The sequence below is a fragment of the Miniopterus natalensis genome, chromosome 3 (assembly GCF_054644295.1).
Source record: "Miniopterus natalensis isolate mMinNat1 chromosome 3, mMinNat1.hap1, whole genome shotgun sequence".
In the NCBI taxonomy this organism is placed as follows: Eukaryota; Metazoa; Chordata; class Mammalia; order Chiroptera; family Miniopteridae; genus Miniopterus; species Miniopterus natalensis.
In genome coordinates, this window is record NC_142083.1 from 14,956,852 (window position 1) to 15,101,030 (window position 144,179).

A 144,179-nucleotide genomic window follows, 5' to 3' on the forward strand; every position below is an offset into this window, starting at 1 on the left:
TGAATTCAAAGAGCAAGATCTTTGATGTGAGCAGTTATAAATTTATTTATGAACTTACTATAAAATATGTTCTTACAAACAAGTCTTATTTGGTTGTGGATTCAGTGGAAGATATAAAGGACATCATATTTCTTCCAACAGTTACATTATTCCATTGGAGGTCTAAAATTAGTCTAGAAGAAAAAAGCCATTTTTAGTTTCTCTCTTTGGTTCAGCTTGTTACTAGAGGAAACTGGATTATAACTAAGATTTTTGAAAAGCAGTATGCATTTAAAAGTAGTAAATTATATTATGTGTGCCTAGGCAGGTGCTCAGCATACAAGATAAAAAAATATTTGCCCTAACACAAAACAATTGACATAGTATTATATTTATACAGCACTTATAATGTCTCATCATAGTTTAAATATACTGCTCATTTAACATCACTATGTTATTAGTAATGTTATTTTCTTAAATAGCAGATTAATAAACAGAGAACATATATACTTTGTTTTTGGTTATGAAATAAGTAGATGAAACATTTTTGAAACTCATTCAAAAGTTAACATTGCATTCTAGTCATTATTCATTAATTATAAATTATTATACGTTGACTAAAACTGCATAAGATATTTGGTAAATGTCTACTGTGAATCAGGCTTATGTAATACATTAGATAAATTGAGGTAAAAGTAATATTACTTACTCTTAAGGAATTTAAATCAATGTATGTTTTTGGGGAGGAAAAATCACATCAATAAGTATTTACAAGACATTTACTGTAGAAAAGCATCGAGCTAACCTCAAGACTCTCTCGTGAAATGATCCAAGACTGGAAATATTTGAAATTCATTGCTGCCAATCTCCTTTTTCCTCATTCTCATTATTACCTAAAAGTAATAAACAAACAGATGGCAGAGAAAAAACACAGAAAACTGCAAGTTGTTCATTGTAATCTCTCATGGGGGAAAAAATGTTAGTCAATCACATAAAGGAAAACATGAAATATGTGGTAGTTGTTTTATTTTTCATGTTTCATGCTCATTTTTTCTGCTTGTGATGTTGTGGTTTTTGGAAAGCCAGATATATATTTCAGAGAAATAAATGTAAATTGAGTGATATCTGAGCTGAGAAGAGACATAGTTGTTGAGGGACTTAATGTGTGTGGCAGAGGCGTTAAGGCATCAAACAAGTTTGAATTTGATTATTTGGAATCTGCAAGAACTGACATGATTTCTTATATGACATGAACCAGTTCTAGAAATCTTTTATAAAAACAGTTAATCAAAATGCATGATTATTTAATAAATTGAATCATCTAAGGAAATTGAAAACTACTCTACAAGATTAAGAGTAAATGGATGTGATTAGCATTCATATTTGGTAAAGTATCTGAAAGAGATGATTTTTTATTAAACCTTCAAAAAATACTGATTCTGCCCCTTTGAATCTATAAACCTTCCATATAGATAGATAGATGATAGATATAGATTAGATATATAGATATAGATAGAACAAGACAGAGATAGATGATAGATTAGATAGATAGATGATAGAGAGATGATAGATAGATGATAAAAAAAATAGATCGGAACTATTTCTTACACTTTTCTGTCTCAGAATTTCAAAAATAAGAATAGAATAAAAGAAAGAAAAGAAGCAATTAAAAAATTACTTTCTCTGAATTTTTTCATTGCAAGTCTCCCTAGTTCCATTACTTCATCTTTACTCTACTTTCTGGTTGTTTTGACTTATCTTTTTGAAACTTATTAAAACGGAGTTTCCCAATACTAAGTAGGACTCACAATGTAATGTACTCTACTTTTCCTCTCTCAGTAAACAAACAGAGAAGTGATTCATAAGAAACTGATATGTAAAAAATGAATAAATGAGTGAAAGAATAAAAGGAAAATCATTATAAAATGCAAGATAAGCAGTTAAATTTAAATTAATTTAGTCTACCTCTAACATAAGCAAAATATGCTCGTCAGTTAAGAAAATGTTTAAAAATGTAGATGAGTGGAAATCATATAAAGATGAAAATAAAAGTATGTCCAGCATGCAGTATTAACGATTCCATAATTAAATAAGTACTTTATTTGTATCCCTTTCACACGATGTATTAAGCAAGAATTACAAAAAGTAGAGTTAACTGTATAGAAAAAACTGCCTGTCTTCCTGATTACATTTTTTGTATGTCCACTTGCTTGTGATTATTATTTCATTTTCTGAAGCTAACTAGAAGAAATATATTTAATACCTTAATTCATACAATGAGACTTGAAGAGTATTTCTCTCAGTGCCTATATTTCAGATTTTTACATTTTTATTTTATTAAGTATTTCTTCCACCTAAAAAATAACAAGTCTAATGTAGGTCCTTGATTCAATATCAAACTCCTTTTTTTGTTTGTTTTGTTTTTTAAAGATTTTTTTATTGACCTCTTTAGAAAGAGAGGGAGAGGGAAAGAGAGGGAACTGTGTGTGAGCAAAACATCAATCCGATGCCTCCTGCACTCCCCCTACCAGGGATCAAGCCCAAAACCCGAGCCTGTGCCCTGAGCGGGAATCAAACAGCAGCCTTTCCGTGCACCGGGGGGGGGGGGGGGGGGGGGGGCAGTGCTCAGCCACATGAGCCACACTGCCCAAGGCTCAACTTCCTTTTTGAACAAGAGAGCATGACAACTGTGAGGTTCCTAAGCCTGAGTGTCTCAGTCTGATTGTTTGCCTTGTGCTCACTCTTGCTTTATTTCTTTATTTGTGTTTCTCCCCATGTTGTGCATTTTCTGTTATGGTAGGAAATAGCTTTCATTCCAAGGGGCTCCAGTGACTGCCTCTTCTAGTGGAGCTTCCAGAAAAGGCATTCGGGGTCCCCTACTGTTTCAGAGAAAATATTAAATAATTTCATGTATATTTTAAGCTTTGCTACCTTGCAGGCAATAAATAACAGTTTTGCTAATTCAAACAGTGTAGACCTCTGATAAGAACAGAAGGAGATAAATAAAAAGAAAGTATAATCAAAACTAGAAAGAAGAGCGAAAAGAAGAATATAGGATGGAAGGAATAATAATGGGACTATTTAGTTTTGTATATAATTACACACACACATATAAATATGATAATTATAGTATTTATGACTGTAATAAAAAATAAGACAGATTATGAAATTCTGGGAATAAAAATGTGTGCTAAATGGAATTTTAAGTAAAATAAATTTAAAAGGTAGCCATTTCTTATATTTTTCAGAAATAAAAAAATTAAAATCTTTCCAATTCACACCTTTACTGACGAATTGAAGGATATTACCTTAACTAAAAAACACAATTTGACATTTAGATATATCTGAGAAATCAGAAAATCAATTATTTTAATTTAGAGTTAACATGAATTCTTAATTTCCCTGGTGAATAAAAAAGTAAAATTAAAGGAAGTTCTGTATTTTAACATGACATCATTAACAAGTGTGTTTTAATACAATCTAACTTATTATTCAACAGGAGTGACTTTTCTGTCATAACTATAATAAAGCATTCTAACAAGAATTTTAACAATTGGGAATTTAAGAATATTAAATATGTCAGAGGGAAAACAAAATATAGATATCCCCTAATATTGTTTCTGATCTTATTAATAACTCCATGTTGTTAATTAGACAATAATAGCATGAGGGGAAAACATGTTCTAAATGTATTATATACAGTAATTATGTTCAACATAGGATACCTTTTGATAATGAAGTTTTGGTGAATTGTGGTTAACAAACAACAAAAAGTATATAGTTCACTGGTTAAAAACAAAGAGGTGGGATAGGTCTTTCTGTTTTGACTCTACTACCTCTTGTAAGTAATGTTAAATTAGATAAGATGTCTGTATCCCAGTCTCAAATCATTATTAGAAATATTATTTTCAGAGGAAAATCTTACATTGCTGATTACCTGTTGAATGCTATATTAAGTGTAATGATAGAAATGGTGTCCAAAATTTGACATAAGACATGAGAAATAACAGAACTACAAACATCTATTTTTTCTTCGGACAGTCATGTATTCTTAATACCATCTTGAAAACAGGAATCACTCACATTTCTAAAGCAATTTTCTCATTGTTAAAAATCAATTGGAAGAATAACGTTTCCAAACTGGGTGAGAAATACCTGTAATTCAAAACTATAATTTTCTAGAGGATAAGAAAACCTGAAGATGTTTCTTTTAAAGGGCTGTTAAGGATATCACATATGACGGAAGAAATGTTCGATTTTTTGTGAAAATATCAAATATGATTTCTATTTACTTTATAGGTTCTAAAATTTTTAATCTCTAGCCTTATCTATTTGTCAAACCATTATATACAGCATACTTAACACAAACAAAAATAAATAAAAACCTAATCATCTGTTGTAAATTATGAAAAGTCAAGAATTTGCAGGCACAAAGCTATCAGGGTACAGAAGCTTAGTGGAGTTAACAAGAGCTCAGCAGGATTAGATCTTCAGCGGTCACTTGATTAAAAGCTGATAAGAAGAACATTCAAAGAGGCTGCTTATTTTCAGAAAAGTAATTTGATTTTATGTTAAGAAATATGATTTTTATGTAAACAGTATATTTCAGTAGAGAGTAACTACATTTCTTGATGGGGAAACCTAATTTAAAGATAACTAAAATAAAATATCTGTTTAGTACTTGTAGAATTAATCTAAATATATGCCCTTTAGAACCGTCAAATATAAACACTGTATCCTTTCATGTCAACTACCTACCTGATGTGAAAAATTGCAGAACTGTCTTTCTTTTAAAAATAGTATTGTTATCATATATCTACAACTTTTGTAAAGTTAAAATAAGTATACTTTGTGCAGTTAAAATATGCATAAAATAGCATCATGGATTTTCCAAGAACATAGAAACTGCTTCATATGTTTTGCATCCATGACAGATGGATTGTCCTCATTGTTAGGGATGGACAGGTTTTGCTGTGGTGAAAGTGAACTCCAGAATCTCACTGCTGACCAGTAAAAAAGTTGATTTATCAGAGCCCTATGCTGGTCCAGTGGTAACTCAGGACTCTGGACTCCATATTTTCGATGACACCATCTTCACCATGTGCCTTCACATTTCCTTGACAGGGAGAGCGATCTAGAGGTGTGGACACAGGATACATCTAAAGTGAGGCCTGGCCGTGTCTTACATCAGTTCTGCTCACATTCCACTGGCCCAAGTTCAGTCATAGAGCTCAACCTAAGAGCAAGGGGAGCTGGAAAATAGAGAAGAGCATTTGTATATTTAGAGAAAATGACCGGTCTCTGACATATCATTTTAATGAATAAAATAGCAAATTTATTTCTATGGGCTTACCTGATGCTGGACTCTGTTCCTAGTGTTTTACATATATCGATCCACAAATCCCTCCTTGACTCTGTAAGATAAAAACTATTGAAAACCTCGTCTTTTATTTAGGGAAGCATAATTCTATAACAAACAGTCCAAAGTCTCAAATCTTCATAGATTTACATAGTGAAAATATGTTTCTCTTTTATGTCATAGTAGATTGCTTGTGGGGCTGGGTAGCTTTTTCTCCAGGCAGTCATTTAGGGAGATTGCCATCTACAACCCTGTGGCTTTGACTATGACATCATCAGAATTTTTTTTCCTTTTTCCATATTGATGGGAGAGGGAGGAATTATACACCAGTAAATTTTATAGGCCAGGCTGGAGGTGCCCCAATCACTTCTGCTCTCATTTCACTGGCTGGAACAGATTCACTTCAACTGACGTGAATGTATGTGAGGGGAGGAATATATTTGGGCTCTGTAGCTATGAACAAATGGGAAACATGGTGATGGCTCCTGGCAGTTGTCACACCCCATTTTTAGGTAGAAAATCAGGAAAGAGAGAGCTTAACAACTCGTTCAAGGTCACACAGCTAGAACATGACAGACAAAATACTTGAATCCATGTAATTTATCTTCAAAGCTGCGCTCCTACCCACTGTACTATTTTCATAATGCTTGTAACAACACAAGTTTTCAATCCATATTTCTTAAAAAAATGATTGGAGAATAAATAATTTTAGCCAGAATATAAAACAGATCATTTTATCCAGATATGTGATATAAAATACTTTTTCTAATATCACTAGTAAGCTATTACCCAAGTATAATGTAACATTTAATTAGTGGGAACATATTTTGTATATATTCAATTTCATATCAATAAAGTGTCCCCTTCCCCAGTTTGATGATGAGCTGTGCTGAGTTGCTTCTGTCCATTTAGTTTCCTTACCTTTACCTTCATTTGTTCCAGTAGATACCCTATAGGCTACAGAGAGACGCATTCAGAGCACTCATTTTCCTGATGAATTAGTCCTCACAAAAGCCAGAATCCAAAAAAATGTTCAAACGATGATGAGGGGAAAAAGTGGTGGTGGATTTGTGAGCAGTTCTACTGCAGCTTTGGAGAAAGCCATTCAAGCAATGAGTTCCTCCAGTGGAGGAAACCTGAACAGAAAAAAAAAGCGTATGGCTTTCACATGGGGTAGAAAATAATTTTTAAAACATCTTATTTCCCGGCCTTAACTGGCAAGGAAATTACTCTACTGTTAATGGTCTGTGAATCTCTAATTACAGATAAATGTTCATATTAGTATCTGTCCTCAGGGCAAAAATGCAAACACATTACACCACAAGAGAAGCAAATGAACTTATGCTTTAATGAACTGTGCAGTCTTATTATTCACCTAATAGAATATGACACTTTGACTTTGTACTGGAAACAAACTGGGAATATGAGGCCCGATTTGAATTCGGGAAACTTGTTTACTCTGAAAATTTATCCAATGATTAGTTATTTTTTCTTTCACATCTTGAAGAGTTCCTATCATTGCTTTTTTTCTTTCTATTTTTAATTAGTTTAAAGTAATTATTTGAAAATTCAACATTAATTTTCTTTCTAACCTGGAGGGAAATTATTCATGGAAAAATCTCATACCAGGACCATCATTTCAGAGACACTGTGTGCTTTGTTATCCACGTATGAAAAACAAAATCAGACTTAAAGCTGCCCCAAATGCTAACGAGCTGTCCATCTAATGAAGCACTGCTGAGTATGGAGCGTCATCAGATTTAATTGAGCATTTAATTTATAGTTTGTAACTTTGCTGGTTACTTGGTGATTTATATTCAATCTTCTCAGGAAAGCTGGAAGCTAGTTGATTTAAATCAGACATTGAAATTCAGACCTTTTAAAATGAGAAATCAAGTATGTCTAGTAGATGTTCATGTAATTATTGTTTCTTATGATCCAAGGGGATACTCGTGGGGGAAGGAGGAAATGATCATGGCAGTGAACTTCTGGCTTAACAAATGAAACTGACCAACACATAGCTATCGTAATATCGAAAATCTGAGATAATTTAATGGTCTATAAATATTAAATAGCCAATTGAAATTTTGTTTCTGTTACAAAGTAATATGTACATTCCAAAGTTATTCCAAACAGTCCTAAAATAGAGATCACTTGCTTTTATTCAGCTTCAAGGAAAAGGGGAGATTATTTGTCATTCTGAAAACTATTTGGTAACAGTTACAGGGACTTGCAGCTTCAAATCTAAAGCAATGGAATTTTTGTAGTTAGCGGTGAGACGGAAAATCAGTTTGAGAAACTAAAAATTAACAATACCAATAAAAATAAATGGGAGAGCTTGGCTGGCATGGCTCAGCCATTGAGCATCGACCTAGGATCCAGGAGATCATGGTTCGATTCCCACATGCCCGGGTTGTAGGCTTGATCCCCAGCAGGGGCCGTGCAGGAGGCAGCTGATCAATGACTCTCTCATCATTGATGTTTCTCTCTCTCTCCCTTCCTTTCTCTGAAATCGATAAAGATATGTTCTAAAAAAATGAATAGGGTAGAGCAAATTTGAGACATTGAGTGTTTTGTACATTGTGTAGATCTTATCCCTCCAGTTTAATATTGAGGAAGATGAAGCGCAATGAGTGTGAGCGGTCGTGTTCACTCACGCGTGTGCATTGAGCCCTGGGCTGGCCAGAGGCCGCTGTGAGTGAGAATTCTAGCCGTGATGAAACACCCCTCCCATCCTCGGCAGAAACAGCACCAACAGATATTTTCCTTCTTTAAATTAGATCCAGTTCTCAAAAAGAGAAATAGAAGCTGCTATGAGAAATGTAAAAAGAGACTTTGATCTTGTATGTGTGTCAGGGAAAACATCCCTGAAGAATTGCGATTTAAAGGGTCACTTGAAAGCGTGCATTTTATTTAATTATATATGTTTATGTAAATAAGAGAGAGAAAGAGAAGGAGGAGAAAGAGAAAGACAAAAGGCGGACAGACAGACAGAGATGGGGGAGAAAGACAGAGAGAGAGGGAGACAGAGAGACAGACAGGGAGAGAGAGAAACAGAGAGAGAGGGAGAAAGAGAGAGAGACAGAGAGATGGGGGAGAGAAAGACAGAAAGAGAAAATTATACTTCTCTCTACATTTTGATTCAGTGAAAATGGGCAGAGTGGCCAGTTGCAAATAAGGCACAATTCATACTTTATTGCTGTTGAAGGCAGAATGGAGAACACGGCTTGGATCAGGAAAATATGCTTACTACCTCTTCATTCCAGAATTGAAATGACTTAACCACCCAGCTTAAGTGGAGGAAAATGATTCATAGACAGAAATTTCATATTATACTTGTGAGATATCAACAATGTTCATATGAATGGTGAATGAATTAAATTATAAAATATATATATAAAAATATATAAAATTATAAAATATATATTTACTTTTGGAATGTATGCAAATAATTTTGTGTAGTAACAGAACCATATATATTCCTCATTTTATACCTTCTCTATTTTATGAATTAGAATTTTCATTCTACTTCAACCACCCACATTTACTGCTTCTATTTTATGATCACTCCAAGCTAAAGTCTTTATTCTAGCTTTTCCTTTTTTCTTATATTATTCAAAAATCAGGTAATTTTCCTTCCCTATTTGACTAGTTACCACCAGCTGGAAGCCAATGACCATTTAATTTCTTATATCTGTTACCTTTCTTCTTTCTCCACTGTTTCACTCCTAAATTTGATAAATTCTTGTCACTATCATTAGTTCCAGCATACATATTTAGCGATATGATTGTCAACGTCATTAACCTCATCACATATACTTAACAAAACACTAATTCTTTCCTTCATCTTTACATAAAATTTGCAAGCTCATTATGCTCATTTATGATCTAATCTGTCCATAAAAGATATATATAAACAGTCTAGAAAATTTCTAGGAACAATATAGCTTCTAATTGCAAACATGAATTTATCTCAGAGCTTCAATTTATAATTTCATTGATTTAAAAAAGATGTAAACATTATAAATCTCTCACTATATGCTAACATTGTCATCTTCTTGCTTAGAAAAAGATGATATTAAAGTGTTACAAATAAAAGCGACCAGGAAATATTTTTGATAGTATAAGGAAATCATCAAACTTTAAAATATGAGTTGAACATATAGGAAAATGCAGAGCCGTAAAAACATTATATTAGTTTATCTTATGTGTCTAAATCCATACTAAGCTTATTTTGCATTTTCTCTCATCTTTTTAAAATAATTTGAAATAACTACTCATTTAGTCATTCATTGAATAATTAATAATATTGTTTACTTATTAAACAATTATTTGTTCCAGGTGCTCTTCCATGTGTTGTTGAAAGCAACAAAACAGAACACAAAAACTTACATTCTAATGGGAAGATGTGTAATAAACAAGAAGGTCAAATATATCCAATGTTAAAAGAGATGGGTAGAAAATTAAGCAGGAAGAGTATGTGGTTGCGGAAGGTGGTATTTTTCAAATATAGCCACAACTATATCACGCATCCTCCATGCTGCTCTGCAGTGTGGTGTTACCACCTCACCATTAGAAGTTGGAGCCTAGATCACAGCCTCATGGATCTTGGGGGATATGTGACTAGTAGAAATGGCAATATGTGATTTTGCCTCCAGGTCCACAATAAAGATTTCATTTTTCACATAGGGACACTAGCTTTTGGAGCTCTGTGCTTCCCTATAAAATGTCTCACTGTCCTGCTATCCCTGTGCTATGGTCAAATCCAGGGCGTATGGAGAAATGATCTGCAGGTCCTCTGAAAATCCCATCTGAGGTCCCAACAGGAATGCATGTAGTGGTTAAAGATACTTGCAGATGATTTCACTCCCCAATCTTCAAGTCCCTACAGCTATGAATAAACAAATCTAGTCTTTCCCTGTCCAAATTCCTGATTCAAAAAACTGATAAGGTTAATAAACTGTAGTTGTATGCCACTATGTTTTGGGGTGGTCTGTTACTTGAGAGCAGGGTCTTATGTTTTAGACAGGATGCCCAGGAAAGAGTGATTTATGTGGAAAGTTCGCACTGCCTGTTAGATATACAAGGAGAGTTATCAGCAAATGAGAGCAGGTATGAGTCTGGAGTTTACGGGAAAGGTCCAAGCTCAAGAGAAGCCTCTAGTGGCCCTTCAGTGGGAAATATTACATCAAAGTGGAGGGTTCTAGAAGTCCTTTTCTCTTTTTTTCATTTCATTTCATCTTAATTTTAATTTTATTTGTTTCCATCACCATTTACCCCTGTATGCCTTCCTCCACTCCCACCAACGCTGCCCTGCTATCACCACACTATTGCCCTTGTCCATGAGCTCTCTCTCTCTCTCTTTTTTATTTTCTTCTCAATCCCTCCACTCCCCCCAATTTTTTCAGTACCATTACACATTTTCAGAAAGGAAATATATTTTCCAGCTTTCAGAGTCTTTTTTCACTTATATCCTTGGAATGCCAAGTTGGATATTTCAATTTTTTCAGTATGTGTTTTACACATATTTAAAATGTGCATGATTAACTTTATTATTTTTTTCTTATTATTTATGTTTCAGTGTAAATTATTAGGGCAGACCACCCTTTCATGTTCCTCTCATGTTCTTAAATCTAAATGTTCTTCAATTGAAGAGCACATAATAAACAAGTATATTTACCTAGTGAATCAGTTTTGATTCACTGCATTTGCTAGTTTCTAACATGTAAGGTGAAAATGAATAATTAATTTAATATAAAAACACCTTCTATAAAAGTATTTTTACATATTCATTAAAAGAATAATTTTGTTCATAAAGAATAGCGCATTGAAAATGTATATCAACATCAATAGTACATAAGAGCAGTACAATGCTTGGTTTTTCTTTTTATATGTAAATTTTAGATTTGTTCTTTTAAAGTGCACCTTAAAATCATGAAGGTAAGAGCAACTTTTCCATGTGCACCTTAAAATCAGGAAGGTAAAAGCAACTTTTCCATATGAGCAACAACAACAAAACAATTAGGAAATGGTAATTTACCCTGTGGAACTATATAATTTATATTACTCTAATCTATATCAATGTACTATTCAACATATTTAAAGAAGATGAGTATTAGAGTTAAAAAGAGCAGAAAAAGAGTGCAATATATTTTTTAATCATGTCTTCTACTTTGCACATTTTTAGGGTTATAATGACCTATGCTTAATATTTATCATATGATGTTCTTATGTCTGTCATAATATAACTTTTGAGACCCTATTACATAATTGTGTGTATTCCTATTTTCTATTTAGAACAAAATTTAATGTGAATTACTTATAAACATTTGTAGATTATATAAATTTAACTTAACAGATTGCTCTTTAGAGTATTTGGCCCACATCATTTAATTATCACTGTGTAATAAATCAATCCAGAATCTCATGACTTAAAATCAACCACAATTTATTATTAGCTAATTTGCCAATGGCTTGGATGATCTAGCAAGTCAAGAGCTAGTGAGTCCTATCTTGCAAATGCTTTTCAGGACACTGCTGGTTTCAGGTCATGTTGACCTAAGCAACTCACAAACTGAGTTCAGTTACAAAGAATTAAACTTGCCCACAATAGGAGAGCATTGAAAACTTACAGTGAAAAATGCATAAATAGAGGAAGTGGTGAAGAAATCGGGCCTTTAATGCAATCTAAACAAAGTGTATAAATAATGTCAATTTAATATTCTAAGTTCTTCCTATTTTGATCCCCAATGGCTTTTATTTCCTAATATCATTTGTATATATTTTGTCCTAAACATATTGCAAAATTATATTTGACCACTAAAATTTAAATGAGTCACAAGAAATTACATAATATTCCCCACAGAGTTAATCCCATTTTAATAGTTATATGTGTATAACAAAATGTATGGAAGTAAATGTTCAGAATTCAGAGAGTGAGTTATGAAGGGTTTGGAAATGACTCTAGTCTCATAACTAATCATCATTCTCCTCCGCTGTGCACAAATCACATCTTATTTGTAAACAGCCAAATATAATGTATTGAAGTCAGGTTTTATTGGTCCTGTTTATTAAGCAAATCATGATGAAAACACAACATATACAAGATAGACATTTTAATTATTATCCATGTTTTGGTAAAAGTAACAAAACATATACAAAGCCAATGAATATTTTTGAACTAGGCATGTTCTCATTTAGTAATTTATGCTAAAAAAAACCCACAAACAAATTAGTTAAAGAACTATATAACCTGAAAATTTATCTATATGGCACAACAAACTGAATTATAAAAATAAACCTGTTGGAGTGCCTTTTATATAATTTAATGCATATCAAGGAACTAAAACTGAGTAATTGTGTTGCTCTCCAATTGGCATAATTATATTAATATTTCTAGATGTCAGATTTACATGGTTGGATAAATGTATCTTCTAATTTAGTGGATTATATGTCATTTTAAAGTGTTCTTTCCAACAATAACAAAATACGATAGAGTTGCTATGTTTTATACTATTTACTAGATGTCTCTGAGGCATAGTTTAGAAATGTGCTGTGTGCAATAGATGTACAAATGATTTGTTTACATTACTCTATATAAATGATTTGTTTGCTTAATGTCTCGGAAATTATTTGATGTATTTTGGTTGCTGATCCTGTTGTCATCAGATTACTACAATAAACAAGATCTATATCTAATTTGGTCTTCTTATAACTTGTCTAAACCAAATGCAGGTATTTTCATCTCCATTATCTTTATATTAATAGCCCTTTTATCAATTTTATGTTAATGTATCACATTTATAATGTTTCAATTTGTCATTCTTAAATATTACTTTCAAAATTTATGAAATATTTTAAAGGAAAAATAGAGTAGTATAAAAAATCTATGCATACCTTACCAAAATGTAAGAAAAGTTAATACCATTTTGCCATATGTGGCTCAGACCTATTATCTGAAAACCATAAAACATTATAAATGATATGGTACTTTTTTTTACTTCTTGATGAGGAGACACTATCTTGATCTTAGCATTTATATCATGAATTAATATTATAACATTTTTACTATATATGATTATAATTATATACCATATATAATATCTTATTACTTTACTGTACAGATATAAAAGTATCTGTAAATGTAATTTTTGGAATGTAATTTTTGGAAATTTTATTTTATGAATAACCCATTTATTCGGTCAACTTCCCAGTTTACATGAGCCATTCTTTTTTTATACCATATATCTAGAACTGGATATGTTGAGGTTTATGACATGACATCATTTACATTTACTAGCTGCATTAGTTATCAATTGCTATGTTAAAGATTTCTCCAAATACTTAGCTGCTTGAAAGAATAGACATTATCTTTTTGCAGTTCCTGTGGTTGAGGGACCCAGGCAGGGCTGAGCTGGGTGCTCAGCTGTCTCTGTGTCCCTCACGAGACTAGTCATCTCAAGGTGCGGCTGAGGTAGAGCTGCTGTGTAGTTCGCCTGTGCGGTTGCTGGCAGGGACCCTCATGCGTGGAACTAAGGGCTCGGGCTCCTCCCTGGCTCTTGATGTGAGGCCGGCCTCGATCCTGTCCACAAGCGGGTCAAGTATGGCTGGTTAAAGGCAATGCCCTGGGTACAGAAATGCCCAGAAACAGCAAAGGTTGAGGGAGAGAGAAAAAACTCTTCAACAAGCGTGGTAGATGTAGCATATATACACGTTTTTAAAAGTATTACATTCATTATTTTAAAATCAAAACCACTTAAAATGATATTCATATCCAATATAAAAAGAAAGTTTCAATTGAATAAAATGAGGTTTCTGAGGATAAAGACAGAAGTATTTATCCATAACAATATTTCCAGAAAGAAATTTTCTGGTACTCTTGCATCTAAAAAAAGGGTAGTATATTTGTGCTTACGTTAACAAAATAAATAATATGTGCAACTCAAATAAAACATTTATAAAAAGTCTTAGGTTATAAGTTATGGTAACTTTTAGTAAAAACATAATACTTCATTTAATAATAATAATACGTTTATTTAGTAGGTAAAAACTTCAGTTCTTCCTAGTTATGCCTATTATTAACATAAAAAGAAATATGTAAACAGAAATTTTAAAACTAATGAATAAATTCATTGAATAATCCTGTCTGTTTACAATACCACAGGTATATTTTACTTTAAATTTTTTGTTATACTCATGTCTGGTATTTTATTTTTGCAATATATCATGAAGTTATAAACTACTAATTTTTTCACTTAGTAAGAAGTGATATTCAGATCAAATATTGCAAACAATCAAATATAGAGTTATGATAATAGAAAGTCATCAGATTATTTTAAAGCCCCATTTATCTGTTTTTAAGCCTCACTTTTATTTTTTCAAAGGAGATTTATGGCAAACTTATGTGAAGGAAAAAATTAAACTGTAAAAAGATCTAACTGAAATCACCCAAGCTAATATTCCTTAATTGAGGTTAGTCATGATCTTTGAGCTGTCAATTCTTTCAAAAAGTAGGTACTATAGTTTTGACATTCTATAGACACTTTAGAACACAGTTCTTTCTCCAGAAAGAGAAACGCATTGCATTTTTTGTTTAAAAACAACAACAACACTCATTTCATTGGATTCTTAGAAAAAGAAATATTGAACAACATTATGGGTCATATATTAATGATCATTTCATAGAAAACATAAGTGTTTTGAGTACAATAATTTTTAACCAAAATTCAACTTATTGAATTTATTTCATTGAATGAGTTTACCTGTTTTTTTTTTATATTGGTAGCAATCAGAAAACATGACAAAATGCATGGACAGCACATCCATTAAACTGTCTTCACTGAAGGCCTTTTTTCCATAGACTTGAAAAAAGAACTGTATTAACAGTCAATTCAGTCTAAAACACTCACAGAAACTTGACAACACTGGCCTTGTGTTGATTTTAACAATTTTGACATCTATTATGAAAGCAAGTCAAGAAACCTTACCAATTCTGTTTGAGATGAGAGGATCACCTTTGGAGGTGAGACAGATTGATGTCTCTGCCAACAAAAACAATTTTTATCAACACAAGATACAGTTTTGCCGAATGTGTGAATGAATTCTGAATTGGAACCAGAGGAATATACATAACATCTGAATATATTCTTGGAAAACAGCAAGACAAAGTATAAGGGCCATCTGTATTGGTAGAATATCTGATTTCAAGAAGTACCCCCAGTCCAGCTAACTATGGAACAATAAGAGTGAATTTATTGCAGAATAAACCCTTACAGTATATAGCTGAAATAATCTCCAGTTGATCGAACTATCTTAAGTTTATTATCAAGATGTCAGAGGTTTTTCTTTCTATTAATAATGGCAATTGATCATATATTTTCATTGTAATTTCTACTTTCAGGTTTTTAAATATGTTAAAGAAAAAGATGAAACTATTTTTTATCATTGAGATTGAACTATGAGCATTCTTGTCAGGCCCATTTTTGTAAAGCATAAGAATAACTACCAGGCTACCAGGCATTGCATATTTATAATGTACATGTATTATTTTCAACAAGCCTTTAAGAAAGTGAATATAATAATTATTCTCATATTGTAGAATGAAGGAACTAAGGGAACGTTTTATGGCAGATTGTAGATCAAGGCAGACTGTCCGTGAGAAAGGAGATCATGTTGTGAGTGTTGTACCCACAGCCACAGTTGTATATAAGGAATTGACTTTCTCTTAGTCTCAGAGGTAGTAAATGACAAAACCAGGTCTTTCCAATTCCAAACAAATTCACAAACCATTATATTATAAGGCCTCCCACATCACTGGTAATAATGTGTACATTGGACCTATAGTGAGTTTATATCACCTAGATTAGGACTGATTTGATCAGCAATAAAGTTATTGATTGCAATAGCTCTGCATCATTAACTTTATATCAACTATCCTATAAAAGACTATATACCAACAGTATTACAGACAGATAAGAGTAATTGATTAATTAACTATATTCATACCTTTAAAATTTTTTATTTGAATGTTTTTCTATATTTGAGGAATTTGAACAATTAAAACACATCATTTTCTCTAGTCTGTAACTTGCAAGAATAGTTTGGAAACTTTTTAAGGATAGTGCCATTCAAATGGAATTATATTTGAGAAAATAAATTCAAAGGTTAACAAAGATAAGTGTCTGCCACTCATGACAGGGTTAAATATTTTCTCTTTGCAAAAAAAGACCTCCTTGTAGTCCTTCATTCAATTTAAAGTACTTAATCAAATTAGAAAATGTAAGGTGTTAATCAAATGGGAAAATTCAAGGAAGGTTTTCCCACTGGGGATGTCCCCATGATTATATTGACAGAGATAATGAGATTTGGATACTTGGGTATAAAACCTTTTATTAAGGGGGAAAATATGTGTCAGACCTCTGAAGGATTTTATATATATCTGCCAAAACAAATGGCTGTAATAGATAAAAAGTCTAATTCTCCATTTTATATTATCATTTATTTCTAAGAGTAGTTAGTAGTTTGTAAAATGTGAGCACATCATACACAAATGCACACACACACACGTGCACGCGCATCCACACACACACACATCTCCCAGGAGAACCTTTTCATTTCAAGTGGTATTACTGAGATGCAAGTTAATAATGAAAGCATTATGTAAGTCACATAGAAAATGAATTAAGTCAAATACTCAAGGTCACACATATCTAGGACTATAACCTAAGCTCCTTACCTGTGTTTATACACCATTTGTTGTTTGTATTGGACAAATGCTATTTACTTGGACTTCACATTTTTATTTAGATATTTTTGGGGGAATATAAAATAACGGTTACACCAAAATATGTAAAATTAATATAACAATGAAAATATAACCCAACAATTAATATGTTTTTGTTTTTAATATTAAGTGCCATGGGTGACTATGATTAAAGAGATAAAAAATAGCTAACGCACAGTCATGGATACAAAAGATAATAAAATCATGTAAAAGAATATGCTGTGCAACCTTGGACAACTGCATTTTAAAAGCTAAGCAAATGGAAACTTTTAGAGGGAACATAAATTAACAAAACTGATGTAAGGAACAGTTTCAATTTTATTCAAAATGTTTTGTAACATAGAAAATATTAAAAAATTATCCAATTGTCCTACAAAGCTAGCATAACTCAGCACAAAGAACACTATGGATAAATTTTATTTTGAATTTATGTCAAAATACAAGTAAAATATTAGAAAATCAAACTATGCAGCAGTACTTAAATCAAAATGAATCAGGACAAATAGGGCTTATTCCTGGATGTGGGGTAATTTATCAGTAGAAAAACATATCAGCATTACTTTTTTGTTGTTCTGTGTTTTGGAGATATTTTGTCTTGGTCATAAGAACTTTGAGAGTTATAATAGAGAATGAGATATAATCCAATTTAGGTAAGAGGTGAAATATATAAATGTGCATAATGCAGAGAAAATTAAGTAGGCTTTTTGTAAAAAATTAAAGCATTTGGAAATACGAGTGAAAATCAGAAGAATCAATAAAAAATCAGGGCTAATATTTTTTAAAAATTATATCTTTTGTCACAATGTAAATACAGTTATTTAGATTTGACCTTTCAGTCTATTTACTATGAGTTCCCAGATTTTCAAAAATTTAAATATGAGCTCCCAGGTTTTGATCTTTAACATTATTTCTGAATTTAAAAGAAAAGAAAATTTAACAACTATTTTAGAGTATCTGATTCTATGCTGTTGCAAGAAGTTTCTTTCTGAAATAAAACATGTACCCAAGTTTTTCATATACCACGAGTAGTGAGGGGAAATTATGAGTGTCAGTTAAAAGTTCTGTTGCTTCATATTTATCTGGTTTACCGAAGAAAGAGCACCAAAATAGTGGGAGAGAAATTGTAACCCTCAGCAAAAAGGAGGAAGCACTTTGCTCTGGTGTTTAACAGGCAAGGGTCCCTTCTGCTCTGTTTTTTTGGAAAATTGAAAATGGGCCCCTGCACTGAGACTCACTCTCGAGAGTCAAGATCACACCCCAGAAGAGTTCTAGGCCCAAGGTCGGCTTTCCTAGCCCAGTGCTCAGGGCTCCACCTCCCTGCACATGGATGGACACTGTGCTCCCCGCAGGTTCTTGTGATGTCTTTGTGCAATTTTAATATTCCCCAGGTAGCCTCTAGACAACATGTACTCCTTTCCTGGTCTGTCCTAGTTGTTTCTCAATATACCAATTGTTGATTTCGTTAGTACTCTCTTTACGTACCTGCATAAGGTTTGACCAACACCTTTCTTCCCATAGCATTTTTTTTTTTTTAAATCTTCACCCAAGGATATCCTTAGAGACAGGAAGGGAGAAAGGGAGAGAGAGAGAGATGTGAGAAACACTGATCGGTTGTCTTCCCCAACCAGGAACAGGCCTGAAAACCAGGTATGTGCCCTGACCAGGAACTGAACCAGCAACCTTTCATGAGCAGGACAATGCCCATCCAACTGAGTCACGCCAGCCAGGCCCCATACGTAGCCTTTTGATTGTCCCTAGCAATTTAGCAGAATGCAAGGTCTTTCAGGAACATGTAGATTGTATTCAAGCAGACATGTCTGTTCAGGAGATAGTGCTGAACACCTTGTTGCAGAAAGCAAAAATGCTTTAAAAAATAGGAGAGACGTGCCTATGTTAAAGGAGTTAAGGATAAAAGCCTATTACTGACTAGGCAGTGCTAAAGAAATTAAAGGAGAGAAACCAAGCAATTATTGAACTTTATCCCATACTGTCTCAGTGTTGAAAAAAATTTCTGTAGGCTTAAATTTAAAAGAAAAGGTCTAGTGAAACAGGAATAAAAAATAAAATATATATATTGATGAACCAGAAATAGAAATGTAGAGAGAGATATATGTATGGGCATATGGTTCATTAAGAATCTGTCATTTCAAGTAATTTAAAAGCTTTGAAATAACAGTATATCCACATGGAAGGATGGAGTTTAGTCCTGACCTCAAACCATCTCAAATAAATTTCAAATGGATTTAAAAAGCTAAAGTAAAAAAAGAAATATAAAACACTTTAAAAATACAATTAAGTGTATAGATGAGTATAATAACAGTAACTTGTTTTTCGATGAGTTTTTTACTCAAGGCAAAGACCCACATATGAAGACAAAAATTAACAGATTATACTATATAAATTTGTGTGCATATGTATGTTTGTGTATATTTGAAGATACTACAGAGTTTGTACAAATTAAGATTGAAAGAAATAGTTTTTACAAACAAATTAAAAAGTATAAAATGGGATAAGAACAAATAATAACATAAGATAAAGACAAATGATCAGAAATACTGTTAATATTACTAACAAATTTATACAAATTCATGTTATTGTTTTTGTGTCAATTTATAAAAAATAATTATTGAGCACATTCATTAATAGATGAAAATGTAAAGAAAGCATTATTCTCATGCACTGCAGGTGGATGTAAACATTTATTACAGTCATTTTAGAAAATATTCTCATTTATGAACATGCATCAGTGTTCATCTGGAATGCCGTTAATCAGAGTGTCTTACACCATACACCAGACCTACTGATTTAAACCTACTAATAAATTTAATAGCAAAAATATGTTGGATTTAAAGTTATATTTTCCCTGATACTACATGTGATGATTACCATTATAAAATTTAACTGATTATATTAAACGTTTCTAAGTGCTATGCAGTTTCACAGACTCATTTCTTTATCTTTGAGAAGACATGTTAAAATCTGAAAAATATAAATACATTAGTATACTTTAGAAGCAGGGATGAAAAAAAGCACTAAATGATGAAAAAGTATAAAATGTTATACCTGTTTATTTTTTTTTTATTTAGAGAGAAAAATAAATGCAATTTAGTGACCCACTGGCTTAGAAAAGAAAAGTTATTAATGATGCAAAGGATCAAAAGCAAACTAAGTGTCCAGAAACAGGTTTAGAAGCAAACATTCCTGGAGGCAAAGGAAGTAAATTTCCATGAATAAAGAAACCACAAAATAAACAACAAATACTTCCATTAGAGATACAAAAGTCTCATATCTGGGCAAAAATAGCGCCCTACAAATTACACCCCAGCAGTAAGCTGTCCTCGAGTAACTGAAACCGTGGAATCAAGCGAGCTCCCGGTGGAGGAGCCCAGGCCTCGGGGGCGGTGTGCCCCTTGCAAACAGCCTTGCCCGAGCAGACGTGGAAGTGCTCTTCTTGCCAAATGAAAAGAAAAAGCCCCTTTCGGAGACACCGATCTTTCAACCTATGCACATTTCAGTCTCTCCTGATTTGCGAAATTTTTGTGTTGGGTCATTAGATAATACTTCTATCAGTTACCTTGACAGTAGTTCATTTCTACCAGGTTTCTGATTTTCATTGGAGTTCTTAAGACAACTCTGTCAGAAACGTCAAGTATCTTCAACAAAATAAAATTACTGACTGGCCAAACTTTCCCTCTATCGGATCTTATATAGCAAATCATCTGATGTTTTTCTCTCATTATTTATTTTGATATTTTTATTGGCCAAGTGTTTCAGGGTCTACTGTTAATTAAAAGCTGATACTAAGTGGGTGCTTTGCTACTCCTACTACCTGTGTGAGAATGACCATGAAAAACTTGAGCCTTATGTTTTAACAGAGAAAAGTAGAAGCAATAGTAATCTTAAAAACCATATTAAAGAGTATTTTTTATGTGAAGTTACTGGTAACCTATTTCAACTAAATTTCTTAAAAGACAGATAACTTGTTACCATGAATATCTTCAAAAGCATAAATCATATCTCAAATACAAATCATATACAACACTCAAGGATAAAATTATAGTTAAAATAACACACGTTTTCAAATTTACTTGATAAATTTCTGAAAATCAGAACACTTCTGCCTTGCACATAGTGACTCAAGAGCTTAAAGGGACAGAAACACCAAACAGAAACCAAACAGAACAGACGCAGGAATATAGAGTTTAAAACATAGTTTTTTAATGTGTGAATTTTAAAGGAAAAACATTAGGAAGATTTTATTGTGTTTCACATTGTAGGATATGTTTTTCCCTTTCCCCATTATCATCTACAAATTTCTTGATCTCTTCACATACGGTTTGATTAATAAGCAAAACGTATTGCAGTCATCTATATTTTATTGAAGATGGACTGTTTAATCATTTAGTCCATAAAAGCCTAGTAAACACTTACTGTGAGAAAATCTTTATGTTAGACACCAAAATTATCAAATAATTAACAGAGAGCAATTCAGAGAACTTACATTATTATTTCCTTTTAAATTAGTGCTATTTTTATAACTAAAGAGATTTTTTTTATATACTATACGGATAGCGATTCCATTAAGATGATGAATGTGAGAGGGAAGAGGGCTTGGCAGATATTCAACTGAATCAATATTTTCAGTAAGAAAGGTAAGAATAAAAACGCCATGCTGGTAAGTGCTGACTGGTTTAGAGTCATGGGAAGATCAAGGACTGGCACATTTAGAAATGTGGCCTAGCTGGAGTTGAGGATGATTTATGCCCCTTGATAGTTTATAAATTCACAAAGATTATTCTGGCTGAATAGATTACAGGAGAGTAGTATCAACAGCCCAAGGAACCTGGCCAAACAACACTAAACATGAGCTACAAAGTGCTTTTGTCATTTGTCCTTATTTGGATAATATTGTCATCATAGGTGAAACTTACAGGAAGCATTCATAGAATCTAAGCAACCTGTCCCCGAGGTAGCAACAATATGGTTCTGGGGTACAGAAGACTAACTATGAATTCTTTAAAGAGGAAAATAGGCCCTGGAGTAATGTGATAGATGCAAGTAGTTTCTTAGGTAACAGGATAAAATGGCATCTGTAACATATGGTTCATGCCTGAAACAAGTTAGGTTGCTTGAATTTATTTCGGAATTTATAAACTGTTGCTTTCACTAAATTTCAAAAATCTGAGTCAGAAAAGGGCAATGGCTTTTAATTTATGTGCTATGTATGTTAATAGTCTAGAGTGTCATGTTATATAATTTCAGATAGTTTTCATGCTTTACAAAATCTTAAGCAATATACTGCCTATTGCTTCATGTCTGTAAATCCTAACCAAGTTAATTTCGCAGAGCCTGATTTATTATCCTCAAAATGAACGTAGCACTTTTAGATTAAGGAACAATTACCTTAATGGAAATGTGAGCAATGTTACTCTCTCCATTTTATTTATTTTTAAATTTCCTCTCTTGCTTCAGGACCAAAGGAACATTCTGAGACTAATCTGATCTTACTGGCTCACAACATAAAATGGTGCTGTGGCTTTTTGTTTATATTTAGTTGAAGGGATGCAATTCTTAACATAGTTATTGGGATTTGAACGAAGGGAAATGAAGAGCACCATTTTTCTTTATTCGGGTTTTGAAACTATTGAGAAATAAGAACACAGAACAAGTGGCACGGCCGATTAACACCTTGAATCGTGATGAAGCTTACACTGAGGAAAGTGGCATATGGAACTAATTTTGTCTCTAAGGCCCATGTTATTTCACATTTTATTTTATCTAAAATCAGGTACATGCATATTCATTGTCTTACAAATACTGTAGTCATCCGTGGGCACTGTATTTTTCTTTCCAGATTCATTTATTAGATTTAGTCCCTCCTGAAGCCTTAGAGGGAAGTGAGGAGTAGAGAGAGAAGCTGCTTAAGCACTCACCCCCCCAATACTAATCACTGCCTGTACGCGCTTTCTTTCATTCAGTTACTAGAATGCATGGTGCCTTCCATGAGTTTTTAGAGTCACTTCAAATATTCAACAACAGACTCTGACATTGTTTTGTCCCAAAACACTTCACACTTGACATCATCAGAAATTACGAAAAACAGTGACCTCCATCACAGATTATTTAATTGACGCTTCAGTCAGCTTGTTAATATTTTAGTTTCCATTGCAAATACTGACCACTTGCTCTAGGTGATATATCTGTGAGGATAGGGCTACATAAGATGTCTGAGATTTTACTGCCTGTTTTTTTCCAGGATTTTTATGGTTTCCTGACTTACATTTAAGTTTTTAACCCATTTTGAGTTTATTCTTGTGTATGGTTGAAGTTTGCATGGTCTAGTTTGTATGCTCTCGCCACCTTGGTCAAGTATCACTTGGCCATATTGGAGTGGGTCTGTTTCTGGAGTCCCTGCTCTGTACCATAGATCTATATGCCTGTTCTTGTGCCAGTACCTTTCTGGTATTTTAATGGTTCATTTCCCCCGCATCTATCTGGAAGCATGAGATGATTTTTCTCAAATATTTACTGCAGTAATTTTGTTGACTTTTGGAGATAAATCTCATAATATTGTGGAGCCCCCTAAGTCTGGGTCTCTCTGGGGTTTGACTCTTAATGTTTTTTGTACTGAGCCTCCAGAAATCTGTCAGTTACAGTTCTGGTTTCCTTTGCAGGCGCTGGTTCCAGAGGTGGCATCTGCCTGGGAGTCTGTGCCCAGGTAAGTCATAGCTCCCTGTATTCACTAACGTGTCCCCTCAGTCTCGGAGGTAGCCATTGTCCTGTGTCCTGCTCAGTTTTAGGGATCCAAGAAATGTTGGTTTCTCGGTTTGTTCAGCTTGTTATGTGTTCACATGGAGTGTTACCTCCAAGCTCATTATGTGCAGAACTGAAAGCTGGAAGTTATTTGTTTTCTTAAAGGTTTTTGACTACATGTTGTAAATTAGGAGAGGAAATGCTAGTTGTTATGATGATTTTATTTATTTGAAACAAGTTGAGTGCATCAACACAAAGTATCCTGAAAATAACTATAATCTGGAGAACATTGTGCTTTAGGATAATAAATGTGTGGGCTTTATAAATGCACAGTAATTTTTAATTTGGGTATGTTTTTCAAGGCACTAGGACCCTAAAGTAATGCCAACTAAGGAGAAAATCTGAATCACTGAGGTGCTCTGCGTATGGCTTTCTGACAGTAAACGCTCTGAAGTGTAGCCTTTGCCTTTTCTCTTATAGCATGTTCAGTGGAGTGTTCTCAGGTGGCAAGGCAAAGTGTTTTGTGCAGTAAAGGAAATCCCCTTACTCTGTTATAATTATTTTGACCGTTGGCCATTCAAATAAGCTTTGATGTTTTAAAAAAAAAAAGGTTTATTCATTAGTGTTGATCTAATAGTCAAAGATAAGGCTAAATTATTGACTTTCCAAAATTTTCTTAAGTGATTTGATGTATTTTCTAACCTAGTATGTTTTATTCATCATTTGATATTTATTCAATTTATAGTTAATAGCTTTTTTAAAGTAACACTAGAAAGGATTCCACTTAAATTATTATTTTATTAAAAACTTACAATGTTGACTATATTTTGCATAGTTTAGCTTTTTCCTCAATTGTACATAGATAATTGTAAAATTATCTAGATATGCTGTTGTCTTTGACTTTTTAATTTCAAGTCATATGTAAGTCCAACTTTTCTATCACAACATTTATTTGATGGCATATATTTTTAAGTAACTTTTTAAAAGTTTAATGCATGCACATGATAAAACATGTATGATAACTGAAGCCAAAGCACAAACAAAGTGTATATCTTATTCTAGTTTTCTATTTACATTTGTTGCGTATCAATTAAGACAGAAAATAGAGAGAAACAGTAAAATTTTTATCTTTCTTCTCACTAAGAAAGAAGACATGTTGGCAAATTTTCAGTATAACTGAATTTGTGGTTGTCTCCCTCTCTGTCATCTACCTGTCTACCTAGCTATCTCTATCTACTTTTGAAGTGTCAATTATTCCAAGCATCTATTAATATTTAATAACTTTAACAGGGTGTACATTCCACATTAAATGTCACTTCCAAATACTGGATTTGCCTCTTGAAACCCCCCACCAACACATACATAGCAACCAACCATGATGTCTTTTGATCACATGTATTAGAATGGTGATGATTTGTGTGATTACATTTTCACTTTGTCTCCTTTGCTGAGTCAACCACAAGCCATCTAAGGATCTAGAACTTATATATTCTTCTTGGCTCCATTGTCAGTCTGGTTGGTGTTATAGGGTTAGTAATTGGTTTAAAAAACTGTTGAACACATAAATTTCTTATTTATTATCTGTGACAGTCTAAGTGTAAAATATATTAGAAAAAGGTTAAAATCCATCCCATTCAGGGTCAGTGTGGATAGTTAACTGTGCTCAATTTTTATTCTCATTCAAACAAAACAAATTGTGTTTTAAAAATATTTCCCTGTGCTTTAAATGCTTACTACACACGATGTCTTATTATCATAGCAAAACATGTCAATGTACTATGCATGCTAAAAAAGAAACAAGATTAAAGTTTATGGATTATATTTTGTTATACTAGAAAACAAATAATTTCTAATTTTATATAAAATTATTATCAAACAGCCCAGCCGGGCATGGCTCAGCCATTGAGCGTCGACCTAGGATCCAGGTGATCAGGGTTCGATTCCCGGCCAGGGCACCTGCCCGGGTTGTGAGCTTGATCAATGACTCTCTCATCATTGATGTTTCTGTCTCTCTCTCTCCTTTCCTCTCTCTGAAATCAATAAAGATATATTTAAAAATAAATAAATAAATAAATAAATAAATAAATAAATAAATAAATAAGTAAGTAAAATAAAATTATTATCAAACAAATTCAAATTATAAAGAATATAGAAAGTATGATAAACAATAAAAGCCTTTTAAAATTATCCTCCATAGTGTCACAACACAAAGAAGAGCCACTGTTAATAGTTTAGCTTGTTATTTCAGGAAATTTTTTTCTCTTGTAAAACTATGTGGTAATCAATGTGTATTTAGTTTATATTACAAGATAGTTTTCCATGCATGATATACATGTATATATATGCATGCACACATACCTGTGTGCATATGAGTATAGCTATATGCATAAAATCATGTGAGTATAATGTACATCATTCATATATTGCAGGGGATATATGCATTACAATGTTGTGTCATGATTACAGCTTTCTTATTTAAAATAACTTTGCTAATAATCGAGCTAGTTTGCTCAGTGGTTAGAGCATTGGCCTGTGGACTGAAGGGTCATGGGTTCGATTTTGGCCAAGGGCACGTACCCCTGTTGCAGGCTCGATCCCCGGCCCTGGTTGGAGCGAGTGCAGGAGGCAACCAGTCAGTGTGTCTCTCTCACATCAGTGTTTCTCTCTCTCCCTCCCACTCTCTCTGATAAGCAATGGAAAAAATATCCTTGGGTGAGAGTTTAAAAATAAATAAAAATAAATTTGCTAATACTTTCCCATGTAATTCATTTAAAATAATTTTCATGGCTATGCACTCATCTCAGTATCTCAATCTATATATATATGTGTTTACTCTTTCATAAAGAGGAATTGCCATTGATAAATAGTTATTCTTTCAATGTAGTAGTGAAACTATGATTAACTTAAATAAATTTTCACCACCATTTTCTTCAATATATCTATATCTTCTCCAGTAAGAATAACTAAGTATATTCCTAGTTGTCTAAATCTTAGTGCATGCAGTTCTTGTTTTGGGCCCCGAAGTGTGCCATCTACTGTGTAAAACCTATCATGTTTTTTGAGCCTTGATATGTACTTCAATTATTACAACTATTATCAATACTTATATTGCTTATAATATTGATGATTTTGTGGTAAAATAGATAATTAAAACTACACATTCTATGTTTTTAAACATGCTTTGGATAAATCTTAAATTTTCTTCTATATTTTACCCGTACTTCATGATCCAGCATTAAAAGTTGTGGCAAATATGACAGTGGGAACGAGAGCTAAAAGACACCAGTGACAGTACTGGAAATACATATTTCTGCGTTTCAGTAAAGTGAAGGATGTCGCTTGATAAAAATATTTTCAGCCATCCCTGTATTAAACAATCTACCAGTCAATCAATCAGAAGCTGACATTTTTGTCACAGAAATGTGGCTCAGGAAACTGTGATATATAACCTTATATCTATTTTAAACATATATCTTTTAAAATGTCAATTTTATTACAATTATGTCGTGGAAAGACACAAAAAAACAAACAAAAAAAGGAGTGTGGCTTAATTTTGATAAAGAAGATATATGTAATTGCTCAAGTGTTGAGTATATATATTCAAATGGGCCATCAATAATGTGCATTATAGCTCTTACTGAAATAAAATATTTTAAATAGCAAGATTCTGATCCATAATAACACTCAGTGGCTTAGATTAGTTATAATACAAAAATTTCACTCTTTAAGAACATTGAGATGATTTAGTGGATTAGAAAACAAACACTGCTCCCTGGATACACACACGTTTGTGTATACATATCTATATATAGCGTTACATGCATCCTTTCAAAGGTATAGCATGCATAGTTACATATACTTATGTGCATATATATTCATTTATACAGTAATAAATTCAAATATACTAAGTCAGAAGGTGACTGAGATCTCATGTATTTAAAAAATATATTATCAATGTCAAATATTTTTAATAAAATCAGAAGATGGCTGATATTTGAAGTATTTTTAATAATTATGATAGTAATGTCAGATAATTATAAATAAGAATAAACACAATATTAATCTGTACACCAGCATGATGCACGCATAATGGAACCTCACACAAATGATTTAAATTATGATAATGTAACACTGCATAATTTCCTGAAACTGACATAATTTCCTGGAGCCTACAGATATCAGTACTACCTCACTGGTAACTTTTCAGATAAAACCAAGTATCAGCTATCTCATAATGTAATGAAAGAAACCAAAGAACTCAACATGCCTGCATAATTGTGTATTATATACACATTTTATTTCAAAGTACACACTGTTATATTTTTAATAGTTTAAAAAATGACCTGCATCAGCAGTAATATAGTTGGTTTTGGTATAATTTACACTCATAAGTAAAATGTATTCATTTTTCCTTACTCAACAATTGGTGCAACATTTGTAGGTCAGGCCCTTAACCATAGTCATGTGATAACAGTAGACTGAGAGGCAGGGTCTCCTTTAACCAAGGTAAGAAGCCTGCTTTTTAAATGTACTCCTTATGAAGATTCAGCAAACATGATCAGTCTCTTCTTTGGGTTATATCTAAACCAAGTGCTAAAATAAACATTAAATAATTCATAGAATTAATGGATTAATAGAAATTAATTAATGATATTCTTAAAATCCATTCATGTTGTCACAAATGGCAGTATTTCATCTTCTCTTATGGCTGAATAATATTCCATTTTATATACGTACCACATTTTGTATCCAGTCATCTATGAAAGGACACTGCTTGTCTCCATGTGTTGGCTGCCATGAATAATGCTGCAATGAATAGAGCATGCAAAGTAAAATAAGTTGGACAGAAAAAGTCAAGAACTATATGATTTCACTCATATGTGGGAGACATAACTGAAAGCAGTCAATAAACAAGCAAGAAAATAAAACAAACAAAAACTCATGCACAGAAAACAGAGGGAAGGGGGTTGGAGTTAAGGAGTAAAGGGGGTCAAGTATATGGAATGGAAGGAGATCTGACTTTGAGTGGTGAGCACGCAATGCAATATACAGATGATATATCATAAAATCGTAACATGTAATTCCATTAGCCGATGTCACCTCAACAAATTTAATTTTAAAAAAATGAATTAATGAAACATGTATAGCCTAGTTTTATAACTTTCCACAATGTATTTTTCTGTATTTACAGACCTCCCATTTCTACACAACAAACTGTGTTGACCCAAAACACATAAAACTGCCTTTCTCCCCTTCCCAGCCCACTCTCTCTCTCTCGCCATCAGCTTCTCTCCCTAATCAATTCCCCCATTTGGGGACCTACCTATTGTCCAGTATGACATTGCAATTGTTTAGGAACTGCTGTTAACTGCTACTCTTTTATAGAACTAAACAAAAGTGAGAAAGCAAAGATACTGTCTTTATAGGAGGAAGAAAAGCGAGGGCGTAAAACGTAACACATATGAATAACAATATATAACTAATAGGATATTGCAAATGAACAATGAATGAAAGACTAAGTGATAATAAAGAAAATGCTCAGTCTTTGGTAAAAAACTTCAAACTCCAGATGTATTAAGTAGTTTTCTTAAAGCCATAAACAAATAAGTAAATAAATAAATAAGAAGAAAGGCAAAGTAAGTTTAGAAAATTCATAAAAGCAATCATTTTTTGGTATTTTATTAATATTAGAATTAAATTTCTCTAATCTTTTCTATATTTAGCTTCAAATTCTTTCCTTCTTTAAGTTGTTTGTATTTTTAATTGGCTCTTCGGCACAATATAAAAAAAAACAAGGTAACTGTGAAGCAATTATTATCTGTTTTCTGACTTAATTCATTATATCACCAATCCAAGCACAAAATTTATACTTTTCAATCCAGTGTCAGCAGCACGACTCATCCGGTGATCCAAGTCACACCACCAGCCTAACTTTCCCCTCTTTTTCACCAATATTAAATGGATCACAGTGCCTGATTATGACCTATGTACGTGTCACTGAAATTTCTTAACTCATCCCTACTTGTACCACCATTACCTTACTCTAAATAATCATGAACTTGGGGTGGAAAGATACTTTAAAATTCTACTTACAGTCATGTCATTATCCTGCCTAGTTATTTAATTATTTCCCATTAGTCTTAGCTTTTTCAACTTTGCAATCTTCAATACAGCTTAGAAGAACCTTCCAGGCGAGCCCCCTGTGTTTTCATCTTTAGATTATGCCTCATTTCTTCATTCCCTATGACCTAGCTATATTTTATTTTATTTAGTTATTCAGATATGCTATGATTTATCCCTCCTTAAGGCCATTTTTATTCTATTCATCACCCTAAATAGAAAAGGTAATACATGCTGAGGGTTTTCCCTTAATTATATACATGAGACTTCTCTCTTGTCAGTTTCAACTTCTCTTGGATTTTTGTCTTTTTAGTCTTTTCTACTATAATATATGAATCGTCTTATTCTGTGAGGCCTTTTCTCATATTTGGAGTGATAGGTATAAGAATCTGGTTTGAACTTAAAGAAAAAGGAAATAAAAGGGCCTTTCAGCCTGCCTTGGAGCTCACTTTAGGCCTTTCCCAAGAATGAAAGTGTCCTATAGCCTACCATAGTTCACCAGTGGACGCTCATTATATTTAGAACAGTGATTCAGAATAACTCAGATAATTTTTAATACAGTGCATACTTTTAGCATTTACCACCTAGGAACCTCCGGAAAAAGTAATAGATTGTTGAGGTCAGGTCATCCTGTATTCTCACCGTTTCTCTTTCTTTCTGAATATTTCCAGCTCATAGCATTCTTTGTGCAGTGTCACTTGAGCAAGACTTACTTGTTAGTAGGTTTGACAATTATGGTTTAAGATCCTTTTGATATTTGCGATTCTAGAGGTCACTTTCACTTCAATTACTTCTGAACAATATTTTTTTCTCTTTTTTTTTTTGCACCTTTTCAAATCATTATGTTACCTATGCTGAGATTTATTTTTCTTGTGTCCTCAAACCTTTAGTTCCCATTTCAGCATTTGTCTTCCTCCTTAAGGTTAAAAATCTCAGTTTCATCTTTTAAAAGGAAAGTAATGAGACATATTATTCTGTTGCAGTAGATATTAGACTATGGACATTTAAAAGTAAAGGTAACATATTGTAGCTATATAAATGTTACAACTAAAATGAGACGAGTTTGCAACTTCTCAGAACTTGGTTATTCTATCAGAGAATATGTATTTCAGGCCCACTGACATCAGACTATTGCTGTACTAGACTAAGGCTGCCTCTAAAAATACCCTAACTGATGTGCAAATGACCAACTCCCCATGACTCAGTAATTTGGTTCTTAGGGAAAAATGGGGAAGCCAGATTGAAGATAGGACTAGAGATGGACAATGTCAAAACCAGCAGACAGATAAAAATAGGGTTTTTAAAGAAAAAACCCTGAGGACAAAATGACATTCTGAAAGTCACTCATAATGAGCAACAACAAAATAAAAAAACATGTTGATATTTTTTTTTTCTTTTTTTATATCTTTATGTTTTTATTTTTTTCCCAAGATTTGTTTTATTTTTTTATTTTTTTATTTTTTTATTTTTGTTTAAAATATTACAGATGTCCTTTTTTCTCCCCAATGACCCGTTCCACCCCGTCCCATCCCCCTCCCCAGTCCCTCTCCCCACCATAAGAGACCTCCTAAATTTTGCTGGGTTTTGCACCTTTCTAACATGAATGCATACCTTTGCTCGTGCATAATAAATGCATTTACATGTAAAAGGCTAGATACAAAGCCAACACTGAGTTAATTACTCAAGCCTTTCCTAATATTAATTTTTACCATTATCTAGCACCCCCCCCTCCTGCCGCCTTAACTAACGTGCTTGTATTAGGCAAGAACTTGCTCAAATCACTCTCCTTCAAAACAGTGTATTTTAGCTGAAGGAAATGAAACTTCATCAGTAAGTATCACATAGACACTATCTCTCTACCAGTATTACTAAAGCAAATATGAACTACACTTCTGCTATGGCTGTTTAATCCCTCTACCAACATGGTGAGTCTCTTAGTTGCTGTATCAATTTCTTTGCAAACACTGAGTGGATTACTGATTATATAAATTCTCCTGGTATGTCAATTTTTCAGTAAGGTACAGATTTTAACAAACTGAGTAGACATCGAAGGGATAACATTTTTCTCACTTTATGGATATTTTAGACATAACAAAATATGATTTTTGCAAACATAAATGAGTATAATTTATATAGTATTCTCTAAACCTAGTAGAAGGAAAAAAGTTCTGCCAGAGAGATGTAATATTACATGAGGTATTTTTTCAAGAAATGTCACATTTTTTATTCATTTTCTTAGCTATAAAATTATTTTCAGTATAAAACGTCAACTTTAAAAAATCCAGTGTGCTTACATAGCTTGCTTTCGTGTGTAAGCGAGGGTAAATTTAGCAGCAATTTAGATTAATCACAAGATAATTATGTTGAGCATCTGCCCAATAGTTGTAAACTTCTAAAATGACATATTCAAAATCTGCTTTGTCATTATTGAAAAATACACATTTAAAAGTATATGTTCAGGTTGTTTGAAGGAGTTTTTTAAAAAAAAAGTGTTTGGTTAGTAAATGATTGCAAGACACTTTTTTGAATCATATCCTGACCTAATGACATTTAGGATTTAATCCCTCTTAAGGATTTAAATCCTTCTTAAGGATTTAATATGCCCCAGCTTTACCTTTATTACAATATTTATCTGTGCCTCCTCTTTGGCTGGTCACAAATTATTATTGCAATCTATATCTTTGAACAATAATTTATTAAGAGCTCTTTATATACAACCTAATATTTAGTCTTCTGTGGCGTATGAAAGGTTGAAGAAAGTATGACTTTCATACTTCTCTCTGTAGCCCTATATAGCATAGCTACATGCATAAACACACAAGCTTCCCCAATCTCACACTTTCTTTTCAATAGTGTGTATATTGTAGTATATTTATTTGTGTGTATGTGTGTTTGTATGTATGTATTTATATTTAAAATATAAAAATTTATATTACAAAACACATTGTATATATAACATATTATATATATTATAAAAATAACATAATTTATAAATTGCCCTACTACTATATATTAACAATTATAATAATGAATATAATTATAAATACATAAATATATTAGTTATACATGCTATGTAAGTAATTAATTATCATTATCTATATTTTATGATGGTATGTATTTGACCCCCCTTCCCCTAAGAAGTTCTTAAGTTACAGTGTTTGCTTTGCAAACAATTCTGATATATTTATCCTTGCACATAGATGGATTATTTCTGTTGGAGAGAGTCCTAGAATTGGAATTATCAGAATACTTTGCAGGCTGCCTGCCTGCCTCTTTATAGTGCTATTGTCACATAGATGTTCTTGCTTCTCCTTGAACGCTTGGCTTTCAGTTAGAATTTAACATGGGGGCAGAAATGCGGTCGTAGCCCGGGAGGGAAGGGAGCCCTGGAATTGAATCATAGCGTGAGGGAAGCCTCCATACTCTCCTGTTTCTTTCCCGTCAGTCTGTCACTCTCCACTTAAAAGGGTGACAAAACATACAGATACTAACTAATGCCCCCTTTCCCGCAAAAGTAAGCCTGGCCTGTCAGCTACAAAGGTCACATTCAGTTTCAGTCTGCCTGATCGGTTCCCCCTGAGGTCTCGTATTTCACCAACCTGACAAACAAATAAAAAGCCACAGTCAGATTCAGCAGTTCCCAGAGCTGCAATCCCACTCTGTGGCCTGCTATCTGGGAAGCACATTGCCTCTGACGGATGCCTTGGACCACTTCCAGGAATCCTTTGATGCTTCTGCCTCCAGGGAACAACCACCACTTGTAATGAAGCAGCCTTGCTCCGCCCTGCCCTGCTCCTGTGTGCCTTTTAATTAGCCCAGGGTCGCACACTCTGTTAGATAACACAGTGCATTTCGCGCATTATGAGATGTAAAATCCCAAATTGTCCAATAAGGGAACTAATGATCTTTGAACTAAACAGACTGGCATTTTTGTTTTGAGAGGGATATACCAGTAACCATCTGGGGTTATTTTAAAGCCTTCATCTGTCCTCTCAGCAGCTTCAATTGAACAATATTAATGCTAGGTGGTTCTTATTTTAGCTTCATTCCTCTCAAACCCAAGAGCAAAGGTTAATTCCTTTTCTGGCCTTTGTGCTTTGGCAAGTGAACATACTGAATATTAAATGAATGAAAATGACTAAGCATTGCCTTTTTTTGTGTACTTAGAGTTACCATGAGAACAAATATTATAACCTTTCTTTTCTTTTAATAGAACCCTTAATAACACTAGGTAAAATGAAAGTATACAATAATGCTTTTTTTTTTCTTCCTGTTAATTTTATTGTCAGCTTGTTGTCTGAGTATATAATTGGCTTCAGCAGCAATCTGTATTGTAATGTGTAAATGTCCTCTGTTGAAGTTTTGTTTATGGTGGACCATAAGATTCAGACAGAGAAACCTGCTTCAGGAAGGAGATCTTATACTGCCTTAGCCTAATTTGAATTAAATATAGAAACAAGAGGGTGCCTGTTAGCTATATAGCTGTGTTAACGGGAGGGAGAGGTTCTCATGTCCCCCAGCAGCTAGTGGGAGTGGATTTCTTGCTATATTCTAAAAAAACAATTTTCTGAGACTGGCACGGGAGAAGGAGTGATTTTTACTTCTGTGGAATCACATCCCTGAGTTTCCAAAGTCCCATTTCCCTCTGTCCTGCCAAAAAAGAAGTGTAGCTGAGGCTTCAGTAGAGGTAAAATTGGAGCCAGTACCCAGTTTCCTTTCCATGTTGGAGCTGAGTCCAGTCCACCATCAGGCTAGCTCAGCTTGTTTCCCACTGCAGTCCATTAGTATATTAGTGGGGGTCTGCGTGGCCATGAGCCACATGGGCAAATGCAAGAGAGCCAGGAGCCACACGAACACCAACATAGCACAAACTCTTTTGTTTAGGGGATGTGTATTTACAAATGTTTGTGTGCTTGCAGTAGCCATGGCCATTCTGGCCATTGATTTCTGTTCACAAGTGTGACCGACAGGCAAGTACCTTCTTTATGTCACCACCACTTTACTAGGCATGCGTTGTTGGGTCCCTTCCCACGGTGTTTTGCAGGCAATAGGCTGGTGGTTCCCTGGGGAGTGCAAAGTTACAGTTTCCTGGAGAAGCTGCCCAAATGACATGCCTACAATGTCGGGCTTCCCCCTTTGCTCCTTTCCTATTATTAATAACTAGCTAATCACAATGGTATCACCGGCTGTGTCCCATTGCTTCTGAGTCACCTAGCAAAGATTTTCCTGCCAGGTGTGTTCCACTCTTCCTCAACTACCTATAAATCGCCCAGCCTCACTTCTGAAATCTAAGACCCATTCCCCCCTTTTTCTTCCTTTATCGAAAATGTCTTATATACCCAATTTGCCTCACTGTCTTAGAATTTTCATGGATTTATCATGTCTAAGTGCATACTCCATGCGCATGTCTCTGTTCATTTGGTTATAACCCAGCCAGCAGAATTAGAAGGTGGGAGGAAAGTATTAATATTTATTTAGCCCCCACATTCTCTTCCAGCACAAACACAACATGTATGATTTTTATTGTGGCTTTTTGTTCCTTTTGCATCAGTGTTTGAATATGTGGAAGCATATGTAAGCTATGAGTTTAAATAATAACTCTCTTCTATCTACCAATCATGTATAATTATATTAAATAAGAAGCTCATCCAAGGTGAAAAATTTGGAGAAAAAGTATAGTAAATTAGGGAAGCCAAGAAAGTGTGGATGAAAAAGGGCCAAATGCTGAACCTGACAAGCTCAGTGAAGTCCTGTGTGGCGGCCTTGCAAACTCAGAGACTTAAAGTAACCAAATAAGATGGTCTGAAATTAAAACTTTTTAACTAAAAGCAGTTCATGGTGGGTAGTCAAGTCCTAAGGCACTATTTTTGCTAACAAAGGTCAATTTTCACTTTAACTAAGCCTCTAGGATAACATACCTGATAAACATGCCTTTGCAAAAACAAAGTAATTTCCCTGTTTCTGGGGACGCCTCAAAACACAGGCATCACACCAGAGCAGAGACCATAAATCCCCTCATTGTTACTGTTATTGTGTTAATCGTTGACTGTTAACTATCCTGTACCAACCTATGTAAAAAAGTGTCTGTCATTTTACATTTTATCTAATCCCAGAGGTCCCCCCCTTTGCTTTCACCTGCTTCCCTAATCTATCACCAGTGATTTTCATGTAACCCACTTACATCTCCTCTTTTGATTGTAATGTATAAAATAAGGTGCAAAACTGCCATTTTCCCAAAGCATTTTCTTAATCTGTTAAGATTCCGCTTCCCAGCAATTATTGTCAGTTTGGCTCAGATAAACTCATAAAAATTATCTACAGGTTTGAACATTTCTTACTTTGACAGAGGAAAGATTTTTAAGAAGTGAAGAGTCAGCAGTATCAAATGGCATAGGAAGCTCATATAAGGAAAAGACTAATAAGTGTCTGTTACATTTAGAAGCCCTTCAGAGTGTCTAAGGCATGGTTTTGCTGTGCTCTTTTTAAGACCAGGCTCTCCAAGGATCTGGTGTCCTATTCCTGAACTCCAGTGCAGTGATTATAACAATGCTATCTGCTGACAAATCTTCTTGCCTAAACTCAGCCGGGAAGTTATTAAACAGATACTTGTTGAGCACCTACAATATCCCGTAAACGGAACTATTTGTTGACTGAAAAAATAAAAAAAAAGTAATAACCCATTTCCCACTCTCAAAATGGTCATAAGCTAATTAGAGAAAAATAAGTTAATCAAATTAAGAGCACACACACATAAACTTATGGTTATACATTGTGAGGAGTGCTATGAAAAGATTTTGAAGTGTACTATAATAAATATAACAGAACCAATATACTGTTCAGCAGTTGTTTAGGGCATGCCTTTCTTTGAAGGTAACTTTTAATCTGAGAGATAAAGAATAAATTAGTATCAGGGGAAGAAGAGAGAAATTCCAAGCAAAATAACACCATAATAAATGTAGACAGTAGGCATTTGGAAAACTATATTTATAAAACACATGTCCATAAACCTGACATATAAAACAATCCTATATCAATGAAAGAAATAAAAACAAAACAAACCAAATATTAAAAGAGATTAATGTTTGTACCAGAAAATAATGTCACTCCTATTTGAAGCAGTGCCATTCAAAATACAAGATGCTTACCAATTTCTTCTTTGTTTTGTACATTGGGAGGAGTTCATTCTACTTATACAGGCACTGGCTAAATAATTATTATCATTATTGATAAAGTTTTATAGGTAAAAGCTCCTAAAGAGTCTGGATAGAAAAGTCATATAGCTGTTTTTATGCCAGACAAATACAAAAGTCACCAAAAAGTACACATTCTCTTTGACCTTATAATTTGGACTCCTAGTAATTTAACAATAGCAAATCATTGAGTGCATGAGTAAAGATTTAGCTGTAAGTCAAGGGTGCAATATGGTTTATTTATTGTAATTTATAAGTAGACAAATAGAGGGCAGCTATCGAATATTAGATGGTAACTGTAGTCTGGGTTTTATATGAATAAATATTTATGTTTCAGACATATACTTATTACATATGATATGTTCATGGGATAATTTTGAGTTACAAAGGTTTTAAAAGACAGGTGAAATTTGGCTTTAGTATTTTATATATACACCATAGTCTTTGTTCTGGACAACATCAACATGTCACACCATAGATGTAGACAGAGATGAAAATATATCACAAAATATAAAGCTACACCTGGCTGGTGGAACATGCATATTTTATGGCTTTCCATTTTGGCTTGGTTGGATATTTTACTTGTTTTGTAATAATCATCTGAATAATTTTTACTAATAAAACAAATTAAAATCATAAAATGACTAAGTTACCATGTTTGTGGAATATTATTGAATGATCAATTTAAATATGTATAATTTTTTTCTTACATTTCTCTTTAAAGGACTGTTAAGAGTGTCTTAGAGTAACTTATAGTAGCTACTTTCCCACCAATTTCTCATTTTCTTTTAACTTTTTAGTGACTTTCTACTATAGATAGCTTGCTTGATAAAGACTTGAGGAGTGTAAGTAAAAAGATTAATAGGTATTTTCTATGCTCTTTAATCAAACACTGTGACAGTTTTAAATAGGACAAGCAGTAGTGAAAATCCAAGATAATAAAGAAATATTAAATTAGCCTTAGTAATTTAATTGTATAGAAATGCGAGGTAACATAACGGAATAAATAAGAAAAACTTATTTTTGGACAAAGGAACAAAGGCATAAAGAAATGTTCCAAAATAGTATAAACAATAAAGCTCAATAAAAGTAAAAAGAAAAGATCCTAGAAGTTCAAGATGAGCATTTTTTCCTCTCTCAGTGCCTTCCTACCTCCATCTATATAGCACATTTCCTTTAGATTAATTTCAAATTAACCCGTTTATCATTTAACTCCCCTGCTCAAAGTCATTTAGTCACTTTCTATTACCAGTAGGCTGAAATATGACTACACATTATAGAACTTATGATGCTTAGTCATTTGGCTGCAATATATGTTTCTAATTCTAATCACCAATACCAGTCAGTAAGAAATCATTGCAGCATGTAACGCTAACCCATCGTTCCTGCTCCTACTGCTAAATCTCTAAATCTCACAGGTCAAGAAAGCTCATCTGGCTTGTCCAAGTTCCAGAACTGTCAACTGGACCGTAGTTTTGGTGTAAAGAGTTTTCAAAGGTATTAATATTTAGAAGCATTTATATGTGGTTCAATTCCCTTTCATCTTCTCTCAAGGCCCTATGTAAGACTTGCTTAAAAATAAACAGGAATTCATTCCCCAAATATCTACACTCAGGACAGGCCTTGTGTCTACACCAATTATACCTGAAATATGGAAATAAATATTCATTCACTCCTTTGTATTTCAGGCGCACACTTTGCTCAGATTGTAGAAGGTGACATAGAGAGTCCGGTGCGTAAAATGGAAGACAGTCACTCTGTGAGTTTGTTTCTTGGCCATAACGGCATTACCTTATCTAGTGTCCCTCCCAATTGGATCAAACTTCTACACTGGCATTTTTAAATAAATTCTTAGATAGTAATAAATATTCTGGGGAACTTAGGGCTGTCTTATTTTGTTTCCTCTCTATATAAGTACCTAGAAACTTTATATAGAGTGATAGTAGGCCAGTAGTCCCAGTAATATCCCATAGTGACACTGTGTTTTAATCACACACCAAGTCACATTACTGGAAGCATCTAATCTCTCTACCTAACCATTTATCTTTCAGTATCCAGAGTATATGTATATTTATCTGTAGCTCCAGATCAACACAGTGTTATCAACAGAACCTTAATACAAAAACAAAAGACAGTAGTGATGGTAATATATTTTATTTGAATGAGATATTTTCAATAATGACAATATAGTTTCCTTAGATTTCCACATTCTCTGCACATTTCTCTTACTGATTGATAATTATGCTTTCAATGTTTCCTTTCATGAGGAGTTGCAAGTGTTCAAAAACAATAAATAATTCATGCAAGAACATTTTCAAGTTAGAGTTCCATCTCAATAGCGTGACTAAAAATAGAACAAGAGGACATTCCTCCCTAATCATGAAGCTGAGATATTTTGCTCCCTATGGCCGGTGTTTTGGCATTAGAAAAATATATGGTCTGGCATATGTGTCTATAAGTACATCCATCTTCCTATCACCACGTATTTAAAAAATGGAAATACATTCTTGAAGAAAGGAGAACCCTGAAATGTACAATGATGGTATATTAAATACAGTTTTCTATTATATATTATGCAGTTATGCACTGTTAACATTTTAACATGGGCACATATATCCATTATTTTATAATTTGTTCATTTAATCAAAACATATATCAAGCATGTAAAACTATATTCTTTTTATCTTTCCCCTAATTAGCTTTCTCAGATATATAAAGGCCTAAATTGACAGTATCAAAATTATTTGTTCTTTCTCCATTATTTGGGTATTTTTTACTATTTTATCTAACCTGGCAGCTAAATCACAGTTCCTAAATATCATCAATAATTTTCACTCTCAAACCATGATGTTTCTATCTTGAAAATTTTAAGGAGAGGGCATTACTGAGCACTAATGATTGCCAAAGAAAATGGAAAGCAGTGCTACTCCCAGTATCAGATAAGAAATAAGCTTCAGAGTGGTGAGTAAGAAACGCTCAGGCCACAGACTCCTCAGCATAATCAAATTCCTTGTTGACAAGAACACAGCCTGAGTGTGATCCAGCCAACAGGTGGGCTGGCGAGTGGCGTATTCCAGGGAGGAAAGCCCAAGTGTCCCCACGCTGTGAAATGCAGTGTGGCTGCGCTTACCCTCCAGCTACTTCAGCTTTTAGACCGTTACAAGCAGAACATGTTTCTCAACTCCAGTGGCCGTCACCCTTCCAGGCAGAATCATTTTGTTCCAAGTAAGTTATGGGAGCTTAGAGATGGCTACATGTTCATCAGAGATATTTTAATGGGACCATGGTTGTACATGGACTTGCTACAAAGGGGGAGTTGTCAAAAGGGGAAACCTCTTGTAGCAGATAGATCTTGGAGGTACACAAAGTCACCAAGAAACTTTTCAAAACCTGAAAAGAAGTAGTAATAAATAACCCTGAAGCATGATTAACGTACTTCACAATGGTACATAACTACATATAAGAAGGGCTGGAATTGAAATCATTCAACAACCAGCACCATACAAGTACTAAGGTGAGGATAGACATTCATCCTGGTGCTGGAATGTGGGTCAGGAGGACATTTCTGTGTCCAGCATCAAGCATGTTGGGTGCTATCTGTGGGTTGGTACTGAAGCTACCGAAGGAGGGGACAAAACTCTTAATGTAATGATGGCAGAGACAGGATGTGTGGATTTGGGAACTGGCAGCAGTAACTATTTACCAAAAGAAAGAAAGCATTTCAATATTTTAAAAGCTAACATGGATATAGTCTTGCTCGCAAGCTGAATGTGATCACTGCATAAAGAAATTTTTAAAAAAATGATATGTCAGTATTCTATGAAGATCTGAAATTGAATCTTAGCTGACTGAATGTATTTGGTTACTTCTTGCTGTCAGGGGCATTTTGGATTCTCAGAAAAGAGTTATTTTAGAATATCATTAAATGTATTCAGGAAGCGGCTTCTCTGCTGATGGTGCAGCAGGAGTAGAGGTTCCAAACTTCAAGAAGGAAACAAAGTCCAGGAGCAAGTTATCACATTTTTCTTCTTTGTTCCATGACCCTTTTTCTGCCACTGCACATTCAGCCCAGTGAAACCAATGATTTTAATGCATAAAACATATATTCTCTCAATGGTTTTTCTAATGGCTGAATCACTGTGTTACAGATAACATTTAATAGCAAAAGTAAAAGTAATCATTTTACCACTAGTATTGGTAGCTATTTAGTTTATAAAGGTGTTGTGTTTTTTTTTGTATATATCTTTATTGATTTCACAGAGAGGAAAGGAGAGAGAGAGAGAGAGATAGAAACATCAATGATGAGAGAGTCATTGATCGGCTGCAGCCTGCAACCCGGGCATGTGCCCTGACCGGGAATTGAACCCCGATCGCCTGGATCCTAGGTAGATGCTCAGCCGCTGAGCCACGCCCGGCTGGGTGTAGCTATTTAGTTTAGAGAGGCCATATGTTTTATACACCTCTGCCTTTCCTGGTTAGTTCTGTTTCTATAGCATAATTAGTCCTATTTAAGTAAATGGTGCCACACTTTGTTTAAAATAGAAGTCAATAGGTATTTATGACATGCTGCGAAAACTATGTACTTATTTATCATTTATTTGTTGAATGGGAACCTTGTTTTTCATTTGTAGCATACATGGGTAGTCTATTTTATTTTAAATGATAAACAGTCACATCAAATTGAGGCATATCTGTTCTTCTACTGAGAGTGATTTTAAAAAATCTTTAGATATTATAGAGTCTACAAAAGACATGTACAAATATATTGCCAAATAATAATTTTTAAGATTTTACCCTTTACATTTGTGTATATAACCATCATGTTTGTGTACAAATATATATATGTATATATGTATGTACACACACATTTATACATATACATTATAGTGGTCTCAACATTTTTTACTAATATAGGGGTGGGCAAATGTAGGTTTACAGTTGTAAGTATGTGAAACACAGTTTATTCCTGAATTATTATTTATTTATAATTGTATTATTTTCCATATGAACTACTTTTGCCCACCCCTGTATTTTATAAATACCATTACAAATTACAAATAATCACTATTTTAATAATTGTGCAGCATTTAAATAATTATGCATAAACTATTCACAGGTAATCTATTTTGAGATATTTGGATTTTTCAAATATTTTGCAGCTGGCATGAATTTTTTTGTTTATACAATTTTCCTTTTGGTATTTATTTCTTTCATGATCGATTATTCAACATATAATTACCAAATGTATGGACATCTTTGTAAATTGAATAGTCTAAAAAAATTCAAATTGTTTTAGAAACAAATGCCCTGGTTAAGTACACTCAGACTGTGCATGTTCATTGTGAAAATTGAGAATGGGCTCAATAAAGTCATTTAAAAAAGGGGAAATTCTGTATCCCACCATCAGTCTCCAAGATTTAACCACAATTAACACTCAGAGTAGAGAAGTTTTGTTTTATCATCTCTTTGGAAAGCTCTCTTTCTCCCTACTTAGGTATTTATTTAAGTAGAACAATGACTTTCAACCTTTTTCATCTCTTGGCACACATAAACTAGTTTCTAAAATTCTGCAGCACACCAAAAAATCTAATAGATCTAATCTGACAAAAATAGGTATAATTTTGATTGATTTACAAAAAATAATAATAATAGTAATTATCTACCATTTTTGCTCCAAAGTGACTTTTTAAAAAGGCAGGTATATATATACTTGTATATAAGGATTTCTGGTACCAAAAATCTACCGATCAGATACAAACATTATGCATCGTGACCAATAAGATACAACTGTATTATAATACCTATATGTTTATAGTTCAAGACAGAGCATTCACACTGGATGGCTATTGTTGTGTTGTCTGTTGTCATTTTTTCATTTGGCGATGGAAGGGAAAAAAGGTCAGTACCCCTGAATAAAGTCAGGTATTCCATGTTCTAAAAATTCTCACTGAGGTAGAAGATGATAGAGGTTGATAGATTAGATAGATAGATGATAGATAGATGATAGATGTAGATTCTAGATAGATGATAGATAGTTTGATAGATAGATGATTGATGGATGATAGATGGGTTAGATAGATGATAGATGATAGAGATAGATAGATGATAGATAGATGATAGATAGATAGATAGATAGATAGATAGATAGATAGATAGATAGATAGATAGATAAGAGATAATAGATAGATAATAGATGATAGATAGGTTAGATAGGTGATTGATAGATGATAGATAGATGATAGATAGGTTAGATAGATTGATAGAGGATAGATGATAGATTAGATAGATAAATGATGATAGATGATAGATGATAGATGATAGATAGATGATAGATAGATAGATAGATAGATGATAGATAGATAGATAGATAGATAGATAGATAGATAGATAGATAGATAGATAGATAGATAGATAGATGATAGATAGATGATGGATAGATAACTCAATCAATCTTAAATATATATTTTGGAACTAACTGTGTTATTTGCTATATTGCTGAAAATGTTGACATATATTTCCATGTTGATTCTAAAAATTACTTCCTTCCATTACTACCAACATATTAAACTAAGCAAACATATACATCATATCAATTGAAAGTGCAAAATTGCCACATAATGTATTAAATCTTTTCAGTGGGAATAAAGTGAAAAATTCTATGAACAAAAATTAAAAAGTACCTTAAGTCTAGAGCAGTTATCTATCAAGGTGAAACAATTCAAGAGGAAATATATGTCCTAAAAACTAAAGATATTATTTTACCATAATGTCACAAATGGAAAAGTATTGGTCTGTAGGAAGTGATGACAGGCAGTCAGATTCATATATACAGGACCCTGGAAGGTCTGTTCCTCAATAAAAAGGATGTCAAGTTAATGAAACATCCCATCAGTCCTGGTCTGAGTTGTGTCCCCCCAAAATACTTATGTTGAAGTTCTAACCTTTAGTACCTCAGGACATGGCCATATTTGGAGATAAGTTCTTCACAGAGGTAATTAAGTTAAATGAGGTCATTAGGGTGTGCTCAGATCCAACATGACTGGTGTCCTGATTAAGAAAGAAAATTTGGATCCAAACATACACAAAGGGAGAATATCATGTGGACCTGAAGGTGGTCATCTACAAGTCAAAGAGAGTGGCCTCAAAATAAGCAAACCCTGACAATACCTAGATCTCAGCCTTTAGTCCTGTGAGAAAAGGAATTTCTGTTGCTTAGACCACTCTGTTATGGCAGCCCTAGCAGACGGATCTATGTACCATCTACAGTGCGGCTAGGCTTTGGTGAGGGTATTTGGTGATGAAAGGAAAACCCAATCCATAAACCATAAGAGCATAAAATTCAAATGCGCTTTTCCAAAGTAGAGGATAATATTCCAGGTTAAATATAGAACTAGAAAAACCTGGGCATCTTGACCACATATAGGAAATTAACACTTTTCTTACAGAAATTCTGTATAATGTAGACAGAGGAAAATAATTTCTTGCTTAAAATGTGGTTATGAACAAAAAATTAGAGTATCACATATTACTGAATCATTTTAAAGGTTTTCACACACACAACAAAACACAAGGTTTATCATCTTCAAAAATATAAGAAAATAGAGAAAAGTTGAGAGATGATAACATGTTTTATATAATAAAAGAAATAGAAAAAGAATTAACAATGTAAGAAAAATGAGAAGCATAATTTGGAATAAAGTGACATAATATCAAGAGAAGTAAAATGTATTTGTTGAAATATGAAACATCAATTTATGGATTCTTTCTTAAAAGATGAGTAGAATTCTTGATTTTATGAAGTCACTATGCTTATAATTCAATCTCTTTATTAAAAGTCAATAGACGTGAGAAATTTCAGATGAAGAATCATAGTTTATTAATTCATTCATGATTAAATAAATTAGAAAAAAAAGATAATTCCTAATAATTTAAAGAAAATAAAAACAAATGAATCTAACTATATATATCAAGTTGTTAACATAACCACACTGCAGAAGGAATTATTTCTAGTGTCTTGAGAACACTATATTCTCACAGTTTATTCTTAACCAAGTATATTTTATAATCAAATAAAACTGCAAATAAATCTTAATTTTTTTCTGTTGTGATTTGTTCAAAGTAACACTTATTATTACTTTGAAATATATATGCATATTTTTGTATTGATAGAAAAATATAACAATTAAGCAATTAGCTAAGATTAGATTTTCAGTCTAAGAGAACAAAAAATGAAAGTTTAAAATCAAGGATATTTTGTAAACATGCTATAATAGTAAATATATATTTGAGATATTAATGTAAATGCATGAAGTTTTAAAAACACATCTTCCCTATCACTAAAATGACACTATTGGCACATGAGCTAAGCAGCCATGATGGCCAAGACTTAAACTAAATAGGGACCCATCAGTAAGAAATCCTATGAACCAAGGCAGGTCTAGCTACTGTGCCTGTGAACATTCCACCTGTCAGAACAGAGATCAATGCTGAGCTGTGGCTGTTGCACGCACTGTTGCTCAAGGAGCCCAACAGGTCACTGAACAAATTAAGCAACATCCGTGTGGGCTGCTTCTCTGTTTTGCCCCTAGGAAGGCTGTGTACTTCTAACCATCTTCACAAATCTTTGTCCGTTAAGCTCCTTATCTTCTCCTTTGGCCTGGCCAGTCAAAACAGTAATTGCAGCCTCCTGGGAGTTAAGTGGTGACTCCTGACCTCTGGTACTTTGGAGCCAGCTCTTCAGCTGTCTCTTCTATGTCAGCCTTGCTCCGCAGAGGAGGGCTGGTGCCCCAGTCACCTCGTGGTCTTGGTGAATGGTGAGTCCTCTCTCCCCAGTGGAACGTCTCTGATTGGTCTTCTGACCTTATACAATGAATCCATTTTAACATGTCCACTTCTCTTAACCTCCTTCCTTCTTTTACACCACCTCCTGGAGCAGCTTAACTGTTTCCTCCTCAATTAGTGATTATAATTGCTTTTTTCAGGTTTCCAAGGGCTACTGCAGGAGCAACTTTTTTCTAATCCCTTGAGACCTCTCCTAGGATAAGTAAGTCCTATGTGCTGGGAAAGAGTCCCCAATTCCATCAGCAGTTTCTTACCCTTACATTTTGGTCCCCTTAATCTCGAAGCCTCAAGATTCAATCTCAGAGATACTCCCCTGGTTCCAGTCTGTACACACTGGCCATTTCGTGCAAATTTGGGGGTTCATAGTCTCTTTTCCATGTTAGGCCAGTGTGTTCCCAGGCAGGTTTTTCTGGGAGTTACCAGTAACATCATCCTGGCAGTCAGTAAACAATGTAGAGGTAGCTCCTGAGGAAAAACCCTCTTGCCTTGTGGGGCAGCACCTTCATTTTTACTTCCATATCTTCCAGCATCACAGAAGGACTAGCCCTTCCTAGGAAAGAGGCAATCACTGCAAGCCCAGAGAGCACAGCAGGGGCTGCAGAGCCAAAATACTTGGGGTATTTTCAAACACATGTGCCTGCCCCATGTTTCAGGAGACACGTTTTGCCCATAAGAGCCCTGATTTTTACATAACAGACCTGCCATGGCTGAGCATCTAAATGTCTCTGCAGGTCTTGAACTGTAACAAATAGGTCTGCAGCCTGCTGCTCACCTTCAGTCTGCTTTTTCACTGCAAGCGATAAGGGCTTCCTTTAAATCTCTCCGCCCTGCAGACTTAGCTATTAAGTGCTTGTTAATCGTCCTCAGTCTCTAAATATCCCTCTGATGGGCCCTAGGTGGTTTTGCTAAGTGGTTAGAGCACTGGCCTGCCAACTGAAGGGTCTTGGGTTTGATTCCGGTCAAGGGCATGTTCCTCCGTTGCAGGCTCAGTCACCTGCCCCAGTCGGGTGCATGTTGGAGGCAACCAATCAATGTGTCTTTCACATCTATGTTGTTCTCTTTCTCCCTCTCTCTCTCTCCCTTTCACTCTTTCTGAAAAGCAATAGAAAGATCATCCTCAGGTAAGGAAAAAAAAGCAGAAAAAGAAAAAAGAAAAAAAATCCCTCTGATGACATCTATACAACTTTGTAGTAACCAGCCAGTTCTGTTGTCTTTATAGCACTGTCCCCTCCATTCTCTGCCCCTTATGGTTTTTGAATGCCTGAATCATCACATCTGCCACACACTTCCCACCACTGGAACATTTTCAAGGTAACCGCCAGTGAAATATTTAGCAGCTGTGTGGCTATCTTGTGCCAGGACAACTGCACCCCACCTAGAAACTGTACTTCACCTTTGACATATCATATGAGCCATCCCAGATTCCCCGTCTTAACACCTGTGTTCCTGGAACATTTCTTTTACCACCTGTGTTAGTCTTGATCCTGTAAGAAGCAGACATGTATACTATGCATGTGACTTACATATTTTTATTTTTTTAATGTATCTTTATTGATTTCAGTGAGAGGAAGGGAAAGGGAGAGAGAGAGAAACATCATTGATGAGAGAGTCATTGATCGGCTGCCTCCTGGACATCCCCAATGGGGATGGAGCCCGCAACCCAGGCATGTGCCCTGACCAGGAACTGAACTGCGATCTCCTGGATCATAGGTTGATGCTCAGCCACAGAGCCATGCCGGCTGGGCCCATGCATGTGATTTATTAAGATCAATGCCTATTAAGGTAAAAGGGGAAGGTACCAGGAAAGACTGGGAGAGGTACTAAACTGTGACACAGATCTGGCCCCAGATAAAGGAGAGAGGGAATGAAGGAAGATTGAGTGAAAGCACCTTAGAACTCAAAGCAGGTCTAAACTAGTTCAGCAAGTCCATTCCTGATCCAGAGTCACCTCCAGATTGAGTCCTATCCTCACTATGATCAATCTTAGGCTAAAGTTTCTGGGAAGTATGGCCTTGGTGTGACCACAGTAAGGAATTAGAGTACAATAGCTGGAGATATCAGCCAATTATACTGTCTGCAGACAGACTTTGAGAGGTACATTTTTATGCCTGCCTCATGTATAAATAATAGTATCTAGGTCTAGACATCTAGATGGAGCTTTTAAGTATTTAAGTATATTTAAATTTAATATTCAGACATTGAATAGTTTTGGTATATTATGCAATTCATTAGACACAAAAATAAATAAAATTTTTACTTCTGATTACCAGTAAATTTATTTAAGGGCATGTAATGATGCATTAGAGATATGTTTGGGATATAATGGGTACCTAATAGAGGACATAGTCAGATATATTTGGTAGGTGATAAAACTATTCAGAGGATGCATGCGATTAAGGTAAATATGTGTTTCCAGATTAATAAGAATAAGGGTTAGCTATGGGGAAAAAAAAAGTTATAAGCATTTGGCTGACTAAGGTCTCAAGTGGATTTTAAGTTTGACCCAGGAAGGTAATTATTAGTGTTTTGGCAAGGCAGCAGTGTAAGGAATAAATGAGAGGGCCCGGCCGGGCGTGGCTCAGCGGTTGAGCATTGACCTGGGATCCAGGAGATCGTGGTTTGATTCCCGGTCAAGGCACATGCCCAGGTTGCGGGCTTGATCCCTGGTGGGGGCCTGCAGGAGGCAGCCCATCAATGACTCTCTCATCATTGATGTTTCTCTCTCTCTCTGTCTCCATCTCTCTTCCTCTCTCTGAAATCAATAAAGATATATTTAATAAATAAATAAATAAAATCATTTTAAAAAAAAGAATAAATAAAAGAATTCCGGGGGCAGGGGAGGGAGGGAAGAAGGTGGAGCTAGGTTGAGGAAATCTTGCTAAGATCCTGTATGAAGGAACCTATAGCCAAAGAAAAGTGTGGGTACTGTATTGCATAAGCAATGGGGATCCATAAATGGATTTCAAACATGGCAGTGTTATCAGAAATATACATTCATTCATTTGGTAAGCATTTATTGAGCCTCTTCTGTGTTTCAGGCTTTATTACAGGTGGCTAGAAGAGTCAGAAAATAAAGCAGACTAAACCTGGCCACATAGAACTTCTGTGCCAGAGGCTGAGAAAGCCAGTAAAAAATATAAGTAAGAAATGTCCCTGGTGTGCTGATATGGGGGGAAAGTAATGTTGCAAAAGAGAATTTGGAGTGAGGGGAAAGTGGTCTGGTCTGGAGCATGGCAGAATAAGGGGACTGATGGCAAGGAGGTTTATGAGGGATTGCGGAAAAGAGGAATTGACATCAGAGAGTATAGGTGATTTCAAGGGGTTTTTCTGTAAAGGGAATCAGAGAGATGAAAGAGAATGAAATTTCAGGGAAAGGTGTAGGCAAGGGAGCACATTTTATTTAAGATAAAAGTAACGGCATGAGGGCATATGGGTGAAAATGATGCAATAGAGAGGGAAAATGTTTTGCTTTAGGAGAGTGTAGGGGGGATTATTGGAGTGGTGTTCTGGAGCTGTCAAGAGGAGTGTTGAAGACAAAATCCTGACCAAAGTATACTCTGAAGCAAATGGGAATAAAGAGAAAACTAGTTCTTGTCCAAATTTTCCCTGGTTGTTAGTTGGATGCCTAGCTCCATGTCTGCAGAAAGCTTCAAATATGTAGCACAAAATCAAATTCTATCCGCCGTATTGTCTCCAAGTTATTCCAGTTGTATTCAATCTTCATTTGAATAAGCCCAAGGCCAGCTGCATCCAGTTCATTGTGATCTGAGATCCCATGTTTGTCAAGATTCAAAGCCATCCAGAAAATCCACCCTTAGATGTGACAAAAAGGTATAAGATCAGGTATTTTCTTTCCCCCACCCTTTCCATCTGCCTGTTCTCCACATGAACCTCCCCTCAATCCCCATGTTGATTAGGCCTCTTTCTCAGGGTACAAAATACCAGTTGAAAACTAACTCATTACTACATTATAGTTATTATAGGTGTCCAGAAAGTTCATCACCTAAAACATGAGAATGAAATACAAACAACTCTTCTCAGGGTGTTTATCTTACAGCGGGCTTGAACCTTTCTTGTATTCTGCTTTTGGTATGTGACTACTTATAACTCTTCCTGTTTTAGTACAGACTTCACTATTTCTTGGACAATCTGCATTATATGTAGTTTACTGTATTTATCTGTTCCTACTCACACCAATAGAGAGGTATCTATTTATATTTTGTATAGAGAGGTGTAAGTAAAGGAAGTTCATGATGTCCAAATTATTTTAAAAATTAACATTACACATTATGGTTATGTTTTTACAAAGTTTTACAAAACTTTCTTAATAAAACATTTTATCATTTCCCGTCTACTTTATCGTATATAAAACAGTATTTCCAAATATAATTACTATTGCTATTTAAATATTGTTTTTTACCATTTAATATTTACAACAAAGAACTGGTAAACTAGAAGCAAATAAAAGATTGTACATCCGATACATAATTTAGATGGATTAATATTGCCTATTTATGACAAATAAATTAAATAATATAGTAGCATGCATCACAAATATTTTGGGCACATTTTATGTTCAGCATTTTTTTCCTTATCTGCATTAACTCCACATTTATCAACTCATTTTAGTTGACTCTGTATGTGTGTGATTGCATAAATTTTATAGCATCACAAATTTGCAAATATGGAGTCCTCTTAGGTTGGTCTCTTGGTACAGTTTTATATCAATCCAAGCATTTTAAAAACGATTATTGTTTTCCAAAAAGCAACTAAATATCACTGTCATGTTGGTTTTCTCTATATCAAGACCAATTACCCACTCCTATCTAAAGAGCATTGCTTAATTTAATTGCATAATAAGACAATTAATGAATTGCGGGTGGTAGTGGGAAGTACTGAAATCACATAATATAATTGTAGTAGAAATGGTATCTATAATATGATTTATTGAGAGTAAAAGAATAACTTCAAAAGCAACGCAGGCTGAGAAAGAGACACCGTATACTTCACTGCTTCAGAATACTGGAGATATTGGAGATATCTCTCACAGTGAGGGATAGATTTGACCACATGTAGAAAACTTTACAAGTGTAAAACACACACACTGTCTCTTCACAAATATATCTAGATTGATCTTTCAGTAATTCATACATTTATAAAGTAATTAATAAACTTGGGTCTAAAAGGAGATAGAAGCTTGTAGACTCATTATTACATTTGATGAGTCAGAAAGTTAGCAGCAGGTCTTTCCCTCTGTGACTTAAGCAAGGTGGGAAGAGTGAGCTCATTGGTGAGGGAGTGGGAAAGTGATGAAATTTACATACAAGAACTTAAATTTCCTAGGTGATAGAGGAGACAATAATATAATTATAAGGTATGGAAGAGCTTTAGTGAGTAATATAAATATATACTATCCAAGGGACATCTAAAGTACTGCTTAACATCTTTAGTTTGTGTTATTTTTTTAGCAATTTGTGATTTATAAAATTGGAAAAAAATAATGGCCATATGGAAAATAAATTATTTGATCCATTAAACTACTAAAGAAAACATTCCCATTCAGATATCAGTATGAACTACTATTGAATTATAGCCTATTTCCCTCTTTCTGTATTACCATAACTGATTAAATTAAACTCAAGTAATTCCTATTATTCTGAAGTATGTATTAATTTCTTGTTAGGAGTCTCTAGTGAATGTATATATGTTTGCCTATAAGAAAGCAATACATCAAGATAGTACTTGCCAGAGGAAAATTAAAAGGCAAATTTATATGTTTAATAATATTTCCTGTTTGAAATTTTTATAAAAATAAAATGGGAGAGTGTTACACATATTTAGAAGAGACATTAAACCTAATAACTTTAAATGTAAATCTTATTATGACTGATATTATAGCCAATTACTCAAAATGAAAAAAATCATTCATTAAACTATAAGCATTTCCTCAGAAATGGGATATTGTTCCATTTTCTTACTTCAGTTACTTAATTTTACTTTCCTTGTTTTCATGGCATTTATTCAATTACATTTGAGCAATTGACTTTAGAATGCTTCACAGTTTTTAAGGAAGTTGAAAGAATTAGACAAAAAACAAGAGAAGAAAACCAATTAATAAAGCTGTAAGAAGCATTTGTTATATGCGTATACTAACTTAGAATTATATATAATTTTTCATGAAAATTTTAAAATAAAATATTTCTAAAATATCCTCAGTTTTACAAAAATCAACATGTAATTTTACTTCTTTTATTGATATCCTCAAATACGAAATAGGTGGGCATATTATTTCCTAAAGGGAAAAAAAACTAATGCTCCTCAAGTTCTAAATTAACATAACTTTGCTACATTTTATATCCAACTGAATAAAAATTAATATGTCAGGAATGTGTCATCAAACTTTTATGCAAGCCATTTACTAGTTTCAATTTCAAATACTATCTAAAGAACAAAGGTTTTCTTTCAGAAGCATGGGAATATATTATTTTTCTGACTCTGTTTACCATGTCACTCAGCTCCAGAAGAAATCAGCCTAGTTTATCTGTCTAATTTTGTATGTAAATGTAATCATGGAAAATATTCAATTTAACATAATGTAAAAACCATTACTTATGGCGACTAAGCTACTATACCAATATTAATATTCGCTGTGAGAGGCAAATAGACATGTAAGCACACTTACCTTACATGTTTATTTAAGTCATTTAATGATTTACTTGTCTAAGAAAATATGCTTTTACAAAATGTATTTTTGATATATTAGTACTATATAAATTGACATATGTCTGAGCATGGAAGGTCGTATAACAAATGGTGCCTTGTCACATAATATGAAGTATGTGTGGATGTAGGCTATATAACTTATATATTAATAAACTTTCCCTTGACATTAACAGATGAGCTTCTGTTTATAGAGTGATTATGAAACATTTCCATCTCCTATGAAGGGCAAAATAAGCATAAAGAAAATATGGGCACAAACCCACAAAATGTTCCATTAAGTAAGTTTGATCACCTACAGCTAAAAGTGGTCTTATAAGCCAGTCATAATTCTCTGAGCAACTCTCTCATTCTGACCCTTTTAATTTTCCAACCAAATAAATGAACACCTTTGTCAAATATACAATAAGGCTTTTGTGACACATATAACATATATATATAAATATATATATACACATATATATATACACACACACACACATATGTATAGTTTTTTTGTTTTTATTTTTTAAATTGATTTTTTAAAAATTTATTGTTTAGTTAAAATAAACGAGTACCTTGTGGAAAAGATTTTTTTTCTTGGCACTACATTTTATAACTTAAAAATTATTATGTTTTTTTCTGTCTATAAATGGACACATCAATTCATCTTGGAAAAGTATACCTTTGCCCTGGGAATAACTATGTGAATAGTAATTCACATAACCCCCCGTTGCATGGAAAGAATGTTTTTCCATTTTTACAAAGGACCATATATCAAGACATTCTTATGATACAGGTAAACTCTGTAAGTGTATGTCACCATGGTGCCCTTCACCACAGAACTCGGCTGTTTTAGACTAACTGCAATAGTGCAAATTTGCCTAAAAGGGCAAGGGTTCCACAATTCCATCTCTTGGTAATAACATTTTATTGAAAAAGACATTATTTAGCTGAATTAGGTCACCCTGACCAAGGTGATTAAAAGGAAAAGACCAATATAGGCCCTGAAAAATAATTCACCATAAAAGCAAAGGTGGATTTGGTCATCTGGCCACCACACTGGTTAGCTGAACACTGAAGAGTGATTATTTGGTCACAAAATGGCTTGGCATACAGCACAGAGCTGTTCACCACATACTGGGGGGGGGGGGGGGGCGGGGGGCGAGTCTCTGTGGTATCTGGGCTCATCTGTGAATTGGAAGTACCAATAACAGTTGGGGACCTAACAGTTTTTGATATGAGACAATCTTCACCATGTGTGACTTAGGAAACAATGACCTCCTTTTGTTTCAGAGCCACAATGCCTTGACTAATGACCAGATAATTGTCCTATATCCTCAGACTCACAAGCCAGAGACTGATGAGAGCAGGCTTCAACAGCGGTGGTTACTGGACACATTTGCTCAAAATGTCTCATACCAGAGCATACACCATGCTGCTGCTTTGAAAATGTGGGTGAAGGTTGCAGTAATCATTTGACACTAGTCAGAAAGATTAGCAAGAGCTGTTTCTATCTGATGAGAAAAGCCTATTTCCCACATACAACTGTGAACCTGTGTAAGAACGTTTAAGGGTCCTTGAGAAGATTTTTCAAATAGAAATTTAGGAAAAGATTAGATTTCCAACTAAGCAATATAATTTCAGTATTTTTTTAAAAAGGTGAAACTACTTTTTATTTCAAATTTGTGAGGACCTAACATAGAATTTTATAATTTATTCAGTTAAAGTATATTGAGCACATAATCTGTATCAGGCAATGCAATACATATTAGGTTAGATACTGAAATATCAGCCAATGTCCAATTTGTAGGGAGAAAGAAATGGAAAGGATTAAGAGTAACTATGAGTTGATGTTAATTTACTTTTCACAATTTTTCAATAGCATGTATTTTTGAAGAACGCTTATTAACATATCCAATCTGGTGTTCCAAATAAAGTAGACAACAACATGTAATTATTTCCACCTTGGGTTGCCACTATAGCATAATTATTTTTAGAAGGAATTTAACAATGCATATTGGTAGTCTTAAAAATCATTGTGAATCAGAATCTAGGGATTGCTCCCAAGGTAATGATTAAGGGTAAGACAATAATTTACATCTTTATTCACAGAGAATAAGTTAAAATATCATAAATATTGAATAAAATTCACTGGATAAATTGCCTTTTGTCAAAATAACATAGAATATTATGTATTAAAATTTTATTTTATATAAAATGATAAAGATGATAAAATCACATTAAAAAATAATCCACACAAACACATATAGGAGAGACATCATAGGAGTACCTATTTTTATTTATTTTCTTTTGATCATTTATTTATTTAAATATTTATGTAATTAACAAGCTTAATTGTGTATTAAAGTATAATTATTTTATCATGCCTTAATAAAGGAATAGTTACAGGTATCCTCTGCTTTCTGAAAGTTTGTTTTACACCACTTCAGTTTTACAAAATACGTATATCAGTACCTGTTTTTTCTAACCAAAAAAAATCTAAAGAGGGTTTAACTTTTATTTTAAAAAAACGTGAGCCCTGCCGGCCTGGCTCAGTGGTTGAGCGTCAACCTATGAACCAGGAGGTCGTGGTTCGATTCCCGGTCAGGGGTGGAAAGCAGAAAGAGTGTTCAGCCTTTGCTTTGCAGTTAGACATCACAGAGGCAGTGAGCACGTCGTAGGGAGCTAGCAGGCCAGGCCCCCTCCTGGGGAACTACACTTGGTATCTCAGCATCAAGCCACCGTAGCTTTGAACCACGTCTGTGAGCACCAGGGACTAATCTTGGTTTATTCTGTGCATCATTAGCAAGATGTGTCCTAAGGTAATTGCTTCTTCACTTTTCTCCATTTCAGCTTATGAAAGCGTTTGGATAATGGGGGAAACTGGTAAAAGTAATGGCAGAGCTCAGGCAGTGGGTCTAATCCATTCTATTGTCTTCACCAGTAGCATCCATTCTATTGTCATCACTAGTAGCATCTAAGGCCCTGAACTTCCTGGAACTGAAGTCAGAAGAGGTCACCTCGGGTGGGCTTGGCAGATGAAAGGAGAAACAAGAATTTTACACTAGAGGTCTGAAGTCATAATCCTCAAGCAGTCTACATGGTACTGAAGTATACTTTAATAGATGTCATCATGAAAATACTACTATACAAATATTTTATGGATAAGACTAAACTTTATTGGGCCTTAAAATATAAAGGCCTTAAAAATAAAACCTATGTGAAACTTAATTGATTCAAATTCAAATTTAAGTCTAAATCAAAAATTAATAAAATTTGACAATAAAAAAATTTCAAATAGATTAAGCATTACAAACAGAAAAATATATAACCAAAACCTTTAGGGCAATATCAAAGAGAACACATAAAACCCAAATACAGGAATATGCTAATTATGAAGATATTAATTCTGTGTTATAAAATAAAACACAAATACATTATATAATACAAAAATAAAGTTTTTATGTGGAAAAAGGTACATTAATTGGTGATTAGATATTGCGTATTTGGGAAATAAGAGAGAAATACAAGTGAGAAAGAAAATGTATATAAATAACATTCCTACAAAATATACTTAAAATATTTACTTAAAATTATAAAAATAGAACAAAGAGAGAATATAAATTATAGAGTTCTCAGACATATCAAATTTCAAAAAACAAAATTGGGGCAAAATTCTTTAGAAATCATAAAGAAGCAAAGAAAAAATAGGAATATCAAACACAAATCAGACTGGTGTGAGCAATGTAGCATCCAGTGAATAAAAGTCTTTTGTGTTACTGTTAAAAATATAAATTGTTGCAAAAATTTAGGCGGGGGGGAAAGACAGTGTAGAAATTAAAAACAAAAATAAATAATAAAGTTTAGCTCAGTCCCAAGAAGTCTATTGCAAGGACTTTATCTTATAGGAATTAAAGAACCACACTGTTGAATCCTATGTAAAATAATGTTTGATTCATTGATGTTTGGAGTGACCAGACTCCCCCAGAAACATGGTGTCAAACCTGAAAATGAAGATGGCGGGAGCGGAAAGGGATTGGTATTCAGTGCAGAATCGCACCATGAACATCATATAACATTAAAATGAAGTAATTTTTAAAAATCCATGAGATACTTTTGAGAAAAGCAAAATGCAGATAAATTTATGAGAAGTAACAATAAATAAACACGCAGAATGCATTAAAAACACGCATTTTCTTGCCCTAGTCGGGTGGCTCGGTTGGAGCATTGTCCCTGTACATCAAAAGGTTGCAGTTCAATTCTGATCAGTGAACAAACCTAGGTTGCAAGTTCACAACTGATTGCAACTTTCTCACATGGATGTTGCTCTCCCTCTCTCTCTAAAAATCAATAAAAACATATTTTTGGATGAAAATTAAAATAATAATTTAAAGTTTGGGGATATGGTAGAGGAAAATACCAATATTCAATATTTATTGAATCCAATATAAAAAATTTTTATTTTTAACTCAGTGATTCAACATACACAGGATAAGAATAATTGAGACTATTTTTCTAATCAACCATCTATGATACATATTATAATGTTTATAGTCAAATTATCTCTTTTTAAAATGAACTCATCAGTAACAGTATAATAAAGATACTTTCAGGGTATAAAGTCATTATTATTATCTTAGGAACAATTAGTAATTTGTTTAATGTGCTAAAGTGCTTCTTTACTATCCACCATCAAATAATGTCTTTTGTGGTAGACATCCAAAACATTGAACCATGCATAGAATATTAATGTTTAAAAAGAGAGAACATAACTACTTATTTTATAAAAATGAAATTACTGTGCTATTTCATACAATGCAGTGATAATGAATATCAAGATATTACAATTCAATTTCCTCATTGCTTCTCCTTCACTTCTTATTTTAATTGCAACTTTTTATAAGACTTGATTATATTTATTCTGGATTATATTAAAACTGGTTTGAGGTTAATTAGGAAACTCTTCTAACTTGCACAGAAGGAACATCGTCTCAAGTTTTTGAAGGAGTAATCATGCTGCTGCTCATCCTGAGAGCTCTAGGTTTGGATTATACTGGGGCGATGATATGTAAATGATGTGTTGTTTCAAAGTGTCTGCAGTGCGTTTTAGGCAAAGATAAGCTTGAAGTCGAAGGTTAAATATGAGATTGAACTGAATAATCTCAGTTGGGACTGAAATGCTGACAAAGGCAATACAGAACTATCCTTGAGTTGAACTCAGCAACCTAGGCAGCCTGCAGGCCTATAATGATCTAAATGAGTGAGCAGTTAAAGAGAGAAAAATGAGCTGGTAATTTGGCAATGAACTCTGCAGCAAATTATGTGGCATAGGGAAGATCACAAAATAATCTTGAGAGATATCTGTCTTAATGTGTTAAATTGCATGTATTTTTCCTGCATTTGTCTGTGGATTAGGTGATAAGAGTTTTGTCATTTTTAGATGAAACAGTAATTGTGCATGTATTAGTGTATGCATTGTTTTGTGGGAGGGTTTCTCTATGTTGTATTATTATATAATATAGTCAGATACAAAATTTCTTAGACAGTAAGTATATTCTAGAGAGTTAGGATTAAATAATATATAATTATATATTTTAACGAGGGTAAAAGACATCAAAAAAGCTGAAAACTAGATATTTGAAAACTAGGTGTCAAATGATAAACACTGTGCAGTCCTGACCATCAAGTAACTTTGCATGGTTTATTTATTTGCATGGGGGCGACAGAGAGGAAAACAGACAGTTACAATATAGATTTTTTATTATTATTATTCAAAGGCCCTACAACATTTCCTGTGGACCATCTATAACCCTGTATGCTGCTCCAGTCTCCCTTATATCTCACATCCCACACCTCCTATATTATTAAAGGTTGTATGTTTATTTCTTCTAGAGTACAATTATGGCCATTATATTCCCTTGTACATACTTAAACACTAAGGTATCATATCCTCACAGTATATAAAATGCATGTAAATTGCATGTTATCTCCAAAATGTTAGTTCATTACATAATTTTATCTATTTTTTTCGATATTATTTCAATTTTGTGTGCTTCTAAAATCAAGTTATTCTTTACTTTTCCAAAATTGAAAGCTTATTATTGCTTGATAAGAGGAACATTGTTGTTGATATATCTTTTTTCACAAATAGTTAAGTGCTTAATGTTTCTATTAGTAACAGTAATTAAAAGTTGGGAATGCTTGTGTGGACAGCAACTTTCAAAACTCCCTTAGCTGTGACACATCAATATGCATTAACATATTTATGAAAGAAAAAAGATTTTAGGGAAACTATCTTAAATTGAAAAGGAGCTAACCATGTGCCAAAATGAAATATATAGTCTTTAGCATTTTACATATTGAAGTGATTCAGTTCAAATTTCCACTCATTTAAAAGTTATTTTTTTTAGAATTTATGAACATAAGGGCTTGTGTCTGGACCCTACTGAAGACTAGATATTGAATGTTTAAATGGTGACTAGTTCTTGCTCAAAATGAACACATAATCTAGCTGAGAAGTTAGATACACAGATATGATCATAAGCTACAGCATAAGGTGATGTCCATTCGGGGATACTAACTGCTATATCAGTTTAAAAGCAAATGTGTGATCACTTCAAATCTGTGAAATGTGGAAGCTGTAATTGAACTGGGATGGTAGATACTATATTTATAGGGAGAAAAAAATGAGATGTGCGTGGACAGAAGAAAAATTAAAAATAGCAAAAGTGTAGAAATTAGAAAATAGGAGCAGGTTTGGGAAAAAATTTTATGCTTGTACATGAAACATTTAGGAATTTAGGAGAAAGGAGAATTTACCTAAAAACAGCAGGAGGAAGTGTGACTTACCCATTTGCAAGACATGAGAAATAAGTATTTTGTAATTATAGAGATGGATGTAATATGATCAGAGATGTTCTTTTTGAAAAGATGACCAAGGTCAGAAGCTGAGTGATACCAGAGGTGGGGGACCTCCTGTAAACTACAATAATGCAGAGAGGAGGAAATCAGTATAAGAAAGAGTATTAGGAGAGCCAGGTTATGGAAGTTTGACTAACCGTGATTAAAAGAAAATAAGACTATCTTTCCCCTACTTAATTAAGACCACTTGTGAAGTGGTCACACAAGTTTGAACACACATAAATGTACACATTCTGAAGTCACTTTCATACATAAACTGCTTTCTAGCTAAGAGGTACATTATCCAGTTTATTTGCAACAGAGGTCAGGAAGTTTTCTAATTTGTTTGGAAAAAAGAACATTGATGCTATATCGTGGGGTATCTGATGCTAAAAAGATATATTTTGAGCAAGAGCATAGGAGCCCCTGACATAGGAGCTCCCCTGACCCTAACATCCAAGACTCAGTGTTGCAAAGAACTAACCTGGCATCATGACTGCATGTAGTGTTTCACTGTTGAGCAGGAATAATCTCACAGGACACCACCTCCAGGCGTGTCCATGAGGAAGGGAGGTAGAAACACACTGCATCCTTATCTTGACTCAGTGCAAACATAACTAAGTCATGCTAACTTAACCACAAATGTATCAGTCTCTTCTCCTCACAGATGTGATCTGCTACTTTAACAACTACAGCTTTATTTCATAATGCTATGTTCTTAGAAATCTTTTAAAAATTGTTTTTGTGAACTTATATGTGAATTGGTTGCATCTTCATGGGGAGTAAGAAAATTCTAGGCATAGTTTAGGAAGAGACCTCAACTACTGGGCATAGTTTAGGAAGAGACCTCAACTACTTAATTTCTCCCCAACTTTGTGTGTCCTCACATTTTTAGTGAACCCTAAATACCTCAACCCTAAAAATTATACTTGAGAAAGAAGGTTAGTTGGCCAAGCAATTATAAGGATAAATGACTGGTTAGTGTGGTAAAATTAAAGCAAGAAGCCTAAAGACGTCATGACAGATTGGGAAAGGTCAGTCTATTGTAGGTTGTTCCAAGAATTGTTTATTATTCAATTTCTTGGAAGGTATGAAGAATTTTAGGTTGTGATCATAGTGGAAAAGTATGTAGGGGCATCAAGACTGGGTTTGCTGGAGTCAATCTGAATTTAGTAAGAGGAACAGAAAGAACAGCTGGGGGCTAAGTCATGCAAGAGCCACAGCAGTAAGTTTTCAGTCTTTTAGGATCTTCCATGGTGGATCATTTTCAGGGATTGCACAGCCCATCTATACTTATTGCTCTCAGTGTCTCACCCTCGCTGTTATCAGCAGCACCCTGATTTATGTTTTCTCTTGGCTTCTTTCTTAACTTGAGATAGTGATCTTCCGAGGGCAAAGTGGTGACACAAATAAGTACAAGCATCAAACTATCCCATAATCCATTCCCTGCCTGTGACCACAGCAGATAGTCATTCTTTGTGATCATTTTTTCCATATTGGGACACAATCACCTTCTGTTTTCTCAAATCTCTCTGTGATTTTTGTACTAGTACTGAGCAAGGACCTCTATTATTACATTCAGGGCAGGAGCAAACGCCAGCTGATGATGCCTTCTTTTCTAGGATTGTCAACTTTTCAAGCTGGGATTTTGAGTAAATAATTATGGAATCTTTATTCTGTCTTTCTGTTTTTGTTTTTCAGTACAAATTTGGAAAATCACAGAAACTTCAGGAAGAGAATATTAATTGATTCCAAAATCTTTAAAAGGTTACCCCATAATACCCTATTTCTCTTTCATCATAATGTTGAGAGGTTTCTAGGTATCCTTAGCTCCTGTTGGGAAGAGAATAGAGCAAAAAATAAAACCACAATGTAATTTCTTTAGTCACATTTTACATGTCACCACAATCCAGTAAAATAAGCTACTTTTGCTTTTTAATCAAATACACACAGTATGAGCAACTCAGTTTTTCTAATATTAACATGCTAGATGTCAGTAACATAATTTGTCTTTTCATAGCACAGGGCTATGTACTTTGATTAGTCGCAGGTGATTTGTAAAGCAAATATGTTATTTAGCTCTTGAATACAGTTACTGAAATATGACTCATTTCTAATTTCAAATTCACTATTATCATTTTTCTTTTGCCAATAACTTCCTATTTGTTTCTCAGCAGTGTAAGGTGTTAACTTTAATTTCAAATTGGTATTGGGGCCTACTTATTTCTTCTTCTTACAGCATTAAAATCCTCTGAAAATTTCCACAATCAATTGCCTTTAAAATATTTGAAAGATGTCAGTATTTGGACATGCATGAAGTACATACTGTAATTAATGACAATAGGTTGTAACGATTCACAGAAACAAAAAATAATATCACTTTAATATTTTAATATCAGTCTACTTCTCTAAATATAATTTTGTCACCTAATTTTTACACCTAAATAAATAGCCTAATAAGTTATGTTAGGAAACAAGGATGAAATTAAAAAGAAATAACACTTTAGCTTTGTATTAATTAGCAAAAATCTAATAAAAAAACAAGAGCAATAAACGCCTACAAATGAACCATTTTCTAAACAAAGAAAATAACAGTTATAAGACAAAAGATCTGTAAGTATACTAAGAATGTTCTTTGTGTAAACAGGTTTATAGTTCAACTTGACTAGATGTATTGCATAGTTTTTATAACAGTTTAATATTTTTTTAATTTAAATGCCAGAATATTATCCCCCAAATGTGCAACATTAGTTATGTATTATATTTCATTCTAAAGAGAAAATTGCCTGGTCTCAAAGAAAGTTGTTTATAGCTTGGGTATTTTATAGAAAACTTTTATATGAAGCACTAGTACTATTTATTTAATTCAGGCAATTAAAATAATTTTCCTGGAATATATTCAGGTACAAAATGTGTAGAAATATCATAGTTAAATGGGATAAAATCAGACAGTATAGATTTCCCAGACCATAAAATCTATGTTAGAAACTGATTAACTCCCAAGATGTCAGTTTATAGATCTAATTATTCATTTATGTTTGACATTTAAAAACTTTGAATAAACACTATAATTCACTTTTCTAAGGACAGTTTTACACTCCAGTAGAAGAGCAGTAATAATCTTTTACTGGCGGTTGGATTATTCTGTTAGTCATTATATATTCAAAACTAGATCAAATACTTCATGGGATTCTACTTAGCTTTGTTTTTATTTTATTAATAACGGAATATTTATCAAATGTCCGAAATCATGGTTTAAAGGTATAAAAAGTGCGAAGGCAATTGAGTCTCACTTGTTTTGCTTCCATAAGGAGCACCAAAAGAAACATTTCCTATTTAATCTGTTAAGGATTATTTGATGGAAAAAATAACTATGTAAGTTCCAGATAAGGAGACGTTTTATTCTTTAAATTGCAAGAGCAATAACAGATAGCAATATTCTAAGTTATTATTCTCTACATATTTCCCATTTGACCATTCTATTTCCATTAAATTAACTAATCACCTTCCTGGGGTGAGAATTTCATGCTTCAAATATGGTTGATTAAAGATTAGTATTCCTGGTAGTTGGTCACCTGCCTCATCATTAGAGTTCGAGGGTTGTGGCTGCTCAGATGAATGAGCACTGCAAAGAGCTCTGAATATTTTAAATGCATGGATTGTTTCCCTGCTCTCCATGTGTCTAAAATAGCCCAGTATGCTTACATAGGGTCTTTTTCCCCTTTGTGCTGTTCTCATATACTATTACTTAGTGCACCCATAAAAAGTATAATTGAACCTATTTTGACTGAATTTTAATTTAAAATTAGACTACAAAATAGAGGCTTATTTTACTTTTACTTTCACAAGGAAATACAGTTTTGAAAATGTATTTACAAGTTAGATAAGCAAATATGTAGCACTCTCATGTATCAGAAAATCATTTGTCTGGAAAGTAACTTAAGAAGTCATCTACTTCCCTTCCCTTTTTTCCCCATTAGCAATAAATACTTAAATATCACACAAAGCCATATTTTAAAACCTTTGGGGAAGGAAATACCATATATAATTTTTTTTTTAATCCCCACCAGATGATTTCCCCCCCCCATAGTTTTCCAGAGAGAATGGAAGGGAGACAGGGACGGGGTGGAGAGAGCCAGAAACATGGATCTGGGAGAGACACAGAGATTAGTTGCCTCCAGCATGAGCCCTGGGCGTGGCCCAGGGATGAGCCTGCAACAGAGGTACATGCCCTTGACCAGGAATCGAACGCAAGATCCTTGGGTCTGCAGGCCAATGCTCTAACCACTGAGCCAAACTGGCCAGGGCCCATATATAACTTTTTAAAAAACATTGCGTATTTTGTATATTGTCTTAATGTTTTAATAAACAAAGATAAAAATATTTTTAAAATAGATTTGTCAGGAATGTATTAATATTTATTTCCCAGCAACTTAAATATCTATATTGAACAAAAAGCGTCTCGATAACATATGGGAGATCTGGTATCCTGCCTTCCCAACTTCCTGCTAAAAAGAGAATTTAGGGAGCCACATTAACTCTTTCAAGCCAACAGAATACTGTTTGGCACACTTCTGAAAGCCTACAGATCCCAGGGTATGATGAATATTGGTGTGTGTTCCCCAGAAAGGCTGTATGTATTTGCCTGCCTGCATAAGTGCCTAGGTAACCGGCTCACAGTGAAGAATTCTGCAGTAAAACCTCCCCATTTTTAAATTTCTTTTTAAGTAGTAGCTGCTAAATAAGTACATAATAGTCACTTAAAACTCAATAAAACTAAGAAAAACATCAAGTGGTAAATTCTGAGATAGAATTAGAATGCCTGTGATGAATCCCCATTGTGGTAAAAGATTAAAGCAGCCCGCAGGACATGGCTCAGCAGGTGAGCATCGGCCTAGGGTGCAGGAGGCCTTGGTTCTCAACTTGAGACGCTGCAACGTTCCCGCACAGCTGGAACCCAGTGTTTCAACTATACCTGAGTTGAAAATGTCAGCATCTCAGCAACACACAGAAACTGAGGCGATGGGCTGAAGACAGTTCATGAAAGCAGTCTATACACTGGTGAGATGGAAGGAAGAGGGAAGAGGGAAACCCCCCCAAAAAATCTTTACCACCTTTAGGCCGGAGCTGTAGAGGTAGGATGAAGTTGTCTGCAGCCTGTTAGAGCTGACAGCGTAGTCGAGGTCTGCAGAACAGCCCCTGGAGCACTAGATAGAAAGTAGCCACTGTCAAATTATGGCTCAGCCAGGAGAGAAACCAGGGCACCACTTTCTCTGATCTTTCTCTCGTTAGCCTCCCAATACCTGAGCACAACCAAGCCCAGAGGGCAACGTAGCTCAGCAGCACAGAGGTCAGCCTCCTGGATGTCAGTGTCACGGAGGGGTGAAACGGCATCAAATAGTGAAAATAGGGAATAAATAGATAATATAAATATAAATATGTATGATTTGATTGTTTACCTTTTAGTAAAAGTAAATAATCAAGTGGTGCTAGTTTTATGAATTACTAAGAATAAAAGGTATAGTAGAATCTATTTGAATATTCATTAGGTAAATAGAATATAATTGAAAGGGGCAGGTAAAATAAAAAAGTAAAATATAGCCCTAATCCTTAGAGTATATTTTGGGTTTAAATGCTGTAAAAATTAAATAAGGTACCATAAAACCTAATGTTGCACAAAGAAAAATCTAATATAAAATGCTTAAACTTTAACTGGAAGTTAATTGTAGTATTTTTATATTAATATTGCTTATATTCACAATGCTATTAATTATCAATTATAAATGTATTTAGTGGACATGTGCTAAGAAATTTGACTCCCTAGACAGCAATTTTGGGTTTTTCTTCTCTTAATTTCCAAAAATGTACACAATATAAGTATAAAACAGAATTAATAATTAAAAAAAATATATATATATCCTTAAGTAAGTTCAATTCAAGTCATTCAATTCAACTCAGTATTAAAAATGAAAAGTTGTCATGCAATGTTTAAACTATGGCTAGCATAGAAAATCAAAACATCTTCTTAAAAGTTTTATTGCTATAAGCTATTTTAATATAAGTTAAATAAAAGTAGTTCAAATTTCTGGCATTTCAAAATTAGGGAAAATAGCTAAAAATAATTATAATTCAGCATAAAATATATCTAGCAATGTGTTGTATATCTATCTGTTGTCCCTTTGAAAATGCATTTATTCAATATTTAAAATGGTGTTCAGTCTTAATAGTCCATAATTTTTATTATAAATAATCCATAAAATACATAGTTCATAATATTTAATATTTTAAATAGAAATATTTATATTCTTGCTGCTCTTCTAGTAATCTTCCCCTATTCACAAAAATTCTCTATTTTTTTCACTAACATAGAGTGAAAGAATTTAGGATCCAGAAAAGAGTTTGAAAAGTCAAGCCAATGTTTCTTATTCCACCTCTCTCCTTGTTTATGAATAATCCTTTTCTTATTTACATTTGAAATATTTAAATTGTGGATGTCTCTATTATTTCCCTCACTTCCTTGAGAAACAGCTTCTTTTGTGATGCTGGAACATACTTCTGTGTATGTTACTAGGGAAGAATTTTTGAACTTCAGTGAGTAAAACTCCCTTAGCAGCATGCATGCCTGGTGTGAGAAGGAGGGCCTCTCAGAAATTATTTCATTTCAATTAATTTTTCCTTAACATATTCAGACTTCCAGTCTCATTAACTGGAACTAGTATGAGTAAAGTAATACCAGATGACTAAATTATTAAGTGCACCAAAGTTATCAAGCCATCATATATTCATCTGTTTGTCTTTTAGCAGAAATTTGCTGGCATTGAGAAAATGTGTACATTTGTATGTAAGCTCTTTTTCACTGAGCAAGCTGTTTAAGAACAAGTTTTTATTAAAGGAAGGAATTAGAGCAGTGGGATAGGCATTTATTATTTAAGAACAGTAGAACTTAATGATACACCATGATCAGAAAGGAGTCTCCATGGACAGAGGAGGGAGGACAAGAAGAGGGGAAACACTGGTAACCTTGCAGGTTTTTTCATCTGTAAAATGTCATTAAAATGCTACACAATACTTGTAAAAGTTTTATAACAATTGGTTCATTTTTCTTATTGTGAAAACAGAACTTTCCATGACATAACTTTTCTTTAGGTGAAGAATATCATAATATATATGATATTCCAAATTAGTGTCTAAAAGTCAATTATATATTTTGATTGAAGTAAAATGTGTTATATTAAAATGTAAAAACAGATTCATGGGAAATTGCAAAAAGTATACAGTGGCATCCTGTATATTTTTCACCCATTCTTCCCAGATGATACATCTTGCATAATTATAAATCAATATAACCAGGAAATTGCCATTGGTTTAATACACAGTGATTATTCTAACTTCACAAGTTTACATGCAATCATTTGTGAACAAAAATGTGCGTGTACAGTCTTATGCAATTTTATGACGTGTAGATTCATGTAATTGCCACCACAATCGAGTTACAGAGCTTCTCCATGAACAGAAGGCTCCCCCTTTCTTCTCTTTTACTGACAAAACTTTCCAACCCCCTTTCCTACCCTCTGGCAACCACTCATCTCTACATTTTATATTTTAATTTCAAAATGTTATATAAAAGGAATCAAACAGTACATAACCTTTTGAGATTAGCTTTTCTCACTGAGTGCAATTCCCTTGAGTTAACATTGACTTTTTGAAATTTTTGTTTCTCTGTTGGCATTTGCAAACCATGACACAATGCAAGAGGCCAAGAATTAGCAGTTTGTCTAGCAAGAGAGCTCAAAAAGGAGAAGTAGATCAACAGTATTTGTTGGCCTAATGAAGACAGACAAAATTGGAACCTAAGAGAGAGAAGATCCTGGTAAAAGTAGTGGATAAGAACAGCCTTCCGTAAGCTGGTTTTCCCTTCCAAGCCTTTGCTGAAATCGAATGGGCAAGAGAAGCAGCAGCTATGTAGACAGCTTCTGAAGATTAGAGCAAGCACTTAGCAGTCAGTAGCCCAGCAGCCCTGAGAAAACATGTCAGAATTAGAAACTATCCAGAGGTGAGAAGAGAGTGGATAACAAATGCACAAAACTCTTAGTGAAGGTCACGAGAATCATCACTAGGGCAGAGATAAAAAGAAGCTCACAGAGACTTACTAAAGCACAATCTAGATTTGAGTAAACTATATCCCTAATTAAATCAAGGTAGTCAGTTTTCACTCTTTCTGCATAGCAGAAGAAAAATGTAAATAAATATAATTTGTAACATTAGTTTTTAAAACATCACCAGGCATGCTAATAGCAATACTTACACTCCTCAAAAAATTAAAAATAAAAACACAGTGGGATAAAAAGAAATAGAAGCAGACCTACAGATGATGTAGGTAATGGAGTTGGCAGATAAGGCCATAATGTTTCTATGATTCAGTTAAGAGTTGTAATGTTAATCTTTAAAATGATGAAAATATGAGTATTGAAAAAATAAATTTTACTGGGTATTTACAATGTATATAAAAATAAATAGGAATTCTGGACTCAAACATATGAGAATGGAAATTAAAATTTGAAAGAATTTCAAAGAAAGTAATACACGGGAAATTTTTAAGATGATAAACTGCTGCTGATACTGAGAAAGAAAACTATAGATGGCTCAAAAAGTATAAAATATCACTATATATAGATCTGTATGTTCTATAATTTAAAAGTTAGATGTAAAAGGCAAATTTCTAAAAAAAAACAAAAAACAATAGTCATAGATAAATAACACTCTTCTTCATTGGTCAAGCCACTCCAATCTGACCTTTACTTTTTACCTCATAGCCACCAAAGGTTTTTAAAGCACTGGTGTCTCAGATGTGATCAAATCAAAATGTCAGATTTCTGTCTTTAGGTAACTGCCTTTAGGTAAGACACCCTCAATAGATCTAACCATCCTTTCTTCTTTTAAATATTTTCTTTCTTTGGCTCCCATGAAACCACATTACCCTTCCTCGACTCTGGCTTTCTCTTCTTGGTTTCTTCTTCTTGGTTTCTTTCTGTCTTCACCTAAGTTCTAAATGGAGAAACATTCTAGTTGGCTACTCATCTATTTTACCCCCAGAAAAATCATAGTCTATTATGTATCACAACTGATCCTTACAGAAAAGGCATAGTGTTTTTACCCTGGCCTTCTGCTCAATCTAGTTACTACATACATTCCACTCTGCAACTGATGACTAATGTCACTACCTGAACTGAGCTACTCAAGGATCCTATAGCTCCATTATCTTTTGGCATACTAGTTTTATGGCACTATTTCCTACTATCAACTTTGGCCCAATCATGATGAAAATCATTGGATGTCCTCATCAGTAGTGTAATTTTATGGCCTTAGTGACATAGGGGCAGTGTCTCCACCTCAACTATTAAAGACCATTTCAGCAGGTACATTTTAGAATCCTCTTTGGCATTGTCACCTGACCTTAAATCCAGACTCACTATGAAGTGACTACCTATGTCACATACACCACTTCTGTTAAAAAACTCAACACTCCATTTCCTGGGCTCCTGCCAATACATCTTGGCTAGGTTATGCAACTTTGCAGGGAGTAATCTGACTCTAGTTATTGGCCTGGGAGCATTTACAAAAATATGGGGAGGACTTGAGGAAGATTTGTATATGGAGAATTATCTGCCTCAAGTGAGTCTCTCTAATGTTTCCAGGCAATGTGAGGTTCTTGCTCTCATTTAAGAAAGAGGAACAATTTCTATTTTTGTTTGTTTTTGTTTTTTTAACCTGGAGGTTTTGCAGAACCTGAGGATTACAGTTTTATAAGGGATAATCCCAAATATCCTCATTCTATGTATGAGGGTCTCACTCATTCCTAACAGGCCCCTGATTTTACCATAGAAAATATGTTGAGACTTGGCTTACATTTTCATTTGCAACACTGCTACACTTAGTCAATTTTATGCATGATTTTTAATAATCTACCTTTTGACCATAAAAGATGAAGGACTCTGAAACATTGTCATGGAAACATCCTAGATTTTACCACATGCTTTAGTCAGTAGTTGGCTGACCTGAATCTACCATTTATTTTTTTCAAGGCCTTTAAGGAAGTTGACAAAAGTCAGCCAATTGTACAATATTTATAATTACTGCTGTTCTAATACTGTTAGATTTCTGGAGGTTCTAGACAATCTCAATCTTCCTGCTCTACTTATGCCTCATTCTGATGGACTAATTTAGTAATTTCAAAGCTATCGCATAATAGGAGGTATCATCATCCCACTTGTCAACGATCATAGAAACCTATTGCCATATAGCTAACAAGAAACCCAATTCCAGAATTCCATCATGAGAGTCTCTTTCCTAACACCACTCAGATGCCAATTGTCTTAGTTTGAGTTTTCTGAAAGTAAAATATGAGATACAAACTTGGATGCAGACCCAAGCCCTGCATCATTTGTTTGAATTTGGGAGGTTATTCTAGATAGAAGTGAGGAAGCAAGGAGAGTGAGAAAAGGCACAATGAAAAGCTGATACAAGAGTATATTGTTGATATTGCTGCTTTGGAAAGGGGTAGCTCAACTTTTTGTGACAAAACTTAAAAGCATGAAGAAGGCTGGACCTTCATCCACTGGTTCCCATTCCCTATCAATTGAGTTGTATTTCCCATTTGGAGTTCCCACTTGAATGCTTGTAATAGACAGTCTATATCTATAATCAGTTATTTTGTTGTCTCTTATAGGAAGGAAACAGTTGGAGGGTTTAGGCACTGAACTGGGTGGGGTTAGCCTTTTGCCACTTTCTTCATTTCTCTACCTAAATTTTGTTAAATGACATCATCGGGTTGACACTTGTTACCTCCATTTGGAAAAATATTATCATATAGGACATCTCCCTTGGTTTTATATTAATCTCTTGAATCAGAATATTTCGTTGAAATTCCTTAGATTAGCCTTTACTTGCTGTTGAAGAAAAATGGCCTTAGCTAATGATGGGCAAGCTGGACAGTTAAATGTTGAGTTCTCACAACCATGACAGTGGGGTATGTTACCTGCAGTGAAGTACTAGGTTTTCCTGAGAACTTTTCAAAGCATTTTGTTCTGAGTCAGGGGAATCTACACTTGTTTTTTTTCCTTTTTCTTCTTGGAAAGATAATGCTAATGGAGATAATACATTGTAGAAAATGATTCACTTGACATTCTCCTAGGTTCTTCCCAGAGAGAAAAAAGATGCTGTTGTTTGGTGCTTCTCTCAGCTTCCTTCCGGCAGATTGCTATTTATTAATAATGCTATAAAAGTACATTATTCTGATTCTCTCATAAGTAATATCAGTGAGTTTTTATTTTTCCTGTTGTTATTGTTATTTTCTTTACTTAGCTATTTAATCACCTTCTTCCCTCAATACAGATCTGTGTGATGGTTGAAGATGTCACTTATACAGTTTGGATTTCACTTTTTAATTTAATTATTTGAATTTTTTTATCTGATAAAATTTCAATTCTGCTCGTATATACTTATTTTTTTAAAATTGCTAATTTTGTTACCTTAGGGGCTCTTGTGATTATATGATTATAACCTTGATTATAATATCTGTCTTTCTCTTATATTTTATAATTTTACTTAATCACTGTATACTGGCCCTTTCATGGGTATATCATTTATTTAAAAGTTTCAAGCTTTATTAAGATATAATTGAAATCACATTTTGTAATTTTAACTTGTACATGTTAACTTGAGACATTTATTTATTGCAAAATGATCATAACTATAGTATTACCTCAATCCTGATACACGTATCATAAATTTTAGCCTCTTATCTATTATTAAAATGTATCATTAGTGTTGAAAGTATTATAGATGTCCCCTTTTCTCCCCATTGACCCCCTCCACCCTGTACCCACCCCACCCCAGGCCTTAAGTGTAGTATTCATTAGTAAGTACATTCACATTATGTAACCAATCTCCAGAACTCTTTTCATCTATCAAAACTAAAGCTTTATACCTTTTAAACAACTCCCCTCTTGTCCCAGTCCTGGCAACCATCATTCTGTTTTTTGTCTTATGAATAATTTCTAAACAATGTGTTACTGCCAAACATTTTGTAGACTTAACCCTACTTAATTATAGACCCCACTAAAAATATATATAAAAGTAAACAAATTTGAAGGGTAGGATTTTATCTGGTGTTTGCCTGTGTTCCTCATACTAGAAACATGTGTCTCAATAGATAACTTTGGAATAAATGGCTCCTTCTAAAAATAAAACTACCAATTTTTATGTTTGATGATTAAAAAAATAAGTAAAACCATTGAAAACCAATTAGCTCTTTTAAGTACATATATTTCCAAAGAAAACTTTATGAAATTTTTGACATTTATTTACATACATGAAAATTAAAAAAAACTTATTTAATAATGAATTACTGTATTTTATACTTATGTAATACAAAGTATATCTTATATATAACATATATGTTTAACTAAAATCCTATTTTATTATATTGTCTGATTTACAGATGACCACTTTCACTTTAGAAGCCATTTTTATTTACTGTTTTGAATGTCCTTAAAATTTTGTCAATTGAAACAGTCATGTTTTTTCAAAAGTAAAAAACAAACAAACAATATAGAGAGAGGACATTAAGAATGCCCAATAGTATTAAAATTGCCCAGTAGTTTTAAAATCAACTGTAATTATAACTGAAATGTCATAGTTCTAGTTTTGTTTGATTAAATGCTAATCTTATATATTGCATTTTTCTGAAAAAAAAAAATTATACTGATAATTTGGAAATCTTATAAAAACTATAATAAAAAATCAAAAGTATTCTGTTCAGAATTGGGAATGAATATTAGATGAATAAATTGGTATTGAGGCAGGAAAGGGAATAAAAAGAAGTCACTGTCCTAGAAGAATTGTCCTGGATTTATGTCTCCCACATGGTAGAATTTAATAAGACTTTTTCCTAAAAATACTCTTTTGGCACTAATTTCTTAAATCGCATTTATACAACAGGGAAAAATGAATGAACATAGAGTAAGGAGAAATGACAGCTATTCTTATAATCACCTGGGGAAAGAAAAACAGATTGAACCTAACTTTCTAACAATTTCCAATTGCAATTATATTTTCCTTAAGAGGCAGTTAACTGTATCAATGTGCTCGATTAGATTAAACAGTGGGAGCGGAGAGTAAATTACAGACAATAAGGGTGCAGCATTGTGCGCTTCTCAACCTTCTTCATGTATCAGAATCACCTGTGGGTTTTTCCCCGTTTCTGTTTTTTTAACAAAAGAAGAGTATAATGACCTAGGTGCCTGGAATAATTTCATTCACTTTACAAATATGTTATTTTTTTCATTATCTCCAGAAACTCAACCCAGAAACTCATGTATACGCGTGCCCACTAAGGAGTTTGGGTATTTTCCTCTAAAGTGTAAGTTGATTTTTACTGGGAAAATGAGATTTTTTTCTATTCATGCAGGTAGTTTCTTGTTTGATATTTTAACTCAATCAATTGTAATTAAATTGAGACTAATTAAAATGGGAAATCAAAAACAAATGAATTGACAAGGTGAATCATTCCCTTAAGACTAAAAAGAAATTTAAATTTAAAAGTAATTTTCTCCGGCAGAGAAAATTATCATTATTATAGGTCAATTACCTGAGGCATTCTGGAGTAGTTTTATTGCAAGAAATAATGAACATGGAGCCCCATATTGTTAAGATTATAAAGAAAAATAGTTGGGCATGAAATTAAATTTTTGTTCCTATAATTATGAATATCATATGTATTTATTAAACAATAACCTATCCTTAGAGATATGCCTAAGGCATCTGAAAATGCAGCAGAAATCAAAAGTTGGTGTTATGAGTTCTTTGCAATTGTAAAAACATAATTTTAGTTTATAGATTTTTATAAGTCTAAATCAGTCATTTTAAGCAAATGTGAAAGCATGTTAGCTTTGTGTTCCAAGGTTTTTAAAAGTAAATATGTAGGGTTTTGATTTTTGATTCTCTAACATGTTGAAAAATAACATACATGATTTTGGGACTGAAAAAATATTAGGTGGAACCATACAAATTTGTTAGTTTTGAAAGTTAAAATTGGTCAAATATTGGCAATTTTATGTAAATTAACCTATACTATAAAATTCAATTTGCCTATTTTATCCTTTAGGGTAGTAGGGCCCAGAGAGAATCTGAATTTTTCTGGCATCGATAGTTATTTAACAACAGAAACAGAAATGGAAACAAAACCTTTTTTACTTCCATTACAATATTGTTTTGATTATTCCAAATAAATGCTTATAAAATCATATACTGGAGAAAATATCTAAAAGAAGTCTTGATAATTTCCAGAGACCTATTCTATTTCTATACCAGAATGAGTCATTCTTGAGACTAAGGATACAAATTCAGGAAGGCCCACCAACCATTGCTAGTGCAGATGATTAAAGAAAAGGGAACTACTGGATTTCATGTCTCTTTACTGATCCCACTTATCATAGTCCTAATCAAGGCTCCGATTACATTTTCCCCGGGATTACTGAAAAGCCTCCTAAATTTAGTCTGGCCTGCTTCAGTCTATGCTGCTTGGGCTGCCTCAGCAATATTTCTAAAATGCAAATTGGATCACCCCCTGCCCCCCCCACCCCACACACACACATTTAAAGTCCTTTAGTGACTTCTCCATGCCTTTAACAGTAATTTTAAATTTGTCACTCTGGCTTTCAAACCCAGACTATTATCTGGATAAATTAACCTTAGAATCATGATTGCTCATCCCAAATGCTTCCTGCCTTCATCCAATCCTTCCTCCCAAGACGCCACACAAAGTGCATTGCATATAGCACACTGAACTTCTTTTCAACTTTCAAAATGTGCAGTGCTCTCTCCTACCAGTTCTCTGCACAGTTCATACCTCGTCCCTATAAAATGCTTCCTCAGTACTCCCCTAGAGCCTTTAGAGTTGCTTACTTCTATCCAGTGTTCAGTTGTCTACTAAAATGATACTTTTTTCCCCCCACATAGCTCTGTGATTCCCCAGTGTATTCCATGGGCTATGTATTATTAGTATTTTTACTGCTACTACAACAAATTACCACAAATTTACAGGATTAAAACAACACAAATGTATCATTTTATAATTCAGTAGGTCAGAAATCTAACTCAGATCTAACTGGGCTGTAATCAAGGTATTCTTCCTGGAGGCGGTAGAGAGAATTCATTTTCTCATTTTCTTCAGCTTCTAGAGGTCGCCCTCAGTCCTTGGCTCATGGCCCCATTCCAGTTTCACAGCCAGCAATGGACTGGAGTTTTCCTCACATTATGCTACTTAACGCTGATCATCCCTCTTGCTTTCATTTATAAGTACCTCTTTGATTATAATGGGCCCATGAAAAAAATTAAGGATAAGATTTATATAGGTCAGCCGACCGGGAAAATTAATTCTACCTGAATCCTCATTTCCCTTTCCCATGGAAGGCAACATATTCACAGGTTCCAGGAATTAGGACACAGAAATGTTTGATTGACATTATCCTGCAAACATAGGCTGCTAACAAGACTGCATCCTTGTGGCACTGCTGTATGAGACCCCCTCCCATTTCTATAAGCCAATTTAACAAGAATTGGCCAATCTTATTCATCGTTGCCTGTCCTTATCATATGATGTCTTGTATAAAATAGGATCAAATTTAGTTAAACATAAGTTGTAAATAAAAAGATGAGGCACAATAGGAATATTCTAGAAAAATGTTAACATCCTGAGAATGGGAATAAGACACATAGTAAGTTATTTCCTAGAAAATTTTAGAATCTGGATTAAAGGTTCTGCCCAGTTGCATTCCTGGCTTCTTTATTCTGTAACAAAATTACTCTGTTATTATTGTTATTTTGTTATTTTGCTTTTTATCAAAATGTTTTGTGACCCTAATATATGGTAACGAGAGAAGATTTGATTTTGGGTGATGGGCACACAGTGTAATATACAGATCTTGTAACAGAGAAGCCCATACCTGAAGCCTATATGATCATAATAACCAATTTCACCCCAATAAGTTTAACAAAAATAATACAAAAGTGAAGAAAATGTTTTATCAAAAACCATCTCTTTGAAATATTTTCCTCTCTTGTTTTGCCTGCATCCCTGACTTCCCTCTGTCCTTCACTCCCCTTTGTTCTTTCTTTGTTGTTGTTATTGTTAACTTACTGTGTTTAAATAGAATGGGAGCTCGGAGTGGGACGTAATTATACATGTGGAAAGACAATGAAAGGGAAAGACAATTTGGGAGCCTCTTTAGATTTCTGTTCTGTGTTCATATATAGCCTAGTTTTAATTTAATTTCTTTCAAATTCGTAGTGTTATCTCATTTAACAATAGAATTTTATTATAGGCATGTATGTATGGAGATTTTCTTTCGTTAGGTTATCATAGTGCCCCCGGTGAATATCTGTTGTACCCTCTGTTTAATGTCACACCTATTATTATCGAATCCATTGCCAAAGGAAGTCATATCCCAAAGGGTGACTAAACAGCATTTAGATTCATACAGTTCACCACATAGTCTGAACAGATATGTGTCCACTATCTTACTAAGATAGTAGTAATTGTACTCTTTTATTATATAATTTTAGGCACTTCTTCTAAGCTATGTGTTGTATTACATCTTTCTGCCATCAAATTTGTCACCTATGATGAATCTAGGTTTAATTTGCCTACAAATAATATTGGTGGGACAGACACAGTTTAATATATTCTAATGTCCTCATGCCATAGGGATTGCTTTCCTTATACTAACATATTAATAATGTTCATTTATTTTATTTTACTTGAACAAATGCTCTTGTGTCCACAGAAATGCTGAAGAAGAAATGTAGATGCTTTTTTATCCACCATGTGCACGTACTGAGATTAACTAAATGATACTGCAAATTTTAATATATAAATCAGTCATATAACTCTAATTAATTAATAATTTCTAAAATTTTAGCAGTATTCAAGGCCCATCTATGAAACAACAGAAAATAGCATTTTGTGATACCAAACTTTGAAATTCTGATTTCCTGTGATTCTAATTTTGTTTCCACAGTTAATATATTTATTTTCCTCTACCAATTATATATAATTAATAATATGTATTAGGCAATTAATTGGCCTAAGCATTTTACCTTATTTCTTACAATAATTCAAATTTAGTAGTGCTATTATTATTTTGAAATTAAACAAACCAAAGATTATTGACATAACACAATCAAAGAACATATGTTAATAAGTGGCTGATTTAGGACTTAAACCTAGAGATATTTGATTTCATTAACCATAATCACAATCAACACAACATGAGGGCATTTCCAGGTATTAAGATTTCTTAGAATTGAAGCTTTTGAAATTACTCCTGATGAAACCATGAATCTGAGATCTATGTTCCATTTTAATAAAAATCCTTGCTTTATGTTTTTTCTGCTCTATTGAGATATATTTGACATTTAACATTGTATAGCACTAAGATGTACTGTGTGATGAATTGATACTCATATGTATTGTGAAATGTTTACCGCCACAATAAGGTTAGTTAACATATTCTTTACCTCACAAATTATCATTTTGTTGTTATTGTTTTGGTAAGAACAATAAAGCTCTACTCATAGCAACTTTCAATATAAAATATATAGTATAGTCATCTATAATCATCATGCTTTGATCTCTAGAATTTATTCATCTCATAACCGAAAGCTGGAAACCTTTGACTCTGGATGTTTTAAGTTTTGTAAAAACTGACATTTAAATGTGTTAGCTTTCAGCAACAATATTTTAATTTATTCAGTTGTGGAGTTAATGGAGTGTGTGTGTGTGTGTGTGTGCACAAGCACTCAGGTGTGTGTTGGTGTTTCTTGTACCTGACATCTCTTTTTCTCTTTTGGTAAAACTACTGCCTTGGGAAATCACCCCTCTCCACTCTCATGTGTGGTCCAAGTGGGACTGAAGGCCTGCTCGCTCTGGTTGGGGGTGATGGGCCTGGGACTGCAGTAAAGCCAGGGAGACTCGTTCCTACGTCATTTGATAGGATCTGAATGAAAGTAATCTTTTTTTCTCCTTTGTGTTTGCAAGCAGTGTGGATGTTTTAAACTTGATTTGCAACACCCTGTGGATAACACCTAAGAGGGCAGTCGAAGAGAACAATCAGACACTGAGCCTCTGGCTCCAGACACTTCTTAAGATAGCTTAACCTTGTCTTGAGATTTTCATATGTCGATAATTTTCTTTATTTGCTTAAGCCATATAATCTGGTTTGCCAGGTGCTGTTTTATTCTATTGCTGACATTTAATCTACTCTAGCTTGTTTAATCAAAGAGTTATTGTGTTTTAGAATTTATAGAATAGTTGAGAAAAAAATATTTGAGTCTACTGGCCAGGAAAAGGGATTTTACTCTATTACTGTCCATCTTGCAACTGCCACGATGGTGGAGACTGTGCCCTAGAAACTCCACTGCAGCTTCCCCAGGAGAACCGTATGTTTCCATTACTCTACTTGTAAAGAGATGGCCTCTTCCCAGAGGGATGTTATTTCACATTGCTCAGTTCTGCCTTCACATCTTGAGTGTCTACTTGGAGGCACATATCTTGTGTGTCTTTTAGCTTTGAGAAAATGTAGGAAATGTTTTTCCTTTCCTTTCTTCTAGCCCCTATGACAGAACAAAACACTCTAGAAAATATTAGAGCGGGTCTGAGTGAAACAATATGCAGGATTGGCACACACACAATGTGAAAGAACCCTAAATTAGAAACGGGGCTTTGAAACTTGCATCTCACAGTGTGGCCGTCATCACAGCTCCTGCTTACCTTCTCGGCTTAATATTCCTCTCTGAGAATGGCTGTATTTCAGTTCCGTGTTAGGGCTGAGAATATTAGCATTTCTGATAAAGTTGTTACCAAATTTTCTTAACTTATGAGATATTAGAAATCAGAAAAACTTTTTAATAACTAATCTGTGACACCTTAGTTCACACAGGAGGAAATTAGATAAAATACAATCCATTGCCTTGCCTTACAGCATAGATCACTGGTGGCTTCTGATTGTTTAAAGAACTCTAGGAAAGCCATTTTACTATTCCTTCAATTCCTTTCTGCAGATGTGCCAAAATCCAGGCCCCATCCAGTCTGTGCTACCAGAGTGCAGAAACAAAGTTTGTGTGCCTCCCTCAACCTCAATGACTTCCCAGATGTATACAGGGTTTGTGTCTCTATTAAATATTACAGAACTTTTAAAATTACAGATTATAAACTATGTAAACTCTGAAACATATGCCGTGTTTCTATTTTTATTAAAATTATAAAATCAACATTTCTCATCACGATATAAAATATAAACGCTCACTTGGAATAAGCTGCTGAAACAATATGAAGAGGAGCTGCTCTAGTTTGCCATGGTTACGGGATAACACGCTTTACCATGTAATGCTGGTTCATCACAATGAGTGGAGGCGTATTCTAGTCCTTAAATATTTAGTTCACTGTTCTCAGGACAGAGTATATTTTATATTCCTGTCTATGTCAATAAATGGCCATCCCTTCTCAATATTTTAAACCATGCTAGAATTCTAAGTGGTACTCCGCAGCTGTCCCTGGCTTAAGGCCTTGTCCCTAATGTTCCCTCTGTCTGGAATGCCCTGTGTCCAAGTGTCCAGTCAAACCACTAATTAGTCCTCCCTGTTACCGAGATTCAGTTCAAGCATCACTGTACCATCAAACCTGTCCCTGGCCGCTTAATCTGACTTGAATTCCTGGCTCCAAGATACAGTTACCCAGTTCTGTTTTTTTCTAGTTTTAGTCACCATGGGAAATTACACAATCAAGGCATGTTTTACTGGTGTATTGTCTGCCCTAGAACACAATCGAGTTAGAAGCAGGGCCTCATCTTCTTCAACATTGCATTAGTGCCTCATTACACCACATATGTGGGCCCTTTGGAATAAGTAGTTGCAGAACAAGTGACAGAATGATTTTAAAAACTAAAAGGTGAACATCGGGACAATTTTTTCAAGGGTCTGTATTTACCCATCTACAGAATTTTGTTTAAAACTCCAAATTCTCTTCTCATGTCTCTAATTTAGATCAGAGGGACACATCTGTGAAGCAAAACCAAAGGTCAGCCCTAGAGAGTCCATTACCTAAGTAAATTATAAATGTATAATACTGACCCAGGTTATGAACCTTCCATTTACACCCCCCCAAGGATTTTTCTGTTATTGAACGGAAATTGAAATTATGAAACTTAATTACCCGCCACTCCAAGCATCTGCTGTTAGCTTATGATTAGGAGCGAGACGCTGGTTAGAGCATATACTCACTTCTTTCAGAGATTTTCTTGTGGCTTAGTTTCCCCCAATTGCAGGACTTTAGAGATTAAATGCAATTTGATGCAGCACCTATCATCTTATTCATTATATTCTTTTCAAGAATTTATAGATTACAGTCTGGTTTTCCCTCCGTGTTGTATATATCAACTGTTTTATGCTATATCATAAAGTGTGTCTCTCCCAAATAAACGTTACCACATCAGTTATATCCCTATAAGTCTTTGTTTACAAGAACAAATAGCCAGTCTCCTCTTTAAATTTTCATAACTATTAGTTAAACAGCTTAGTAGCTTTCTTCACAGTCTTTATCATTTTTATCTTGCATTTATCTTCCCACCAAGATTTGTTTACCATAATTATTAAGTCAAGATTTGTTGATTCTCCCCCCCAAACATGGCTTTTAGGATCCCAGACACCAGAAATATTTTTAAAAATAAGGCTTTGTGTTCTTCTTAGCTATATAAAACAATGTTTAGACACTGTTTCAATTCTAAGGGAAGATACCTATTCTATCCAAGAAAAAATAACAATTTTATTTTTTTATTTTCAAGAAATAGAGCAAATATTTCTGAAAAAACAGGTTTAAACTGAAAAGTGTGGAAGTGATTGTCATGTATGAGTTTACTACAATCCAATTATTTGCATAGCAGTCCCATAAGTAAATATAGAAAAATATTTTGTATGGCCTGATTTATTTATGTGTTCCAATGGTTCCATTTATATATATATATATATATATAATTTAATATATATATAATTGTGTAATGCAACTTATTAAAAATATCAAATTATTTTTAATGACTGAGGTAACACTTAATAGACTGGCATTTTAAGTAATATTAAATTAACGTTACTTTTTTATTGAAAAAGAATAGTAAGTGAATTAATATTTAGTGAAATTAAATGCTTAACAAACTGGATAATTCATACTCATGAATATGTTATACTACTACAAATAATGAAAATAAATTAGTTATATACATTTATGTAGACATTTAGAATGTAAACGTTATTTATGTAATATGAGTTGCACAGCATGTAATGTTTATTTAATATATTTTACTTTATTTATTATAGATTGGACCGAATTAAATTTAGCACACATGATACATTATTAATAACATAAAAATAAGATGGTATATTATACAACAATAACAGAATGTTCACTTTCTCAGAGGTGTATTGATTACTCCATTAAGAAAATCAAGATAAAATTCTTAGATAACTTTATATGACTACTAAAATGTAATTATTCTGATGGAACAAATTTCTTCTTACAACAATGCAATAATTTCTAACCACTAAAGGGAAAACTTTAAAAAATTATTTTAAAAGGTCTTCTCTGTTGATTTCATTCAGCCCTTGGTTTTATCTCCATCAAGTTAAAAATAAAAATTCAAAATATTCTGATATTTCTTTATGTTGAATTTCAAGCCTACAATGGTGTTTAAATATGTTGTTCTTTTACCCTGTTACCTGTAGATTTACATTCAAATCACATGCAATATCACCTTAGCATATATTGTGTGCACCACTCAACATTCATTATTAAAATTTGTTTTAAAATATTTAATACCGAGTTCCTCTGTTTGGACTCAGGCTCTATACCAGTTGTATGAGTACAAATATGAACATGACAGGAGAGTTTGCCTGGTAGCAGACTACAAAGACAGTTAAACAAGCAATTGCATAATCAACAAGACATTTACAATTGCCAAAACACAGTAATAAATATACTTTTATGTATTTTGAAGTGATAATAAGTGGAAACTATTTAATATGTAATGGAAGATTGGCCATGTAAAACATCTAAATATATTTTTTTCTTGCATTGCTAAAATGATAAAAAGATTAAGATATTATATACATATATTCTAAAATTTAGCACTGTCTTGTTTCCTAGTCCTGGCCATGTCTATACCAGAATAACTGTGTAGAAGCATAGACAGCAAATAAGAAAACAACACAGTCTATTAATGATTTGTAGACAATAATCACATCATTATGAGAAGATGAATAAATTAAGATTTGTTAATAGCTTTACTTAAAATTACAAGAATGACTTCCAGTCCAGATTTTTTATTTTACTCCTTGTGTGATCTTTCAAGGGTCAATTAGCTATTGTGATGTGTTTTTCTCAGTTGTAAAATGTGGAAAAATATTACACCTGAGAATTATGAGGTTAAATAAAATAATTTGTGTAAAACATTGCACTGTAATGTAATATTTCAAATAAGTCCTTAAACATACACATGAACACAAATGCTTTTACAAGTAGAATATATAAAAGAAGAAAATAATGTCATTGACGTCTGAATGAGAGAAAAATCATGAGAATACTAAATGTTAAATTTAAGAGTAGATTAGAATCTAAGCACAGAGTGATTTTTAGTTCACTTTTTTCTTAGAATTTAGAATTTAACATTATGATTCTCCAGCACCCTGAAAAGAAATGAGAAAACGAAATCTTAAGGGAAACAACTCTTCGATTCCCAGCTTCAGATCTTTTCTCTGTGTCTGAGATCTAAATCGCATATTCTTCCTTTGATCTCTGCCCAAAAGGGCCACTAACAACAGATCTAAACTTTGGTATGAAGAGACCTAGATGAACGTAGACAAGAAAAAAGTCTAAAATAAGTAAGTGTAATCACAGGATAGTGCAGGTATAATACAACCAGGTTAAGTTCAATTAATATATTTTTAAACTCTCTGTCCAAATATTAATAATGGGTCTACTTATGTAGCCATTTTTCATCTCTCATTATACATTAACATTGCAGTGCTTTTATAATTATGCAAAAATGTTACCAAAAATTAAAGGTAAAAGGTAAATATAGAATACATCTAATAGAGAATATTAGAAATATAACAGAAGTGTTAAAAATTATGATTATTTATACATAGTGAGATTTAGATGATTTGTTCTTAATTTTCCTATTAATATTTTTATATTAATAATTATTATTTTTCTCTTTTTTTCTTTCAGTTAACAATTAGTAAGAACTAAGATGTTACATAGACATCTATGTCCACATTTCTCCTTGTGGATAAAAATTTACATGGTTATCTTTTTTCCATAGCAAATATTAGCAAAGATAACTACCCATATACAGGGTGTCCCAAAACATGTATACACACTTTGAACAATTATTAATTCCAATGGGTTAAATCTGAAAAGAAAGAAGTATCAATAGAGCTATCAGCTGTTCAAGTGTGTATACATTTTGGGGGGACACCCTGTATATCACTTCAAAACTGTGTAATTTGTATTTGAGTGTAAATAAGAGTCCCTTGAATTAGGATTGGTTCAAACTGTGAGTCCTTACAAGACTTGGAAGTAAATGAAATTTCTTGAAAAACCAACAAATACAAAATTCTTTAAAGGTCATGCCAAGCAGCCATGACCTTTGTTTTTGTTTTTTTGTTTTTGTTTCATCTTATTTTATTTTTCTTCTGATAATATAGAGGGTTATAGGAGTTTTAATTCCTGACAAAACTGACACTTAATTGGGACCATTGAATTAGGAAAAGAATGTAGGCTATAACCTTTCTTATTTTCAGGCAATTAAAAATTCTATTCTCTAAATACATGTAAAGGAAAGGAAAATACTCATTACCTTTAGCTAAGTGAAGTAACCAAGTCCAAAAAATTATGAGTGCACACAGTAGACACCAATTACCGTGAAAATATACAAAAACAAATTAGAAAAACACAAATTCCAACAAAAATGATTAAAAAACTTGAGCAGGTATTTCACAGAACAGGAAGCACATATGGTCAATAAGCATATGAGCAAATATTCAGTTTGAAAAGTAAAGAGACACGTGTGCATTTTGGCTTAGTTGTATTGTTCTCAATGACAGACACTTTAAATAGAAAGTGTACCTATGGGAGAGTGAAGAATGAATGGTGATATATTCACACAGAGGGATATTATAAAACAGTTCAAATAAAAAAAATTTAGAGACTGACATTAATAGGGCAATAATGTTAATTATAATTTGAGAAATATCACAAAAATTACATAAAACATGATACATTTTCTATGAAATTAAAAGCATTTACCACGAAAAAGATACATTTATTCCTAATATATATTCCTAAATATATATTTTTAAACACTTTATATATATTTATAATATATATGTATTTATAATATATATATAAAAATGGAACTGTAAAATAGAAGATATATGGAATTATACAGCATTCAGAATAATGGTTTACTAGGTATTATTAAACGTATTATATTTACTTTGATATAAGCATGTGCCTAGTTAGTGAAATATTAATTAACAACTTATCATGTTCTATTATTTTGTCTGTTTCTTATTATGTAAGAGAAATGGACATAAAAGCATTTCAAAAAAATATTAGTGGCTAAAGAATGACAGAGTAATTTCCCATTAACTGTTGTTTCCTGGTCCCACAGAACTGCGAGCTGAAGCCTCTAGGAAGAGGTTTCGCATGTGTTTCCTGTCCCTGAGATAATCAGAAGTCTCAAAGTACGGACTGTGTGGTCAGGTGTAGTGTAGGTATTAGGTGAATCGTGTGGCACGGCAAGGAACCGGGTCAGCTCGGAACCAGCTCTTGTTGCCTATCTGGTTTAGTTATTCCCAGCCCCTTGTCATGCGGGGGTGCTTTGACAATTGTCGTTCTCACTTGCCTGTTCTGGTGTTGCCTCCCAGGACACAAATTTGCAGAGAACTATCTCATCATGGGAATCATCAAGATTACCCCTTGTTGAACTGCTGCGATCTTATTGACTGAGAACTTTATTCAGACTCCCTTCCGCTGAAGCATGTTACAATGCAAAAACAGTGTATAATGTATTCGTGTCATGTGATCATCACAGAAAAATTCTGAAAAGGCAGGTCTTTGGTAAAAGGTGCTAGAAGTTTGCGTAAATATTGCTAGCCCCTCCATGAAAACACCACATACCCCCTAAACAAAAACCTCAGGACTATGGAGTACAGTTTGAAATTAATTTATCTACTAAATGCACAAAAGATGAGCTGTTAACAGGAAGAAGCAGACGCCAGGCGGATTCTGTGAGGCCTGCACTGCCCACTCAGACGCCTCCCTGATCCCCGGAGCACAGCAGGTAGTAGGGAAAGAAGGCACTTAAACGGGCCTGTTAAATGAAACCGAAAACAAGGCAGACGTGTTCTCCTACTTCTGCTCTGCTTCTGTTCATGTCCCAGTAAAACTTGACAGAATTAATGTTAGATCTTTTCCAATAAGAATAGGAAATGTTTCTCCCATGCAGAGGGTGGTTAGATGGACTGAAAATGCTCCCTGTACTAATCTCTAGGTTGAAAAGAGAAAGCCCTGTTGGAAGTTCTGTTCTTTCCATCACAAATCTGTGAGGCAAAGGGAACGTAGCATTCTGCTTCACGATTGTATAATTATCTGCTTTAAGAGTTTGGGTGTTAAGAGTACTTAATTTGAATTGGCTATGCCTCAGAGAGGTTAAAGAGGATTGGAATAAGCTGACCCTGCTAATAGCGCAGTTGATGTCTGAAGTCTTTCATTTGGTGGGCTGGCTTTGAGCTGGGAGAAATAGATAACTCGTGACACACCAATTTTATATAATTAAAGCTTGCTTAACAAAGTGCGAAGAATATATTTTCAGAAGAGCATACCATTGAACTAGCACATATTCAATAAGAATAGTTTCTTGATACCATCCAGATTCTTCAAGGAAACTAGGGGTTGCAATGCTGCCAGATTGAGGGAAGCCTGGTGTTAAGGATCATCAAAACAGTTTTATTTCCTGCCCTGGCCGGGTAGCTCAGTTGGCTAGAGCGTCTTCCTGATACATCAGGGTTGTATGTTCCAGCCCTGGTCAGGGCACATACAAGAAGCAAACAATGAATGCGTGAACAAGTCGATGTCTCTCTCTCCTTCTCTCTCTCCCCTCTCCTCCCTTTCCCTCTCTCTCTAAATTCAATAAGTAAATAAAAAAGCTCATTTTTAAATTAGCACCCTAAAAAGATCAAACTACTTTAAATGTTTACAAAAGTTAACTATCTGTCTAGATATCGTAAATTCTGTTCTAAAATTCAAGTTTGGGGCACAGTATCCCTTCTGGAACTATATTATTTCAGTCTATCCTGAAATATATAAAGGACATTTGTTTCTATAGGATTAAGCCCAGATGTGGTGTTCCTATTCTCTTTTTCCAAAGGCTCCTTCCTGTTCATAGTATGAAGTATTACCATTTGCTTGTTTCCCTCCCCTACTTTTTTCACCACCTTGAGATCAGGTGCAAGAGAGAAGGGATGATGACTGACTTCACTCCCCTCAGCATCTCCAGTGTCGAGTACATGCTCGCTAAACATTTGTTGAATGCATGAGTGAACAAATGAGCTGCACAGTTAAAACATGACAAGCTGAGTGTCATAATATGCCAAGGACTGACAACTAGATGATAGGGTATTTCCAAACGCACAGACAAACATTTCTAAGTTAAGGTAAAACTCTCAGATCTATTGTCAGTCCAGAAAACATTTGTTCTACCTCTGTCCCATAATAGGAATTGTTTCAGTTTTCTGGGGAAAATATTATTGGAATAAACTTCAAAGCCTTGTAATGGTACAAGATTTTGAGCACTTAGTTGTTGTTTGATTGGTTGCCTCCCCCCCATTTCTTATGTAATTAAGAATCAGAAAAAAATCATTTTTGGTACAGTACATCGGAGCACAAGCCCATCAGGAGAAATCTGTGCTAGGGAGAAGATGGGGGAGAAAAGAGGTTAATTACACAAAGGGAAGTGATCAAATAAGCGAAGTTGGATAAAAGAAAAAAAACGAAACAGGAGCCAGAATTCCCAATACCATACCAGATAATGGATGACAATATGGAATGGGAATAAACAAGCATGAATCTTGATATTGGATTGATGGAATGAGGGCCTGACAGAAGTGACACTCCAATAACAATGAGCACATTCAGTGCCCGGATCTAGGTTCTTAATTCCAGTCTCCATTGAACAGAACTAGGATCCCTTGGAGATACAGCTGATGCCAAAACTAGAGCAGCAAAATTATAAGATGATCCTAGAACATATTGTTCTAAAAAGCAGGAAACTACTGAGAAAATAATGCAGGCATCTTGAAAGGCCAAATTGTTGACAATTTGAGCATTGAAATAATAGTCCTAATAAATTATAATCCATAAAAGAAAAAAATTCAACCATGTTGATATAAATAAATAAATATATACATTGAAAGTTAAATTAGGTATGGGATATGTGCACAATGTCAAATCATCTCCCAACAAAATACTTAAGTCTTATAAATTGGTAGAGTATCTTTCTAATAGAGAAACCTAGCAGACATGATGTGATCAATATGACAAAGTGATCAATGTGCGTATCATCTGGATTAATTGAGAGCATGCATCACCTGAGTGCATGCAATGAGAACATATTATCATTCTTTGGTATTCTCACTAAAGAAATATATCTTGAATCTAACCATTATTTTGAGGCACATAGGCACAGGACTAAGATATAGAAATAAGATCTGTCCGGCCTGCATAGAGATAGGAAAGTAAGGAAGGGAATTGAAAAAATAAAATGAATGCCATTATGATGGGGATGGTTTGGGTTGTCAAGTGTTTAAGACAAAGAAAAAGTCAATGCCGTTATTTCTCAAGCTCTGAAGTTACCACTTAGGTCGGAAATACGGTGTAACCTGAGCTTATAAACCTAGGCACCAGTTTAAGCACATCGCTTGGATTGTTTCGCTCGTTTTTTATTTTGATTGTGTCTGTTTGTTTGCTAGTTCAGCCTAATCAACTGTTGATCACTGTCTTCTTGTTTCTACCACTCAGGCAATAGATACAGTTCTGCCATTGATCCCATAATCCGATTTGCCCTGTGTGATTTTATGCTAATTTGGACTGTTTTTTTTTTCTCTATCAACATTAAGACTTTTTAAACATTCAACACAATACTTCCTTCTAAATCTCAAATTGGATTATTCCAGCCATTTTTCAACTGGTGCGCAGCAAGGATTTTTAAAGCATGCAATGCCTGACAGTTTAGTCAGGGACACTGACCTCTTTTCCCTTAGATTGTCAAATACGAAAGAATCAAAACTATACCTTTTGTTGTTGTTGTTGTTGTTAGACCGGTAAAAATAATAATAATAAATTTTTGGTGGGCTTCAGCATTTTAGTGATTCATTTATGTTTGCCATGAGATGGAAAGGGTTGAAAATTGCTGGATCATTAGATTGTTGCCAGTGTCCCTTTCCCTGTTTCTAGTTCCCCAGGAATAGCCTTTAGCCTCTTTTCATACCATGTTTCAGGATTACACCACCTCCTATCCAAGGCAGTCTAGATGCTACAATCATTTTTTAAAAATTAAACCCACTTGCTTAAGGCATTGCAAATAGTGCTGAGAATATCTGAGAAATAAATATTCTGAAAGGCTTGTACAAAGCAGAGGATGAAAGAATGGGGGGGAAAAAGGAAACAAATTGTCACCGATTCACTTCTACAAATATGGTGAATTATATTGCCTGCCTAGTTCCCAACACTGGGAAAATCCAGAGGAAGTTTAGGTAGAATAGGTCCTTCCTCGCCGTCATCCAGCCTCTCTTCCCGGCTGAATATTTTGCTTTTTCTGACTTCTGATGTTATTCTGACTCATGCTCTTTTTAGCTATTCCTTTCCCCTGGAAATGTTTTTTGGTTGGCATTTCAGGATTTCAAACTGTTAGGTGATCTGAGGTTTACTCTAAGGATATATTTATTTCTCCAGACTCTTTTGTGAAATGAGATCACAACAGCCCTGTAACTGGGTTTTCTTTATCACTCAATCAATACTTCCTTCACCGAGCGGTGGCAAGAGGAATCTTAGGGAAAGCAGTGGCTGTAAGGGAAAATGAGTTTGAACAGAAATGGGGGCGCACGGACATATAGGAGAATTATTTTTAAAGTAATATAGAGAAATAAAGATTTACAGGGTGAGAATCATGGCACCAACAGAAATGTCTTCTAGTTCCTTTATTTTTACTCTGTGTACCCTTTTTAGCAATCTGGCATCTATCTCCAGCTTCCTCACCAATTTATTCTACTTTATTTTATTATTTTATTGAAGAGACCATTGACCCCAGTTCCTCTGTCTGTCTTAGTTCCCCTTCCCTTTCCAAGTCAATTTTTTAAAAATTACAGAATCCAGGAATTCAGTTAAATAAAAAGTTGTGAACATAAACACATTTATATGAGGGTTTCAAATACACACATAGTTTCATACAATTTTTTACAACAATCCTGATTACTTTGAAAGTAGTATCGTTGTTGTTAATAAATGTATTATTAGCTCCACTTTACAAATAAGAAAATACAAACCTTGAGAAACTAAGTAACTTATGTAGGTTAAATAAGCTTAAATGAGCCTGGCCAGTGTGGCTCAGTGGTTAAGCATCGACCTATGATTCAGGAGACTGCTGTTCGATTCCTGGTCAGGGCACATGCCCTGATTTCCGGCTTATCCCCAGTAGGGGGCGTGCAGGAGGCAGCCAGTCAGTGACTCCCATCATTGATGTTTCTATCTCTCTCTCCCTCTCCCTTCCTCTCTCTGAAATCAATAAAGATATATTAAAAAAAAAAAGGTTGAATGAGATTTAGATGTAAATTATGACTACTAAATGCAGTTTTGACATTTATTAATTTTTCCAAAGTTTTGGGCATTCTTGTGTTATATTCAAAAACTACAAGCAAAATAAAAGAAACAAAGGCAAATATTTATGGCAGAAAAAAAATATTTGTTTATTATTAAATCTATTTTTCTATGTCCCAAATAATTTTAAACATCCAAAAGTACACAATTTCCTTTGAAAAAACAGTCATAATTTCCATTGTTTTATTTTTTATTTGAGATGTTTACAGTTGCTTCCCTCACACTTAAGTTTAAATGAGAAATGTGTATATATGTATAATTTAAGGTATTATTCTTTAAAAATATGCACCTGTATGTTCATAGCAGCACAATTTACAATAGTTAAGATCTGGAAACAGCACGGGTGCCCATCAGTAGATGAGTAGATGAAAAAGCTGTGACACATTTACACCACGGAATACTATGCAGCTATAAAAAAGAAGGATATTTTATCCTTTGGTACAACATGGAGGGAACTGGAGAATATTATGCTAAATGAAATAGGCCAGTTAGAGAAAGACATGTACCACATGAGCTCACTCATGTGTTCAGTGTAATAAAATAAACTGATAAACAAAACAGATTCAGAGACATAGAAGCATGGAACAGACTGAGGGATCTCAGAGGAAAGGGGGTGGGGGAGTGGGTGGGAGGAGATTAATCAAAGAACTTATATGTTTATAAGCATAACCCATGGACACAGACGTTGGTATGGGGAAGGCCTGAGGAGGGGTGGATATGGGGTGGAGGGGATCAATGGGGGTAAAAAGGAGACATCTGTAATATCTTCAACAATAAAAATAAATTAAGGGGGAAAAAATGTTTATTGAAGCTTGGGAAAAAGAAATAGAGACTAGACATCCTTGAGGGTATTATGCTAAGTGAAATAAGCTAGACACAGAAGCACAAGTACTGCAGGATTCTACTTATATGAAGTATCTAAAACGATCAAATTCATAAAATCAAAAACTGGAATAGTGGTTACCAAGGCTGTGGGGTGGGGTGGGGTGGGGTGGGGTGGGGTGGGGTGTGGTGGGATAAGAGGAAATGGAAAATTATTAATAAATAGGGATACATTTCCCATTAAGCAAGATGAATAAGCTCAAGACATCTGCTGTACAACATTGTAACTATAGTCAATAACAATGTATTGTACACAGAAAATTTGTTAAGAGGATGTATCTTATGTTAAGTGGGTTTATCACAATAAATTTTAAATATGTATTTATATATGTAATATATATTTATATCTTTAAAATTTATTAACTAAATACCAAACAAAAACAACAAAAGTAAAAATCAACTATAATAACAAAAGATAGTCCATTTCTGTTACCAATGAATTGTGCAATTTGTAATGAAAGTTAACATCATTTTTTTTAAACTGAGATCATTTAAAAATTAAGTTAAAACAAGCCCTATGAGAAATGCAATCAAAACAGTGAACTTTTATTATAACATTTGTAAATGGCATACAAGTCTGGTGTTATTTTAACTTGTTCTCTTTATATAACGCTTGAACAAGTAATTTTTCTATAAAATTTTACACAAAATGGTTCATTTAGTCATTTATATTTGAAGAGCTTTCAAAAAATCTATTTGGAGGTATAAACTTTTATAATATACATTTTAAAGTTTACTAGTATAGAGAACATGTTTTACCTACATTAAATTTAATATAAAATTATTCTATATTTGAAAATAGCATTTTATACTTCTTAATTTTTAAGAAATTATATACAAATTCTGAAAAGAAATTCTTATTCTAATTTTAAAATGTACACACCTATGTATATTTCTGAATATAATTTTAATGATAAAATGTTGAATATCCCAGGAAAACCTAAGCATATTTTAATTAGTTATATAGAAGTTATCACATGTGTAAGTATGTGTTATCAAGTGATATTTGATATTTAACACCTAAGTAAACTTTGCTGGAAGCAATTTCAATTTCATTTAAAAAAAATCATATTTTAGTTTTACCTGGGACAATGGTAGCATTTCACTGCCCAAGTTTCTCCTGAATACACATTTATAAATATTTTACTTTTAACGCTATTTCAGAAACAAAAAAGTACTTCATGTCTTTTCATGACTTGATGACTCATTTTTTAGCACTGAAGAATATTCTATTGTCTGCATATACCTCAGTTTATTGTCCAAATATCTACTGCAGGACATCTTGGATCCCTCCATTTCTTGGTAATTATAAACATCCATGTGTAGATTTTTGTATTGAAATAAGTTTTTGACTCTTTGGGTAAATGCCAAGTGCCATTGCTGGATCACATGAGAAGAGCATATTTTGTTTAGAAAGAATCAGGCAAGCTGTCTTCCAGAGTGGCTGTTATTCTGCATTCTCACCAGCAATGAATGAGCGTTTATGTTCCACACCTTTGTCTGCACTTGGTGTTGTCAGGCTCTGGATTGTGGCCATTTAACAGCTGTGCAGTGGTATCTCATTATTATTTTAAAATATGATGTGGAGCATATTTTTATATGCTATTTACCACCTGTATATCTTCTCCATCGTGATGTGTCTGTTAATGTTGGCCATTTTTTTTTTTTTTTTTTCAAATATATCTTTACTGATTTCTAAGAGAGGAAGGGAGAGGGAGAGAGGGAGACAGAAACATCAATGATGAGAGTGTCATCATTGATTGGCTACCTCCTATAGGCCTCTGACTGGGGATCGAGCCCACAACCCAGGCATGTGCCCTGACCGGGAATTGAACCACAATCTCCTGGATCCTAGGTCAATGCTCAACAGCTAAGCCATGCCTGGCCAGGCAGCCTTTGGCCACTTTTGAATCTGGCTCTATAGAGATTCCTCCACATATTAAAAAATTAGAATAATATTATGATCTAACTATTCTACTTCTGGGTATTTATCTGAAGAAAATGAAAACATTAACCCGAAAAGACATATACCTCCCTCCCCCATTCTTTGCAGCGTTATTTACAATAACCAAGATATGGAAACAACCTAAGTGTCCATCAATGTATAAATGGATAAAGAATGGAATATTAGTCAGTCATAAAGAAAACCAAAATATTGTTATTTGCAACAGCATGGGTGGAACTTGTGGGCATTAATGCTAAGTGAAAAACATCAGTGAGAGAAAGACAAACACCATAAGATTTCTATTATATGTTGAATCTAAAAAGCAAAACAAATTAAAACAAAACAAAGTAAACATTAAACATAGAAAAACAAGCTTATGAGAATATGGGGAATTAGGGATGGGAGAAATGGATGAAGGGTGTCAAAAGGTGCAAACTTCCATTTGTAAAATAAATAAGTCATGGGGATGTAATGTACAGAATGGTGACAATAGTTAATAATACTATTGCACAACAAAAGTTGCTAAGACAGTAAATACTTAAAATTCTCATCACAGGAAAATATTGCAACTATGTATGGTGATGAATGGTAACTAGATTTATTGTGGTGATCATTTCAGTGCATAAAATTATTGAATCATTTATGTTGTAAACCTGAAACTAATATAAAGCTATATGTCAATTATACCTCAATTAAAAATAAAATTTTTAAAAATCACCTTTTTGCAGCCAGAATTGACCACTAAATTGGAAGTTCAAGTGAGCCCAGCAGATAACCATTGTAGACTAGATGTAGTCAATTCAGAACTGGGCTCAGATGGGTCCAGAGGGCATATATAAGCTCCACAAACATATGACCAAATTCCCATGTCATCTATGAGCTCATTGGGATTTCTTACACCTAGCTGATGGAGAATGGAAAAGCTCAAGGTCAGCACAGAGATAAATTAGCTGGGTATGTATGTATACTAGGTATGCTTATGCTGTATAGTTCTGTGCAAGCTTGGCCCCAAAAGACAGTGGTGAGGTGCATACTCTCAGTAGGCAGTGTGTGGGCAGTGGACCTGATCACCTGCTTTGTGTGGAAAGAGAATTGACCTGAAGAAAGGATGTACAAGAGGCATGTGGACCTTACATCACAAGTCAATTTTCATCATTGGGAATCTACTGCAGAAGAAGCACTAAACAACCAAATACAGAAGACAATTTATTAAACTAAATGTCAGCCAGTGTTTCTCATTGGGAATCCCAGTGCCTGGGTCATAGATCTTAAAAGGAATAGCCATAGCAGTATGTTTGGAGGTTATGCATAGGTCCCGTGGCACGGTCTCTCTCACACCAGTGTGATGTAGCTCTTGATGCTGAGTGTCAAATGTGACAGTAACAGAGAATGAAGCCACTTCCCCAATACAGCACAACCCATCAAGGAGAAGAACCAGTCATTTGGAGGCAATTTGGTTGCAATGAACTCCTTAGAACCTGGAAAGGACAATGATTCACCCTGAATGGGAGAGGCACATATTCTAGAAATGGCTTGCTTTCCTTTAGTGCTTTTGTTCAGCCAGCTCCGCTGTTTAAATACTTATAATGTGTCTGATCTACCAACACGGGATCACCTATAACATAATTAAACCAAGAACCATTTACAGGAAAAGTGCTACAACAATGTGTACATGACCATGGTCAGCCACAAATTTCACTGCCCTAGAACTGTTCATCTGATAAAGTAGCTGAAGTACCATTTTGAAGATACAACTGAGAGGATGAGATTTTTTTCATTTAGAATGGGGTATAATTCTTAAACCAATGCCCGTGATAAAGTGCATGTTTCCAAAAGATAGAATAAAGAGGTCTGAGAATGAAAGAATGGAAGTAGCAGTGGTCCCTTCACTGTCCCTCCCAGTGCCCATTTGAAGAATTTGGTCTTCCTGTCCTAGACTCTCTAAGCCTAGAGTGAGTCACTTTCACAAGGAGATGCACTAAGAGTGTCACTAGGCTTAAAGCTGTAACTGCTGCTTGATGACTTTGGGCTTGTTGTGTCAGTTGATCAGCAGGTGCAGAGTTGCCATACTGGCAAAGGTAATTAAGTGTGATGATGATGATGGCTTCTGTTCCATAATGAACACAAAACAAATTGTACTTGGCAGTCAGGAGGTCTTCTGGGTATTTCTTGGTGCTCCTCTGCCTCATTTTAACTGAAAATGGGTCAGTAAAGAGACACACCCTGATAAATGCAAGGTAACTATGGCTCAGATCCTTCATGGGTCAAAGTCTCCACCAGGCAACCACATAGACTAGTCAAAGTACTAGTTAAGAACAAGGGGATAATCTTGATTGAGTAGCAGAAGAGATAGATGATAAATATCAATTACAGCCTTAAATCAACTACAGTAGTGTATGCTGCTGTTCATTGCAAATTTTATTGTAAATTTTCTCAGAGTTTGTGACCAATCATTAGCCTACAAGTAATGAAGTAAACGTGAAATGTATATCTGAGCAGTACAATGAGTGGGCTATTGTGGAGGCTGATGGTGGTACCCCATTTAGATCCTCTTTACTAGGACAGTATATTCCAGCTGCCTTGACAGTTAGCTTTTAATGATTTATAGCTTCCCCCTGTTTCAAAGAATTACTGCTATCCAAATAGGATAGGTTATGTTCACCACGGAGAGCAACCTACAGTCAATGATTAGCTGACAATGATACGTAGGTTCTCTTGCCTCAAGCTGAGACCAATTTGTGGGACTCTTTATGTTCCAGAACTTATTAAATCAGACTGAATCTAACCCCCAGCTGTGATCTCATCCCCAATTAGTTCCATCCCCTGCCCTAATCTGCTTACTTAACTCTCTTTCTCCTGAGATGAATAGAGAAGTCCTTTGACTAACTATGTGCACCTAAATCCCTGTTTCAGGCTCTTTTTCCAGTGAAGTCAACCTAAGACACCATGAACTATTCAATTATAACCAAAATTTTCATGTGACCATGAGCTATTCAGTTATAACCAAAATTTTCTCAGTTGCAGTTTATCAAATATATAAAAGGTCCTACAAAATCTGTCACTCTATAATTCTTAATATCCTGCCTACCATCAGCTGAATAGTTTAAGGATGCGATAATGGTGTCTTTTATACATTTTATTGTCTTGGTACAATTTTCAAATGCTGGGTAGAGAGATAAATTGGCTGCCCTTATATAGAATATATACTCTGGACCTTTCCTAGCTGATGTCTTACCATTGGTTAAGGTATTAATAGGACCAAGTGTTCTTGTACACCTGTAGGCTATGGTCCAGTCTCCCAGGACACTGGACTTCTCACAACACTGAGTTCATGTCAAGGGCTGGTGTTGGCTTTGTCCTAAGCTTTTGTCCTGAGGGAGGGTCATGCTACTGATGTGTTTATCCCTAGGCCTGATAGAAAGTTATGATGCTGCTCTTTACAGAGTTTTGGACAGTGCTGGAATGTGTGGGTGGGGATTACCTCAGAGGTCAGGACAAGGACCCTTGTATGTTACAGAGCTAGGGGCTCTGGAGCCCAGGGTGCTAGCTCTTCTCAAACCAGCATGTTCCAGGACAGAATTCTTAAATTGAGGATTGGAAACTCATACCGTAACTTCAAGTAATTATAAAGATATATTTTCAAAATAGAAGAATTGAGCATTATTTATTTAATGACTTTTAGCTTGTTTATATCTTTTAAGTCTTTAATCAAATATATGCGCATCTTAATTATTCTTAAAAATGTTGGATTGGAAAAGCACTGCATTTACTAGTTTAGATCTTAATTTCTGTAGTTGTACCAAGGTAACATTTTTGTATAAGTTACAATATTATAATACATCCAAGGATTCCCCAAGCACAGTAATTTTTCCTTTTGTTCATCTAAACATTTGTTTTTGTAAAAACTTACATGCCTGAGTTGTGAAATGCACATTAACTCATCTTTTCTACAAAGATATTTCATTTTGTTCTCTACTGTGTCTGATATTAACCTCATTGTGTCTGTTTGTATTTCTGTTTTTGATATAGTTGGTAACACCTATTTTTGTTTCATATGAGAACCTTATTAATATTCTATTTACTTGCACCTCAGAATTCTTAATTGAAATGCTAAACAGGATATTAAATCAGATGGAGGCAAAGAATGACCTTTGTGACAGACCATAAGACAGCTTCCTCAATATAATGTGTTGTTATTTATCATGTTTCTTGATATATTACTTCAGATAGTTTTTATGGCTGTAAAATCATTTTAATATTTTAAGTAAGAGTTTTGGTTGAAAATTTATGACTCTCAAGGTCATTATTAAAAATCTATAAGGAAATAATTCGGTTTTATAAAAAATTCACTAAAGTATCATGTGATGAATATTTGTCTTAATTAGGATTAAAGAAATGTTTTGTTTTTCAGAACACCATCATGAGACATAATTAGGTAGAAAACAGAGACTCTGGTTTAGCATCTTATGAAGGTGGGACTGTTGTAGGAAAGGATGAATGCCTGGTAGGAGTTGACTCATCACATGTCTACGAAGTTTCCTCTTTCTCCTAAGGTCACTTTATCAGAGCACTGAGGTTTCTGCTTGACAACCAGAAACTTAACATTTTTAAATGGTTGCATTAAACTCATTAACTCAGAAGATTTTGGAAGATTCTGACAATCTTTCAAAATAATCTAGAGCTCTTCATTCTAAAACAATGAAAAAACTGAAAATAGTATTTCATATTCATATAAGATATGGCTTGAACCACTTGCTCCACTTAATGAACATATTTTGAAGGCATAGCATCCTCCATGGTTAAAAACATTTCAACTAGGTATTCTGGTTTTCTTCTAAAACTACAAGAAGAGTAGTTAGTTGTTATAGTTTTTCTTTAAATATACTTTGAGGCCCCAGGGTACCTACCTACCACTTTTACCCATTCTAGTGTATATTTTAACATTCATAAAATATACCAGTTAAAAATCCTAACATAGACAGCTGGTTTCAAGATGGCAGCAGAGTAGGTAGATCTTTCTGGCACCTCCTCCCAGAACCAAACTGGAAATAGAACTAAATTGGGGAACATTCACCCTGAATTACCAACTGCACACATGCTGAAGAGGAGACTTTTTAACAAGGGCAGAAACCACCTGGAGACTGGTAGGTGTGGCTGGGAGATGGACTGGCCACACTCCCACCAAACTGTTGCAATTTAATGAGTCCCACACGTATATCTTAAAATGAATGGATCCACTAGTTTATGAGGCATTTCAAATTGCGCCCCCAGAACAGAGAAGGAGCCTCCAGAATTCTATTGTGATTCATACCAAAAATAATTCAGCACCTGGTGGAGAGCAAATTTAAGTTGTGAAAGATTATTTTATACAATGAAAAGTAGGTATTATAATAATAATTATGTTAAAATGTTAAAATGTAGATTAGGATATTATTTCCCCTATGCCTATCATTATATGCAAGGTAATATTGTATATATTTATAATATTTTTTTCTCTGTGTTTATCTCTTATAATATAAATATAAATAACATTTTCAGTTTCATTGTAACTCTCTTAAGTGTCTTCATGCAGTGAATAGTATATATAAAAACAATATGTATAAAAATAAATAAATTGGAAATAGATATCACAACAAAGCAAGCAGATATACAGTAACAGTGTAAGATATAATCTAAAATTTTCCCTAACCTCCTTTCTTTAAACCCTTTTTTATTTTTATATCTTTTGCCACAAAATAAGAAATTATATAATCATGAACTATAATTTTGCTGATCAAAAGTGGAAACTTCAGAAAGGTTAGGTATCTATATTTCAAAATTATTAGGTCCAAACTCTTTGCCAACCCCATTAAATTCCTTAACTTGTGTGCTAATTAAAGTCACAGACATTCTGTCCAGGGCTTCAGAGAATGCCAGTTATCCCTCCAAATAGATGAGTTTGTTGTTGAATTATAGATTTATGCTGTGGAAAATTACTATAATAGTAGTAGTCATATGTGTATTGACTTTATTTCTAAATAAAAAACCTGAAGGCTTTATACGTATTAAAGTATTGGGAGAAATTATAGAGATTGACCATTCTGTTTTAAAATCATTATCTGTTTCATCTCTTTATCATGTGGATTTGGCAACCATAGACTATCTGGCACCTAAATGTCATTTTAACCTTCAGGCTTCACAAATTTCATTCACATTAAACTACATCTCGTAAGTACAGAATGTCACGGGGTCTAAATGCATGCTCTAGATCTTTAGCTATAATCACCCCACTGTTAGATAAAAAAAGTTAATATTAGAATGTTTATATTCTGGACACCTAGGGCATAAATAAATTTTATTTCTTAGACGAGGCACTTAAAAAATGAGCTTGTTCAGGGAATACTGGTTTTGAGTCTATGAAAAATGAAAAAAATATGTGGAATGGAATCAGGGTATGGAAAGATCAAAACGAAAGTTCACACTAAATGATGCCTCTTTTCTTTCAAGTAAATGTCAGCTATCAATTTCAGAACACTGTCCTGATTTTTAAGAACAGAGTCATGGATACAGTGGGTAATATGATGAATATAAAGATTATAGAACTTCAAGAATTAATAAAATTTTTCATTGCAGAAAAGAGGGCAATTACTTTTGCACACAGGACATAAGGGTCATTTTCAGAGGCTTTCTTTGGAAATGTAGCCCTTTAAGTGGCATTTCACTCTGGAATATTAAAAAGCAGTTTTTATAGGTGTTTTCTTTAGCTGAAGTGAAGTGGAATGTAGAAATAGTTCTAACAAAAAAATTCGAGAAAGAAATACTCTTTACCTATTAACTTTTATGACAGCCACCCAAAGAGTTTTATTGATCTAAATCCCAGGAGCAATTTGATGGTTCCTAATCAGAGAAATACAACTGAAACAGTGGAACAATATAAAAAGGTCACTCGGCTACACTTTACTCCCAACTCACATGCCAGGTATCTTGGAGGTATCTGTATTATAAACCAACAGTTTAGACAGCAAGTTGTACAGGCACCAGGTATATAGAAAACTACCCTGGCATGTCTGAGTTTAATTCTGATGCTTCTGGAAATAACCTGTTACATCATTTACAATCCTCATAGATTCACTGATAGTTTAGATCATTTAATTTACTAAATAAAGTTTTGTGATTATTTTAATTATTTGATAATAATTTTTGGTTACTTTATCACTTCAAGCAAATAATGACAAAACAGAGCAAACTGTAAGACTGAAATGAACTCCATAAGGATTATCACAGAAAACATCTGAACTTTATAAGTAAAATTCCCAGCTTAATTATTTTCATTAGAAAACATTATGCCTCTGGAGTAATACAGTTTTAAAAAATCTCAAAATACCATTTATGTTTGAACTTAATTTAATATAAAATTTTATATAATTTCAAAAGAGGATAGGAAGATTTATATGTATTACCGATAAAGAACGTGGTCCATGTAGATGGACTCAAATATACACAACAGTTCCTAACCACAATACTATCAACTGGGATCCTGATGAATGTTATTACTAATATCTCAACTCCAAATGGTTTGAACAGTAAGACACTTGCTAGTTCACTTCAGAATCTAAAGGCGTGACTACTTGAAGGTAGGTTCTTTCAGAGGCATAAAAAAGCCATATATTACACAGGATTTTTTTGTCTACTCTGCCTTCCTGAGCAGTTTGGCATTTGTGCTAAGGTGAAAAATTTCCCCAGAGACCTTCTTGCAGATTCCACCTGCTGTCCTTTGGCCAGAATGGCATTATATGTTACTCCTGAATGAGTCGCTAGCACAGGGAAAGGAATGGCCATGGTTATTGCAATCTAAGGGCAGTGAATTCACCCCCTGGGGGGATGGAGAGGAAAGTGGGAACAAGTCAGTGGCCCTCTATAGAAGGAAACACGTGTTAAGCATTGAACCAGTGCTGCAACCAGATGGCTTATTAGTACAAACTTCGTGCATCAACGAACTGATTTGACCTCTCCTCCAAAATTAAGGGAAGGAAATGAGATAGGATTATTCAAAATAAGGAATTATATATATTTCCCCCTGAAGAGATAGCTTAACATTGATTTTTAAAACCTAGTTAGTCTCAGAAAGTAGGGCAGGATTGGAAGATATTTTTAATAATTTTCTATCTGTCATGGATTTGAAATAAACAGTACTAAAATGTATTTGAGTGATTTGAGCAATGTTGACATGACTCCTACTTTTTACTTTAAGTCAAGACTATTATTTTTTTAACCTTTGGTTTTTAAGCCTTTAAAAGAAACATTTTATATTTACATAGCATATTCAATTTAAGGAGTAAGAAGCAGTCCCTAAATTGATTTGCTAACTATAGACCATGTTCTGCACTTAATTATTCTCCATTATATTCCTCTTTAGAGTCTTAGGACAAAAATGTAATTTCTCCCAATACTGAAATAAATTCAGTCATGTCTGCTGGGCTATTTCATATAGTCAATCATATAAATTAACACTCAGTTACGGTTACAATCGCTCCCAAGCATTTTAACTGTAGAAGCACATCAGCAGCATTTTGCTGGACTAATTCGTGGGCGGTGAGGGAGGGGTGGCACGCGGGCCGTTCCGCCAGGGTCACGGGTCCGAGTGCAAGCAGAATGGGCTTAGAGTGCTTGGGCCTCGTGGGAATCGGGAGCCCCTACTCTCAGCCGAGGCCCTGAGCGGCTTTTGCAGGGTGGGGGGGTTGTGCTCCCCTCCGCAAAGGGGAAACTGAGGCCCAAGGAATTTGAGCACTTTTCCTAAAGTCACAAAGCTGAGTGCGCCCCATGCCTTGGGACCTCCACTCTCCCTATCACCTGGAAGACTCTCCCTGGTCCTTGCCTTCCCCTTCTGCTCTCCGGCTTCCCAGGAAGCACACAGCTTCACGACTGCCCTCGACTGCCTTCAGCCAAGCTGTGTACGACAGAGACCCCCTGGCCTGGTGTCCCCAGCGGGGCCTCTGGCCTCCTCAGTCCTGATGCAGCTACTGAGCCGCCTGTGGTCGGTGGGAGCTGGTCCCAGCCTCGCCTTGGCCCGGGAGCCGCTGCTGGACCCCTGGCAGGCACCCCGGCTGCTGACCCATGCTCTGGGCCGCACAGCCCCATCCAGCCTGCTCCTGAGCCTGCTGCTCTTGCCCGTGCGGGCTGGAGGCAGGAGTGCCACCTGGGCACGCTGCGGTTCCTGCATGCCTCCACCCTGCTAGCCCTGGCTGTCGGGCTCAGGCCTCGGGGTGTCCCCTGCAGCCGGTGGCTGTGGGTACCTGCCTGTGCACCTGGCCATGCTCTCGGGGCAAGGCTGCTGCCCTGGAGAGCTCCACCGGGCACTGCCGCCGTGGCTGTTGCCTTGGTTGCTGCTTGCCCTGACACCGCTGCTCAGCTCTGAGCCACCCTGCCTGCAGCCTTTCTGCGGTCTCCTTGCTGGCCTGGCCTACGCAGCGGGGCCTCCCCATGGCTGGAGCTCCCTGAGCTCTGAGCGGCGGCTGCAGGCGCTGCAGGAGGGCTTCCTATGCAGGGCCTCGGCCGGGTGCTGGCCGCTTAGGCTCCTTCCCCCCCGGGCAGTGTGGCTGAGCTGCCTCTCACCCTTCCTGGAATGAGACTTGCCCCCCCTGGACCTCCTTACATGGCCGCCTCTAGCCTATGTCCCACAGTGAAGGCTCAGCCCCATTCCCCCAGGCCTGGGGCCTGCGCAGCCCACCTGGGAGGGCTCCTCAGAGGCTGGCCTGGCCCGGACCGGGCCCAGCTTCCCCCCAGGGCCCCAGCTGTGGGGAGCCCTAGATGAGCAGATGCTGCAGGAGGGGATCCAGGCCCCGCTCCTCGAGGGGCCAGCCCAGGTTCCCAAGAGCCCACTGCAGCCGCCCAAGTCTTCCGTTTCTTCTCTATGGTAGGGCAGGGTGGGCAGGGGTGGGGTCCCCCGGCGTGGGGGCTCGGGTAGCCCTGACAGTCTCCCTGGAGCGCGTGGGCTTCCCCACAGAGCAGGCAGTGGTGGCACTGGCAGCCACAGGTCACGTGGAGGCTGCTGTGTCACTGCCGGTCAGTGGGAGGCGGGCGCTGAGGCCCTGGTGACTCAGGGAGGGGTGGGCCTGCCTACCGGGAGGGTCCGGGGCCCCTAGCACAGGCCCGCCGTCAGGTGACGAGGCCTGGCCCACGAGCGGGCAGCCTGAGCCCCAGACCTGTGGACTAAGTGACGTGGGAGCAGGAGAGGCCCCCCCGGCACCCTGCAGGGTACTGTTTAGGATAAAAACCAGTTTACTTAAAAAAAAAAAAAAAAAAAGCCTTTTGCTATTATCTGTCTGGGAAGAAAGTAAAGAGGAGAATAGAAGAAAGGGAGGGGAAGAAGAGAGTGGAGGAGAGGGGAGTGCAGAACAGAAGGAAAAAAAGCCAAGAAGTGTCTGTAAGAATAGTGAATGAGAAATACATCAATCTTTAAAAACATCAGTGTCAAAGGAACTGCTTTATTTAGAAAAAAAGTGAGCATGCCATTGTCTGTGTGTGAACTTAAGCTAATTATAGAGCCCCTGGATGTATATTTAAAAAGAATTGTCAGTTTTGGGATCAGAAAAATATACTGTCCATTATCATAATACCACGATCCTCATCTTTGTTCAAGTAATGTTTTGAACTTTCTATATGAACAATATATTCTAACGCACTGCAGTCTGTAAGATCAAATAAAATCCAATAGTGTTTGAAACAAAAACAATAGCAAGTATTAGATCTCACATTTAACCACACAGATATGATTTTAAGAAGAGGCACGGTGATGTAGTGAAAAGACTGGTGTTCTCCATAGGCAGAACTTGTTTTGAATCTTCTGCTTACTATGTTAAAAACAAATTAACCTTTTTGTTGTTGTTCAACAAATCTAAATTTTATACATTTATCTGACCAGTAACAACACAACATCATGTTAAGTCATCTAGAAATAAATTAATGGGTATATATACATGTATTTTGTGTATGAGATTGAATTTGCATGTATTGTATAGACAAAGGTTTGTATACATACAAATAAACATAAAATTTTAATTCAAAATGTTATTTTAAAACTGAAATTGGCTGTAACTTATATTAACCAGAGTCTAGATATTTTAGCCTATTTTCATCAGCTGTATCTAATAATTTTATAAAGCTTTTAACAGAATTTGAAAGATGACTTCAGAATTGTTTTAATATTGTTTTCAGAATTTATTTTAAGCTTAACTAATATTGCCTGAAATTTGCTACATACATACAGAAAATTAATACTCAAGAAGAACAAACTGGAAAACCAGCAGTTTAAAATGATAAACTATTTTACATAGTTCTAGTTTATGAGGACATAAAAGCATCAAATATTTTTAATTTAGTTTCTAACATTGCTAAGAATATATTTAAGGAAATCTAAGAAGCTTGATGTGTATATTGATTTGATATTCATTTACATTCAGTTATAGTATATATTTGAAAATAAAATAAAAAACATGCTAGATGTCTGCCATGTAAGTAATATTTATGGATTTAGATAACATTAGAATTGATTTAATACTCAATATAAATATATCAGCATTTAAACACTTTTTTTAATGTTAAAATCCAGAGAACTAGCTTCATAATAACTAGAGTTTATCCAGACAACATATACAATATAGATATAAATTCTTTATTGATTATCTTTACTCTGATTTGAATTTCAGATAATTTAAGTGGAAAACAAACATTGATTTAATATTTTTTGTTAAGACAGTGGATATAATGAACTATCAGATAATTTCTTGTTTCCTGGTCTATGTGCAGAGGCCCCCCTCTGAGCTCCATGCTTAGCTCTCTGGTTCAACCTTCATATTTGTAATACGGTAGATCTAAGCAGAAGCTCTGAGTTATTTTTACACTATATGGCAATTTGAAGCGTCTGATTCCTCCGGAGCATGACTCTCATGTTGAATTCAATAGGTCAAAACACCAACATTGTCCTATAAATGTTTGAAGAATATGATTAGATACTCATTTTAATTTCAAAAGACTCAAAATAACTCCTAGTTTTATCTATATATTACTTTCCCCCCCCCCAAACTAGTGTGAACCTCATAGAAATAATCCTCTCTCCCCCTGCCTCTCTTTCTCTCATATTCCTGCTCACACATTTGTTGACAACTCCTGCTGGCTTTACCTGAACGCTGTGGCTGAGTTGGTAGATTCACAAAGGCCACCATGAGGAGCTCTAACTCTTCGACCAGTTGTAGGAATCTGTGGGGTGTGGAGGGGCAGGTAGAAGGGATCAGTTGGGGGGGAAAGAGGACATCTGTAATACTTTTAACAATAAAAATACATTTTAAAAAGTCACATTGTTCATAGACAGTTATTGGTCTGTTTGACAATCACTGTGTTTAGTGGTTTATTTATTGGCTTCTATTGGCTCTAATATATTTTGGTTAGAAACAACAATTCTTAATCACCCCCATTAAATCAGCTCTGCATTCTGATCAATTCTGAAGTATGGTATTATTTTGTAATGTAAGTTCTGGATTTATTGTGATAATTCCAGTCTTTTCTCATATTTTATCTTACAGCTTTTATTTTATTCTGTAGACGACATCCTGAAACTAGTGAAAGTAATTCTGAACTTGTCCAAATGAATATTTTTTGATCTTTAAAGTCCAAAATTTCAAATTGGGACCTAAGACAACTCTGGGGTAGATTTAGATACTTGACCAAAGCATTTATTTATAATTATGAGCTCATTTACCTGGATAATACACTCTGAAAGTCTGAATTAAAATCTATTTACCAGCACAGAGACACAGTCTAGTCTCAATTAGCTATTCGATTTCTAGGCATGCGACTCCAAATCTTATAACCAGAGAAAGCTGAGAAGACTGTATTGGCCTAGTGCCACATTTAAATGACAGAGTAATAAACTCACTTTATTTTCACTGATATAATACCCTTGAAAAGGTTAACAGACTTCAAATAATCAATAAGTATACCATATGTTCAGTGAAAGGTAGTTCCCATGACATGCATTTATTCAATATATACATAATTAATGCCATATGTGTCAGATATTCTATTAGGTAATGCAACAGTGAGATACAAAGTAACTATTATAGTATTTATTTCCTGATTTTACAAAATGAGATAAAACGTCAACCAAATTCACTAAATTAATGTATACATAGAAGAGGAATGCAGATTTTTCAAACTGTAGCCGATAGCATACATTTCTTTGTTAAAAATGGAGCAATCATTGCTATCAAACCAGCACATTCCTAAATGCACACAATTTAAACAGAGAAGTACTTTATTGTCTCTGTAATGTAACTCTCTTTCAAATGTCAATCTTGTAATACACTTGTATGAAACTATAATTATACGTTGCTATTCACTGTGACTATTATCTCATAAATTTATGTTTTATTATACCATAATGACAGGCCATAATTCTGGTTAAATGATGTGTTAATACAAGGTTAGAATTGCAAACTATTTTTTCAAAGACTCTGGTGGGCACTGGATAAACACAAAAATGTAATAATGATAATAATAAAGAGGGCAGGAGGACTGTTTTGGAGGTGGTGGGTATGTTTATAGCATAGATTGTGATGAGGGTTTCAAGGATGTATACTTGTTTCCAAACTCATCAAGTTGCATACATTAAATATGTACAGATTTTTGTAAGTAATCGTATCTCAATATAAGTACTTAAATGTTTTGTTTTCATTCTACTTATTACTGATAAGCCCTGCGTCTATCTCTTGCATAGAGAGATTACACTCTAGGTGAGTGTATGAATGTGTCAGTGTGTATATATTCTCTTACATTTGTATTTAACAGTTGTCCTACAATTAGATTTTCTATTTGTTACATTAATCTAAAATATGTTTTTGTTTCAATATAATAGCATTTTACTTTTTGTAAATAAATAACATATTTAAATATAGGACAGCTAGTCTGAATTTTTTCAAATATGTTTGGTTTCTACAATTTATTTATGCTTGCATTGAAATTTTGGAATAACTATATAATTTTAAATTAGATTCATAGTGATAGTATATGTAAATGGAAATTATATTTAGAATCACATAGTATTCATTTATGCAAGTATACAGTTTTATTCTACTATTATAGTTAGATCAGTATTGCATATTTACAATGGAATTAACTTCTAGGAAAGAACTATTACTTGGGCTATTTTAGTGTACAGGAGTTTCATTCCATTTTAGTTTCTAAACACATATAATTTCTATCTTATTATTGGTTATTTATGTGAGAGCCATGGACTTCCATAATTTTATGTTGTAACATAGTAGTGCACTGTCCTTTTATAATATTGAATATGTTCTAATGATATGTTAGCTCCTTGTCTTGTCTCCAAGTGGACAGTTATATCCTCTGATAATTAGAGCAACTAACCAACATTTATAAATCTCATTCATTGTTCTTCTACTTCTTCTAGAACATCATTAAATAATTGTTGCTAGCATTCTCTTCTTATTTTCAATTTCCAGTAGACTGCTGCTAGTGATTTACCATGAGGTATGTTACTGTTTAATAGATTGATTTAACCATCAGGTTTAGGATTCTCTTTCATCTCAAATTATGGTATTTTCTTCTAAAATAATCTATTCCTTTATGTTTGAATATTTTTTCTAAAACTCCTTGATGATATGTATTATATGATTAATTTTTAAGATAAAGTAAGATCGGCCATAACACTATATGTCTCAATGGAGAGCATGTGAAGCCTGAGTCTGGCTTAGATTTAACTACTAGTATTATAGTGAGATCCTTTATTAAATTATAATTGTTGGGTAGGTTTACATGCAGCCAGTTACAGTTGCACTTTTTAGCATATATTCTTGTGGTCCACATGCACTACTAAGATGGAGGTATCACAACTACATTTTCTCATTCTCTGAATTAATAAATAATTTAGAAAATGCAATCTGTTGATAAAACTCCTAAGAAACTTTCTCTTTGTGGTGCTGCCTCATAATTTAATTACAAGTTCTGTAAATGTCACTGTCTCCTAGCTTTGCTTTGCATTCTTTTTGGAGATTGTTATTGCTAAATAGGTTAATTTAAAATTACTTCAGTCAATATTTATTGGTTACAATTATTCAATAGTTTTCAAGGAAGAAACTGAGTGATTGAAAATCAATTCATCTTGCATAAAGATTGCCACTCAAATTTTGGTCAATATAATCTTGATCCTGTGGATTAGGGGATTGAATGTGAGGCATATATAATGACTTTTTGCCTTGTTTCAGTTCAATTCCATGTACTAAAATGTTTATGCCATAAAATGAAACATGGATAGTTCAATTTCTTCCCCTAGTCAGCACTATAGTAGATTGTTTACAAAAATGACTTTCATTATCCCCCTTTCTGTAATCATGTTCTTTGCAATTTGATTTTACAATGCTTTTCATCAAGAAAAAAAGTTTTTTCCGCTCCTTGAATCTAAGTTGGCCTTGTGATTTCTTTTAGTTAATATAATATAAAGTGGCAGGTTTCCAGTTCCAAGCCTTATCCCTGAATACCGAGGGCTTCTATCTCCCTTTCGGGTCCCTTGCACTACCATGGGGAAGATGCTGGAGAAGGGCTCAGTGTTCCAGGCATGCCCATTCTAGCAGAGCTGCCTACAGGTAGCTATAGACTCATGAGAGAGCAGAGCTGAAACCAGAAAAAATCATTCAGCTTATCATTGTGAATGTCTTACTTTGGTTTTTTTGGTATTTCACTGCTGACATGTTTTAAGTCTCAATACTCTTTCTTTATCTTCTGCTTCAAATCTCAGAAAGATGATAAGAATATTTGTGTACTTCCTCCTGTGATGCTGGCAGGATTTCAAACCATATAAGCTCCTGGCCACATACAAGAACCACACCCTGGCCCCTCTCCCTAACTACCATAAAGACCCCAAGCCAATCTTCTTTCTTGCACATTCGAGCCATTTTTAGACCAGCTTGGAAGCCTTCCCAGTTCTGCTCTCAGCAGAATACCTCATTATATAAGTAATAAACTTTTTTATGGCATCTTTTTATGGGTATGGTGTTGTCTATCTTGACATCTGAAATAATTTTGGGGTTGGAGGTGTGGGTCTATCCTGTTTCTGGAGAGTGTCTAAAACATCCATAGCCATATGAGTCATATAATAAATATTGCTTCAAGCCATTGACGTTGCAGGTATCATTGTGATTTATGTTTGAAAATGATTTTATTTAAAAGCAGATAAGTTGTTTTTGTTTTCAAGGTTGTGGTATATTTCTGTATAGGAGCATGAGTTATCTTTTTCAGCGCTTTATAAACATTTTTAAATGACAATAAGGGACACTTTATAAATGGCCCCCAGCCAAATGTCAATTTTAAAGAGAAAGCTAAAATGAAAAACTGAAGAGTTTTGTTATTTATAGCTGCAATAGACATTTATTACCACAAAATTAGCATCTTAACACATTTTTATATCATAGTTTTTTTGTTTTGCTTTGTTTTACTGGTTTGGTGATGATGAACTCTAGCTTTTCCTTGCCTGGGAAGCTTTTTATCTGTCTTTCAATTCTAAATGATAGCTTTGCTGGTTAGAGTGATTTGGGTTATAGGACTTTCCTTTTCATCACTTTGAATATTTCATGCCAATTCCTTCTGGTTTGCAAATTTCTGTTGAGAAGTGAGCTGACAGTCTTATGGTAACTCCCTTGTAGGTAACTAACTGCTTTTCTCTTGTTGCCTTTTAGATTCTCTGTCTTTAACCTTTGGCATTATAATTATGATGTGTCTTGGTGTGGGCCTCTTTGGGTTCAGAACTAAACCTAAAAATTTGGGATGAAGAAATGTGAAAAATTACGGATCTATTTATTTTGAATTTGATAAGCACCACTTAATACACCTTTATTTTCTCACTATTTATGCTATGTGATGGTGAATTTTATGTATCAACTTTACTAAAGAATAGTATCCAGTAATTTAATAAAACACTAGATGTTGCTGGGAAGGTATTTTGTAGATTGAATAAACACCTACAAGCAGTTGACTTCAAGTAAAGAAGATTACCTTTGACAATGTGAGTGGGCCTTATCCAATCATATCAAGGCCTTAAGAGCAAAAATTGAGGTTTCCTGAAGAAATTCTTACTCAAGACTACAGTGTGAATTCTTACCAAGTTTCCAAGCTGTCAACCTATCTCATAAATTTTGGACTCAAGACTCCATCAACTCTTTCCTAGGTTCTGAAATTGTTGGCCTGGTTTATGGATTTTGCACTTTTCATTCTGAACATTCAGGAACCAATTTCTTAAAATAAATCTCTTAATACACCTACATGTTTATGCGTGTGCATATGTGTGTGTATAGATTTATTAATTGATCTCTATAGAGATATAAGAAGAGATATAGTATATTGGCTCTCTGGAGAAAGTTGTCTGATACAGGCATCAATCCTAAACCAACTACTCAATTTTTTTCCAAACTCCTGACCTATTCAAACTTTAGAATCTTTTATTCTCTACCAACTTTTATTTATTAATATTACACATTCTCCATCTTTATAATTATTTATTTTCACTTTGCTATAATGGTAGATTTCCACTCCACTGCAATTTGGTGCTTTGGGGAAAATCTAGCCCATCCTTGGGCTAGGTTTCATGGGAGAATCCTAAAGTCAAAACTTCCCAACTCTGATTGTTCTCCAAATCAGGAGAATATTCTGGTTTTGCTTCCAAGTCAGTTTCTTTTGATATACCCCCTATATATTTGATTTCGCCCTCTATGCATCCTTCATAACATTTCTCACAACCTGTAATTGTGAGAAATTACATATTTTTAAATTTTAATATTTGATTCCATCAACCAAGCAGTAGTATCCATGAGCTCAAGACTCTTGTCTGCCTTGTTTATCACTTTGTTCCATGTTCTTGCAAGGTTTAAACATAAAGTTGATCAAAATATATTTATTGAAATAGCAATAAGAATGCATTTTATTGATAAAGAGATGTGATTTTTTTCTTTCCTCTTCAGCAGACTCTTCCTCAGTTAAAAATACATTTCTGTACTGAAATGTTATGTTTTCTTGGTAGAGTGATTGAAAAGAGGTAGGGGGAGGCTGATGTGTAAGCAAAGTGGTTTTGATTGCCTTAGTGAAGTCTCAGGACATAGGTATAGTTATATTGCATGATCCTTAATTGACATGCTACCAGCTCTTGGGAGAAAGTCTTTCTTACACCAAAGAGATTACCTCAAATGAATCATCAAGGGACACAGGAGGTGTTTACTCTGTTAGTGGTGGGCAGATATGGCTTTAGCTCCATTGGACTCTCTGAGGCTGACTGGATCTTCATCAGCAGCCTGTCATTTTCTTTAAAAAAAAGAGTGTTTGTTTTTTGTTTTGTTTTTTGAAGTAGCATTTTATGTTTGATTTTCAAGAGTCTATTTGGGTAGTCAAATTATCAGTATTTATGTCTTTTATTTTTGCATTCTTAGTAAGTTATCCATATTACATCCTGAGACAAGGTGGATAGAACAGCATATATATAAAATACTGGGTTATTTGACCAAACATTTGTAATCCCTTTATTTCTTATAGTTGCAGTTAAACTTCTTTTATTAATGAATGTATCCAAGTATATTTTCTTAAGTTATAAAGTACATGATTGCACAATTTATTAAAACAATTTGATATTTTTATAATAGAATTGATGAGTAATGAAATATTTTGATGATTATATAATGTACAATGGTTGAACAGCACACTATCCTTGCTATTATTTTGAAAAGACATAGAAATAATTTCCATTCATATGATTCCCTTCTAAGTGTAATATGATGCACAGCACCAAGCTGATTAATTTTTCCTTGGTGTGCTATGCAAAATTTGGTCAAAGTTTTACTGAATTAATTTGACCACCATTACGTATAATGGGTTGAAGTTACATTAATCTACAAAGTGATATCCCCATCAAAGCTTATGAAGAACTAATTCAGCTGAATGGGAACTAGCAGAATTGATTATATTTCAGCACAAGGAAAGAACATTATGCATGGTTTAGTAACTTAAAACTAAACTTTAGCCTGTATAAAAAGATAAATATATTAAATATATATATTTAATATATATATATATTTTCAAAACACCAGTTAATATTTTATAGGGTGATGGGAGTTAAAGGAATGTGGTAGGTAGCATTTGTTATAGAGAGTACATAATTATATTAACCCAAGTGTGACAAATGTCTAAAATGTACTATTATTAATTTTAATGCATAATAAAATATAAATTACAATTCCATGAAGAGAATTAAAACAGAAGATTATAAAAGATCATTATAGATTCAATTTGGTAACCTTTCATATTCATTAATAATCCTCCTAAAGAGAAGTTATAAGCACTGACTGGGAGTGAACCATTAGGCTGAAAAATCATTTAAATTTTCTTCTTTAGCTCTTAACCTTTTTAAAATAAGTGCACACACACACAATTCCCTTAATATAAATAACTGTTTTTAAAATATTTAAATTACATATAAAATTATTTCTGATACTCTTAAAATAATTGCCTCTTGTAAGATTGTGCATTTTTTATTTCCTTGTTTACTTAAATAATATTGGGAACTTTTAAATCTATGGCATATGTTATGGATGGACTACATGCTGTGTCCCCTCAAAATTTGTACTCTGGTTCCCAACGTGATGAAGTTAGGAGATAATAAAACCTTTGGGAAATGATTAGGTCATTAGGGTTGAGCCCTCATGAATGGGATAAATATCCTTATAAAAGAGATCCCAGAGAGCCTGCTTGCCCTGTCTGCCATGGGAGGTCACAGCAAGAAGACAGTCAGCTGTGAACCAGAAAGTGGGCCCTTACCACATATCAAATTGGCAGGGAGTCTTGGTCTTGAACTTCTCAGCCTCCAGAACTGTAGAAATAAATGTTTCTTAAGTCATTCAGTATATGGTAGTTTGTTATAGAAACCTGAACAGCCTGAGAACATATATTTGAAAAACATGATCATTAAGAGATGTATAGTTGAAGTTTGAAAGTGAGTTTGATTATTATGATAAGACATTTATAATAATGTCTCTTTAATGCAGAAAGTGCACAGGTTTGATACAGTTGGTTGCAATTAGTAAGCATCCCCTCAGTTTATGCCAAAACGTATCCACTTATAAAACACTAGTATTGAAATAATTTGAAGACATATTAAAACATAAAACTCAAACAAGGAGTGAAGCTTAACAGATTTACTGCAGAAAATTGAAAGATTCTATATCACAAAGGCCATGAATAAAGCAAAAGAAAAGAATAAAATTGAGGAGAGTCTTGATTTTTTTATATTTTTACATAATCTTTATTAAATTATAAAAAGTAAATAGTATGAATTCGGAGTTGAACCGCCTGCATGCACTTTAAATATGATAACTTGCCTACTTTCTCTTGCTTTCCTACCAAGAAAATCCATTCTCAGGCCCTGAAATTTATTACCCCACATCTTTTTCTCTTTTTCTTTTTCCTTCATTTTTCACACACACATTTTTAATTTTTTTACAAAAATATAATTCTATGTTCAAAGCATTACCCTCCCAACTTGTTTCTCTTTGCCACTGGGGAAACCATATAGTAGACATTTACTTGTGTCAACAGAACTGGACTAAAAACTGCCATCTATGTTGCATAATTCTGGAAATATCCTAATATATATGGACCAAATTATTATCTATGGCTTCATAATCCTCCTTTTACTATAATTTATTCAAATATCACCCTGTTGATGTGCATCTACATTTTTTCTAGATTAAATATAATTTTATGACTTCTCAGACCTATGAGGCCCATACTGGTTACTGTCTGGTTTCCTGAAAGGAGAGCTAACTTTTGTACAGATCTGTGGCTTATTTGCATACAAAAGCTATGGCCCAGAATTCTGTGAAACCACTGTTTTTGCCCTGCTTCTGCCATTTCTCCCTCAGAAACCCATTCAAAGAATATTTCTGCCTCCTAAAGGCACATTTCTCTTGCTCAACAACATCCCATCATGTTCCCAATTGATTTCTTATTTTTGTTCCATACAGCTTCTGGGATCTTTGCTTGACTGTGTGTATTGCAGAATCCCTGTACTAGGCTGACTGTTCACATGCTCTGTTTTCCGACTCAAAAATTCTGATCTTTGATAACCAGCAATATAAACTACAATAAGAACTGAAATTCAAATGCTGTAGAATTATTTTTTCCATCATGAAACTACCTGCTACTGTCACCCCCTTTCTTCTGTATACGTAAGAATTCAGAATGACCCAACCCACATACCAACACCTACATGCACAGGATATCTGTTGCAAGCTAAGAAGAAATGATTTAGTAAGAATGGGGCAAGGTGGGGATAGCAAACTTATAAAAAACTGTATATGCAGAAAAAGTACCCTGCAGGAACTTAGAACATATGTTACAAAGTAATTAAAGAACAGCAACATTTTCCAAATCTATTACTCATAGATTTGAAAGACTGAAAAAATTAATCACTGATCTGTGTCATAAATGATTATGTGAAATTCTGTGAATATGCAAGTCATCAGAGGAATGATGTTCATCGTGGCTTGACTGATGTAAATTTATAAAATAAAAAACATTATATTCTTTTTACTCTCAGATAAAAGGCTTTGTTTAACTTAAGTTTAAAGAGCATGGATCTTCTGATTTAGTTGGAAACAAAAGCACTAATGAAAATATTAGCACCATTATATAGCTGTGGAGCAGCATCACTTGTTCAGTTCTCACTATCACTGCTCCTCAAATATTGTTTACATACCTGAGAAGCACCAAAGGTGAGTAAGAAGGTATGTATTATAGAAAAAGCTATATTTCTAAGTCCCTAGCAATACACTTATGAATTTAGTTCTCCCTGAGAAATTTCTACTTTTTTTCAGAGACTTATATATGCCACAGTGAATTAATCCTACACCAGAGACTCTGGAGGGTACTTGGCTGCCACCGATGCAGTTGAAGATGTCTAGAAAAAAGTAGCATTATTTTTTGTGCCTACTTTCTTACCCGTTCTCTTACTACTAAGCAACATCACAGCTTTTCTTAATCGTTGCTCCTGAGAAACTATTAAACAAACACAAAAGGTCACACTCATTTTACCTTCTGGATTCTTGATTACAAGGTAGTATCCCAAATGAATGTTTGGGCAGTGAGGGACCTATGTGTGTATCACTAATCGCATTTAATTAACTTAAAGAAAGGAATCCAATGGGAGGAATCTCAGGAACAGCTCTAGCTGCTCTGCTGGACAAGCAGAGGCTCCTCGATGTTTCCCGTTTCCCTACCAGAGCTCAGCTGACTACAGATCACTGCAGGAAGTAAACCCAGTAGAGGCCACTGCTTGATCAGGTTAAGGATTTGCAGAATATTAGGTCATGCAGCCTAAGGAAAAGAAGAAAAAAAAAATGTGCAGGAAAAGCAAAAGTTAAAAAAATAATAATTTGAAAGTCAGTACAGAGAATCCTGTATTAATTGCCAAAGAAAGAAGGAAGCATGTGTCCCTAGATGGTGTAGTGACATGACTGCAGTTCTCTATATGGGTTATCAGATAAACATTCGTCCATCTGAAACAAGGCAGAGTGAGTGCTGGGTTGTGACTTGAAAGTATCAAACATAGCACCACCTGTGACAACCTAGAATTCTTTAGGAACTTCAAAAATTGTCTGAACACATTGTACATTTGATTTCACTTTTTTAAAGTTAGAACAAAAATACCACATCTCAATCCGGAGATACTCAAGAGCATGTTCAGAATTATGGAAGAGAACTGAGTGCACAAAGACCTTCAAAAGGTAGTCAAAGAGGACTGAGTTCATCCTGAGTTCAAGCGCCGGCCTAAGCACACAGCCACTAATCCATCATTTTCGCAGTCGCCAACATTAACTAATTAAAATCTTACATATGTTAAATCAGCTTACTGTGAAAACCAACCCTTGAAACTATTTTACTATAACTATTTTCAGGTGTAATATCAGAAGCCCAAAGAAGGCAAAAGTTAGTGGTTGCAAAGTATAAATTGGAGCTGAAATTTAAACTAAAGTTTCAGTGTTCACCCTACAGCATGGCACTCTACCACCCCTGTGAGTGCTAATGGGCAATATCAGACAGGATATGCATAAAACATTTGGAAACACCCCTCTCCATAAACATTTTCACAATCCTTAAGAATATAAATTTACAATAACATTTTAATAGCATTCTTTAATTATGTCCATGTATTCCTGTGCAAACATTAAAAAATAAATGTAAATTATACTTATTTTCTTAATTCAGAGATAACTGTTTTAATTTAGAACCTGTTGTATTTTTTTATAAACTTTCTTTTCACTATTTTTCTTTTCTATGATTTCGGAAAATCTTTTTATTACTTTAGGGGAAAAAAGACCAGAAATGGCACCTTTCTTGTATAAATACATACATATTCATTGTTTCAGGGTAGGAATAGAGGTCATGTTTAATCTGAATATAGTATTAGTATTATGGTTTAGCAATATTCATATTTGTCAGGTTAAGTTCTAAGACTGAAAAAGACATTCATTTTTTTTCAAAAATTCTTCTTTCTTGGGTAGGTGTTAAAAGACAAAAAAATAAATAAAAGAGAGAGAGAAATGTCTTTGTGCCTAAGAGTTTTTCGTATTTAGCTAGAAAATAAACTTTTTCCCTTTTTTGGGAGGGGGAATTATTATTATTGTTTTAGTATGTCTATTGGTTTGCTAATACTATAGGCAAAAAAGGAAAAGAAAAAGCTGAATATTTGCTTTCTTGAATTTGGTAGGCAATGGAAATGAGCAATGTTGCTTAGACACCTAAGTGCCAATTTGTTGCAGGGAAGGAACTGTGGATAGAGCCAATTTACCAACTCTGCATGCTCTCCAGCACCTCTCTCACCTGAGAGTGGCAGCTTTGAGAGACTCCTGATGCAGCACCCTTGGCATAGAACTGGGATTTATTTCACAAGGGACACCATTAGCAGGGGCTTCCCAAAGGGCCCTCCTGGCGGTCTCTGAGGGGCAGTCATCAGCTACAGAAGGTCTGAGCTAGAGAAATGTTTCTGGGCAGACGCCACAGAGTTACAGCAGTGGACAAGTTGTTCGGCAAGCTCGCATAGGCCTTCTCGAGCGGACATCCAAGAGCAACAAGGAATAGTTTTCAGGGGTGGTAGTTCTAAGGAACAGAATGCCTGCTGGTGGGGATAAAAGTTCTAACTGAACACGAAATGGGACTAATTCCATACATACAGGCTTGAGACATCAGGACATGTGGATTGTATATATGTGTGTGTGACTGTGTGATACTTTTTAAACATCACGCTTTTCCGTATGCTGTTTTATTACCTGATTTTCTTTAGAAGTATATTATGAATATTTTCCCCAAACATTAACATTTTGAAAATTCACATGCAAAAAATACGTTAGTTTTCCCTTTATCCATCTATCTAAAAATGTTTCCATTTTCTTTCATTTCAAAAGATGACCAGCTGTTGGATGGAAATTTCAGTTTCCCCTCCTTATAAGATATACAGTACAAATATATCTATTTTGAAATTTGATGATGTCATCTAAAATAACAGGCAATTACCTCCCTGACTCCTCTCAGGGCATCTGTCACCTATCTGTGGAAATTTTTCTAAGGAGAGGGCAAGGTAAGGGTCAACTCTCAGCAACTTATTATTACAACCTGGTGTTTTTTCCCCTTAAGAGAGATTCCTTTATTGAATTTCTTTTTAAACGGTAAGTGAATACATGTATGTTCCAGGAAATAGTAGAAGTCATAGGTTAAAGTTGGTGCATTTTTTGGGTCATCCATTATAATTTTGGTCGGTAATAAGAAGATAGAGGAAAGAAACAGGTACTTACAGATTTTCTGAGTTATGCTTGTGTTGTCTGATTGCTTCATGTTCTTAAATATGTTTGATTTGAATTCTAGGAGAGATGTCAGCAAGGCCTTGGTGGAAACCCTTAGGCTGGTTACCTATATTGGGGATGGGGGAGGGCTAGGAGCTAGCCAGAAAAGTAGCTTATTAGTTGACCCCAAAGATCCCCCAGCTTATGAAGTAGCTGTGGTTTACAGTCTGTTTTGTTTTCTTTTGAACTTAATCAGTTTTCGGTAAAAGTTAATTCTTATCCATTAATGGACTTTGGAGTACTAAGAGAAAAGATGAGTTCTACACTTAGGATGTATTAATAAAAAAATTAAGACAGAAAATGTATAAGATATATTACTTAAAGTTACTTCAGATTATCCATTTTAGTAGATCATCCCAACAATTTTTACTAATGTCAGCTTGCTACTTTACGTGTATTGTTCTCACTTGTTAACAAATAAATTCATCCAAAATTTTAAGAGGAGAGTTTTAAAGAGTAAAATTACTGATTTAACATGAATTTAAGAAGTAGATGACAACATTCACTTCTGACAATTAAGAATTAATGAACTCAGAATAATTTGGGTACTACCCAACAAACTAAAATTTTAAAGATATATTTATTTCAGTGCAAGTGTTGGGAAATTCGTAGAGCTGGAACTTTTTCAATTCCCGATAGGCACAGCACGTCAATGCAAGTTGCAGTTAGGCAACCCTGTGCATTAATTAGAAAAGGTCAAGCTGTGCAAAGGAAATGAGTGCAGTTTGTACGAGTGAGTGCTTAGAAAGTACAAGCTGTGACAATGAATTCCAAATCTTAACTAATTACTGCTGGTTTCTCCAAATAAAATGATACTGAATGTTCAAGCATGCCTAAGAAGAGACTTTCCACCTTAGAAGTTTAAAGAAAAAGTAATTTATGGCTTGCAATATCCCTTTTTCAAAAATTATGCCTTATGATTCTAATAACATACTGTGAGACAAGTAGGTCATTATTTCTATTTTACTGAAGAGAAAAGCAAAACTGAAAGAGAATTGGAAACTTGTTAAGGTCGCACAGGTTGTAGGTGACAGAATTCATAAAAACTTGCCCTCTTTTTTTGTTATATTTTCAAAAAATGATCTACTTTAAAATATGCATGGTGTTTTGTTGGTGTCCATTTGGTAAACCCTTAGAGATTCACAAGTTTAGACAAGCTACAAATGGCTTCAGAATTATATTCAGATCGTTGCTTTACAAGGTTAATGTTTTCAAAATATCAAGGCAATATTAAACCAATAATTCTTATTTTCAGTAATTCCTAATCATCCTAAAACTCTTGTATCAAAAGTCATATGTGGTGGACTTGGATCCACAGAGTTGTTTCTTGTGGAGGTTTTTTTTTTTAATGAGCAGAAAAAGAATATAACTTGGAAAAGTCTCTTCAAAACCAAAACAAAACAAAAATAAAAACAAAGAGAGATAAGTTTGTATTTTCCCACTTATTTAAAGTGGAGAGTAAAGACTGAGGGGACAGACTTGATTTCAGAGTCATCTCCTCAGCCCCCAGCCTGTACCCTCAGGGTCAGTAACCAGGTGATTATGGATTACCTGAGTGAAGTCGGGAGCGTGACCTAGGAACCTAGAATCTTTCCACCAGGAGTCCACAGAGAATTAAGCCTTAATGTCCTAACGTATCCGTTATGCATAATGAAAACTTCCTATGCATCTAATAAGGTACTAAGTACCATCTTTGGGACAATTGAGAAAAGAGCCACTCAAACAATTTCTTCTCTTCTGTGGTTCAGATGGGGAAGCCTGGTTTGAAAGGTTTGCCATGACATGGACAGCCTTTAGCAGAGACAGAAGATGCTTATTTGGATGAATAAATGCTATTGTTTTCCTCAGAGTTTGTTCTGAGTGATCAGAATTGCAAGGCTCTCATAAAGAGGCAGAGGGTGATGGCGACAAGCACTGGGCATGTGGGTGCCCACGGTCTGGAAGAGCTGCCTACAAAGAGCAGAACCCTGAAGACTGATAGCAACAGCAAGAGAGGGGTCAGTGGCAGATCATGACATAACTTGACGGTGTTTTCCCGGTGACTTCATGGACAGGCCAGAACACCAGAAAATTCAGTGAGGACAGAGGGCAGTGTGTGAACATAGGTGGTGTGGACACCTCAACCAGCAGGCAGGTGTGGGTTTGGATAACAAGTTTTCATGATTGTTTTTTGTTTTGTTTTTCTTTTCTGTTTATTGTCATTGTGGCTGCTGCCACTTTCTTCAGTTAGAGCAAAATCTGTCATGAAATCAATACTAATTAAAAACAGTTATGCAAGCTCAAACTTGCATGAAGGTTCAGCTTCCCTTCAGAGGATCTAAGGAATTCCATAATTATCAAGAGACTATCATCTTCTGGTTGAATAATCTGAAATCCCTCAATCTTAATACACATTTTTGGCACTTTAATCTCTTAATCCTTTTAATTGCTCTTCCTTTGTAATTTCTTAAATGATCCTGATTTATCCTAAATTATAGAAACTATAACAGAATCGAGACATTTAATGTACCTATGAAAATTACTAAAACTCTGATACTCTAATCTTTCTTATAAATTTTTCTGGATTATCAGTATATATCTTTTATTATTTTTTGCATTGAAGTTAATAACTAATACTTAATGTTGATAACTCATTCAGTAATTGCTTCTGATACTTGTATTACCAGATTTTTATTTGTATCACTTCTTTGTTGCATCTTTTTCTGTAAATTTTAATTTAAGAAATGCTGAGCATGTCCAGAAACTATAAAACTCATTTTGAACTTAAATGATCTTTTGTGAATGACAAGAATGTCTTCCATTCTGTGGTTACTTAAGTACTCATAAAGAATGCCTTTTATTGTAAATTTCTTATGAAAAAAGTAAGTACTAAGTCAATGATGGTTTTCTATAGACGCCATCTGATGTATCTTTCTGATCATTTTACTCTAATTTATCATTATTTAATGATTATAGTGCTTCTTAGATAATCTGCTGTGCTTGTCATAGATCATACAAGAAGCAATCAGAATTCTGTACTTGCAGTGCTTTGTCTGATTCACAAAACAATTTTTTTAAAAATAGTGCAGTGATATCAGCTTCTACCTATATGCATTTCAGAATAATAATTCTAATGATTAAATTTTATCTTAAATCAATGTAAACAGCATACATATTTTTTATGAAAGAAATCAGGAAATGTTATTACTATTTTTAGTAAAAACAGCAATGTTGCACTTGTATCTCATTAGCCAATTCTGAAAGCTCTATGTCATTAAAAAGGATTCTAGACTGATAGATAATGTTTATGGAGCAATATGTTTTTTTTACATTTATTTATTTATTTGTTTGTTTGTTTGTTTATTTATTTATTTATTTTTACAGATGTCCCCTTTTTATCCCCATTGATCCCCTCCACCCCACATCCATCCCACCCCCAGACTTTCCCCACACCACTGTCTGTGTCCATGGGTTATGCATATAAACATGTAAATTCTTTGATTAAAATCTCCCCACCTGCACCCCTCCCCACTTTCCCTCTGAGGTCCCTCAGTCTCTTCCATGCTTCTATGTCTCTGGATCCATTTTGTTCATCAGCTTATTTTGTTTATTATATTCCACATATAACTGAGATCATGATGTATTTGTCTTACTCTGACTGCTCATTTCACTTAGCATAATACTTTCTAGTTCCCTCCATGCTGTGCCTAAGGATAAAAGATCCTTCTTTCCAGCTGCATAGTATTCCATGGTGTAAATGTGCCACAGCTTTTTTATCCACTCATCTCCTGATGGGCACTTGGGCTGTTTCCAGATCTTAGCTATTGTAATTTGTGCTGCTGCGAACATAGGGGTGCATAAGTTCTTTGTGATTGGTGTTTCAGGTTCCTTAGGATATATTCCTAGCAGTGGGATCACTGGGTCAAATGGCAGGTCAATTTTTAATCTTTGGAGGAACCTCCATACTGCTTTCCACAGTGGCTGCACCAGTCTGCATTCCCACCAGCAGTGCACTAGGGGGCTCTTTTCTACACAACCTTGCCAGCACTTGTAGTTCATTGACTTGTTGATGGTGCCACTCTGACAGGTGTGAAGTGATACCTCATTGGCATTTTAATTTGCAACTCTCTGATGATTAGCGACGTTCAGCATTTTCTCATATGTCTCTTGGTCATCTGTATGTCCTCTTTGGAGAAGAGTTTATTTAGGTGCTTTGCCCATTTTTTAATTGGATTGTTTGTCTTCCTTTTGTAAAGTTGTATGAGTTCCTTATATATTTTGGATATTAACCCTTTATCAAGTGTTTCATTGGCAAATATGTTTTCCCATACAGTGGGCCCTCTTTTCGTTTTGTTGATGTTTCTTTTGTTGTGCAGAAGCTTTTTATTTTGATGCAGTCCCATTTGTATATATTCTCCTCAGTTTCTCTTACCCTAGGAGATGTATCAGCAAAGATATTGCTACGAGAGATGTCTGAAATTTTGCTGCCTATGTTTTCCTCTAGGATTCTTATGGCTTCATATCTTACATTTAAGTCCTTTATCCATTTTGAATTTACTTTTGTGTATGGTGTAAGTTGGTGGTCTAGTTTCATTTTTTTGCATGGACCTGTCCAACTTTCCCAACACCATTCATTGAAGAGACTGTCTTTACTCCATTGTATGTTCTTACCTCCTTTGTCAAATATTAATTGACCATAATGGCATGGGTCAAGTTCTGGGTTCTCTGTTCTGTTCCACTGATCTAATGTCTTTTCTTGTGCCAGTACCTGGCTGTTTTGATTACAGTGGCCTTGTAGTTTAACTTGATATCTGGTATTGTGATCCCTCCAACTTTGTTCCTCTTTCTCAAGATTGCTGTGGCTATGCGGGGTGCTTTTTAGTTCCATATACATTTTCGAAGTGTTTGTTATAGATCTGTGAAATATGCTGTTGGTATTTTAATAGGGACTGCATTGAATTTATACATTGCTTTGGGTAGTATGGACATTTTTTTTTTTTTAAATACATCTTCAGCCCGGCTGGGCATGGCTCAGCGGTTGAGCGTCGACCTGGGATCCAGGTGATCAGGGTTCGATTCCCGGTCAGGGCACATGCCCAGTTGCGGGCTTGATCAATGACTCTCTCATCATTGATGTTTCTGTCTCTCTCTCCCTCTCCTTTCCTCTCTCTGAAATCAATAAAGATATATTTTAAAAAAATAAAAAATAAAAATAAATAAAATACATCTTCATTGATTTCACAGAGAAGAAAGGAGAGGGAGAGAGAGAGATAGAAACATCAATGATGAGAGAGTCATTTATCGGCTCCAGCCCACAACTCGGGCATGTGCCCTGACCGGGAGTCGAACCCCAATCTCCTGGATCCTAGGTCGATGCTCAACTGCTGAGCCACGCCCAGCTGGGCAGTATGGACATTTTAATGATGTTAATTCTTCCAATCCCTGACATGGTATATTTTTCCATTTGTTTATATCTTCCTCTATTTCCTTTTTCAGTGTCCTGTAGTTTTCTGAGTAAAGGTCTTTTACATCTTTGGTTAAGTTTATTCCTAGGTATCTTATTTTTTTAGTTGCAGTGATAATGGGATTGCTTTTTTAGTTTCTCTTTCTGAGAGTTCATTATTGGTGTATAAAAATGACATCCATTTCTGGGTGTTAATTTTGTATCCTGCTACCTTGCTGAATTCATTTATTAAATCTAATAGTTTTTTTGGTGGAGTCTTTAGGGTTCTCTATGTACAATTCCATGTCATCTGCAAATAATGACAGTTTTGTTTCCTCCTTTCCAATCTGAATGCCTTTTATGTGTTCTTCTTGTCTGATTGCTGTGGCTAGGACTTCTAGTACTATGTTGATGAATGATGAAAGTGAACACCCCTGTCTTCTTCCTCTTCTTAGGGGAAATGGTTTTAGTTTTTGCCCATTGAGTATGATGTTTGCTGTAGCTTTGCCATATATGGCCTTTATTATGTTGAGGTATGATCCCTCTATTCCCACTTTCCTGAGAGTTTTTATCAAAAATGAGTGTTGGATTTTATCAAATGCTTTTTCTGCATCTATTGATATGAGCATGTGATTTTTGTCTTTCACTTTTTTTATGTGATGTATCGCATTTATTGATTTGCAAAAATTGAACCAGCCTTGCATCCCTGGAATAAATCCCACTTGGTCATGGTGTATGATCTTTTTAATATATTGCTGGATCAGATTTGCTAATATTTTGTTGAGGATTTTAGCATCTATGTTCATTAGGGATGTTGGCCTGTAATTCTCTTTCTTTGTAGTGTCTTTATCTGGTTTTGGAATTAGGCTAATGCTGGCCTGGTAAAAAGAGTTTGGAAGTGTGCCTCCTCTTGGAGTTTTTGAAATAGTTTGAGGAGGATAGGTGTTAGTTCTTCTTTGAATGTTTGGTAAAACTCCCCTGTGAAACCATCTGGGCCAGGGCTTTTGTGTGCTGGGAACCCCTTTGATTACCGCTTCAACTTCATCAGCAGTTATCGGCCTATTTAGGCTTTCTGACTCTTCCTGATTGAGTTTTGGAAGGTTGTATATTTCTAGGAATTTATCCATTTCATCCAGGTTGTCCAGCTTGGTGGCATATAGTTGTTCATAGTATTTTCTTACCATCCTTTGTATTTCTGTTGGGTCAGTTGTTACTTCATCTCTTTTGTTTCTGATTTTGTTTATTTGGGTCCTCTCTCTTTGTTCCTTGATGGGTCTGGCTAAAGGTTCATCAATCTTGTTTATGTTTTCAAAGAACCAGTTCTTGGTTTCATTGATCTTTTGTATTTTTTTTAGTCTCTCTGTCAGTTATTTCTACTCTGATCTTTATTATTTCTTTTCTTCTACCTACTCCGGGCTTTTCTTGTTTTCCTCTTTCTAAGTTTTTAAGTTGTAGTGTTAGAGAGCCTATTAGAAGTTTTTCTTATTTTTTGAGGTAGGCTTGTATTGCTATGAAGTTCCCTCTTAGGACTGCTTTCATTGTGTCCCATAGATTTGGGGCTGTTTTGTGTTCATTTTCATTTGTTTCCAGGAATTTTTTGATTTCTTGATCTCTTTGGTAACCCATTTATTGTTTAAAAACATGCTTTTCAGCCTCCATTTGTTTAAATGTTTTTTAGTGTTTTTATTGTAGCTGATTTCTAATTTCATGCTACTGTGGTCTGAAAAGATTATTGATATCATTTCAATTTCTTGGTCTTTTAGAGACTTCTATAATACAAATATTGTTACATTTCATGCTGTCACCCGGCTTCCTTAGACTGTCCTCCTATTTTTTAATTGAAATTTGTTTTTGGGTCTCTGATTGAGTGATTTTTTCTACCTTGTCTTCTAATTCACTGATCCAATCCCCAGTTTCCTGTAATCTGCTGTTTATTCCCTCCAATGTATTCTTTATTTCTGCTATGTCATTCTTTATTTCTGACTGGTCATTTTTCATAGTTTCCATATCTTTTTTCAAGCTGCTGAGCAACCTTACAATCAGTATCCTGAACTCTATAACTGAGAGATTTCTTATCTCCATTTCATTTAGCTCTTTTTCTGGAGACTTGTCTTGTTCTTTCATTTGGGGCTTATTTTATAGTCTCCCCATTTTGGCTACTTTTTTGGGTTTGTTGTTAAGTGTTAAGAAGATCTGCTAAGACTCTCATTCTTTTTGGAGGGTCTCTGGTACAGGCCAATGTCAGAGGCAGTTTGTGACTGGCCCTGAGTACCCTGTTTGGAGCTATCAACAATCCTAGACTTTAGGTCTCCACTGCTGGGGCTGGGTGCATTTGGACAGGACCAAGATGCACACCAAAGTCTTCTTTTCTAAGGCCGGGGTCCGGAAGCAGATCAAGCAAAGACTCACAGCACCCTGAGGTCTGCCTCTGCCTGCACACTGATTAATCTGATTCTCTCAATGAGCCTCAGGCTGTAGAAACTCCTCTGGGCTGTGTGAGAGGCTTTCCAGCAGATTGAGTCAGTTGCTTCCACCCTTACACAAAAGCCAAAAATTCACTCCCTGAAAAAGATGTCCCCCACAATCTGGAAGAATGACTCTCCCCAGATTCTCCCGACACAGCTCCAGTGTACTCCACTCCCCCTCTGCTGGAGCCGAAGGTGAGTGTTTGCACATGAAACTTTGTGTGTTGGCTCTGTAAGACGGTGCCTGCATTTCCAGCTATCTCTCCCTGGCAGACAGAAACCCCACTGCTTTTTAGAGCCAGATCTACGTGGGTACCTTTCTCAGTTCTGGTCTCTGGGCTGGGACCCCAGCCTGGGGTTTAGGCCCCAGAGCCCTCAGTGGGAACCCCCACAGCTGAGCTATCCCCCTGGACCTTCCCCTGCTGCCTGTGGGAGCCCAGCCAGCCCTCTCACTTCCTACCAGTCTCTGTGTGGCCTCCACTTTTCCTCCTTGGTTATGAGGGTGCTCTCTAGCTCATCCTCTGTTGGTTTTCAGGACCGTTTTTCTGTGTTTAGTTATAAATCCAGATTGGTCCTGGAAGAGTGTCAGTGTAGCTTCCACTCAGTCTGCCACCATCTTGGATATCTTGGAGCAATATGTTCTTGGGCCATATATATATTAGGCTATATATATATATATATTATGCTATATATATATATTTGCTACTTATCTTCATCAGTTCTTATCCATGGATGGTGCTCAGATCATGGGACAATAAAATACCAAGTGGCTGCCTGGTAAAGTCAGAAGACAGATAGGTGCTTTAATTTTGCACATGTATATCTCACATGTTTTGAATAAAATTTTATTAATTTTCTTGGACATTTCATTATGTTCTTCAAAATACACTTTGAATGTGTATTTCCAAAAAGGACAACAGTGGCCACCTGACTTTAGTCAACATTGAATAATGAGTATAAATTGTCATGTCATTTCTTCATTATTGTTAATTTAAACTTTTTATTGCAATGAGCTTTATTATGATGTGTACTTCACATGTGCTAAGTGTTTTTTTTTGTTTTTTTTTTCCAGTGCTATTATTGTCTGTGGCAACTCTATTCATAGAAACTACATAAGTGATTGCCCTGGCTAGTGTAGCTCCGTTGGTTGGAACATCGTGCTCTGCCCTGAAGGTTGTGGGTTCAATTTCCAGTCGGGCACATGCCTAGGTTTTAGGTTCAATCCCTTGCCCCAGTTGAGGCACATGTGGGAGGCAATTGATGATATTTCTGTCTCACACTGATGTTTATCTCTCTCTCTCTTGCTCTCTCTCTTTTCCTCTCTCTCTAGAAATCAGTGGACATGTCCTTGGGTGAGGATTTAAAAAAGAAGAAACTAGATACATTATTAATATTTAAATATAATATTTTAGTAATTGTGTTAACAAAAATATTGCCCTCAGAATGCCATATATGTAAATAATGAATAGATCTTGAGTTATGAATAGATAATGTGAGTAGACTCTTGGTGTAAACTCTGTTCAAACTATTGATATTCCTTGATATTCATATGAATGGGGTAAACATCAACAGTAATTGTCAAAATTTTGGCCACTATAACACAATACCATAGATTGGGTGACTTTAAAACAACAGAATTCTATTTCCCACATTTCTGAAGACAGGATGCAAAATACCAGGGTGCCAGTATGGTCAGGTTTTTGGTGAAAGTCCACTCCTGGTTTGTACATAGCCATCTTCACACCGCATTCTCACCTGGTGGAAGGGGTGAGAAGTCTCCCAGTCTCTTTTTCTCATTTTCTCTGGTAAATTTTTAGTCATCCTATCATTTAACTTGTTGCTCTCATGGAACAAGTCTTGTGGCCTCTTTTTAATTACTTGGCACTAGCATTTCCATTGTTTTAGAGAATGCCCTTAGGCTTAAACTTACCCACACTGTTGGAAATAATGTCAGTTCTTGGGGGAATCTCATCAGTTTCCATTCTTACACCTTGACTCTCCCACTGGGCAAAATTTTTGAGCCATTACTTAAGAGCTGGGAATGGAGACAACTGCCCACTTATGAAATTAAAGCCTACCTTTACAAGCAGGGTGATTGGTGTGAGCGTAGCCTCTGGTCTTCTCAGTTCCCATCTGTTCCTCATGGAAATTACGCCTTAATAGAGAGTTGAGGCAATAGTGAGTGGAGCCTGAGTATTCTCAGCCTGTCCTATCGGGGATGCAGTTTATGTCCCTGGTGGAAGTACGAAGTCCAGACCTCTTTGCTTTTTCCTGAAATAGCACCTCTGCAACACAAGATAGGGGCTTAGAGTTAATGTCAGCCTTATAGTAGGAGCTGGAGACAGAAAGCACCTTCTATTTTTATTTTTTTTAAAAATATGTCTTTATTGATTTCAGAGAGAGGAAGGGAGGGGGAAAGGGAGACAGAAACGTCAATAATGAGAGAGTCATTGATTGGCTGCCTCTTGCACGCCTCCAACTGGGGATCGAGCCTGCAACCCGGGCATGTGCCCCAACTGGGAATCGAACCCTGATCCCCTGGATCCTAGGTCGATGCTCAACCACTGAGCCACACCCGACCAGGCAACACTTTGTATTCTTGAATGCATCTATCTAGGGTATGACTTCCGTCAGGTTGAGCTGGTAGAGGGTGCACCTATTAACAGAATTATTTTCAAGTCTTTAAAGTTTCTACTTTAATATTGGTCTACATACCTTAACAGATACTTGTCACCATTACTATGGGTTTTAAAGTTATAACTTAACTCTATGACATTTTAAATAGAGCAAATAAAGTGGCTATTTGATATGTAGAAAAACATTCATATTTTAATCATATGAAGAAATCCCAAAATACTGTTTAAAATAATAATTTTCAGTTTATTGCACAAGAATACAAAATATTAAAGATGAAAGCTATGAATTTGGAAAATATATCCACACTCCATTGTATATTTTTATTTTAAATTGCAATAAAACTTTATACCATATTTGTCTAAGTAGAATAATATTTTAGGATTGCCAAATAATGCATATATGGAGAGAAAATAGTTTCAGGGCTTTGTAAACATCTTCACTAAAGTTTATAAATGGAAGACCTATTTTTCTTTTGGTGATTTATCACTAAAGAATTGTGTCAGCTATTTAAAAGTTATTCTTCAACATAATAAATGTTGTCATCTTATGTAGCACAATTGCATACAAATGCTAACTCTGACCAATAAAGTTAAACTACTTTAATGAAAACTAGGTAAAGATGCTACTGAATATCAATTGGAAGTGTGCCTATCATATTTTCAGTTAAATAAGGTTTTATAGGTAAATATATTGCAATATATGTGTTAAGACTGTTCAGAGAAAAGGCTATGATATAGAGTATGCTTAAGCAAAACCAGTAAGACAATATACTTTTAAATATTGTTTTGTGTTTGCCCAGCCAGGCATAGCTGAGCGGTTGAGCATCGATCTATGATCCAGGAGATCATGGTTCGATTCCAATTTAGGGCACATGCCCAGCTTGCAGGCTCAATCCCCAGTGAGGGGCATGCAGGAGGCAGCCGATCAATGACTCTGTCATCATTGATGTTTCCATCTCTCTATCTCTCCTCTCCTTTCCTCTCTCTGAAATCAATAAAGACATATTTTTAAAAAATTGTTTTGTGTTTATAAAGTGCAGAATATTACTATTATGAGTATTAGAGTATCATGAAAATCCATATAATGTTCAGTATTCCAAATAAAAACAAAAGTTGGTAATTGCGATCAAGTAAGAAAATATGGAAGATAGTCTACTGAACATGTAATTTGTGTGTTTTAAATGGCAATAAGCACTCTTACTAAATATCTTATTTTTTGTTTTTGTATATTTAATTGTAAATCTGTAATGTCCTTAAATAATATACAACTTAACCAACAACAAAAAAATCAATCTCACAAATTTAGTGGTAGATGACCACAGTGTACTTATAAATTTTGAGCTAAATGAAAAATAATCATATTTCTAAAATTCTCACCAAAAAATGAAATTATGGGAAAATTTCTGACATTTTCAATTCAACTGAAAAAATACATATTTTACAAAATCTAAAGTTTTAATATATTTTAGAATTATCCATATCTCAACAAATACTATTCCTTAAAGTGGTATTAAGATAATTATTTATGTTCATCTCAATTTTTTAAGAGGCAAACTAAATATATTTTAAAATGAGAAGAAAATACTGGCTTTAAAATAAAACAGAAAATATAAAGCATATATTTATTGTATTGCATAAATATTTACAAATCAAATTTATAGTTTTTTTGTTTTTAATATTCCTGGTATTATCCAGCTTTTCCAAATGACTGAAATCTTGATTTGCTTTAAAACAAAACAAAACTTGGATTCATGTACAATATTATTCATAATTATCATATACTACATTTGAGGAAAAAATCTCCAAGTAGTACATAACTAAGAATTTTCTAGTAACAAGACACAACTTTATCAGTGTTGAACATGAGGCTTCAGAAGATTCACAGAGGATCAATGAAAAAGATTAATAGTGTCTCTCTTTCAAAAGAGCATATTTGACAAAAATCTCTTTATTAGATAATTAATAAAACACAAAATTGTGTAGATCCACCAAGTGTGCCTTCACTATTCTTAAATACCAATCTTTGCAGATTCTGGCAATTGTACAATGATTTTAGATAAAAACATTTGTATCTTTATTTTATATTATGTCTTCTACAATATCACAATCCAATTGGAACTTCTTAAATTTTGAATATAATAGTCTGTGAAAAGTAAAGCCAGCTCTGGAATGAGAGAAGGGAAGAAACATAGTGGGCAAAGTCAGACTCCTCTGGATATTTCTGTCTTATGGCTTCTGATACCTCATTAGATTTGGAAGCAAGGTAACAAACTGAGACTGGCAGGAGTGTTTATATTCTGGTGTCTTGGACGGAATGGAGAACTAGAGAGGTTCTCAGTAGAAAAGCATTTTTTCCCCATGCAGTATTGAGGGCAAAATGTCGTTTATAGGCATGGATTTATATTTAAAAATACATTTGACTTTGAGATTTCCTTGAGTGATGCTCAGCAGCCTGAACAGTTCTCAGAGAAGGTTGACAGTAAATCTAATCTCAGTTTGGGTTTTTCCCAACCGTAAGCAGAGCGTTGATCCTAGGAAGTCATTTAAATGACAGGCTTTAGAAGTTAAGTTGATTTTGAAGGGGGAGTACACACAGTTGTGTGTGGTAGAGGTAAAGTAAAAGAAAGAATGAACTCAAAACACGAGTGGGGAGAAAAGCACACAAAGTAGGTCAAGTTGAAGGAGAAAACTGTTTGGGTTCAGTGAATACGCTGGCGATAGGACAGAATCAGAGGAGTGAGTGGCTGGAGCGGTGGTGAAGTGTTTGAGGAAGAAAGAGTAAAATGAGACTGGAAACCTCAAGAGCATTGGAATTATTGATATCATAGAGGTTCCCGAAGAGGCATTGAGTTAAGGATTTCTCGAGAGTGAAATAGGTCAAAGGCTGAAAGTGTCATTGGAAATCAGAAAAAGATTCAACGCCTTCACCATGAGTTAAGTGAGATGGGGAGTTTTTTGATCATGGGCTGTAGTATCGGCACGCACATCTCGGCATTGAGGGCGCCATGGTTAGCACTGCCGACTGTGGATCTGGAATGCCTAGATTCAAATCCCAGCATCGCCACTTCTGCTGGGTGGCAGCACTTATGTTCCTTGTGACTAAGTTAATGCGTAACACGATATTGCCCAGAGTGCTAATCCAAGATACAGTAACTGTTAAAATCCCGTAAGGGAGTAAATTATAAGGAAATAAGCAACAGAGATTTGATCCAGAAATGCTGGTCTATGTTATAAGTAATATATAGGTAAAGAAGAGCATTATAGGTAATTCCAGTCAGTGCTGCTTCACTAGTATATGGAACTAATAAAATTTATTTTCCTTTTCAGTAGATTATTTGAGGTTCCAATTGCTCCAGCTATATTTAAGAATCATGGGGTTTGCTCAATCCAAAGGGGCCATTTTTAATTCCAGGCAACAGGTGGTAGGAAAGAAAAACTGAATTTTTAAAAATTAATTTACCAGGTATTTTTTGTTTGTTTTTTGTTTTTGTTTTTGTTTGCCTGTTTGTTGGTTTGTACCAAATTCCCATATTTGAAAATGAGAACTGCTAGAGTCCAAGAAAAAGATGAACACTGTTGGCATAATGAATGAACTGACCCACGACGGGGTTCATGCTTTAACTTTAGTTTAGAATTGCTTTATTTCACATGCATGTGCTCAAACACTGCTCTGAAAGCTAGACACTGTGACAGTGATTTACAAGATACTCGCTCTCAAGCAAGCTACTGTGTGGGAACTTGTATTATATCCAATTGGCTTTTGTATTGAGTGTAAATTATCACCTCAGACTTTCGTACCTAATAAGAAAACTTTCCTGGGAATACTTGACACGTAGCCAAGAGAAGAGGGTGGTCTTTTGTTACAGGGAATCTAGAGGGATATGATTTAGGAGATGCCAGCTATCGCTTCTGCATACTCAAACAGTGCAACTGGTCATCCAGTTTGAATTCTTGGGTCCTGTTCTTTGTTTCAAAAGATTAACTATAGTCTTGCAATTTAGTTATTTGTGCTAATGAATAGCCTTTTAACTGAAACAGTCAAATAGGATTTTTATCAGTTCCTTCCAAAAATGTAATTCTTTTAAAAGAACAGCTAAGAAAACTTTTAATTTAAAACTAGTCAAATCACTGTATCAGGAAATGCACCTTAAAATCTTCATACAGGTCTTTTGTCGTTATTTATACAAACATGTTTCCCTACTCCTTCAACATCTTCTCATTACTAGAATTATCATTCTATCACACGGATTTACTTCAGACATACTAATTTCTTTATTGAGATATTTAGATGTGTTACAGGAAGTAGTTAGTCATTAACAAAGAAAGGGAACAAATGGAATCAGACATTAAGCCTGATTAAGTCAGGAATCTACAGCTTCACAAACAACCCAGGGGAGGGAACATCTTCTGCCAAAGGGACATTAATCCCCAAGCAGGCAGGAGAGACCTTTCCAGTCTCCATGGGGAACAACTGCCCTTTGCAGGGATTACAGGGAGGGAGCAGAGGGATGAACAGTGAGGGGGAAATGCCTTTGCTAGGCACTGTGCCCACTAGAAGCCAGGTGATGAAGCAGAAATATGGGGCATGTGCAGTAGGAGCCAAATGGTTACCATAACAGGGAGGAGTCTCGCCTGGCAAAATCTGGGGAAAGGATCAGAGAGAATAAGGGCATGAAACCCTGGAAGAGCCAGGAAAGAGATTGGATGGGGGAGGGTCCAGCATAGCCCCGGGAAGAGTCAGGAAAGAGACCGGAGAGTTTGAAAGAAAGCTTACCTCTCCCCCAAGCCCAAGCCCAGGGAGATAGAGTCAAAGCTAACAAAGGCCCCAGTCTCTACATCTCCGTAACAGCGCGGGGACTGAAGCACAGAACTGAAAGTGGGTTGGAGGGGAGCAGGGTTTAAGGTAGACTACTGAAGCCTCGTTGCTGATGCCGGGGTAATGCCTCAGCATCTCCGGGTCCCATTCCTCCTTTTGGGCTTGGTGGGCCCAAGTGCAGACCTGCAGCCCTGGAAGCTGGACTTCTTCTGCAATGAGGAGCTGAACTGCCTGGTTGGGGATGAGGCAGTGTGGCAGCCTCTTCAGGGGCATCTGTGCCCTGCAAGCACTTGCACCAAATCTTGCCACTATACTTTAAAATTTTCCTACACATGAGTCCCCAAAATTCATTTCCTGGGACTTGGCAAGAACTGATTTCCAGACAGTTCCACCTCTGGCGACAGCCGCATTGTTTCTTTTTTAGTTAGATCATTGTTCAGAAAGATTTTGATTCTCACATCCTACCTCCATAGGTGAAGTATGTTTCTCACCTTTTCAACTTAGGCTTCACTTTGTTACTTTTAGGGTGGTATTAGGGTAATGCAAATAGAGCAGGACCTTGTAATTAGGGTAATGCAAATAGAGCAGGACCAGTAGCCTTGTAAGGCTACACTTAAAATAATAACAATAATAAGTAAATTAATAGGTTGGGGAGAAAATTTTGGAGGCCATGACTGTTTATGGCATAGATTGTGATGAATGTTCACAAATGTATATTTATCTCCAAACTTATCAAGTTATATATATTATCTATGTACAGCTTTTTTTTTTTTTTTAATGTAAATCAAACCTGTATAAAGTGGTTTAAATTTTTTTTTGATATTTTGTTTCCCGTGAAAATTTTCACATTTTTAAACTAGTCAATTAAAATATTTTTTATCTTGCACATGGAACTTTTGGCAGTCCCCCACCCAGTCTCTAAAAAGTCAGTTCTCAGACTAAAAAACAACCTTAATTGAAGAGGAAGCCTGTCCCCTTGAGGAAGAAAATTGAATTTCCACAGAAAGAATTTATGATAAATTTTTTCTCTAATTATTTCCCAAAGGGATCTACAGCCATTTACCAGGAACACTATACACTAGAATCCTTATAGTAGCTCTGTGACTTATGTAGTAACTGGGATTGTTGTAAAAGAAGTCAAGTTGAAGCCCTAAACACTGCTCCCCCTTTAGTCGAGGGAGTCAATTAGAAAACTGAAAAACCCATCAGATTGGATAGCACAAAGACAAAAGTGCAAAGCATTCTACAAGCGCTGCAAAATTATGGGAAATTAACCTTACAAAATTTGAGGGCCCTGCAATATTAGGGATTTTTAAAATATCAAATGGTTTAAAGATGCCATGCCCAAGATACAGGGTGCTATTGCATGTTGCAATCCTTACCAAGAAAAAAAGTGGCACAGCGCATGATGACAGAGTACTTTGAATTTTGCCGACAGTATATAGTTCAGTAGAGAATATTGGTCCAACTGAGTGGTTCAGAAGGTTGCCATATTTGAGGGGCATCCAGAGGAACAAAGAGCTCTGCAGCAGGTTCAGGCTTTGGTACAAGCTGCACTGCTTTCAGCAGCCTGACTCAGCAGACTATTGTGCTAGAGTTATCTGTGACAGACAGAAATGGCATATGGTGTCTCTGGCAAGATTCAACATGAGAGACTTCATGCAGATCCCTAGGATTCTGGGGAAAGATCTTCTACAGCATATAACATTTGTCCATTCAAAAAGGAATGCCTGTTAGGCTTTTTAAAAATGTTTTTATTGATTTTAAAGAGAAAGGAAGGGAGAAAGGGCAAGAGATAGGAACACTGATGAGAGAGAAACATCTACATAGATTCGCCTCCTCCTGCATGTCCCCTGCTGGGGACCAAGCCCGAAATCCTGCATGTGCCCTGACCACGAATCAAACCAGCTACCTTTTGGTGCATGGGTCAACACTGAACCACTGAGCCACGCCGGCTGGACCTGATAGGCTTTTGAGCCTAATTTTGATTATATCGAGAAACTAGGGGACCAGGGCATTGATTTGGGTGAGCCCAACTACAGTCATGTGTGTATTTAGGAGCAGGCTCAGTCAAGAGTGAAGCGCACACGCCCGCACACACGCGCGTATACACACACACACACACAATCCACGAGACAGGATGGACTCCATGTAACTACAGATGTTGTTAAAGGTTGGATTGTGTCCAGTAAAACTACATGTTGAAGCCCTAACCCTCAGTACCTCAGAACGTGGCCTTTATTTGGAAATTGAGTTGTTGCATATGTATTCAGTTAAGATGCAATCATATTGAAGTAGACTGAGTCCATATTATGAGAAGTGTCCTCATATAAAGGGGGAAATTTGGACCCAGATATGTAAGTAGGGAGAAAGCCTTGTGGGGTGAAATCAGAGATCTGCAAAGCAAGGTATGCCGTAGATTTCCGGATTCACTAGAAGCTGGGGAGGAAGCATGGAACAGAAGAATCAACCCTGTGAACACCTTAATCTCGGATTTCTAGCCTCCATAACTGTGAGACCATACATATCTTTTGTTTAAGTCACTCAAGTTATGGTACTTTGTTATGACAGCCCTAGCAAACAAACAAAGATGGTTTTACTAAACATTGTACCTTAACTCATACATATGACCTTGTGCATGTGGAAATAAGCTCAGCTCTTTTAAGGAAACAAGCAGAGGACAGTCCTAGCTATTGGAATACAAATGAAAGCAGTGCTTTGATATCTGTTTTCATCTGTTAAAGTTACAAAGATAAAACATTTGATAATATCTAGCCTTGGAAAATTGGTAAAAAAAATAATAAAACAACACACCCTCATATTCTTTTAAGAAGAAAATAAATTGATGCCTCATTTTAGAAAAGCAATTTGGTGAGTGGTTGGCAATCAAACCAAATCCCTCAGTCTATCTCTTATGTTGACCATTCATGCTTCCTGAAATTTAGTGTACCTGTCATTTGTCTGCTTCAGTTCAACTCTACTTCCATCCTCTGTTCTGCTGGAAGCCTGGAAACTACATTCCCCATGGATTCTCCCAATGGAAGGCTTTGGCAGGAGTCTGGGCTATAGGAGAAAGAACTAAGTCATGTGCCCATCTCCTTTGGCTTCTGAATGTGCCTCCAACAGCGTTAGAGAAGTGCAGCTTCTGCTCAGGCCGTGCGGCTCCAGCATTGACAGTGGTAGACGGTGGCTGTCACCTTGTAAGCATAGAACCCTTGGGTTGTGGGGCAGCCTCAGTAGCATTGACCTTGTCAAGGGCTCTGGTTCTTCTGGAGGCCACATCAGGATAAATGTGCTTGAGCTTACTGGTTACTGTAGCATAAGAAGTAGTGTGGGCTCCTGGATTTTCGGAAGGCTATGATGGTGTGGTAGGGTTGTTCTAAGGCGGCCAAGACAGAGGCAGGATCTCTTGCAGCTTCAGAGACAGAGCAGTTATGCAATATGGGCAGTACAATTTTGCTCCTTGAGCCTAGAGGTGGTAGGGATTTCTTGAATCCCCAGCCTTTATGACATATTTGTAACCAAATATTTATATCAAATCCCCTCCCCTTGAAATATACAAAGTGGTTTGCTTTACAGAACACACTTTGACTGCCAGACTTTCCCTCTGTGTTTCTGCTGCATTCTTTTTCCATGCATTGGCCCATTTTTTATTCTGCTTTCACGTCTATTGCTTATGCTCTAAATGTTATCTTTCCTTGGGGAATCAATTACTGGCTCACTTTTCTTTGTGCTATATACTTACTCCCCAGGTGATGGAATTCACTCCATTGCCTAAATACTGAATGCTCCCCCATATCTTTATCTCATGAGAAATCTCACTGTGAGGTCAAGACTGGCAGCTGAAAGTGTCCTGGCATTTCAAATATAAATATTCAAATTGATCTTAGCATCATTCCAGTGTGTGATCAGTATGCTTGTTCTGTCACGACAGCCGGTTGCCTATCAGGTTTTTTGAAGTTATATGATGGAATTCTTTCTGTGCAGTTTCTCCTTTCTTGCTCTTTCAGATCCGTTTTTCGCCGAGCCCCACCGATTCTGGTTTCTGTGTGCCTTTTGGACATTCCTTCCTGCTGCTTTGCTATTTCATTCTTGATTTGTAGCAGTGTATCGTGGATTTCGCCGTCTAACCTCTCTCTAGTCACCTTCAGCATTTCTACCACAGTGATTTTATAAATTAGTGATTTAATTGCATACCTCTCTTCATAAAAAAGTTCTATTGAATTGCCAGAGTCCTCAGGAAAAGCTCACAGCTTTTTAGTGGGGCAGGAAAGACAATCAGGGGCACAGCGTGTACTCACCTCCTTTGGCTACATCACCACCCGACCCCCCTTTTCACTTCTGAGTCCAGCTTCATTGAATCCTGTGCATTTCCGTTAATGTGCTATTACCTCTCTTCCTCAGTGACCATTCTATACATAGGAAGATATTCCTATGAGAGTCTACATTGTTTCTGTTTGTACAATAACTCCTGAAGTGTATGTTTCTCATTGTGCTTGTTTTTCTCCCTTTGAGATATTGGCTTACTGATCCACCTCTTCTTATAAGCTGTAAGTCCATGGGGGATTGCACAGGCCTGGGCTCATGCAAAATTTTATTATAAACACTCAATAAAACTATCTTTCCTGGTGTTATTTTCTGTGGTTTCATCAGATATCTACATCTTGTCTTTTCAATTATCATTATTTTTAGCCAGATTACGAATTAAATTTCTTTTTTCATAGACATGTTATATTTTAAACTGATGCCTGTTTTTTAAACCAGAATTGGTAAGTATTTATTGTGTCTATTTTTTTGTTCAGAAATATTTCTTAGTAAACATGTTAAATTATCTGAGAATTCAAAAGGAAACAATTTATGAGGTCTTCCATCTCATACTTATAGTCTATCCTTGGGTAAATAACTTCATGTGAAAATCATAAGAGAATTGATAGCCAATTTCTGAGTTAATGGTCATAAAATTCATAAGGAACACAGACAGGAATCTTTGTAATCAGTCCATCAGAACCAAGTTCAAATCCTGCTCTTTGCTAGGTATGAGACCTAGGAAACATTATGTAACCTCTTTAAATATGAGTTTTCTTATTTGTGAAATGAGTGTAATATTATGATCTCCTCAAGGATTTTATGAAGAATAAATAAGATACCGCTTATAAATAGCACAGCCAATTTCGGCCCATAATAAGAATCCAAGAAAAGTTAAATGTTATTCTTGTAAAAGCGAGGACTTGAGGTGGATTTAAAAATATGGGTATGATTCTTGTGGGTTCCACATAGGAAAGTGGAGGAACACAAGGAAGGAGACCGACTCATGAAAATAAAAGCTCTAAAGGTCTAGTACTAACCAAGGAGACAGTAATTCCATTAAAGGTTATAACTGGGATAGAGAAGAAAATAAGCTTGGAGAAGTGTGGTAGCCCACATTCTGATATACAGGAGAGCTGAGCCAGGGCGCATAGATTTCATAAAATTGGAAATTAGTCACCAACGTAGTTTTTTGAGTAGGGAAGTAAAATCGTAAAGTTTAAGGAAGGTTATCCAGGCATTATAAAGAAAGTTTGTGTATTCCTCAGTATTAAAACATGAAATAATATAAGACTTGAATAACTGGGACAGACTGTTCTTTAATTCTTTAAGCGAGCAGCCACACCATGCGCCCTGGATCCCGAGTCCCTCAATTCTAGGTTGTGACTTGCTGCTACAGGGCAGACTGGTATGTTTCCTCCTTTAACTGTGAAATTCTTCACTTATATTGTTTCTCACTTGCACTTAAAACCCTGTAAATGTTACATTAGTACACTATTATGTAACACAATAGCTGTTATCTCTCACTTCTCTTTGCTGATCTATGCAAGCCACCTTCTGTCAGGACCTCTTGCCAAAAGAGAGTGATTCCTCCAAGCTGCTGCGTTTTTTTCATAATCATCACCCTCACACTGTATTACAGACGACCATTAGAAGCCTTTAATTTTTCAGGTTTGGTGCAGCATAAAAACTTTAGGTTATGTTTCACTGCTCCTATTTGTAAAGAAACCAGTGGTTTTTAAACTAAACTACTCATCACAAACAAATATGTTAGATTCATTAGCGCCTGCCCTGGTTTTCTGTATGGAGGTTATACCACACACCTGATTTGCATTTTTATCTGCAAGGAGCAGGCACTTTGAATTGCCTCAGTGTTTACTTAATTATTGTTCCCATTCTCTTCTACGCCCATTTACCTCAAGCCCCCACAAGCAGAAAGCAAGACTAATTAGTATCTAATTGATATTTTCAACAGTGCAATAGAATCTCTCTCAATACAAAGAGATTGATTTTATTATACACTGCAGAGAACACTTTGTCATAACAGGAAATATGGGAGTATTTGTTAGGTTTTCCAAATGATATATTTTTAAGTAAGAAGCACCTGGTTGTCTCTACTAAATATTACTTCTTAAATAGGAGGTGATTATAACATATAACCGGTGATTTTTTTTTTTTTTACACATGTACTGGAAGATTCTTGTACGATCGCTAAGCTAGACATTGCAGATACGAAGTGAGTAAGGCAAGATTTCTCTAAGAAACCCATAAGCTATAGGAAAAACAAACTCAGGAAAATAATTTAAGTATATGTGATGATAGATTTATACAGAGTACCGTGGAATTGCAGGAAAGGGCAGACTAATTCACTCTAAACTACCCAGGGATAGAGTCCTAGAGGAGATGACACGTGCGCCAAAGAGTGCAGCAAATTAGCTGTCAGGTCAGAAGCTACCCCGACAGAGGAGGAATCGCCGGCAAGGGTGTCAATGGGAAAAGCAAATCCAAAGCTCTGTTGCTCGGTGTATTTCATATTCACGGTATGCACTCAAGTCCCATAGTAATTTTTCAACCTACCTTTAGCAAAGGAAAAGTAAAAATTGCCCAAAACCTCATATAAAAGGCATTTATGTGTTAAGTAAAGCTAATATATGTGTGTGTATGTGTGTGTATATATATACATACACATATATATTTTATTTATATTGCCTTTTAACAAATAACATACATGAACTTCGTTCTGTTTTAAATAACTTTCTGTGCTCCCTGAAGGTCAAATGGCATCCACTGCCCAAGTTACTTGACATGACATGCATGTTTGTGGACTCAGAGGACTTTGACAAAAGTGAGTAAACAGCGAAAGGCCGCACTGATTCTGCAGATAGTGATCTTAGAGAACAGAGGAAAATAAACTTGGAGATTTGCAGGCATTACAGATCTGGACAGACATGAAAACATGAACTGGAATTATTAGATTTGAGATATTTCACAATCAGCAGCCCAAGCAGTTTCCTGAGGTGCATATTTATCCCAACGGAGCTTATGATTTTGTCTTTTCAGGGATATATTATTTGTTTTCTATTTTTTTAAATAGCAAATGAAAGAATAATCAGAATATTAAAAAATTCATATAAAGGCCCTAAGAAACACAGAAGCTCTTCAAAGACCACCAAGAATGCTCTCAGATTCATAATTAGGCCTCTAGATTTTAGCAGTAAGGAAATATAAGAACCAGGGCTGTCTTGGTAAGAGGGAGTTGTAAGGGCCTTTTTATAGGACTTTGGGCTGGTTTGGGTGATTTTAAGGAGTTTAGGGAAGCTGGATTGAGTGCCAGCAAGGAGCAGGGGCAATTAGGTTTAGGGGTACCTTGTTATGTTTTATCTAAAAGGCAAAAGGCAGTTTGGCTAGTGTTGTCAGTGTAAAAGTAGTAGTCAGAAGGTAAGAACTGGTTATTGTTTTCAATGTGTAGTGTCTGTAGGATGTCTGTGTATATTCTGAGTGGTGTTTGTAATGACCTAGTGGTCAGGGCTGAGTCAACTCGTAGTTTATTCTCTAGGGCCTAATTCCATACATGTTCAGAATTCTGTTGATGAGAAGTTGGATTAGAATAAGTACCTCATGTTTTTTTTTACTCTAGGGGGTGTTGTTTAATCCTGCTCTGTGATAACACCTGCACAGTAACATATAAGTTCTGGGCAGAATGTATTGGCCAGTTGCAATGCAGGCTACTTCCAGTTGTAATATAATTATGAGTCTTAATAATAAACTCTGAAGGCAGAGACATAGCACAGACCAGGAGAGCATACCTCAGAGAATGGCTAGGCCTGTCTTCAACAGCCAAGAGGGAATTTTCATAACACTATTCATATATCTTTCTGCCTGATCAGTGTCTCTCACTTATAGGCGCAACGGAAGTGTTTGCTACAGCACAAATTCCCCTTGACTAGGCAAGGGAGAGTCAGGGCCCAAGTGATTGTCTTAGACACCAATAATTTTTTTTTCCTTTTTTAAAATAAGTATCTTTATTGTTGAAAGTATTACAGATGTCCCCTTTTTTGCCCCACTGACCCCCCCTCTTTCCCACTCCTGTCCCCTCCCCAAGCCTTCACCCCACTATTGCATGTGTCCATGGGCTACTCATATATGCATATAAGTTCTTTGGTTGCTCTCTTCCCTCCCCCTTCCCTCTGCGAGTCCTCAGTCTGTTACATGCTTCCATGACAACACTGATTCTTGAATATAATCTATTTACTTTGGGCTTTCAGAGCAGATCTACAATCATTTTGATTAAAAATGGGTTAGAAACAAAACTCAGAAGTCTTTTAAAGTTTTGTATTTGCACAATTGGAGTGCAGATCACACAGCACACCCGAAGAGAAAGTTCCTCAAGGGAACACTCCTAAATAGCACACTTGCCTTATTTTAGAGTTTTATGGGTATCCTTAATCCTGTAGATTGAGTATGATATGGGCAATAGATATTTTGAGTAAAAAACTAAGACTATGCAAAGTTCTTTAATGACAGTCGCAGTGAATGTTGTATCCTTGACAGTGGAGAGGTAGGTTGGAATTCTCCACTTGAGAAATAATTTCTGAGTTTTGCTACTGTTAGAACAGTAGCTCTCTGGAAAGGAAAAGCCTCAGTCCATCCTGAGGATCAGCTAACAATGACCAGATCATACTTACAGCCCATTCTTAAGGACATTGGGTTTGGTTAATGGTGCTTTGTAGCGTGATCATCGGCGAGGAGATTCTGGGATTCTAAGTCAGCGCTTTGAATGATGGTCCACTTTTAATTTTGCTACCTGTGTAACAGCAGTTGTCTGAAATGTATCTTAATTGGTCTGTTCTGTTTACCAGAGATCCTATAGTAGTAAGAAAGACTTCTTTAAAAGGCTTTTAAAAAATATTTTTAAGTTGCAGTTTACATTTAATATTATTTTGTGTTAGTCTCAGGTGTACAGCACAGTGGTTAGACAATCATATGTTTTACAAAGTGCTCGCCCCGATATTACCAGTATCTGACTGGCACCACACATAGTTATTGCAACAGTATTGACTATCTTCCCTGCTGCATTTTATATTCCCGTGAAGAAAGTCTCTTTCGATAAAGCATTCGAAATGACCAATGCTCACCCCAAAAGCATACCCACCGTTATATAATATGTGTTTTTTATCTTTTGTTGGCTGGATGGCTTGTAGAAGGGAAAACAATTTAGTCATTTGAGTCGGTTTAACTTCTGGGAGGTGTTCGCATTTTAGTGGTGAATTTATGTCTGTGACCCTAAAGCTGGCTTGACACTCATTTGGAGTGAATCATTAACACCCAACCTGAAATGTGTGTTGTTGAAAGGAGTTTTTATTAGTTCTGCACTAGGCATGACTATTTCCCTAATGGAGTCAGCGGGCTCAGGGTGTTTAGTGATGGGTAGGAGTTTGAGAGGAAAGTGGCAATGAGGACTTAGCAGACCTCCAGAGTCTTGAATTTATTCTGTGAAGTATATTGTGGATGTCAATGATTGACAGGGTATTTCTCAATTGTTTTGTTCGTTTAAAAATCGATTTGTGGACAATTATGTCAGTGCTTGCATAAAACTTGGGTATGTTGCTTATAACCGGAGAAGTATTTTGTCATTAAAACATACAGGTATTGATATGTTTTAATTATACATAATTAACCTAGAATGACTTCACTTCTCTTTTGGCATATGTATTTTTCATCCTGGATTTGGTAAACAAAAGGGCTCTCACAATAATTGAGAGATAATTAAATTTAAAGGATGTCAAACAAACTGAACTATCCTCATATTTTTTTTTTATAAAGTGAAGACATAATTCATTGTTTTACCTGTGGCCATAGAAGCCTAATAGTTTCATTTATCCTAACATCTTAAGAGTTTTGGTAATCTGAATTTGAAGGCTGAATATAGGAAAAGCAAAGTAAAAGAGAATTTTAAGAAGAGATAAAATATGAACATAAATAATACATATTTATATGTAAGAAATAGTTACGGGCAATATTTTTACACTCAGAAATGAACATCAATGATTATTAGAAACTTTTAATATCTTCTTAGTAAAAATAATGAACTTTTACAAAGTCCCAAAGAAAGTAATATTAATTTACCATCATTTTATGAAACATTTCCTTTTATTGCATTTGTAAGTTTTTAAATTTAGTCTTATAATACTTTTATATATATATCATATATGTGTGTATAAATGATATATTACATTCATTATATAAATTATTGTCATGTAAAACAATGTAATGTAAAGTACTATCATGTAAATTACTATAAGTATACAAATAGGTAACTTTAAACATCATACTTTAGGTTTAAAATAAAACTAACATTATCAGTATTTTTAAATAAAACTGTAAATATATAACGTTGGATATGGCATTTTAATGAACTGGAAAAGTCCTCTTGAAAACTATACAAATCATGCTTATTATAATAAACATATTTGTATAGATATATTTTAATATTGTGCCCCATATGCCTCACTCAACCATATTAATTAACAAATTTAAACAGTGACCAAAATTGATTTCCTCCAGACACATAGGAAATAAGAAGACTGAAAACTGTCTGGATATTTTTATTTAAAAGCACACATCAAATTTCAAGGTGATGAAAGCAAACACATATAAAACATCATCCAAAGGACTTTGAACAGCCTCTAATTGTAACTATTCCATAATTTTATAAACATAAGAGAGTAATGAAAATTATGACCAGTGACCAATGTCACTAGCAACTATTTAGGTAGACACAGGATTGAAGAAAACGGAGTTATTCTAAGTGATTTGAAAGAGCAAAAAGGGAAACAGTGTTTGTGGAAAAGCAACAATGAATAGACTTGCAGCTCTTGTGGCAGCAGTAAGTCAGAGAGGAGATGGGCTAGATATTTAGGTGAGAAGCCACCATGTAATTCATGTAAAGCCTACACCTTTAGATTTGGTCTTTGATATTATTTTCAAGTCTAGAAATTGAATTATTTAGAGAGGATGATGAGATTTTTGTGCCTTTTTCTCACAGCAAGAACAAACACATACTGAGGGACAGTCGGGGTGCGCTGTGCCTACTCTGTGGGTTTCTCTTTAGATCCACTC

The 144,179-nt window shown here is 34.9% G+C and overlaps 1 pseudogene; it reads left to right on the forward strand.

Moving 5' to 3' along the window:
• The first annotated feature begins 21,789 nt into the window (after window positions 1–21,789).
• Window positions 21,790–102,685, forward strand: LOC107545914 (rhomboid domain-containing protein 3-like; annotated as a pseudogene).
• The last annotated feature ends 41,494 nt before the right edge of the window (window positions 102,686–144,179 follow it).